This window comes from Macaca mulatta, chromosome 9 (genome assembly GCF_049350105.2).
Source record: "Macaca mulatta isolate MMU2019108-1 chromosome 9, T2T-MMU8v2.0, whole genome shotgun sequence".
NCBI classification, from domain to species: domain Eukaryota; kingdom Metazoa; phylum Chordata; class Mammalia; order Primates; family Cercopithecidae; genus Macaca; species Macaca mulatta.
Genome location: NC_133414.1, coordinates 128,432,038 through 128,534,072, shown reverse-complemented (window position 1 = coordinate 128,534,072; position 102,035 = coordinate 128,432,038). Strand labels below are relative to the sequence as shown.

The following is a 102,035-nucleotide window of genomic DNA, read 5'->3' as shown; positions in this document are numbered from 1 at the left end:
ACAAGATGTTCCAAGTTCAATAACACACATAGCTAATCTTTTCCTCTTACCTGTGTGGCAGTATAATATGGAAGTTATCATTATTGTCTTCAGAGCCCGAATCCTGGGTCCAAATTCTGCCTCTGCCACTTATTAGCAGTGTGACCTTGGGCTAGTAAGCCTCACTATTCCTTTCCTTACCTGTAAAATGGGAATGATCATGGTTCCTAGCTCATATGCTAAACAAGATGATTGAATTATTTATTGTCTGAATAGCACCTGGTACATAATAAGAACTATATTACATGTTAATTTTTGGCACCATCATTGTTCAACTCTGTTAATGGGTATATGGGCAAATTGATGTTCACATACAGCTAAATCCACCCTTACATGATTGCACATAGGCTTCATGATATACTTTAATGTAATAGAAACTTGCCATTTTGGCTACTATGTTAACTTAAAGTGATGAGCAATTCAGTCTACAGATATTCTTAGTCAGTTTCTCAATTTTTAAATGCTCATAGAAAATAACTAACATATTTCTTAGTTTTTCCTAACTTTTTCTTTCTCACTGTAATAATATTAGAGTTTCAAAGATTTATGAGGCACAGTCTTTTCATACAAACTTTGTTACATTATGCAAGAATTAGACAAATAAAAGATTATGAACAAGAGTACCTCCAAGTCCTGGATGCTTTATTTGGTTGAAACATTTCCTGGTATTCATGGCAGCCAGTCCACACTGGCATGTGGACCTGCAGTAATTAGAGAATTAACTGTTCAACAGCACCAAGCAGTGTGCTGGGCACGCTGTGGGTGCCCATACCATGGAAAAATCACCCTCTAAAAGCTTCACTAGTTACAACTGGTTGTTTTTTTTTTTTTTCCAAGCAACACTTTAAGAATCAACTTTTTCAGCCATACCTGTAAGAGATAAGTATGAATAACATTTAATACATTCATGAGTAGGAGCTCTCAGAAGACTACATGTTATTTATATCTGCATCCCAAGTGACAAGCACAATGTCTGGGACTTAGTAGGTACTTAATAAGCATTTTTAAATTAAAAAGTACAAAGACCTACAATGATAATATAGGCTATTTTTTAAAAGCATGCCCTTTTTCTGTGTTTTTACAGCAATTTGTAATGAATCTCTTGTAACACTTAGGATATTTTATAGAATCACTAGGTATTTACATTTTACTCTCCTCTCCCAGATCGAACTACTCTGAGACAAACTGGGTTTTGTTCATCTCTGGGCCACCAGCACATAGCAATCGGGCTATCGTAGCAGGCACTTGGTCAATACTTGTTGAAAGAAAAAAATAGCATTAGATTTCATTGATCTCATATCATCTAAGGAAATTCTTACCCTAGAGAGATTATCATTCTGGGAGATGAAGACCCATACTTTAACCATTGTATTTAACGAGGATCAGATACTAGTGAATCCATAAATGCTTGCTGCAATCATTGTAGTTCTGCCTGAAAAATGTCACATACAGGAGTTAACAATAGCTTTTAAAAGTTCTTCACAAAATCCATTCTCTTTCCAAAGCTCCTAGCCCAGCATTGCCAATATCTTCCGGGCCTTTCAGATACTTTATCCAAAGCATAAAGTCATCATATCCAAATCTTAAGAAATGCTTTTCTCTCCAAAGAGCTTTTCTTCATGCCTTCCCTGTTCCTGTTATTAGAACTGCTATTATTTGAGTCACAAGCTGGAAACATTCACATCATCTTTGACACCCTTAAGGTCCCTGCCTCCCTCATGGAATGAGGCCCTCTTGATCCTCCCTCAATGGTGTCTCCTTTATTCATTCCCTCCTGTCAGGCTCAGTGTCAACATCCATACTCAGAACTTCCTCTTTTGCCTGAAACATTGTTGCTGGCCCAGGCTTCTCTCTTCCTGATGAGGCATCACAGACATTGTTCCCAGGTAAACCATCTGGAATCGTATCTCTGATCACACTCTCCTCGAATGTCCCTATTGAATAAAGCTCAAAGTACTTAACTTAGATCAAGGACTGTTTGTCTTCTCCTTGGTCTACCATCTGAGCTGTAAAGTCCATGCTCTTCACCCATGTTGCTCCTGTCCCCCTGCTGAGCATTGGGGATGCTGTTTCTTCTACTTTGATGGTCCTTCCACACCTTTATGTATCTACACCCCCCTCATAAATTTCAAGCCCCAGTTCAAATGTGAACAATCTCTTTCTTAAATATTTTTTTCTGATCATCCTCAGTCTGATAAGATTTCTCTAGTTTCTGAACACTCACTGCATTTTATTTTTAATGTTTTGTAACTTAAATAATGTTACGTTACTTATTTTTTTATCCCCTTTATTAAATTGTAAGCTTGAAAGCCAAGAGTATACATTTGTATGCTTGTTAGTACAGGTTTTTTTCTAAAACACAGATCGGATCATTTTTCTAGGAGATAAAATCTAAACTCCTTAGCATTCCTGCATGGCCTTTAGGAAACTGCCCCCACGCGCTGCTTTTACCACTTCCCCACTTTAAGCACCCTTCAAGCTGAACCACGTAGAACAGCAGTCCCCAACCATTTTGGCACCAGGGATTAGTTTTATGGAAGGCAGTTTTTCCAAGGGATGGGGTGGGAGGATGGCTTTGGGATGATTCAAGCACATTACATTTATTGTGTACTTTATTTATATTATTATTACATTGTAATATATAATGAAATAATTTATTTATTTATTTTTTTGAGATGGAGTCTCACTGTGTCGCCAGGCTGGAGCGTGGTGGTGCAATCTCGGCTCACTGCAAGCTCCGCCTCTCGGGTTCACGCTATTCTCCTGCCTCACCCTGCTGAGTAGCTGGGACTACAGGCGCCCGCCACCATGCCCAGCTTTTTTTTGTGTGTGTTACTTTTTAAGTAGAGACGGGGTTTCACCGTGTTAGCCAGGAGGGTCTCGATCTCCTGACCTCGTGATCCACCCAAAGTGCCTCCCAAAGTGCTGGGATTACAGGTGTGAGCCACTGCGCCTGGGCATAATGAAATAATTCTACAACTCGCATTAATTTAGAATCAGTGGGAGCCCTGAGCTTGTTTTCTTGCAACTAGAGGGTCCCATCTAGGGGTAACGGGAAACAGTGACAGATCATCTGGCATTAGATTCTCATAGGATAGGCAACCTAGATCCCTCACATGCGCAGTTCACAGTAGGGTTTGTGCTCCTGTGAAAACCTAATGCGGCCGGTGATCTGACAGGAGGCGGAGATCGGGCAGTAATGCAAGCGATGGGGAGCATCTGTAAATAAAGATGAAGCTTTGCTCGCTCCCCTGCTGTCCACCTCCTGCTATGCAGCCCAGTTCCTAACAGGCTACAGACCAGTACCGGTAGTACAAACGAAGCTTGCGTTCATTTATTACCTACTCCGTCAAATCATCATCCCCAACTCCTAAACTGGAAATTATCACTTACTCTTGGCTCACCCACACTTAAGACATATGTCTCACTCTGACCCTATCGCAAGATAATCAGTCACATGATGGACTGTTCCAAGGAGGATTTGCCTCCTTGAGATTAAGGATCTCATAGTCATGTTTATATTACTTAGTACCAGGTAATGCTTCATAGTCATGTTTATATTACTTAGTACCAGGTAAGGGGCCTGTCACATGGACATTTTAGTACTTTTTGAACAAATACTGTAACAAATAAATGAGTGGGAGAGAGAAAAGGAAAGAAACCTAAATAAATATTAATAAATAAACATACTGATTTGGTGAAACATTTCAAAATATAAAAGTACTTGTCTGTGAGTCCAAATTTCTATAATACAACCCTTAACGATTCATGGGAAAGGAAGAAGTCATCCTACGAGTTTATTCATTTCATTCTTCATGTTTCTAGTATATCTAGGCACCTTTTAAAAAATTAACTTCAGTCCTGGTCCCTTTTTCTGAACTCCAAGGATTACTATGTATTGTTCTCTCTGATATATTAAAATATTAATATATAATAAATATATAATATACTTTGCATTATATATTATATTCAACTATAATATATTATAATGTAATATAATATACATATTGCATTACATATTTAATTATGTTAAGTATATATTATGTGTTTAGTATATAACACATTAAAATTTATTATATCCCAATATAATAAATAAATATTCCCATAACAAATAATGCCAAGTATTTAATGTTGGAACTGACAAATATTTACCTTTAATCAGGCCAAATATTGGATTATCTCATCAGCTAGTTCAGTAGTGTTTATTTATGCTTCTGTATTTCCAAAATGGCCAGTTCAATTTAAAAGAATTTAAATTTTCTGAAGAAAAGACTTGAGGGTATGATATGCTTTAGCTGTGTGTCCCCATTCAAATCTCATGTTGAATTACGATCCTCAGTGTCGGAGGAGGCACCTGGTGGGAGGTGATTGGATCATGAGGATAGATTTCCCCCTTGCTCACTCTGATAGTGAGTGAGTTCTCACGAGATCTAGCTGTTTAAAGTGTGTAGCACTTCCTCCTTTGCTTTCTCTCTCTTGTTGCATGTGAATATGGATGTGCTTGTTTCCACGTCGTCCTCCTGACATGATTTTAAGTTTCCTGAGGCCTCCCCAGTCATGTTTCCTGTACAGCCTGTGGAACTGTGAGTCAATTAAACCTAGTTTCTTCATTAATTACCCAGTCTCGGGTAGTTCTTTATAGCAGTGTGGGAATGGACTAACACAGGGTAATTTGAAGACAACTAGGTTTTCTCTTTTCACGAGAGAGGGCTGTAATAGAATGACAAGTTATTGCAGGTTTATTTAATACATATCCTTAAGTTCTTTACATGATAAATCACAAAATGCCTTTGAAAGCACTTATTTCCCTCTGGCAGATTTTTATATTTACATTTTACATGACAGGACATGACATAGAAAACACAATCCAATTTGACATCTGAGAAGAGTGGTGTGAGAAAAGAGCCCTTTGGAGATAGAGATAAAGAGAAATAAAGGGTCTTGGGCTCCATTTCTGATACTTCCAGTACTCCCATGATCTAGGACAATACACTATTTTTTAAAGTTTATCTTTAACAGACAGAGTCTCACTATGTTGCCTAGTCTGGACCTGAACTCCTGAACTCCAAAGAGCTCTTCTTCTTCATGCCTTCTCTGTTCCTGTTATTAGAACTGCTATTATTTGAGTCACGAACTGGAAACATTCGCATCATTGTTGACACCCTTAAGGTCCCTGCCGCCCTCGTTCTATGAGTCGAGCCAGGCCCTGTTGATCCTCCCTCAATGGTGTCTCCCTCATTCATTCCCTCCTGTCAGACTCACTGTCAACATCCACACTCAGAACTTCCTCTTTTGCCTGAAACATCATTGCTGGCCCAGGCTTCTCTCTTCCCAATGAGGCATCACAGATGTTGTTCACAGGTCCTCCCGCCTCAGCCTCCTGAGTAGCTGAGACTACAGGTGCATGCCACCATGCCTGGCTTAGAACAAACACTCTGAGTTTTGACTCCCTTGTCTACAAAGTGAGGAAGTGGAAATTGGTGGTATATAGTCTTTCGTGGTTGTCAAACAGTCTATGCTTTAAATTTTAACGATATCTTTCATAGATATTCGAGTAAGCTTTTCTGAGAAAAAGAAATTGGCCATTTTGGCTTCCTACCTCACAATGAGGCTGATGCCATAACCATAAAACTACCCGAAAGTGGGATTATTTCCTGCAACCTGCGCTGTCTCAGTGCTCATCATAGTCAGGTGGCGACTCTTGGAACCACCCAGAAAGAAGTTCCTCTCTCAGAGTAGGATATCCTCAGGCAATTTTAGGAATAGAGACTGACTTAAATTGCAACTAAATTAACTAAAGAATCAGTGTGTCTTGCTGAGTAAAGGGATGATTTATGTTCAGTAAAATCTAAGACCTTGCCGTGTCATGAACATCAGTTATTTTGAAATGATGGAAGCAGATCAGCTCCTTCCCACATTGTGAAAGGGATAATGAAAGCAATACCAAGGAGCCAAAGATTGTAAGCTTCACCTTAAAGGAGGAAGTCTCGCCCTTGGGCTGAGAGACTCCTAAGAATGGAATTGGATCCGCTGACAGAAGATAAAGGGCTCAATTTAAAAAGAAATCTTCTAATAGCAAGAATGTTCCCGAACTAGAGCTTATTATTTCAGTAATAGTATCATAGGGACATCACTGGTTATAAACAGGGCTTTAGGGATTTAAATATAGATTCCTCCCTCAGGGAGACTACAGTCTAGTAGAAGTTGTATGGCACATATTAATAAATAAAGAACTCTAAAGCCAGATAGAAGGTAAAATTTACAAACCAAGTAGAAAGGTAATAAATCCAATGTCATAGGCAATGTTCAAGGAGAGGGTGTATGACTGTTTGGGATGACGTAAGAGAGATTTATTCATCAGGTAGAAAGCTAAACTACATGACCTTCAAGATTCAATTCTTCCCAACAAATGCTTTGTGGTTTTATTAAGACTACCACTACAGTAAGGATTTTTTTAAAAGACTGTCTGATTTTCTCATTCATTGACATCTCAGTTTAATGTTTGTTTTTTCTTGCAGAAATGTATCTCTATTATATACTATCATTTCCCAACAGTAGTTCTTAGAACAAACACTCTTAATTAATTTGCTTAAAACATGTCTGTGGATTCAATCAGTTAGAAAAAGCCAATAGAGTATATTTAAAATTATTTCTAAAAGGCAGACACAAACATTTTTTTCAATATAATCATGATGGACTTTTTTAAAGGAAATTTGAATTATTAGATGAATATAATAAACTTACATACATCTATAATTTCTATTCACTCTTCACACTGTTTTAGCCTTAAGATTAATTTTTCAGAATCTTATTTCACAGTCACTCAACTTTTATTGACTTCAATATTGACGGACTTGGTACAAGTTATAAAGCCTTATGTGGCATGGTATATAATTAAAATACTTTGTCTCATAACTTATATTAATGGGTGCGTGTCAGTGAATGCCTATTCACCTCTGAGAAGAATGTAAACCCACATTAATTAATTTATTGTGAAAAAGTCTATCAGGGCCATTAACCACTTTGTCTTTGCCTTATCTAGCAAAGCCCTAGCAGCCGCAGGCCGAGGTTGAAAGCATGAGCACTCCAGGCTTGGCCTAATCTACTCTCATGTAGATGCCTATTAAATATTCAGCTAGCCTACTGGGTAAATTTTTTAAGATGGGATGCCGCTGGATTCGATTAAAATAAAAGAAAAAAAATTCATCAGTAGAAACTATCTTTTCCTTGAATTACCTACTAGCAACTTTGATGAGTACTTTGAAGAGTCCCCAAATTTCTCCAAATGTAATCACCATTGCTTAAGTTAACTTATTTTATTCACATAAAAAATTTTTTTTTTACTTCCAAAGTAAAAGTAAGAGTAATTTTATTTCTAAATTATTGTAGTAAGGGAGCCTCTCACTATTATTCCCAAATACTCATACATCATTTCAGTTGAACAGTAGTGGGTATGGTCTAACTGTCTTTAGAACACTGAGTTATAAATATAAACAAATAGCAAGATTTCGTCCATTGTTTAGAGGTCAAGATACTTTGTTAGGATGCCCAAGAGTGATAAGGCTCCAGCAACTGATTTAGTTACCCAAACTGATAAGAAGCTGCTACATAAGGCAGAAAGAAAATGTAACAATGTGTAAGGAAAAAATTCGCTTCTGAAGAGACAAGATACTCTGGTGCCCGGTAATTATGGTCTCTCCTAAGGCCAGATCACTAATGTTCCTGTTGCTTGGTGAGTGTCTCATCTGATCAAGGACAGCTAGTTGAATGATATTTATGGTCACTGCTATCAGTCTAGGAAAAGACAATGCATCTCTCTCCACAGTAACAATATCCTTGAGGCCCTTGGTCTGGGTACATTTTTCCTCTAGACAGTGCTGGAGACACTCTGACAAATTCTTGCTCTTTGGACTCTCTATTTATAAAAATCATATAGATTATTCTCTTTAATATAGTCCTTCATCACAGGATGACAGAGCACCATATAGAGGCTTAGGTCAAGGCAGAGGTCATTCATTCAAATGCCTACAGAAGCCAGCCAGTCACGTAAATGAGTGGGGCAGATTAGATGTCAGTCTAGTCAAGTGCCAGAAAACAACCGAAATTACTTTATGATCTGTATATTCTCATTTATAAATGGCAGCTAAGCTATGAATATGTGAAGACATACAGAGTGGTATAATGGCCCTTGGAGACTCAGAAGTGGGAGGGTAGGAAGGGAATATGGGATAAAAGTACTAGATATTGGGTACAATATACACAATCCAGGTGACAGGTACACTAAAATCTCCGAATGCACCATTATATAATTCATGCAACTCAAAACCACTTATACCCCAAAAGCTATTGAAATTTTTTAAAATACTGTATGTTTTTTGAATAATGATACATGCATGTAACATAGCACAAACAAACATATATGACAGAGATATTGGAAATGTTAAAGTAAAAACAATATTGAAAAAATAGAAGTATTTCATTATTGAAGTTTTCTTTCACAATTTGTTACTCCTTATTATTGTAATCTATCATTAGACATCAAGGTCAGGCCATGAAACCTAAACCACAAATTATTCAGCTTGGAAGAATAATTTGATTGGCCTAGTTTCATGTGCAAAAACAAAGTAGACTAACATTGATGCTATTTAACATGTATAGACTCTGTTTGTACAATCATCATTATCTAGAGAACATGTATAGACTCTGTTTGTACAATCATCATTATCTAGAGAACATGTATAGACTCTGTTTGTACAATCATCATTATCTAGAGATATATGTTCAATTCTGGCATTTCAACATCAGTGTATTTAGTTTTTAGTTATTCATTGCTTTGCAGTTTAAAAAGTTCAGTTTGTAGCCCATTTGTTCATAGTATCAATAACAAACTAGAAAGGTAAACTTAAGCAACGTTAATGTATTTTCGTAAAGCTGAAAGTCAGAGAAACCTTTTGGAATTTTGTTTTAATCTCTACAGTTTTGGTAATGTAGTTCAGGCTATGACTTTCATTTCAGGAAAATGATTGTAGTATAGGCTAGTGGGCCAAGTTATTTCTTGCCAAATTAGTTTCTCTAAAGGTGTATTAGTCTGCTCTCACCCGAGACTAGGTAATTTATAAAGAAAAGAGGTTTAATTGACTCACAGTTCCAAATGGCGGGGAAGCCTCAGGAAACTTACGATCATGGTAGAAGGCACCTCTTCACAGGGCAGCAGGAGAGAGAATGAGTGCCAGCAGTGGAAAAGGCAGATGCTTGTAAAACCATCAGATCTCCTGAGAACTCAGTCACTATCATGAGAACAGTAAGGGGGAACTGCCCTCATGATCCAATTGCCTCCCACTGGGTCCCTCGCATGACACATGGGGATTATGGGGCTTACAATTCAAGATGAGATTTGGGTGGGGACACAGCCAAACCGTATCAAAAGGCATTATCTGTTTGTGAATTCAAAGTGCATAGGTTCTAATATCTGCAAAAAAATCAAATACTTTGATTCACTTTTCATTGTTAGGGATAGCTTAGGGATTATCTCTTGAATGATATAAAAGTGCCCAGAAACATCCCACAGCATTCAGCCACAGAAGTTCATGTACTATAACAGGGCAACCATACATGTAATTCATAAAAAGAAGTCCTGGAGTATCTGGATTTCAGCCATGGGATTTTATTCTGTTCACATAGTCAATTACTACACATTCATAGTATATTACCTCTTAAATTCTTTGGCACAAGGCACATCCTGGAAAATGGCATAATTAGGAGACCTAAATTCTATGTCTCTTGGATAATGGAGGCTTCTTGAATTTAGGTTTTCACATTAACACTGTTCATTGCAGGAGTTGAGTCACAGCGACCGGTTTTGACCAATTTATGTTGCATTTTGCAAAATGTTTCTAGCAACAGAGATAAGTCATTTGCTGAGTTCAGGTTAGGGCCTCTCACTTTCTGACACACAAAAATTCTGGTCAATGTCACCAATTACATATTGCTGACTAGGTGATATTATTTATATCTGTGCTTTCATCATCTGCCATGGAAATGCTGCAACCAATTTAATTGTTTTCATATGACTTGTCTGTAAGTGTTCAGACATAACTTCAATGTACTTGTCAACAGTATTTCCAGTAAGACTGAAATTTACAAATGCTTATCTCAGTGTAAGACACACGATTTCTGGTGTATTCTATGATGCTCTTTCATAAACTTGCTATGTGCTTTTGATATCTGAGGAATTTTTTCACTTAACATATAACCTAATTTATATTAGCATCAGATATTTCATTCATAGTTAAAAACAATTGCTTGCTGAAATTTCAGTCCTTTTTTCAGTCTAAGTTCTTCATTCCCTCATTTTCTCCATATCCTAGACATATTATTATGGTTTAATCACACTGGCCTCTTAAACTGTGGTTCTTTCAGTACAGTCATCTTTTATTTGCATATTACACATGGAGGAATATTCTTTACTTCATCCAAGAAAGATGCCCTTTTCCACTGTGCCTGAATCAAGCTTCTTTTTTCCACATCCAGTAGATATATGAGTATACAGAAACCATTCTCTATTCTAGGAGAAAGAAGTGCAAGGGGCAAGTGAAATCAGCCTCAGCATTAGAGACAATAGGGAGTGATGGTGCTTGTGGCTAAAGAGAGAGCAAATGAACCATCGAAGGGAATAGCTGCTGCTGCTCCACATAAAAGAGATGGCTGATAGTTTCCATGCAGGAATGTAGTTTCAGTACTGTCAGAATTGATTTTTTTAAAAAGAGAAGATAAAAAGTAGTTCAATTAAAAAAAGTGATAGGTCAGGTGCAGTGGCTCACACCTGTAATCCCAGCACTTTGAAAGGCCAAGGCAGGCAGATCACCTGAGGTCAGAAGTTCGAGAGTCACTTGAACCCGGGAGGCGGAGGTTGAAGTGAACTGAGATGGTGCCATTGCACTCCAGCCTGGGCAAAAAGAGCAAAACTCCATCAAAAAACAAAAACAAAAGAAAACAAGCAAACAGAAAACACTACAGATCAATAGGACAGATTGAACAGGTCGGCAAGTTAGATTAGCCTTATTAGGCAATCAGTATGCACTCTCTGTATTAAAAAATTCCAAAATTTCATAGAATTTTACTTTTCTAAAATTATGCCAATCTATGTATTGCCCAACACTTCAAATATTTGCAAAAATTTTTATAGAAGGCATAACATAAATTTCTTATTTTTATTATCCCAACAGGCTCTCCCTACTGGTAGAGATGTCAGTGGCATAACCCTACATCATCACTATCATAGAGATGATGTTATGTGGATGCTGCCTTGCCACAGATCTGGGACGTATGGATGGGCATATGACCTAGGTCAGGCCAGTCAGAATCCTCCTCAGGTTTTTGTTTAAACACTTGAGGGACACTGTCTTAAGACTCACTACCTGAAAGTACAATGAAGTCTAGAATTGTTCATAGTCATTTTCGCCAACACACGGGAAGAATTTACCTTAAAATGGTGCCAACATGGAGGAAGAGAGCAAAGCCAAAAACCAGAGAAAAAAGTCATAGTAACATTCAAGCTGCACAATCCAGACATTTCTAAAGCCAGAATTTTCCTTGATCTTCCTTGTTACATAAACCAATATATTTTCTTTTTGGCTGAGGCTGCCTGCCCATTAGTCATGTAATAGCCACCTAGATGATCAGGTCTGCTGTCATGGTATCACAGCACTTGTGTTTGAGTAACCTTTAGTGTACTTAATAATGACCCCACATCACAAGATACTATTCTTAATTTGTGGATTAAACTATCTTAGGTGTGTTTGTATAGGAAAAATCATAGTATGCATAAAGTTCACTACTAGCCAAGGTTTCAGGCATCCAGTGGTGGTCTTAGAATATATCCTTGCAGATAAGGGAGTGGCTACTGTATTCAGAAGCACAGAGGGTTCTACTCTACAGGTTGGGTGACCAACTCGTCCAGTTCTATTATTGACATTCTCAGTGAGTAGTCTCAGGCAACTCATTGAACCGCTCATTTTTTTTCACACATAAAATGGAGAAAACATTACCTATCAAACCAATTTCACATTTTTTGAAGTATCACATGAAATAGTGAATATGTAGGGTACATAAGCTCTTAAAATTCCTTAACAAATTTAACACATGATTAATAAAGCTTTTAGTAGTTTTTACAATGATCAATGTTTGGAAGACATTAGTCTACTTAACAAAATAGGCCAAATTTGTTTTAGAAGAGTAATCACTGTAATGGAATTTATCATCTTAAAAATAAACTAGCTTAAAGGATTCCTAGGGAAAAAAAAACAACTAAAACCACGATAATGTTTATACTATATATTTTCTTAATTGATAGCCTCATAGTGAACTAATTTTAAACAACTAATGCGTGAAAATGAAAAATGATAACATATAAATGTTCATTGTGTGAAGACAAAGGTTCTTATTCAATCTAAGCTAAAAAAATATGAAAATTTACACTTTCAGTATGTTCCGCTCTAGAGAAACAGGAGTATTTTTGATTTCTGAACATCTTTTAAAATGATCTTTTTTTCTAATAGGATCTTTTTCCCTTTCATTAACCTCAAGGATAAACTTAGACTTTTAGGTAAAATAAGTACCAAATGAATAAAACAGTGATGTATCATCAATATATAACACACTTATCTTAAATAATAGTATTCTAAAATTTTTAAGTCTTTCATACAACAATGAACAGGTCTGTTTTTCTCAATATCAGTGTGCTCTGTAATATGTTGCTTAGCTACCATTGCCAAGTATTTTTCTATTTTATTTTTCTTGAAAAGGAATATTGTATCATATAATCTTTGGGTTTCTCTTTCCCTATCTTAACTTCTGTTCTGTCTATATAAATCTAAGAATCTACACATATATATTTTTATTTTAAATAAAGAATTATTTATGAAAGTGGTTAGAATTTAAATTGATTCAAATGTTTACATTATGTTTCAAATTCTCACAAATGAAAAGTTTGGGTTTATAGCCCATAGTATTCAGTTATCCTCTCCACTTTTGCATTTATGGCTATTTATAAAATGTATAAGTAAAACATGAAATACCAAAGGCTAAGCAAAGGTGATTTCATCATTTAAGAAATACATGATGAAAATATATTCCATTATTTTAAAAATACATGATGAAAATATATCCCATTATTTAAAAAATACAGAACTGTAAAAACTTTCCCCATTATCTTCTTCTGACTCTTCAAAATCAAGTGTGGACCTAAAATGGAACAGTCTTTCCTCAACTCTATTACTGTAAAAGAAAATGATTTTCCTCCACTTATTTAAAAAAACAATAATGTGTTCTGGTCACCTCTCAGTTGTTGGCTCCTAAGTGTTAGAAAACAAGGTTGTGCACAAGGCTAACTCCGCTATTACACTATGAGTTCTTCAAGGGCAGGGCCTTGTTTTGCTCATTCTGTTACCTGCAGCACCTAGCACAGTACTTGAGAATGAGGAGGAGGAGCTCAGTAAGAGCTCAAAGGAATTAATGGATGATGAAAGGCCAGTGGTTAAGATTCTATTTGTAGAAAAGGACAGAAATCCTCTAAGAAGGTAAATACAGACACCATCTCATCAGCTAGGACTGCAGTGTAACCCCTAAGGAAAACATAAGAGGAAACATTGTTACCAATTATTTTAAATACAGAAAATAAGTAGTAAAAATCACCCTAAACGCTAAAATGTTCATCCATCTATTGAGATCTCACATGTTGGGTATGTATGACTGACTACAGGATAGGATGAAAGAAATACCATGAGATTAGAAACTAAAATTTTGCATGTCAAGGACCATTTTGATCAATGTTTGGAATTTTTCTTCCTTTTGAATTCCTGTGTTGTGTATATGGATATTCAATATTTTGGAACACGTTAGGGTTAGAATTGTTTTCTCTCCGGTGAAGGGCTACATGGAAGCATAGGCTTATCTTCCATCTGTTTTCCAGAGCCAAAGGTGGGACTGTACTGAAAAGAAATGTGGGCCAGAAAGGGCGGATAAACTCATTTTCAGTACTCCTGACCTTCGTGCTGGTGCTCACATAGATCCTTTGGTTTAAAATGAGCACTTCAGTGAGTGCTGTGACACACTGATGAGTTTGATGTTGATCAGTATATGTCCCAGGATTTCCCTGGCGACTTTCCTTTGTGCAAAAGAAATGGCGGCCCTGAGCAGTTTACAAAACCCACTCATATATTTTAATAAGTAGGCCTTTCATCATCAGTGATGACTGATGACACCATCTATCTATGACTATCACAGCCATAATATCAGACATTGCTGAGAGCATGTTTCTTCAAAAATGGAACCAAGAGCTGTGTTGCTTATGTTAAAGACCTGTATATCTCTTTCAGCTTTCATTTTTTTTCCATTTCTTAGATGACACAGGGCAAAGTCTGACGTGAAATTACCAATAAAATCTTCCTGACTGAAGTAGTATCCCCAGCCAGTGAAACTGCACAATAACTAATACATCACAATAACAAAGAGAATTGTCATACTGATTTTGTCCATGTTACACCGGCAGGCGGCTGTTGCCAACAGTCAGCAGACTGCAGAAAATGTATGCATCAGAATACAAGGAGATGAACCAAATCTGGCTCTGGCTGTGTGGTATCTAAAGCTTTATCTATAAATAAGTGTACAATGTGTACATTTTCTCAGGAACTGCTACTTTAAGTGAAGCTGCCATTAGGGTGAGGACTCAGCAATATTATAATGTCCCTGACTGGATGTGAATATTCATGTGATCTTGCCTATAAAATTATCTTACTCAAGGGGTCTAGGCTTCAGGGTAGCGGAACATTGCAGTAGTCCTCAGAGATGGTCATGCCTGAGCTAGGAATACTACAGTCATTGAGAGTCAGTCAACAGTGAACACTTCCTCACATGGTCTATTGCAATGATCAACACCATAGCTGATATTGTTAGAAATGGTGTAGAGAACAATAGCAACCTAGTCAGAGGGACAGCTTAGAAAAGTGTCTTGGGAAAAAAGTGACTCATACTATTAAGAATCCAGATCCAATAAACTGGTAATAATGCAAGTTCAATAAGCAAGTTGTCAACAAATTTTCTAAAACATAATCTGAGAAACTAGGAGTTTATACGTAGAAGTCAGTCTAATTTTACCTGGATTCAGACGTTACACAGTTTACTTGAAAGCTAGAAAGTGTATGTCTAGTTATAAGGAGAAAAAACTGAAAACCAACCAAAGTAATAAACAAATGAGGGCCTCACACTAGTGGGACAACCCCAGTTGTGCCAACAGCTATGCCAACTCCCTTCAAAAAGGTTCCAAACCTAAAACTGCAGGAACATGTTGAGAGGCCACCAGTGACCCGTCAAATAAGAACCTAAGCACCCATATTTACTGCTTACAAGCTACTCAGTTTTTACTATATTTTTGTCCAATAAATGTGAACTACGGCTGAATTATTTTATAGCTCACTAGAAAAAATTTGTTCCATGATTTTAAATTCACCATCACAGAGATGCCTTCTGGAATATCAAGCGGGTACTGAGTTCTGAATTCGTGCCAGAACATTAAAAACACAAACCACACTTTCTTCTGCTTCACATTAAGAAATCAGTGCTGAGAAAGCAAATACTTATCCTTAAAGGACAATGTCATCTACAAAACATGCAACCCCAAAGGAAGCCCTTGAGTCTATCTTAGAGTCAAGAAATTGTAGATGTGTGTCTATAATTATGTCTGTATAATTTATATTGATTACAATCTTCTTTCTGGACTATAAGAAGGATATACATGTTTTGGACTTATGGACAGAGTGAAGTTATGTGAGAGGTTTAGTCTGAATGGTTGAGCCCGATGGGAAGTAAGAAAAGGGTGACTGGATAGATAGGACTTGACCTTTCTGACAGGAATGGCAAGGAGAACCTCAGTCTTATTCACATGGAATCAGACGCCAGTGCCTTACTGGAAAGGAGGGATCCAGAAGAGAATGTCTAAGTTCAGGGATACATCCCTTAGTGGCCTGGATTTCAGGACAGAACCCAGTGTCCTCCCTCCCCTCAACTAGAGAGGTGACAAGGGAGAGGCAAGAGAACCAAACTCGAGAGATTTACGGGGAAAAACATTTAAAAAACAGCAAACAGAGATATAGCAGTGTAATCCATACCTTCCTACAAGAGTGCAATCCAAAGGTGTGAAAAATAAAATAATTTTCTCTGGCTCTGAGTAATCAGCAACAAAATAGATCTTTATGGCACAATCATACTTGCTTGCAATTGACAGATCACTAGATAAAATAGTTTCTGATGCTGTGTGCTAATGAAAGAATCAGTTTTTCTCACTTGATATTCGGCAGTCAGTGAACTAACAGGTTATCAGAATTGCCCTCGCAATTGCCTCAGCAGATGGTCAAGCTCAAAGGATGATGCAGACAACAAAGATTATCACGTGGAAGAACACTGGCATTGACACCAGCTTTCTCGTCACTCCACGGGCACATGCGTTCCATATTAAGCATCACAATCTGTCCAGTAAAGGCAAGTGGAATGATGCTTCATTCCTACTTCAGCTCCAAACAAACTTAGAGAATTCACAAGACATTCTGAAGGCTGCTTTGCCTGTAGCTACCCTTCACTCATTTTTAACAAGTTGGTCTTTGAAAAGAAGCCTGGATTGAGACTATATACTCAATGAAACTCCTGGATTGAGACTATATACTCAATGAAACTCCTTTTAAAATACTACCAGGGCTTTTTGTTTTCTGCAACAAATATCGAGGAATTCCACTCTGAAAAACACAATACCATGTGCAGATGGGCAACAGCTCTGAAATGGCCAACTCAAAAATGTCTTTCCCAAGGAACTCAATAGTACCAGAACCATTAAGAGTATTTCTCAGCTTTAGCTGACTTCTGGAATTACTTGGGGAGCTTCAGTGCTTTGGCAGCAGTTTTTGGTTGCTTGTTTGTTTTGTTTCATTTTAGCTTTTGTTAAAAATGTACATGAAGATGTTTGAAGATGGAATAAAATATATAAGGATTCAGATCCTTAGAATGCTAACATTCGCCTAACTAGAAATAGATGGGAGCTTCCTCAATTTGATAAAAGGCATTACAAAACAAGCTACAGTTAGCATCATCCTTAATGGTGAAACATTAAATCCTTTCCCTGGGAACAGGGAAAGGATGTTTGCTCTCACCACTTGGGTTCGACAGTGAACTAGAAGCTCTTGCCAGCCCATTTAGGCAAGAAGAAACAAATGGCATCTAAATTGGAAAAGAAGTTGCAAATTTGTCACTATTTACAGATGACGTCAGTGAGTATGTAAAAAAAATCCTATGGAATCTTTATAAAAATCTAGTAGAATTAGATTTCTACTAGAATTTAGCAAGATCACAAGGTACACAAGCAATATTAAAAATTAAATGTATTTGTATACACTGGCAATGAACAATTATAAAATTAAATTTAAAGTGATACTAAGTATAAAGGCACCAAAATCACAAAATATTTTAGAAAATATCTTACAAAAAAGATCTATAAGACTTCTACAATGAAAAGTACAAAATGTTACTAAAATTAAAAAAACATCTAAATAAATGCAGATATGTATTATGTTCATAGATTGGAATGTCCAGTAATGAATGTTGATTTTTCTCTAGCTTAATCTATATACTCAATGAAACTCCTATTAAAATACTATCAGGGCTTTTTGTGAAGAAATACACACGCAGATTCTAAAATTTATATGAAAATGCAAAGGATTCAGAATAGCCAAAACGGTTTTGAAAGATAGGCAGAGTTGGTAGAATTGCACTGCCTGATTTCAAGGCTTACTCCTTAAAGCTACAGTAATCAAAACACCAAGGTATTGACACAAAGACAGACATATAGAGGCCGGGCACTGTGGCTCACGCCTGTAATCCCAGCACTTCGGGAGGCCGAGATGGGCAGATCACCTGAGGTCAGAAGTTCAAGACAAGCCATGGCGAAACCCCGTCTCTACTAAAAGTACAAAAAGTAGCTGGGCGTGATGGTGGGCGCCTGTAATCCCAGCTGCTCAGGAGGCTGAGGCAGGAGAATTGCTTGAACCTGGGAGACGGAGGTTGCAGTGAGCTGAGATTGTGCCACTGCACTCCACCCTGGGTGACAAAAGCGAGACTCCATCTCAAAAAAAAAAAAAAGACAGACATATAGATCACTGGAACAGAAGAAAGAGGCAGGGAATATATACGACTAACTGATTTGTTTTACTATTACAAAACTATATTTAACAAAAAAGCTTAATATAAAAACATACATGACCCAGTTTTTACATAAAAATAAAACAGGCCCCTTGGAGAGGGGACATGGATTTCCCTGCTGAACAGCCATTGTTTATACTCATCACAAGGCTTCTAACATGATGATACTATTTCCATATTACTACCTTTCCAATTTTGTTCTGTTGACCACTAGTTGCCATCTCCACACATTCATCTATCACAAGATTCGTAAAGTGATCAAATCCCTGCAATATTCCTTTGACATGTCTGCCACCCTTTAATTTCAATAACTTCTTGTCCATAAGTTGTTTCAACTTGGGAGAGTGAGGTTTGCTGACTGATATTTGACCAAAGCAATCTAATGGAGAACAGGAAAGTCTTTCTAAAAAAAAAAAAAAATCGCTCAAAAAAATTGGATATTCACATGAAAAAAATAATAAACCCCTTTCTTACTACATACACAAAAATTAATTTTAGATGGATTATAGACCTTGATATAGTTTGGATGTTTGTCCCTCCAAATCTCATGTTGAAAAGTGATTCCCAATATTGGAGCTGGAGCATGGTGGGAGGTGTTGGGGTCATGGAGACAGGTCCCTCATGAATGGCTTGGTGCCATCCTCATGTTAATGAGTAAGCTCTCGCTCTGAGTTCACAAGAGATCTGGTTATTTAAAGAACCTGGCACTTCCTGCCTCTCTCACTTCTTCTCTCACCATGTGACATACTGGTTCTGCCTTCATCGTCCACCATGATTGTAAGCTTCCAAACACCCTCGCCAGAAGTAGATGCTGATATCATGCTTCCCATACAGCCTGCAGAAACATGAACCAAAATAAACCACTTTTTAAAAAATAAATTACCCAGCCACAGGTATTTCTTTGACCCATGGGTTATTTAAAAGTGTATTGTTTAAGTATTTGGGGGATTATCTCGATATTTTATTGTTACTTGATTCTAATTCAATACCCTTGTGGTTAGAGAACATACTTTGTATGATTTCAATTCTTTGATAACTCATTGCAATTTGCTTTTATGTCCCATCAAATGTTCTATTCCCTCTGCATTTGAAAATAAAGTGTACTCTGATGTGGTTGGGTGCATAGTTCTACACATTTTTAACCAGATGAAGTTGGTTGAAAGTGTTGATCAAATAATCTATTTCCTAACTGATTTTTGTCTCCTTGTTCTGTCAATCACTGAGATGTTAAAATCTTCAACTATGATTGTAGATTTATCTGTTTCCTTCTTTAGTGTCATAAATCAGAACAGACACATTTGTTTTTAATTCCTCTGATATTATTCTTCGATGGATATACTGCCACTAAGTGACAAGTTTAATTTACAATATTACATTACTTATATATTGAATAATTATTAATACTTAACACATATATGGTATATAATTTTCAAGCTGCATTCAAATACAGCCTCTCAGAGGAAATCACTTTTCAATGTATATACATCCAGACTTTTTTGGATACTTACACAAATATAGATATGTGCATATGTGTGATAGGAAGAGCAATGCTCTCCCCACCAAAAGGTATCTACATCCTAATTCCCAGAACCAGTCAATCTGTTGTTACATCGCCAAGGGGAACTCAGGTTGCAGATGGAATTCAATTTGCTGATCAGTTAATCTTGAGATAACAAGATTATCCTGGGTTTCCATGTGGGCTCAGTGTAATTGCAAGGGTCCTTGCAAATAGAAGAGGGAGGCAAGAGAGGGAGAACCAAAAAGATGGAGCATGAGGACTCAGCCTGACATTACAGGCTTTGCAGATGGAGAAATGGGACACTAGCCAAGACATGCACGCAGCCTTTAGAAGCTGGGAAAGGCCAGGAAATGGATTCTCCCTTGGAGCCTCCAGGAGGGGCACAGCCCTACCAGCACCTGGATTTTAACCCACTGAGGACTATTTCTTACTTCTGCCTGTAGAACTGTAATATATGCGTGTATATGTGTGTTGCTCTAAGCTATTAAGTTTGTGGTAATTTGTCATAATAGCAATAGAAAACTAATATATCATTATCTGGCCATCTATATGTAATATATATGCACACATATACAACTTTCAAATTACAGGTTTTTTTTTTTTTTTTTTTTTTTTTTTGAGAGGGAGTCTCACTCTGTTGCCCAGGCTGCAGTGCAGTGGCGTGATCTCGGCTCACTGCAAGCTCCACCTCCCAGGTTCATGCCGTTCTCCTGCCCCATCCTCCCAAGTAGCTGGGACTACAGGTGCCCGCCATCACACCCAGCTAATTTTTTGTATCAAATTACAGGTTTTAAAAAATGTTATTATTTAAAATGTTAATATATTTTCTAAATTACTTTTTCACATAACAATATATCACAGCCATCTCCCAAAATGGGTAATAGATACTTCTCAATGTTTTGTTTTGTTTTTGAGACAGGATCTCACTCTGTCACCCACACTGGAGTGCAGTGGTGCAATCATAGCTCATTGAAGCCTTGAACTCCTGGGCTCAAACAATCATTCTGCTTCAATCTCTCAAGTAACTGGGACTACAGGCATGAGCCACTGTGCCCACCCTTAATTTTTAATAGTTGCATTATATGCTCCTGGTTCCATATTTAGGCCATTTCCAATTTTTAAAAAAACTACAAATAACGGTACGTTCTTGTTCACAAACATTCATACAACCTATGCTGGTACCTAGTAGTACCTATCAGGTTATAATGTTGATAGAATTTAAAATGTTTATAGAGTTTATGTTTAAAATGTTTAAAATGTTGATAGAATCTCTCAAAATGTTGTAACGTAAGTGTGCCCTCTTGCCCTAATGTCACCAATGCTGGCATAATCCTGTTTAATTTTTGTCAATTTATAGGAAAGATTGTATCTTGTTTTTATTTGCATTTTTAAATTATAAATGAGTAAGAGCATCTCTTTATATGAATATTAGCCTTTGTACCTTTTTCTATTAATTATTGATATCCCTTGCCCATTTTTTTATTTCCTGTTTTTATTGTTTTTAAAGTTTTCTTTACATTATTAGTGTTAACCTTTCATTTATCACTTGTTGCAAATACATTTTCTCAGTTTTCCATGTGTGGTGCTGGATGAATTTTGTTGTATTAGAATTAGATGAATGTTTGTAAAATATCTGACACAGTGTGCAGCCCCTAGTAGGCATCCAATGCCTGAAGTCATTGTTATCAGTCCTGTCCTGTGGATAAAGGAGGTGGTTGATACTCTGGGCAGGCTCATCTGCCTGTACCTATGAGGTTGTTTAGGGAAAAGAAAATAAAATGCTTTTTTCTTTTTTTTTTTTTTTAAGACAGGATCTTGTTCTGTCATCCAGGCTGGAGTGCAGTGGTGCAATCATGGCTCACTGCATCCTCAACCTCCTAGGTTCAAGCCATCCTCCCACCTCAGTCTCCTCAGTAGCTGGGACTACAGGTGCATGGCACCACACTCAGCTAATTTTTAAATTGCTTTGTAGAGATGGGGTTTGCCGTATTGCCTAGGCTGGTCTTGAACTGCTGGGCTCAAGCAATCCTCCCACCTTGACATCCCAATGTACTGGGACTACAGGCCTGAGCCACAGTGTCCAGCCTCATTTTTTGATAGATTTCTGATTTATATGAGACCCTCACTCCCACTACCCCCACTAGTCCTGGAGAGCTACTTCTTAGTCCTATATTCTGTGAACAAAACAGTCAAATTTAAGCCTTCTAAATGAAGTTGAGTTTTAATTAAAGTAATTCACAATAAAACATTATACCATTTTTCATGACAAGCAGCAGAAAATAATATAATGACCCATCCTTGAGAACAAAACTTCCTCAGCCAATGGAACTCCGGTATAACAGGTGCCAGTCAGCTTTGTAGTCATTGTCTCATGCTCCCAAGATGAGAAATAATGAACCGTGGACAAGAAATAAAGATGTTTAATAAAGATTCATTTGACAAATGAATATATGAATGCAGTCAGGTTCTGTGCTGGGGAGTATGGACATGTGTTAGTCCTCACATTTCTTGATGACATTTTAAAGAGTTTGTCCATTCCTTCCTTCTTAAAAGCTGTATTCCCAGAATTATTCCTCAGTGTCATGCTCACCTGTTTTTTCTTCTAATCTCTTTGGGCAATCTTCACAGTTCTTTGATGGCTTTTTTTTTTCTTTTTTTTTTTTTTTTCGAGACAGAGTTTCACTCTGTCACCCAGGCTGGAGTGCAATGGCACCATCTCAGCTCACTGCAAGCTCCGCCTCCTGGGTTCACGCCATTCTGTTCTCCTGCCTCAGCCTTCCAAGTAGCTGGGACTACAGGCGCCCATCACCACACCTGGCTAGTTTTTTGTATTTTTAGTAGAGATGGGGTTTCACTGTGTTAGCCAGGATGGTCTCGATCTCCTGACATTGTGATCTGCCCACCTTGGCCTCCCAAAGTGCTGGGATTACAGGCGTGAGCCACTATGCCCAGCCTTTGCTGGCCCTTTCTCCTCTACTTGACTCTTTGATTTTGGTTGTTCCTCTGGAGTATGTCGTAGGCCTTCTTCATTCTCTCCAGGCCATTTCATATCCAAGTCTTTAATTAATGTCTACAAGTGGATAAAAAAAAATCCTTATTTCCAACTCAGGGCTTCATCTTGAATGACAGATCATATATCCAATTACCGTTGGGTTTCTCCATTTGTCTGTCTTGCAGATACCTCATATTCATCATAATGAAATTAGAGCTCATTGCTTCCCCACCTTCACTTCCCTTTGACCTGCCACTGCTTCACAGTACCTGATCTCAAGAAATCATTCTGCTGTGCAATCTAGTGCTATGCAATCTAGTGTTCAAGCTAGAAACCCAGGAGTCATGTTTTATTCCTCAGTCTCTTTCATTTCCCTCTTCCACTTTCTCCTTTCCAATCCATCATGAATTTCTCTTACTTTTAGGGCTTATGTTTTCCCAAATCTGTCTTTTTTTCCCTATCCTCTCCATAGAACCTTGGTCCAAGCCACTACCGATTCTCACTTCTTACTACTGTAGTATCCTCTGGTGTCCCTGCCTTTAATCTTGCTCCTCTTCCATTTCCTTCCCATACTGTACCCAGGATAATCCAAATATAAATATGATCATGTTATTCCCTTATTTAAAACCCTTTGTTCATTGTCCTTAAGGTAAAATCCAAACAGCCTACACAGTTTATAGTGGATTCCAAGGTCTGGCCTATATTTACTGTTTCTGCACTATATGAGATTCAGTTCCTTGAAAACTCTTGGTATCATCTCTTGCCTCAGGGGTTTCACAAAGGCCCTTTTGTTGCAGGAAGTCAGGGACCCCAAATGGAGGGACCAGCTGAATCCATGGCAGAAGAACATAAATTGTGAAGATTTCATGGACATTTATTAGTTCCCCAAATTAATACTTTTATAATTTCTTACACCTGTCTTTACTGCAATCTCTGGACATAAATTGTGAAGATTTCATGGACACTTATCACTTCCCCAATCAATACCCTTGTGATTTCCTATGCCTGTCTTTACTTTAATCTCTTAATCCCATCATCTTTGTAAGCTGAGGAGGATATATGTCACCTCTGGACCCTGTGATGATTGTGTTAACTGCACAAATTGTTTGTAGAGCATATGTGTTTGAACAATATGAAATCTGGGCACCTTGAAAAAAGAACAAGATAACAGCAATGTTCAAGGAAAAAGGCAGATAACCTTAAACTCTGACTGCCGGGAGCCGGGTGGTACAGGGCCATATTTCTCTTCTTTCAAAAGCAAATAGGAGAAACATCGCTGAATTCTTTTTCTCAGCAAGGGACATCTCTGAGAAAGGGAATGTGCCCCTGAGGGTAGGCCTATGAATGGCCCCCCTGTGGGTGGCTGTCTTTTATGGTCTTAGCCAAAGGGAAGAAATAAGCCCCGGTCTCCTGTAGCACTCCCAGGCTTATTAGGACAAGGAAATTCCCACCTAATAAATTTTGGTCAGACAGGTTATGTGCTGGCAAACCCTGTCTCCTGATAAGATGTTATCAATGACAATGCGTGCCCGAAACTTCATTAGCAATTTTAATTTCGCCCCATCCTGTGGTCCTGTGATCTTGCCTTGCCTCCATTTGCTTTGTGATATTTTATTACCTTGTGAAGTATGTGATCTCTGTGACCCACACCCTATTCGTACACTCCCTCCCCTTTTGAAAATCACTAATAAAAACTTGCTGGTTTTACGGCTCAGGGGCATCATGGAACCTGCTGATATGTGATGTCTCCCCCGGACACTCAGCCTTAAATTTCTCTCTTTTGTACTCTTTCCCTTTATTTCCCAAACCAGCCGACACTTAGGGAAATAGAAAAGAACCCACGTTAACTATTGGGGGCGGGTTCCCCCAATACCCTTTGTTCTTCCTGAAACAGCCACCACCTACCTCCAGTCCTCCTTCATCATGCTAACTCATTCATTCCTCAGGTGTCAACTTAAACACCACTCCCTTCAGGAATCATTCCATCCCACAGTACCCTTTTAAAATATGTATTATAACATTCAACACACACTTTGTAATTCCTTCTTTATTATCTTTCCCCCTAAAAATAAACCTGTTAGTACACGGACAATGTGTATGTATATTGGACTCTACCTTCTTTCTAGCCTTAGCATAATGACTGGTACATAATAAACACTCAAACACAGTCATCCACTACATAAAGACATTTTGGTCAGTGATGAACCACATGGACAATGATGGTCTCATAAAATCGTAACAGAGCTGAAAAATTTCTATTGCCTAGTGAGGACCTGCCATCATAACATTTTGGTGCAAAGCGTTATTCACATGTTTGTGATGATGTTGGTGTAAACAAACCTACTGCTCTGCCAGTCCTAAAATAGTATAGCACATACAATTAGGTACAATTGCTACACAAAGCAGGTGGCTGGAGTGGGAGTGTGCCAGGAGGTTAAGCCAGAAGAACCAGCCTAGGTACAGTACATAGTACTTGATACTGGTAACAAACATCTTTGTCACTGGTTTATATATTTACTATACTATACTTTTATTGTTATTTTAGAGTACACTCCTTCTACTTGTACATATATGAAAGTTAACTGTAAAACATCCCCAGCCAGGTCCTTCAGAGGATATTCCAGAAGATGTCATTGTTATCATAGCTGATGACATCCATGGTATGTTATTTGTATTTGTAACATCCATGAATGTTATTGCCCCTGAAAACCTTACAAGATGTAGAGGTGGAAGTCAGTGATATTGGTGATTCTGACCCTATGTAGGCCTAGGCTAATGTGTGTGCTTGTGTCTTAGTTTTTAACAGAAAAGGTTAAAACAAATTTAATAGGAAAAAGCTTACAGAATAAGGATATAAAGAAATATTTTTATACAGCTGTACAATGTATTTGTAAGTTAAGGTAAGTGTTATTTAAAAGAGTCCAGAAGTTTCAAGAAGTTAAAAAAGTTTATAAAGTAAAAATGTTACAGCATGCTAAGGTTAATCTATTATGTGAAGAAAGAAAAATATTTTTAAATAAATTGAGTGTGGTCTAAGTGTACAGTGTTTCTAAAGTCTATAGCAGTGTTCAGTCGTATCTTACACCTTCACATTCACTCACTACTCACTCACCGACTCATCCAGAGCAACTTCCAGTCCTGCAAGCTCCATTCATGGCAAGTGCCCTATACAGATATACTTTTTAAAATCTTTTATACCGGGCCGGGTGCGGTGGCTCATGCCTGTAATCCCAGCACTTTGGGAGGCCGAGGTGGGTGGATCACGAGGTCAGGAGTTCAACACCAGCCTGGCCAAGATGGTGAAACCCCAGCTCTATGAAAAATACAAAAAAATTAGCCGGGTGTGGTGGCAAGTGCCTGTAGTCCCAGCTACTCGGGAGGCTGAGGCAGAGAATTGCTTGAACTCGGGAGGCAGAGGTTTCAGTGAGCTGAGATTGCGCCACTGCACTCCAGCCTGAGAGACAAAGCGAGACTCCATCTCAAAAAAATTTTTTTTACTTCATGTATTATGTAATTTTTCTATGTTTAGACAAATACTTATCATTTTGTTACCATTGCCTATAGTTTCAGTACAGTAACAAACATATTGCTCCTAGGTTTGTAGCCTAGAAGCAGTAGGCTATACCATATAACCTAGGTATGTAGGATGCTATACCATCAAGGTTTACACTCTACAATGTTTGCACAAAAATGAAATTGCCTAATGGTGAGTTTCTCAGAATGTATCCCTGTCATTAAGTGACCCAAGACAGTATTTGTTAACTAAATGAATGAATAAATGAATTCAAACTTAAATCAAATACTCTTTGCCCTCAAGGAGCCTGAAGGAACAGAAAGGTGAAATACGATACTGATTATAATAAAAGACGAATGATTTGCTGTAAGACAGATATATTGAAAAGTTAAAACTGAATTAAAAGATTGATTAATGATGTCTGTAGTTGAGTAGGACACAAAAAGGCTTTATAGAGAAAATGACCCTTGAACTAAACCTTGAGAGTGCTTGGAATATAGTAAGTACTTTTGCTGGTAATGCCCAACATTCACTCTTCCTTCTGGTGGTCATAGCACTCCCATTTTCTTTTGGAAAAGTATGCCTCCGCTTGCTACACGAGGTTTTTATTAAGCTGGTCTCATTCCTTGCCCCCTCCCCCCGAGCCTGGACTGGCCAATTAGAATCCCAGAGATTGTTCAGGCATAGGCACCTAGTCCAAGGCAGGCCAGTGAAAGCTAGTTCAGATATTTGCTAGAACTATTGAATAAAGGTGCTCTCTTTCCCTGGGGATAGTTAAACTGACACAAGAAAAGCTGCAGCTGCCAGTAGCCATCGTTGCCACTATGTGGGCAGAGTGTGCCTGGAGGTTAAGCCAGAAGAATCAGGCTAGGAGTGGAGAGAGAGACCGGTCTAATGCCTTTGTTTGGATCCAGCTGTGCTTAAGGTCAGGTTACCGGTTAAAGAGTCAAATCATCCTACATTATTCTACAATTCATTTTCCTGTCACGACAGAGTAATTGGCACTGGACTTCTTCTCACACTGGAAACGACAAGGAAATGGACATATGTGAGGCAAGTGTTTTCAAGCACTGAGGGCAGGAAGTGCAGGACTGTGATCCCTAAGACACAGAAGCCATGTGGGGTGGTCCTGGGTCAGTTTTCTTCCCATTGCACAGGGCAGTGAGACCCAGGCTGCCATAGGTGAGACAGGTGTGCTTCCTAAGCAGAGAAGGCAGAAACCCACGTTTCACGAAGCTGAAGCAGCTGGAATTGTGGGGCAGGGACAGAAAAGAGTGATAAAGACCCTCTGCTTTGACTAAGACTGACTAAGTCAGGCTCCTGAGCCCTTTCTGACTAAGCCTATCCTTGGGCTCCCCTCTCTGTCCTTGATGAATGCAGTGTGAGCAAAAATGCTGCTAAATTAAACTAGTGAAAATCTCCACTCTTTGACTCTGACCACCCTCAATCTTTAAGCCCCCTGGCCGGTCTTCAGCAATAATCCTATCAAGTCTGTTTAGCCAGAAACCCCTGTCATTGATAGTTCCTTTCAGTAATTTTCCATCGACTGACTCCCCCCGTTCACCATCACCACTCACACACACTCTGATTCCTCATTATAAATCTCCACCTGTCCTTGTTGGAGTTAAAGTTGATTCTAGTATCTCCCTAAGTACAAGATCTTGTTGCAGTGGTCCCTATACCTATGGCCATGGTAGCCCATGAATAAAGTGTGTCTTACCATCTTTAACAAGTATCATTCATTACTTTTTCTTTAACAAGCGGTTGCTACACAAAGCAGGTGGCTGCGGTGGGAGTAAAGACTTCAGTGGGAGTGGGGAGAGAGGCAGGACTGCAGGTCCTTGCCTGAGGGCTGTACCAGGAGGCCCAGATCACTTGTTGTAGGGCTGAGAGCAGAATGAGAACACCAGAGGCTGTGCTGGGCTGGAATACAGTGGTTCCAGCCCAGCCAGAGTGAAGAGACCTTGCTGAACACGGTAGGCATTTAGCTGAGATTTCCAGAAAGGTCACACCTTAGGATAGGAACTACACCCTAGAGTAAGGACCCTCCCCTAAGACTATGTTCAGAAGAAAACCAGAACTGCCCCAACAGAGAATAAAACCAAGACTAACAGGATCAAAAGGATTCTCCAGTAATCTAAATGCCTGTCAGTCCAAAACTAAATGCTCTTTAAAGGAAGGTTGCCTAATCCAAAGTCATTACAAGGTATCCTCCACAATATCCAACATAAAATCATAAACACCGAGGTCTGCACTGAGTGAAATACTCAGCTCAGTCAACTGCTGGTCCACACAACAACACAGGTGGATCTCACAGACATTACATTAGGTGAAAGATGGTAGATTGAAGTGAGTACACCCTGTTTGATTCACTTACATGAAGTTCAAGTACAGGGAAAACTAGTCTACAGTAAAAAAAATCAAAACTGTGGCTACCTGAGGCAGCTGCTCTGGTGAGAGTGGGGAGTGGCTGGACAGAGGCATGGGAAACTTTCTGGAGTAAAGGAAATGTTCTAGTCCTTGGTTTGCATGGTGGTTACATGAGTGTACACTTTTGTCAAAGCTCATCAAACTGTCCACTTAAAAATCTGTGCATTTTATTGTATGTAATTTACATCTCAATAAACATGGTTTACATTTAAAGAAACAAAACACAGAGGACTTTTTAACTTAAAAAAATCCATGTAATAATATTGGAGTTGTCAACCTAAAAGGAAGAAGCATAGGCAAAATTAATATAAGCAGAGTTTATTTGGGCCAAGTTTGAGGGCTGCAACCTGGGAGCATAGATGCAAGTTGCCCTGAATACACACTCTGATTAGCAACAATTACAAGTAGGTTTTTTGTTTTTGTTTTTGAGACAGGGTCTTGCTCTGTTGCCCAGACTGGCATGCAGTGCTGTGATCATAGCTCACTGCAGCCTGGAACTCATGGGTTCAAGTCATCCTCCCACTTCAGCCTTCTGAGTAGCTGGTACTATAGGCACATGGCACCACAGCTGGCTAATCTTTTAATTTTTGTTGTTGTTGTTGAGATGTGGATCTCCCTATGTTGCCCAGGCTGGTCTCGAACTTTTGGACTCAAGTGATCCTTCCACCTCAGCTTCCCAAAGTACTGGGGTTATAGGAGTGAGCCACTGTGCCCAGCCTACAAGTAGACTTTTAAAGGGAAAAAAGAGGCAGTTCCAAAATGGTTTACCAGAAATTCACATTAAAGTAACACAAGCTATTCATCGCCTATATCTTATTCTTTGTATCACAAATTCCAGGAACATGAAGATAATAGGTATAGCAACTAGTCAGGAAAAAAATGACTTTAAATTATTTCCTCCAGGCATGGGAGTAGGGACACAACTAAAGTTCCATACTCATGTCTCTTGGAACCTTGCGATCCAGCTGTTAAACCACTGTTAGCTTGAAACTGGCCATGGCAGGAGTCTTTGTAACACATTACAAATAACGACTTCCCCTGACTCCTTGCTCCAAGAGATGGTTTACTAACATACCACTGGATTTATATTAAAATGAGGACCTGCTTTTTATGTCATGTTTAAAGTTATTGCTAATAAACCAGCAAACATTCCAAAAAGAGTTCTACACAGATTATTTGTATTAATGAACACTATCAGTACCTCCTTTTCTACTCCCCTTTTCTCTCCATCACCCCTACTCCCAAGCAATAATTTCAACCCTTTACCTGTTTATATTTAAATTTGTCTTCATGTCACTAAATAGCATGCTCACGCTACTACTTATTTTTTTCAGTTTTGGCATTATCTACTAATTTCCCATTATGAAAGGTAAGAATTTAGTTTCCTTTCCCATAAAACATATGCCACCATCACACACACCTCTCATGCAACTCTATCTTTCCAATATAGTGTTATGCTTTTAGTTAAATCCATAGTCAGTGTGCAATATTATGATGATGAAAATGAAATCGGGGGCTAACCTGATTAAGTCCGCCAAACTTAACCTGCCTTGCTTGCTTTTAAGTGCTTACTTCTAGTTGATCTTAAAATCTAGATAGCTAAAAGTCATGTAGCCAAGTAAAACCTAACTAATCTCCCACTAGCTTCCTTACAGATAACAGCTCTGACTGTGGGGCACTATAGTAATGGTTGCTTAAAGTTGTTTTCAGGAACTAGGGGGCAGCTCTTGTCCGGTTCAAACCAGTTGCGACTACCAACCCTCCAATTGGACCTGCGAGGGTGCCTAAAGAAGAGTGACCTTTTGATGCCAGAAACTCCTCCCTCTGATCATGCTGATGTGCCATTATAAAGAGCCATGTAGCTAGATTACACTTGTGCAGAACCCCGACTACCTTACCTTTCCTACACGCTAAGCACCTTTCCCAACGCTTTACACCACTCCTTTATCCCATAAGTCCCCCCAAGCCCTATTTTCAGGGAGGCAGATTTGAAATTTGTTCTTCTATCTCCTTGCTCGGCAGCCTTGTGATTAAAATACTTTCTTTTGCAAACCTGTCATCACAGTGATTGACTTACTGTGCACAGGAAGGAAGAACCTGGTTCGGTATCAAAAAAATTAGCAGCTGAGCCATCCTAATATTAGGATTACTTTTCTTTCCTTGCACAACTTTTTGTTTCCTCTGGAGTTGATATTCTTATTTATTTATTTTTCATTTCCTTAGTTTGCTATGTACTTATAACAGAGTCATACCAAAACGCTATCCCAATTGTTCAAAATTCCTCTCAATAGTTCAAACATATCATGTATTCTAGCTATTTTACCTTCTCAAAAACGTCTCCCTTGAAGCTGCTCTTGTTTGGATTGGTTGCTCTCTAGGCCTGGTGCCAAGCTATGATCCTGGGATTTATCTGCCCCATATCTAGGAGATTCTCATCACCTCCCTTGTGAATTGGTAAACCAATTGTTGGACTGCTCATCCAAGTACTGCTATTGGAAAGACCAAAGCTATTCTGATTCCTGATCCTTTAGAGGTGACCTACTTTCAGAAGCTTATAGGATCTTATTGATACAGAAGTGAAGTGCTGGGAAGGGCATGGTCCCTTAAATGATACGGAAGGGGAAGGGAAGGGCGTGGTCCCTGGATAGGGCTCCACTTCCCAGCCTGTGCCCACGGACCTAAGTGAGGACAGGCATTTTTGTTTTCCTGCCCAAATGTTGCATTTCCCAAGACCTCCACTGGCCTGCCACGCCACCATCCTGTGCCCATAAAAGCCCCTGAGATCCTAGCAGGCAGACACACAAGTGGCTGGGTATCAAGGGGAATACATCGTCTGAAGAAGACACAAGCGGCTGGATGTGGAGAGGACGTCCAGGGGAGCACACCAGCAGAAGAGCACACAGACAGACTCCTGCAGGCCACTGACCAGGAGAGCAATGCAGTTTGGCTGGGGCAGTCAGAGAGAGTCCAGACGCTGAGCAGCCCGACTCTAGGGGAAAACCATCTCCCTCTGTCTCCCCCATCTGCTGAGAGCTAATCCCACTCAATAAAACCTTGCACTCATTCTCCAAGCCCCGATGTGATCCGATTCTTCTGGTACACCGAGGCAAGAACCTGGGATACGGAAAGTCCTCTGTCCTTGAGGCAAGGTAGAGGGTATGATTGAGCTGGTTAACACAAGTTGCCTATGGACAGTTAAACTAAAAGAGCAACGTGTAACACACGCCCACTGGGGCTTCAGCTGTAAACATTCACCCCTAGACAATGCCATGGGGTCAGAGCCCCACAGCCTGCCCATCTGTATGCTCTTCTAGAGGTTTGAGCAGTGGGGCACTGAAGAAGCGAGTCACATCCCCATCACATGCTCTGAAAGGCAGACGAAGGAACTTTTCCCATTGTCTTCCACATTCTAAAATTGTGTGATGATGTCACTTGGACAGAGGACCAATGCATCAGTGCCACTGGGTCCTTAATGGTTTTTCTGAATCTAAAAACCTCTGTCCTTTAATTCTCGAAAATGTTCTCTTCTCTGCTTTTTCTGCTATCTCTTTCTAAACTAGTATTATTCAAACATTGGGCAGAATGAGCTAATTCTTTTATCTTTTTCTCCGATTTTTACTCTTGTCTTTTTGCTCTACTTTGTGGGAGATTCCCTCAACTTTTTAAGTCTTTTACGGATTTTTAAAAAAACTTCTACTAACATATTTTAGTTTATTAACAACCTATAATGGCAAGTACTTTCTGTTATCCTTCTGAGGACATCAATGATTGTTTTTCCAAAGTTTTAATTTCCCTGCAAAATGTCTTTCTTCTAAGTTGCTTCCCCCACCCCGCCTTTTCTTTTGGATAGGTCTTCTTCATGCTAAAGGCATGTCTTATCAATGTTGACTGCCTCTATTTAAGAATGAGGCTAAGTGAAAAGTTCCACATGGATGATACTTGTCAGTTCTGGGCTTCACTCTGGCTGGACTGCTTCATTGAAAACTCCCTTTTCGTAAGTCGTTTCTTTTCAGCTTGTGAGCCTCTTCAGAGAAGGGTATGTCTGGAGGGCTTGTTAAAACAGATTGCTGGGCCCTACCCATAGAGTTTCTGATTCCGTAGGTCTTGGATAAGGCCCTAAAATTTGCATTTCTAACTAGTTCCTAGATGATACTAATTTGAGAGGCCTTGAGGATATAAATGTGATTGCCCCAAATGAGACCTGAGTACAGTTGGGATTGCAACATTCAGAATATAAATTTTTCTTAATTTCTCTATTTTCTTACCATCCTCAGCAGTACCTGCTGTTCTCTGTCCAGAGACCTTCTGTTTTATATTCTATGGAAAATAAACATAAAATCTTCTGCCAAGGTTAGGAAGAGGCTGTTCCCCAGCTGGAGTGGGGAATAGGGCCTGAGGATCTGAATGTTTATTTTTATTTTTTCGAGACAGTCTCGCTCTGTCGCCCAGGCTGGAGTGCAGTGGCACGATCTTGGCTCACTGCAACCTTCACACCTCCAGGTTTAAGCAATTGTCTGCCTCAGCCTCCAGAGTAGCTGGGATTACAGGTGCGTGCCACCATGCCCGGCTAATTTTTTGTATATTTAGTAGAGACGGGGTTTCACCATCTTGGCCAGTTGGTCTTGAACTCCTGACCTCGTTATCCACCTGCCTCGGCCTCCCAAAGTGCTGGGATTACAGGTGTGAGCCATCTTGCCTGGCCTGAATGTTTCTTAAATTCACATCCTACCAGTCCCTTAGTCTTCATTCCCATCTTCATCTTTACTTCTAGAGGTTCTAGTACTGCCAATTCCTGTAATTTTCAGGGTTCTATAGGGGCAAATCAAAATTTTTTTTCTTTTTCCCTCTGCCAGTTTGGGATCCTCACTTTTTTTTTTTTTTGAGACAGAATCTCACTCTGTCGCCCAGGCTGGAATGCAGAGGCGCAATCTCGGCTCACTGCAAACTCCGCCTCCCAGGTTCATGCCATTCTTCTGCCTCAGCCTCCCAAGTAGCTGGGACTACAGGCGCCCGCCACCATGCCTGGCTTATTTTTTATATTTTTAGTAGAGACAGGGTTTCACCATGTTACCCAGGATGGTCTCAATCTCCTGACCTTGTGATCCGCCCACCTCGGCCTCCCAAAGTGCTGCGATTACAGGTGTAAGTCACTGTGCCCTGCCTGGGATCCACTTTTTTAAGTTTGCTAAGTCATTCCCCATTCATCCCTCTACTACTCAGCTTTCAAAATTGTATCGCTATCAACTCCTCTATATCATTTTCTCTTTGCACTCTAGGTCTTTAAAATGAAATAATTTTACTACCATAGTGGGCTTTGAGGAAACTAGAATTTAGAAGAGCATCTAGTTTCCAAGAACCCATGTTCCCAGATTCTGATTATATCTCAGAATATAAAACAAATAGGATTGTCTTGAAAGAAAATTGAACCATTTCTAAAAGTTCCTCTAGGCTGGTCAGTTCAGTTGTTTTATGCTTGGCAAAATATGCCAATTATGTTTGCATAGGAAACTCTGTTTCACAGCTGAAGACTGCACCTCCACCACAGCCAAATATATCATGGGTCTAGGAAACAAGCCACGCATATGAAATTCTGGTGATTCAAAGCAAGAAATCAAAGTACATGAACTAGTAAGTTCATTTTGTATACAAAGTGCAACACTAAAAAGCTAATAGTATGCTAAGGTACTTTATCTATTCCATACTGTCTTTGCCCAACAATAATTAAAACGGTCATGATTCACCGAGCATATGTACACCTTCAGAATTATGCAACAGCTGTTACAGCCCAACACAATGGGTGTAATTTTATTTTATTTTTTTTGTTAGCCATTAGAAAACTGAAATCCAAGAGTTAAGTAACCAGCCCAAGGCCACACAGGAAAGGCAGAGCCAGAATAGAATTGTATGTCTGCCTCATTCGAAAGCCACCATATGACCATTTTGAATAAGGTGAAGCAAGAGCAAACAAATATATTAACTTTGAATGCAAAACTCAAGATGATTTCATAATACAATCTGAGCTTTTTACAGATATGGACAACTTCTTTCCTCCTCCTCTTCTCCTTCCTTCTCCTTCTTCTTTTCCTCCTCCTCCTTTTTCCCTCCTTCCCCTTCTTCTTCTCCTCCTCCTCTTCTCCTTCCTTCTCCTCCTTTTCTCCTTCCTTCTCTTCTTCTCCTCTTCCTCCTCTTCTCCTTCCTTCTCCTTCTGCTCCCTCTTCTCCTTCTGCTCCCCCTTCTCCTTCTTCTTGTTCCTCCTTTCTCTTCCTCCTCCTCTTCCTTTCTCCTTCCTCCTACTCCTTCCTCTTCCTCCTCTCTTCTCCTTTCTCTTCGCTTCTTCTCCTCCTCCTCCTTTGTCCTCCTCCCTCCTCCTTCTTCTTCCTCCTCCTCTTTCCTCCTCCTCCTTCTTTCCCCTTCTTCCTTCTTCCTCCTCCACTCCCTCCTCCTCCTCTTCCTCCTCCTTCCTCCTCCCCCTCCCTCCTCATGCCTCTTCCAAAGATGTCTACATCCTAATCTCCAAAACTACGAATATGTTATATTGCATGGCAATGAAATTAAAGTTGCAGGTGGAATTACTGTTGCTCATCAGCTGACCTAGAGATGGAGAGAGTGTCCTGGATTAGCTGGGTGGGCTCGATAATTACAAGGGTCCTTGTAAGTGGAAGAGGGAGGCAGAAGATAAAGAATCAGAAAGATGAAACATGGGCAGACTCAGCTCTGGAAATGCATGAAGGAGCATTAAAGAGTGCTTGTAGCCTGCAGAAGCTGGGAAAGGCAAGATACAGATTCTACCCTAGAGCTTCCAGAAGGAATCCAGCCCTGAGAACACCTTGCTTGTAGCCCAGTGAGACCTACCTCAGACTTCTAGCCTTCAGAAGTGTAAGATAACATGTGTTGTTTTAAGCCACTAGGTTTGTGATAATTTGTCATAGCAGCAATAGGAAACTAATACCCTCAGCCAAACGTATGTATTCATAAATTTATTGTTGGTCTTATCTTACTCTTTAAAGCAAGTTATTCACTGAACTAAGTGAATAGTTGAGCCTATTCACTTAAGAGTTCAAATAAAAATAAAGTCATCACACTTTTTTCTTAGAACAAAAACTGATTCAGTTTTCTACTATTTCAAATAAGTATAGTCTCATATTCTCAGTTGAATCTAATGAGGTTTTAGAAAACAGAAATTAAAACTGAATTAAACAAGGATATAATCCATTTAGCACACATCACCATAGTGTTGTTTTAGCCAAGTCAGCTTCTTTCTGCAGTTGCAGGGTGGAGTTAACCAAAGCATCCTTTCATAAGATGACCTAAATGTGTGTATTAATTATTTCATTCTGGCCGTCTGTCATCAGCTATTCTTTCTAGACTCTTCTTCCGTTCCTGTTGAAATGTTCTCACACTAGTATTTCCATTTCCCCTTTTAACACTATCAAGATGCTACTGTCAATCTCAAATAGCAAATGGTTGTATTGAGTGCAAATTTGAATTTAAGAAGGGAGTGGAAATCGCCAGAACAAGCATTTGAAGAAGAAATAAAGGCAGGCCCTTGGTCTTCAAAAGTTAATGGGAGTTAGGTTATTTAAATCTTAGAATATACCTCCTCTCACCAGAGGTATTGAAAATAATTAGGTTCCAGGCCAGTCTAGAAAACCTGTTCAACCCATTAAGTATATGATGTGTAAGGGAATCATATTCATGAAGTCTTCTACATTTATTGGGTACCTGCTATGTACAAGGCATTTTGATATAGACTAGAAATGCAAAGATAAATGAGAATTCTTACTCCCTATAGTTCACAATCCAGAGGAGATTAATAATTGTACCACCGCTGGATAATACTACAATGCACATTCTGAAACAGTTCTGCGGGGCACAGAAGGCATGATGAATTTGCCTGGTGGTACCAGGAGACACTTGGCACTATGTGTGTAAAATAGGAAAGATGGATATTCCCATTCCAATTATTTACACCTTCCTGATAGGAAGGAGTAAGCAGTGGCTTTCACTTGGGAAGAATGGAGATTAAACATCCCTGGTACCTAGCAAACTTTTCTTTACATCTGTGAAAGAAATGAACTTTCATTGCATTTCTAAACCCAGAGAAATCAGTCCCTAGGTATTCTGAATTGGGAAATATAGCATATATTAGAGAGTACTGAGTTCAGATAATCCTAGTTTCAAATCTACTTTGAAACTGACAGTGTATTATCTTGGTAGTTTCTTAGCCTTACGACCTCTATTTCCTTGGCTACAAAGTAGTCATCAATATTCCCATCTTTTAGGTTAAGGATGAACATACGAGATGATTTATATACAGCACCTAGCATGAGAGACTCAAGGATGGAATTCTGAATTTGGACTGTCTAGTTACAAACATACATGTACTAATAGGTACATAGTGTTCACATGTCAGAAAACACACACAACTTCTCCAGAATCACTGCCAAGTTTAACTGATGCCCTTTGGAAAAATGAAGCCAAATGCAACAAAACTAATCCCACCTCTGGCTTCACTGAAGAATAAATCTAGTACTCTGTGTCTGAATTGTTCTGTCATTTTGCAATTTCTTAACAGTCTTCAGGAAGAATAACGGAATGTTCCATAAGCACAAGAACCATGTCTTAGTCACCTTTGGTCCCATATCACAATTATCATGATATCCTGTTTAGTAGATGCTCATTTTTCACCTTAAAATATAGCGGGCCATAATCAAACAGGGTAAATATAAAAAGATTTTACTTATTTGGACATTATAGAGTTCATAAAAGCACCAAGAGTATGTTCTTACTAATATAGTTTAAAATATTTTATTTGAGAAAGAGGAAAATCACTCAAAGATAAACTATTCATTTAAGAAATGAACTCTTTGAGCACATACTATGGGTAAGGCACTGTTCTAGGCACTAGGGATACAGCAATGAAAAAGATACAAAAATCCCTGCCCTCGTGAAGCTTACATTCTAGTCTGAAAGACAGACAGCAAATATGACAAAACTGATAAATAAGATGAAAGTAATAAGTACTAAGAAGAAAAAGCAGAAAAGGAAGACAGGAAGTATCAGAGGGCCTACCCCAGGGTGGTGGTTCACGACACGATGAGAAGTCCCAGATTCTGCACCTATTTTGAAAGCAGAAACAACAGGATTTGCCGATGGGTTGAACATATGAAGTACTGTCAATTATTCAATGACTAGGAATTCTTAGAGTAAACAGAGTCCCAATTTCCCTTCATCAACATAATTGCCCTAGGAAATAATTCAGCCACTTAACTCATGAAACAATATGAATTCCGCAGATGTTAAGTGATAAAGAGATGGAAATTTTTAAATACAGTTTTAAAGGGAACAAATATCTTGTGATAAAGCTGAGTGGCAAATCACCTATCAAAGATCCTAAGTAGAGTGACTTCACTTCATTTGATGGACCAATAGCTCACGAATGAATCTTTGAAAATTGAAGACTAACACTTAAAAACAAACTGAAAGTCTATTACTTATAGTTTTTATTCAAAAATAAAGGAAAGGTATTGATTAAATCAATTAGGCTCCTTTAAGGTTATCAAAAGAGGAAACTACTGTAATATTACAAAAATTTCATTTTTAGATCCCTTACACTATATTTCTCTAGGATGCATGTGATATTAATTTGAAAGTTAGCATCATATACATATTTAAAAATAATATATGTACATATATTTGAACAATTGAAAACTATATACAATTATTTAAATTTTATATTTACATAAATGAAGGAAGAAAGGGAGGGAGGAAGGACAGAAGAAGCGAAGGAGGGAGGGAGAGAGAAAGGAAGGAAGGAGGGAAGGAAGGAGAGAAGGAAGGAAGGAAGGAAGGGAGGAAGGAAGGAAGGGTGGGTCACATTTTTATAAGGATTTGTCAATCTCTTCAGTGTGGTACCAGAGAAATCCACAAGATGGCACTCATATATTTTTCTACCTATGATGCTGAATTAAAAACAGGATTGCTTACACTTTGTATTTCAGACCAGAAAGACTGAATAAATCACAGAAGAAAACACATTTCAAAATTTTCTGTTACCATGGAGAGATAATGCTTTTAAGGTACTCTAACGCACATTCATAGCTTGCAAGTAACTTACAATTTTCACTTCCTATTCTAGCAGGTGGTGGAAAGTTAGCATTCATAACCACTATCTGCCAATCAACAGTTTGATAATAGAAAGCTGTAAGTGACCATTGAGAGACCTACAAACTTTTCTATGATGGGATGTGGGATCATTACTTGCTTCTGGTTTATTTCCAATGTTTTTATTGTTTGTTCAACATAGAGAGGTTCCGAAATTAGCAAACATAACTACCATTTTTCAGCTAAGTAAACACGCTCAGAAAGAGTAAGAAATAAGACAGGGTAATTCGCCCAAGAAAGATAAACAACGATAAATGAATCCAGTTTCTTTAACTAGAGAATCAATAATTTATACTTAAATCCTTAAGCAATAAATATAGGTTAAATGAACAAGTTATTTCAAGTCATATTTCAACACATATTTATTGGACACTTCCCATATACCACACACTGTTCCAGGCTCTAAGGGATAAGCGATGTGCAAGATAAAGAATATCCTGCTCTCATGGAACTTGTGTTAGTGGTGATGAGTAGAAAAGAAAAACAAGAAAGGTGTCCGAAATTATAAGAAGTATGAAGAGAATTTATAACTAGGATATGTGATAGTGTGACTGCATGACTACTTTACGTTGATTGTTTAAAGGAAAGCCTCTCTGAGGAGGTGACATTTCACTTGACATTTGAATGACAGAAGCTGACAACCATACAGCGATCAGGGGGTGGAGTGATCAAGGCAGAGGGAACATAGCTCATGAAATGATCTTAAGACCAGAACAAGTCGGGCCTATTTGGGGGGCAGAAAGATCTGTATGACTGGAGATGAGTCTACAAGGAGGAGAGCGGGTATGGCATGAGTGTCGAGAGGTAGGCATGAGCCAGGATGGATGGAGAGACGGATGAAAGAATGGATAGAAAGAAGAATACAAGGAGAAAGGAAATGAGCAAGAGCGCTAAGTTCAGGTTAATCAGAGATTCTTTTACATGTTGATCTTTCTGGATGTTTTCTATTAGTCTTCAGTACCTGCCTTAGCAAGTACTGAAGAATGAATATAACCTTTATTATTTGATATTGTAAAAAGATGCCATTCCTCAGATTATCACTTTAAATATCAATGACCACAGGGTAGTGCTGGAAACAAACAAACAAACAAACACATCTGTAGAAAGTGTAATAAAGCAGGATGAATAGGTGTTACTTTCAAGAGATAGCCAGAAGGTGAATTTTCAATAACACTTGATTTGAGTCTGTTTTATTCTGATGTGCCCCTTTATTCTCAAGGAGTGTAGAAAGATATTCTTAGTTAATTAAAGATTCATATTTGCTGATTCTGATTAATCAATGTTTTCTGGTACCAAAGGGTGATTTAAATAATTCTTAAATTTCTCTTATCTTCTAATATTTACCTGTTGTGTAAGATTTTATTGTAAGCAAGTTTTCAAAAGCAATACATATTTAAGCTATGTTAGAAATGAAACCCAAGCAATTAAACTGTAAATTAAGAGGCCCTCTGCTCTATGTGACCTCACACAAATCAGATCATCAATCAAAACCTCAGTTCCCCCTCTAAAAATGGCATATCTGATTGGTCTACAACTAGAATCTTGACAAAGAGCTTGGATTTTATTGAATAAAAGACTTCTATAAATATAATCTTGATATTTTACTAATGTTAATTGGCTCCAGATTGTAGAGCTGACATTATGCTGACCCTAGGACTACCCTCAGGTCACCCATTCCCAATCAGGAGCTTCTTTGTCTACAAAACTGTTTCAACAACCGCATCACTTAATGGTGGCTTAAATTTGTAAATACTTTCTCTCAGTAATCACAAAGCCATATCCAGAAATATCATTAGTAGCTGTATTTGCATCTATTAAATGTAGATTAAGAGGATTTTATTTTAACAAGGTTTTATTTACCAACTAATTAGAATGACAATTTATTACAAGTATGAAAATAATTAACTTAGAATTATTCAAGTAGTGCAGTTCTTCTGGTTGTAAGATAAAAATAAAATCATTCTCCCACTCAATCAATGGGCCTTGTTTGGAACAGGTACTTATATCAGACATTGTTATTAATTTCACATATTCACCTACTCTTTATTTTCCCAGACATTTGAATTCTAGTGCTGTTTATTTCATAAAGGCCTTTTAAAGACAAATTCACTCTGTATCAAAAGCAGTTGTTTAAATCAGCATTCAATTCTGACTGCTTTGCTCTTGATACTTTTCATAGCAGCAGCTGGGAGAGCACTTTACCATCAGTCATGGCTTTTTTTTGTTTGTTTCCTCTAATCAAAGTATATGTTCTACAATAAGCATTGCCCTGCAAATTTTTTTCCTCATGTTTGATAAATGTGATCTACATATAATTAACAACAAACAGATAAAATCCTGTTTCTCCCTTTTAAAGCAGGGGAAAGTTATTACTTGATTTCCGTCGTGTAGCAGTCAATGCTGTCTTGATATTAGTCTTTTGCCAAGTGTCAGTAAAATAACAAATAAAGCTTCTTTACTGCTATGATGATTTGACCATTAGCAAACCAAGAAGAAACTTACTTAACTTGAAAATATAATGTTTAGAAAGCACAACAGAAACTGACTATACATTCCAACCTCAAATGTTTTCAAATATAACTTCATCCTTTTCATTCTTACATTTAAAAATATCTATTGTCTTAAGATAAAAGAGCCACAAAACCCCAAGATGTAATCCCTGCTTCGGGCTAATGACAAAAAATATTTTTTATTTTTAGTTCACATCCTGAAAAAAATTCCCTTGACAGAAAATGTTCTGAACTAGATTCTGAGAGGCAAACATTTCCTTTACTAAAGTTTTTCCGGATGACAAAAGGAGAGAAGAGGGGTCAAAAAAGAAACATAAAAGTTCACCTAAAATAGATCAGCTTCAAATGTTAAAATACTTTTTAGTACATTAAACAGCTTTTAAATTTCAAATTTTATACTATAAATACTTGAATCACAGAACACCTTACCCTGATACACCCGGCATTAAAATAGTCTCATATTTATTTCTAATCATGTCACTGAACTGCTACTGTTTCCTGGGCTGCAAATAAATGATTTATTCATTATAGTGTGACACAGTTATGTATGATTGATTGGTATAAAATAGAAAGGGACTTTGTCCTCCACAGGAGTTTTGAACAGGGCCTGTCCAGTGCATGCTGTCTGTCCATCTGGAGCTACCCAGCTAAATTACTGCTTGCCCTTCTGGTAATGGACTCAGTGGATTTTTCACAGCATAATTTCCATTCTGCAAAAAATTACTAATCCCAATTGATTCTGTTTTAAGGCATTTCTAGATTCCAATTCATTATAATACAACAACTTCTACCTTACCTTAGCCTTTTCAGAATCTCATCACGGTTTTTCAAGTTCCAAGAAAAAAAAGGCAGGCAGGCAATTTTTGTTTGTTTGTTTGTTTCTTTTAAAAAAGAAACTACTACTATTGACAAAACAATGATAGAATAGAAATCATTCTGACTGTAAATACCTTAAAGCTTTTCTTTACTTTTCCTCCCATTTCAATAATTAGGCCAGGGAAGGAAGAAAGGAATTTCTAGGCCAGTGGTCATGCTCCACATCCTATGATTTTGTCGCTGTTTTTCCCTTAGCGTAATAGCTCCATTAATCAGCAGAAAATTTTGCAGCAAACTATCTATACATTTTAATATTATCCTCAGTGGAGTACTGAGAGTTATAAAGTTGCTTCTCAAAGAACTTGAGTTACATTAAAGAACTATGGTGGCAAGCCACAAACCTCAGAGCAGTATCAGTGTTACTTTGGGTTAGTTTGCATTTTGATCATAGTTAAGTATACGGAAAATTTAATGACTTTACTTAATGAATGGACATTCGTTGAAAAAATGCCTTTCTGTATAGCCAAAGTCTTACTTCCAGAGTAACTGAATTCAGTCTGAGACATATTTTTACCCAGATAAGTTCAGTTAATTTTCCTACTTATGAGTTTTATGACTAATTCTTAAAAAAAAAACCTAAAAAAAGACTTAATCTACTCCTAATATTTTATCTTGATGTGCAGTTTAGTTTCACACACTGTGATTTCTATCGATTGCTGTATTTCCTTTGTTTCAGATAACTTGTTCCTTTAATTACATTGATTCTAATAGTTCAGTTATTTTGGCTGGTATCATACGGATACTGCTTTCTATTACTCTACTATGCAGTGCTAAAATAATTATTTGATTATACGAAAATGAGTTTAAATCTTAAATTATGCATTTTAAGCATTTTAAAATAATAAATGTACTGAACCTTCAGTTTTATTCTCAAATTCAATGCATTTGAATACTGATTCTGTTACTGAATATTTAATCTAGATATTCTATATGACACACATGTGAAAGAACAGTTGTATCGGTAGCAGTTTATTCTGCATATATGCCATTGTGTTAGTAATTCAAATAGGTGCCCGATCTCTAGTTCGCATTAATATTTTAGCTACGAAACCAATAATGGGCAAAAATTACTGGTAAGTGGAAAAGGCTTTATGTGTAAATTCTGCATATTAAATATATATAACAATAGAGATTCACAGGACTTAGAATGCGGGTAGACAAATAGACTAAAATAAGACAGAACTGAGGTCATGACAAATCCCAATAACCATTTCCCACTCTGTATTTGCATATAAAATAGATTGCAAATTCTCTGCCACCATTCATTTTTTTCTTCCTAAGCAAAAATAATTGATTACTAATTTCAATATTAAAAAAATAAAATTAGAAATTACCTTTGAAAATTGCAAATTATTTAAACACATGGCAATTGCTATATATCCTGAAGGAGAGTGTTTCAACTTTGCTAATTTCTGAAAAATGAGGGTGTTAACATATACAAAAAAAGCTATGTCTAAATAAGACTTGCTCTGAAATAAGACTTGCTGAGGCTCTGCTCTGAGATTTAGATAAACCTAAGTATTCTACCTTAACATTAATAGATAAATGAATTCAACTACAACCACAAAAGAAAGCATGGTTCTAACATTAGCCCTCAGTATTTTGAAATATATCCCCAAGTAAGTTTTCTTCCTTTCCCTAACCTACTCCAATCTAGGGCCTTGTTGAATTGTTGCAATACACTTTTATTTTTATTTGTGATTTTTAAAAATTTCCAGAGGTTATTGGGGAACAGGTGGTATTTGGTTATAAGTTCTTCAGTGGTGATTTGTGAGATTTTGGTGCACCCATCACCTAAGCAGTGTACACTGCACCCAATTTGTAGGCTTTTATCCCTCACCCCCTTCCTACTCTTTCCCCGAGTCCCCAAAGTCCATTGTGTTACTCTTATGCCTTTGCATTCTCATAGCTTAGCTCCCACTTATGAGTGAGAACATACTGTGCTTGGTTTTCCATTCCTGAGTTACTTCACTTAGAATAATATTCTCCAGTCTCATCCAGGTCATTGTGAATGGCATTAATTCATTCCTTTTTAGGCTGAGTAGTATTCCATCATATATATTTTATATATATATATATATATATATATATATATATATATATATATATATTTTCCACAGTTTCTTTATCCACTTGTTGACTGATGGGCTGGTTCCACATTTTTGCAATTGCGAATTGTGCTGCTATAAACATGCATGTGCAAGTATCTTTTTCATATAATGACTTCAGGAGTAGCTATTCTTATAACAGTCAATACACTTTTAGACAATAGACTTTCTGTCTAGTCAGAAATGGTAACAGCAGAAAGATAAGTGATGTTGGAAATTTGGTAGCAACACTAAGTATGATCTAACCCTAACTACACTGTTTGCAGTTGCAGTGTTTCAGGCGACCAGAGAAAATGAATCCTGATGGCTGTTAAGGAGATTATATACCTCATTATCCACTGGGGATTCATATCTCCATGGATAATTTGTTTCCTTATAACCAACATTGGCATTAACCACAAAATGGCTTCAGGTGCCCCAGACTTTATGGGCACACAGTGAAAAGTAGGAAAACTTTTACACATGAAGGTCCTCAGAGGAACTCTGTCAACAGACATTTTATGATTAGAGAAGAATTACAATGAAAGCAAGCACCTTTGTTAGTGGAAGAGGCACCAACATAACTGGGCCAATAAACTGAATGTTTCTTCCTATGTGTGTTTCATTGGACCCAAGGTAAGCTACAACAAAAAAATGAAAAGTATAGTGTATCAGTCCGTTCTTGCATTGCTATGAAGAAATACCTGAGACTGGGTGATTTATAAAGAACGCAGGTTTATTTGTCCCATGGTTCCGCAGGCTGTACAGGAAGCATACTGACTTCTACTTTTAGAGAGGCCTCAGGAAGTTTCCAATCATGACTGAAGGCAAAACGGGTGTGAGACATCTCATATGGTGGCAGCAGGAGCAAAGTGGATTAAGTGCTATACACTAATAACCAGATCTCAGGAGAACTCACTCACTATGGCAAGGACAGTACCAAGAAGAATGGTGCTAAGGTATTCATGAGAAACCCACCCCCGTGATCCAGTCACTTCCTATTAGGGCCCACCTCCAACAGTGGGGATCACAATTCAACGTGAGATTTGGGCGTGGACACAGATCCAAACCAAATCATATAGATTAGAAAGAACAGGACAGCTTGAGGTTCAGGGGCATATAAGAAGCCTGGGAGCACGGTATCTACTTCTTCTCCTTTTCCTTCCTTTTAGAAACAAAATCAAACCACAGAAGAACTCTTAAAATTTGAGTAACAAGACAAAAATTACCTTAAAGGACTAACACACCATTTCTAGATATTAACAATTTGAATATTTTAAACCTCGTATTTTCCACAAGGATCTGTTGTAACATGTACCATTCACATATGTATCACTAAGATTTGATTCTAAGATATTCTGATCAAATCTCAGATGGCTGATCAATTCTCTGTAAGTTATTTGCTTTCCTGAAGATATTTCTGTGCCAATGTCTGAAAAGAAAACATAGTAATTACTCACGAGGAAAAGTAAATTCTTAATAAAAGAACTACATAAAATGTACCTAAATTTAATATGACAGTAAATTCTGGGCATTTCTTAATTATATTTTTGAATGCTTCTATAAAAAATATAAATTCGAACATAACTTATTGAAACATTTTTGAACAAGAAAATGGTTACATAAAATAAACACGTAACAACATGCAATGTATCAAATTAAAACTACATTTTAAGACAGTTTAAAGCTATTCGTGCCTTTCACTAAAATAGAGTATAGCAAATACTGTGTTCATTTTATAAACAACCAAAGTAAGAGGTTAAAGCAATTTAAAGTGCTCCTACACAATCTGAAAATACGTTTCCAATAATTGAATTCAAGGTTTTTGAGATCATACAAATATGCAATAAGAAAGTTTTAGGATCAAATATAGTAAAAGTATAATTTATGCCTATCAAAAACAAAAAGCTTTTAAGGCATTATGATAGTTAAATTTCCTTCAGTGCATTAATCCTCTAATAACAGTTTCAGTCAAGGAAATGTTATGAGGTCAGATCTGAAGTTTTTTTAACTTAGTTTGAAATCATACATATTCTCTTTGAATATAATTTGCTTCGTGTAGCACCTAACTCTCCAGGAACTCAAAACACTTCATAGATTTATATCCTGATCTTAGTTATCTTCATTACTGCTTTTTTGTTTTTTGTAGCGGGATGAAACACTAGTTCAGTGATTTGTACACCAGTAAAACCAGTCTTACCAGTAGGTAAAAAAATGCTGAACAAAAGTTAAACAATCAATGATAACTTACCAACTCTAAAAATTCTATTTCTGTTTGGAGAGCTTCATAAACACTTTCCATGTCATCTTCCTTATAAAGTTCTAATTCTTTTTTAAGTCTATTTTAAAAGAAAATTTCACCTATTAGTTTAATAATAAACTGTAATTTTATTACTGTACAGAGAGGGACAAGCTTATAGCTTCTATAATCAGAATTTCAAGACTAAATAATTTGCATATTTTAATTGTCTATAATTCCATGAAGACTATGTAAAATTTCGTGGTAAAAATTTTCATAAAGAAATTAAGGTAGACTCACTAATAGACATTTAATATTTTTGTTGTTGTTGTTTTTTGAGAGGGAGTCTTGCTCTGTCATCCACACTGGAGTACAATGGTGTGACCTCTACTCACTGCAACCTCTGCCTCCTGGGTTCAAGCACTTCTCCTGCCTCAGCCTCCCGAGTAGCTAGGATTACAGGCACCTGCCACCACACTCAGCTAATTTTTGTACTTTTAGTAGAGATGGGGTTTTGCCATGTTGGCTAGGCTAGTCTTGAACTCCTGACCTCAAGTGATCCACCTGCCTGAACCTCCCAAAGTGCTGGGATTACAAGCATAAGCCACCATGCCCAGCCGACATTTAATAATTTTATCATAACTAAAAGAGCAACATGAGCTGGTGGATAGCATATATATAGTACTATGTCTTAACATCTGTTTGAGTCCTGGCCACTAGCAAACTGAATAAGCTTAGTTGAAACATTTAGCTTCTCTGAACCTCACCTGAAAACTTTTAAGTGTAGGAAAAAAAATGACCCTTGAGCTTTCTTCTTGATGTAAAATTAAACTATAACTTTATAATATACATGCATAATTAAAATATACCTTAATTTGGGAGTGAGAAAGCAACATCTTTCTTTTCCCCAATTAAGTTTCCTTTCTCCAATTAAGTCTTTAATTTTTTGAATATTTTGAATTTTTGAACATGAAAAAGCACATAAATTTTATTAACATGCATTGAGAATCACAAAAGAAAAGGTTGGTTAGAACTGAAGAGGTTAGATTCAGGTTTATTACCCTCTTAATGAAGGAAAGAGGGTTTGGAGTTGGTAAAGTTTACGAGAGACTGTCGTTTGACATGATCAAACCAAAATGGAGTTTCTGGAGCTAGGTGCCACGTGATCTATCTTGAAAATGGGTCAGTTTCCCAAAAAATAGGAGATTCATAGCAAACAATCTAAAGGGCTTGAACCAACATAAGGCAGTCTCCTCTGAATTATGACTGTAAGAAATGAACTTTGAAATTATTCTAGAAAAATCCAATTAAATGTTTATACTGTTTTTTTTGTATCTTTGGTTTTTCTTTTTTATCAGACTTTTAAAGGAACTACACTATATGGAAATATATGGGTGTAGTAATGGAAGATAAGGGCTATTTTTATTAAAATCTATTTATGCATACTCATCTTGGTATTGGCTCTGTCTTCAATGGTAACAGTAATTCCTCTCTCCCTGGTATTAGAGTGTCACCCTTCTCATGCCTTACTTTTAAGCAGATAGAGTCTAAAAGGGTAGATAATTTTTCCTGTATTTATTGAATATCAATTGCCAAGATAATCCTTAAGAAAATGTGGCATAATTTCAGGGTGGTATATTCTGGTCCCTTCAAAGCAGCTCCGATAGGCAATAGAAACAATAAGTTTAAACAAAGAGTCAACAATTGTACTAATATCATACAAGTTTGATGAGTACAAATGTGCTCTGGAAATTTATTGCCAAATCAGCATGGACTTTGAGGAATTTTTTAAAAATTATTTTATGCCTGTATTTAATGTGGAAAATAGTAAAAATAAGTCTTCCATTTTTGCCATTATGACTAACGTTTTTTCCTGAAAAGAAAAACATAAAAGCTAGGAGCTGTGATTGAAGAGGTACAAAGCTAGAGGCTGGAATTGGGCAGCTAGGAGGTTAAAGCTGCCCTGAGAGGAGATATGAGGAACATTGCTCTCCCAAACCTAAGCAACTCCTGGGCCAGCAACAAGGTGAGAAATATAGATCGACTTGAACCTTTGCTGAGCCCTGACCCTCAAGGGGAAGCGGAAGGAGTTGTAAGATCAGTGGCATTTCCTGGATACCAGCAGATGCAAAAGAAAAATCTCTATGACTGCACAGTATTCCATGGTGTATATGTGCCACATTTTCTTTATCCAGCCTATCATTGATGGGCATTTGGGTTGGTTCCAAGTCTTTGCTATTGTGAAGAGTGCCGCAATAAACATATGTGTGATGTGTCCTTATAATAGAATTATTTATAATCATTTATAATCCTTTGAGTATATACCCAGTAATGGGATTGCTGGGTCAAATGGTATTTCTAGTTCTAGATCCTTGAGGAATCGCCATACTGTCTTCCACAATGGTTGAACTAATTTACACTCCCACTGACAGTGTAAAAGTGTTCCTATTTCTCCACATCCTCTCCAGCATCTGTTTCCTGACTTTTAATGATCACCATTCTAACTGGTGTGAGATAGTATCCCGTTGTGGTTTTGATTTGCATTTCTGTAATGACCAGTGATAATGAGCTTTTTTTCATATGTTTCTTGGCTGCATAAATGTCTTCTTTTGAGAAGTATCTGTTCATATCCTTGGCCCACTTTTTGATGGGGTTGTTTTTTTCTTCTAAATTTAAGTTCTTTATAGATTCTGGATATTAGCCCTTTGTCAGCTGGGATGAGTTCATGTCCTTTGCAGGGACATGGATGAAGCTGGAAACCATCATTCTCAGCACACTAGCACAAGAACAGAAAACCAAACACCACATGTTCTCACCCATAAGTGGGAGCTGAACAATGAGAACATGTGGACACAGGGAGGCGAACATCACACACCAGGGCCTGTCAGGGGTTGGGGGGCTAGGGGAGAGACAGCATTAGGGGAAACACCTAATGTAGATGACGGGTTGATGGATGCAGCAAACCACCATGGCACGTGTATACCTATATAACAAACCTGCATGTTCTGCACATGTACCCCAGAACCTAAAAGTATAATAATAATAAGAAAATATTCTCTAAAGGAAACCTTAACAAATTTAGACCCACAGGCCTCTCATAGATTGAGAACAATGAGTTTGCAGCAAAATTTCGTGAAGCACCCAACAAGGAAAGCCATTATAAAGTAAAAGCAGAGACACGAAGCAATAGATTACACCAGGTTATTCACAAAACTACAGATTATTCACAAAATAAAATGTCCAATGGCTAATAAAAATAGGAAATGGTATTAAATTTCACTCTAAATCCAGGAAATACAAAGAAAAGCATAAGGAAATACCATTAAACATTCACCAGAATAACTAAAATGAAAGATAGGCAATATCAGGTATTGATAAGGATATGAAGAAACTACAACTTCCAGACCACTAGCACAGGATATTGCTTTCCATTCTTTTTTAACCTATCTACATCTTTATATTTAAAGTGGGTTTCTTGTGGAAACCATATATTTGTGTCTTACTCTTTTATCTAATGTAATAATCTTTTACTTGGTATATTTAGACCATTTTCATTTACTATAGTTATTCATATGGCTGAATTTAAAATATAAGACTTTTCTAATCATTTTCTATTTGTTCTATCTGTGCTTTGCTCTTTTCATTCCCTCTCTTTCTACCTGCTTTTGGATTTAATAATTGCATTTTATCTCCTCTATTGACTTATTATTTATACTTACTGTAGTCCCCCTTTATCCATGGGGGCTACATGCTCCAATACTCTCAGTGGATACCTGAAACTGTAGACAGTACTGAACCCTCTATATGCTATGATTTTGCCTATACATCTATACCTATGATAAACTGTAATTTATAAATTAGGCACAGAAAGGGATTATTAATACCTAATAATAAAATAGAACAATTATGACAATATACTATACTAAAAGCTATATGAATGTAGTCTCTTTCTCTCAAGATATCTTATTGCACTGTAGATCTTAGCAACCTCAGCATACAGTTTTTTTCCTTTCCTTATTAAGTCAAAAACTTTCATCTTTTCACTTACAGGAAGCACTTTACACCTTCTTTTGGGCATATATGCATTGCCAGCATCACTACTCCTGTGATTTGGGCCCATCATTAAGTGCAATAAGGGTTACCACAAAGACTGTGATTGCACAACAGTCGATATGATAACTCAGATGGCTACGAAGTGACTAGCATGCAGGTAGCATATACAGTGCAGATACACTGGACAAAGGGATGATTTACGTCCACGGCAGAATGGAGCAGAACTGCACAGGAGTTCATCATGCTACTCAGAATGGTGTGCAATTTAGAATTGTTTATTTATGAAATTTTTCATTTAATATTTTGGAACCATGGGTGAATGTGGGTAACTGGAACTGCGGAAAGAAACTGCAAATAAGGGGGGACTACTGTATTTTTTAAAAGTTGTAATGCTTGCATTTGGGTTAACACACATCTTCACTTTATTGCTGTATACTTTCAAATAGTATAACACTGCTTTACTTGGCCGGACCACAGTGGCTCATGCCTGTAATATCAGGACTTTGGGAGGCCAAGGTGGGCAGATCACTTGAAGCCAGGAGTTCAAGACTGACCTGGCCAACATGGGGAAAACCCGTCTCTACTAAAAATTCAAAAATTAGCCGGGTGTGGTGGCACACGCCTGTAATCCCAGCTACTAAGGTGGCTGAGGCATGAGAATAGCTTGAACCCCACAGGCGGAGGTTGCAGTGAGCCAAGGTCGTGCCACTGCACTCCAGTCTGGGTGACAAAGAGAGACTCTGCCTCAAAAAAATAAAAATAAAATAACACTTGCTACACTTACAGGATAAGAAACTTAAAACAGTTTATTTCCAATTTCTCCCTCCCATTTTTTGTTAGGTCACCATCACACATTTTTCTTTTTACATATGCTATAAACCTAAAATATATTCCTTTTTGCTTTTATCATTTATTTGTTACATCAATTAAAAGTGAAAAAGGGGCCTTTATATTTACCTTTTCATTTTCAATTTTATATTTATCTTCATTATCTTTAATTAATTAATTTATTTTTAAGTAGAGATGGGGTCTCTCTATGTTGCCTAGGGTGTTCTCAAACTCCGGAGCTCGAACTCCTGAGCTCAAGCTATCTGCCCACTTCAGCCTCTCAAAGTGCAAGGATGAGAGGTGTGAGCCACCATGCCCAGCCTATTTGAACCATTTCTGAAGTTTTATTATTTCTTTGCATAGCTCCAAATTTCTATCTGGTATAGTCCTTCTTTCTGAAAAACTTACACAGCCCTTTTTTGTAATGTAGTCCGTTGGCAAGAAATTCAATCAACTTGAGTTTGTCTAAAAATATCTGTATTTGCCTCCATTTGTGAAGGAGATTTCACTGACAATTCTGAACTGGCAGCTCTTACTTTCACTCTTTAGGATGTCATTCCCTTGTCTTTTGGTTTTCATGATTTCTGATGAGAAGTCTTCTATATTTATTATCTTCATTCCTTTGTATATATAATGTGTCTTTTTGTCTTTTCTCCTTCTGCCTTCCTTCCAGATTTTCTCTTTATCTTTGTTTTTCAGAGGTTCGAATGTGATGTGTATAGATGTTTGCCTTTTTTCTTTAATGCTGCTTGGGGCTCTCTGAGCTTCTTGTATCTGTGCTCTAAAGTATTTCATTATTTTTGCAGAATTCTCTAACATTATTTCTGACATATGAAACAATATAATCTCAAATACATTATGCTAAACCTAAAAAGCCAGACTGAAGAGGATACATAGCATATTATTCCATTTGTATGACATATTGGAAAAAGCAAAACTAGGAAAACAGATCAGGGGCTGGGGCTGGAACGCAGGCACTGAGTATAAATAGGCAGGAATGCAGGCACTGAGTATAAATAGGCAGGAGGGTACATTCTGGGGTCATCAAAGTATTCTATATCTTGATTACAGTGGTGGCTACATAACTGAATATTTTTGCCAATTCACTGTATACTAAAAGGTAAATTTACTGTATGTAAATTTTTAAAAAGGCAATGACAGAAGTCAAAGTTCTTATAAAATAACAATTAAATTTTTTAATTTAAAATTTTTTAATTAAAAATTTTTAAGTTTCCAAAAGGAAAAATAATGTAAAAAAGACCTCTCAATACGAAAACCAAATAAAACCACCTATACCTTATGTATACAAGCTAAGAAGGAAATAGAGGATTTTGCAAAACTTGAAATTACATGTAAGTAGGGAAATAAACATCCAACTTCAGCTCTGAAGCCTACACCAACGCAGAAAGAGTTAAGTAACAATTCAATGGTAGAGAGAAGAACCGAAAAAGGGTGCCTAAGGGTGATGAAATACAGATTAAATGACCTTCAGAAAGTGAAAGTCCTTCCCCGTGTGGGGAAACACTGAGAAAAGGTCGGAGGCCTGACAGTTGAAAGTAATGGCTTCTGCAGGGCGGAAGAAGTTTGTTTCAATCAATGGCTCTCTTATCTTTTGGGGAGAGACAGTTGTGGTGTTTTGTGGTTTAATGATGTTCTTTTTGTCTTTCCAGTGCTTTTCGTTTCCATTTCTTGATTCCTCCTTGTCTTTAAATGTCACAGCCCCTGCAAATTTGTCTATTTCTCACCCAATAACCATATCTGAAATGAAGAAAGTTTTTGTTCTGTTTTGCTGATGAAGTTTTTTAAAAACGGTATTATGAACAAAAAGCAAAACTACTCTGAGACACCAGATAATCCAAAAACTATATAAATTGATCTAAAATATAAAGATACAAGGAAAACAGTGAATTTCTTTTCCTGAAGCATGCATAACATTGATACCAAACTTGATCAAGTTAGTGAATACATATACACACACATGCACATGTCTATGAATACTAATGCAAAAATTATAAATAAAATATTAGTAAAAAGAATCCAATACCACATTAAGTAAATAATATACTGAGATCTATTAGGATTTGTTCCAGGAATTAATGTATGGTTAAATATTAGAAATTCATTAATATAATTGGCCATATTAATATTTCCAAGGGAAAAATAATATGATTATCTTCAGAGGTGCTGAAAGGGTGTTTAAAATATTAAAACTTATCCCTGATAAAAAAAAACTTTCAATAAAATTAGAATTAATAGATATGTTTTTACCCAATAAAAAAATACATATGTCAATCCCAAAGTAAGCATCTTATTGCTGGGGAAACACTAGAGTCAATCTCTTTAAGGTCAGGAATAAGGATGCCCATTACCTTTATTACTTTTTAGTATTAAGTTGGAAGAACTGGCCATTAAAATTAGTCTAGAGAAAATAATTAGAGGCACAACAGTTTGAGAGACAAAATAAAGTTATTTTAATTTTCAGGTAATATGACAATATAACTGAAAACTCAAAAATATCAATGAAAGAAAGCAATTCAAATAAAATAATTTAGCAAGGTGACAAGATATAAAATTAGCATACAAACATAGCCTTAATTTTCATCAATAATAACTAACATGACTTTTTGTTTCATAGGACATCATAAAAATGTTAATTATTTCTACATTATATCAGACTAAATATGATCCTGATAAAAATACAAATTTTTTCCTTGGTGCTAGGCAAATTGATCCTAAAGTTTATATGGAAAAAATAAACATTCAAGTAAGGTTCTTTAACATTTTTCTTTTTAGAAAAGCCCTGAGAAAGAAAAAACAAAAAGGAGTGACTAGCCCCACCAACCACTAAATCCTACTATTTATCTTTTATAATTAAAACAGTGCAATACTGGCATATAAATAGAACAGTGGGATATAGTAGAAGGCAGACAGAGTCAAGTATAAATGGAAATATAGTAGATAATAGAGGTGACACCTCAAACCACTGGGAAAAAGAGATAGACTTTTCATTAAATTGGGTTGAGAAAACTGGATAGTCATTTGCAAATGGATGTAAATGGATTGCCAAAGCTAAAATTGGATCTACATTACACAGCATATATAAGAATACCCTAGAAACGGATCAAAGATTTAAATGTAAAAAATGAAACCATAGAAGGTCAAAGTGAAAGCATCAATAAATTATTTGATAAACTGGGTGTAGGTAAAGACTTTTAAACTATGGCTCAAAACACAAATGCAATAAAAGAAAAGAGTATTAAATTCAATTATGTTTAAAAGGTTGTGTAGCAAAAACCACCATAAGTAAAGTTCAAAGATAAATGACAAGCCATAAGAAAATATTTGCCACATATGTCACAGATAAAGGACTAACCTCCATAATATATAAATAAATTTTCTAATCAGGGACAAAAAAAGGCCAAAAGCCTGATAGAAAAATAGGAAAAAATCATACAGAGGTAGTTAAAAATTTTTTTACAAATAGTCCTTAAAGGCATAAAGAAACACTCAAATTCACTCATAATAAAGAGCTGCAAATATACTACATGGGAATATTGTTTCTCATCTATCACACTGGCAAAACTTCAAAAACTTGACAACAAACGCTTTCGGCAAGATTATGGGAAAAAATTGTGCTCAAACATTGCTAGAGGAAATTCAAATGGTAAGACCTCAATGGAAGAGAATGTGGCAAGATCCAACAAAACTACATTTGCATTTTCCCTTTGACACTGCCACTCCATATCCAGTAAGATGCTGTATAAATACAAAACAACATATACACAAGATTATTTATTGCAGCATTATTTGTAATCACAAAATATTGGAAACAATGTGTCTGGTTGCATAAACTGTAGTACATCTATTACAATGAAGTATTATATAGCTATAAAAGTGAAGATAATCTCTTTTAACTATTATAAATGAATTACAGGATATATTGTTAAATAAAAAACAGAAAGATACAAAAGACTATATACAATGTGTTGACGTTTGTGAAAGAGAAAGGGATATGAGAATATATTATTAAATATCGGTTTATTTTTGGAAAAAGAAACACAGGAAGGATGAATCAAAAACTAGCAAAAACGGTAACCTACAGCAGTGAGTGAAAATGCAGCAGGATAGAGAATGGAATGAAACGTCTCTGGACATATCTCTTTATATACTTTTGCTCTTGAATTATGCTGATGTTTTACTTATTTATCAAATAAAATTCAATCAATAAAGCTGAGAAAAAGAGCCCTAAAGTTAGATGAAAAGAACACTTGAGTTAAACACAAATAGAAAAGCATAAACCTAACTGCATTTCAAATTTGTAATCACAGGAAAAAATAAAAAAGAATTAAAGTAATTTTTTGAACACAATAGTCTATACACCCTCAGTGGGATGTGTAGTAAGGCACTAAGAATTACAGAGGAATCTCATATTTTATTTAGTAGGCTTGTTGTTAGTGGGGGTACACGGCTAGTAATTCTAAAATTATTTTGTGATATTTGTAGGAGTCAGGATATTAATAATTACATTGATATAATTGAGAACCAGAGTTTTAACTAGAAAGAAGATACACACACAGAATGGAGGGAGGAGAAGAAAAATCAGTCATTGTGGATTTGAGTTGGAGGAGACTGTGTAAATTTACCATTTAAAAATGGTAATTTTAGTTGTGTCCACTTAAATTGCTCAGAAGCAATGACATCCAGTAGCAATGAGCACATCTAGTACGGTGGTCTGAGTTTCTACATACTATTCCCAACTCAAAGATAATAGGGCTTCTTGACAAAAATAATTGGTTCCAGGATTGAGGGAGGTCTGTATAAGAAGAGCCTGGAACCCCTTCTTGCACCAGAAAGAAAGTGGTTTTTAAAAAATCACACAGAAATCAATTTCAGAGGGATTGCCTCTGGCCAAACTTGGGACAACTGGGGTATCAAAAATAATAATAACAGTAATGTTACAGTTACACATGTAACTTTAAAAGGTGCATGAGTACATAATTTTTTTAAAAGGAGAAATAAAAAGAGTGGGGGAAGGAGGGGAAAAGGAAACCTCTTTTTAAAAGAATTTTACCAATAAATAAATAAATAAAGAATGCCATGAGTAGAAATTACCATTTTGCAGTCACCATTGTAATAACTGATTCAAGGAGGAATCATTAGTGGATAATAAATGATAGAGAGAAGGGTTATTGGGGAAAGGATATGTACAAGGTATCAAAGGGTCATCCTATATATTACTTAGCACTACCAATGGAAAAATAGTGCTTTCTCACCAGAGAAATCTGGCAGACACAATCTCAACTAAGGGATCAAACTTAGCATTACCAAAAATGAAACTAACTGACATTATGTGCCTCCTGATATAACGCTCTGAAAAAGACACAATATCACTTACATGATATTCTTGCCAAAAAAATTTAACTTGCATATAATCTTAAAGGAACAAATAAGTACAAATTGAAGAACATTGTACAGAACAACCAGCCTTGACACCTCAGAAAAAGTGTCAATTTAATGAAAGGAGAGGAATTGTTCTTGAATAAAAGAGCTTAGAAGAAAACATAATTTGTAATCCTCAATTGGTTCCCAGGTATAAGAAGGAGAGAGAGAGGAGGAAGGGAAAGAAGACAAGAAAGAGACAGAAAAGAAGTGAAAAAGAAAGAAGAAAAGTAACTACAATGAACACTATTAAGATAACAGAGGAAATACTAATATAGACTATTAGGTAACAGTACTGTACCAATGTTAAATTTCCTGTTTGTTAATTTTCTATTTTTTTTTTTTTTTTTGAGACAGAATCTCGCTCTGTCGCCGAGGCAGCAAGCTCCACTTCCTGGGTTCACACCATTCTCCTGCCTCAGCCTCCCCAGTAGCTGGGACTACAGATGCCTGCCACCACGCCCAGCTAATTTTTTTGTATTTTTAGTAGAGATGGGGTTTCACTGTGTTAACCAGGATGGTCTCGATCTCCTGACCTCATGATCCACCTGTCTCGGCCTCCCAAACTGCTGGGATTATGGGCATGAGCCACCGTGCCCAGCCTCTAATTTTGTTTTTAATTGACATAATAATTGCACATATTTTTGGGATACAGTATGATGTTTTGATACATGTATACAATGTAAAACAGTCAAATCAGGGTATTTTGCATATCCCCATCACCTCATACATTTATCATTACTTTATCATGAGAACATTCAAAATCGTCTCTTGTGGCTATTTTGAAATATACAATAGAATATTGTTAACCAAGAAACAAAAATGCTAACTATAAAAAATGATTAAAAATGTCAACCACAGCGAAAGTAGGAACTCTTCAACTAGAACAGCCTAAAGCAAACAACAAAACCCCATCAACTTGGAGAAGATATTTTTAATTCGTTACCAGGCAAAATTCACAACTATTGAAAGACCAAATATTTAAAACTTCTGGAAATTAATAGGAAAAAGACAAATTACTCAAACAATCTAGTAGAGAAATAAGAGTTACTTTCCAGAAAAAAAGATGCATGGGTCATAAACAAACACAAAAGATGCTCGATCACAGACATAGTCAGGGCAAGGCCATTAGAGACCATGAAATACTATCTTATGTCCACAAGATTGGCAAAAACTAAAAAGTCTTTAAAAAGCATTGACAAGGGAGGAGATCAACAGGAAATTTCATAACGTGCTAATGAAAATATAAACTGGCTTAATCACACTCGAAAATAGTCTGTCATCATCTCGTGAAGTTCAACATTCACATGCCCTACACTCAGCAATTCCAACAGGCATCTATCCTGGAACAACTCTTGCATATGTGCACCAGCATGTACACAGCAGCATGTACACAGCTCTGGGCACACATCTACACTCACCAACGTGGGTAAATCTTAGAAAAACATTGAATAAACTACAAGTCCCAGATAGTATAATTTTTACACAACTCAAAAACAAATAAAAATAACCAATAGATTGTGCATGTATATACAGATGATAAATGCACGCTGTAAACTAAAGTTAGTTATATAATACAATAAAGAAAAGTATACATACACAATAATTCAAATTATATAATGAATCACATTATAGAACGACATGCACAAGAAAATGAAATACAATATAGGACATCAACTATATCTGGGGTAATGAAGGGAGTACGGGATAAAGGAGAAGCCATAGCTAATGCAAGTTATTGGTAATATTCTAGTTTATTTCACGGACGATCATTTTTAGCTCATATTTAGCTCATATTTAGTTCACAGGCGCTCATTATATTAGTATACTTTAGAAATTACATATAGTTTACATATATTATTTTGAGGACCACTGGGGAATAAAAACATAATATTTATAATAAGGGTGGATGGTGAAATACCCTATTCAGTCATAATCGCTAAACAACAGGAATATATTGTGAGAAATGCATAGTTGGTGATTTTGTCATTGTATAAACATCACAGAGTGAACTTACACAAACCTAGATTGGATAGCACACCAGACACCTAGGCTATAGGGTATAGTTTATGCTCATAGGTTACAAACCTGTACCACATGTTACTGTACTGAATACTGTAGGCAACTGGAACACAATGGCAAGTATATGTGTATCTAAACATAGAAAAGGTGGAATAAAAAGTGCAGTCTTATAATCTTATGGGACCACTGTTAGATATGTGATATGCTGCTGACTGAAATATCACTATGCAGCACATATGTATATTGAAGTTCATTGTGTTCTGTCTGAACTTTTAGGAATTTAATAGTAAATGAGAAATCTAAAGGAATGCTTAATAAGGAAAGATAACAAGTAACTAATTTTAAGCATCAGATATTTACACATGTATAAAAACCCTTGTAATAAATATTTTTAAAGAGTAAGTGGAAAATTAAATGGAGAGTTACAATACACTATGGATGCTGCTATTGAAATGTACATAAGCCTTCATTTTAATAAATTTATTTTTCAAATAAAATGGTAGAGATATTCCCACCATTCCATCAACACGTGCTCATCCACCTCTTCAGTTCAAATGGACTACAGGTTCTGTGTGACTTCTCATGCCTATCAGAATTAGGTGGTGACCACTCACCCATTTAGTTAACTAAAAATAAGAATGAGAGACTGCTGAAATTAAGGAGGGCATTCAGAGCAAATTATAGGAAGTATTTCCCGATTTAGCATATAATCAAGCTGTAGAATTTAGATCTGCACTTAAAGAAAAGATTGCGTTGCTAGCTTCAAAAGAGGCCAGATGATAATAGCATGAATATTAATACATTTGCAGCTAGCCAAAGCAATATAATGGTAAGTAGATCTCACGCTTCAGTGCATAGACTGATTGCCTACAGGAGTCAAGAAGGACTTCCCTCACTCACCGAACTAAGGGCACTTTGCGCTGGTTATTGTCACCTTTCTCTGAGTCATCAAATAATGACCATGATAGGCCAACGTTGCTAATTAGTTTAGAAAAACTTGTGTTCCATGTATTTTTATAATTTCCTGCATGATTATAATTTTTTTTTCAGTTACCTCTCAGAGATATAGAAAACCCTTAACTAACAACATACTCATTTTAGCTACAGAATTGTACACACTACTATTTAAAGTAGAAAGGACAGATTTTACCCAAAGTCCTAGTGCTCAAATGCAATACTGTTAAAATTTACGTATATTTCATTGCAGTCTCTAGTTTTCATAGAAGTGATTATACAATTTTGCTTCCTAGTTTTGCTTTTGTGTGTGTGTATTTGTGTGTGTGCTCAATGCTATTCTATAGATTTCCCCCAGTTAAATATTAATTGCATACCAATTAATACTATTTAAGATAAATATGTAGTAATCCCAGTGGTTACACCATTAATTAACAATAATCATTTCTTATAGTAGGGCATTTCAGTTGTTCCTTTTTTTTTTTTAACCATAAATAACATCACTATGAACACCTTTGTGAGCATAAAGCTTCTTCTGTACTTAGCATTGTCTTCCTTAGAATAGAGCTCATAAAAGGAATCATTGGGTCAAATGGCATAAACATTTTAAGATGCTTATAATAATTTGTATGTATTAAATTTCATTCCAAATACATCTAAGCATGTATACTGCTACCAGCCATGTATAAGTCATCTCTGTAGCACACACTTGCCAGTTTTGATTATGATCATTTGGTCTTTCAAAAACTGACAGAATAAATAATATTTAGTGGTTTTAATTTGCATTTCATTAATCATATAGCTCAATTACATTGTCTTACTCATTTTGGTATCCCCAGCAACTAGCATATTGTATGGTACAAAGTAGGTGTTTAATGCATGTTTGATAAATGCATGGATAAAGAACCATTACTTTAACGTTTTCTAATGGATTTTTATCAGTTGATTTTTTTAACAAGCTGTTATCCTTTATCATAATGACTATAATTTTATTTCAGTTTACCATTTAATCTTGATGACTTTTATTGACACATGAAACTTTAAATCTTTTATTATTATTATTATTATTATTATTATTATTATTATTATTTTTGAGACTGAGTCTTGCTCCTGTCGCCCAGGCTGGAGTGCAATGGCGTGATCTCTCCTCATTGCAACCTCCGCCTCCTGGGTTCAAGAGATTCTCCTGCCTCAGCCTCCTGAGTAGCTGGGATTACAGGTGTCCGCCCCCAGCTAATTTTTTTTTTTTTTCTTTTGAGACAGAGTCTCGCTCTGTTGCCCAGGCGGGAGTGCAGTGGCACCATCTTGGCTCACTGCGAACTCTGCCTCCCGGGTTCTCGCCATTCTCCTGCCTCAGCCTCCCGAGTACGTGGGACTACAGGTGCCCACCACCACGCCCGGCTAATTTTTTGTATTTTTAGTAGAGACGGAGTTTCACTGTGTTAGCCCAGATGGTTTCGATCTCCTGACCTCGTGATCCGCCTGCCTCGGCCTCCCAAGTGCTGGGATTACAGGTGTGAGTCACTGCGTCCAGCCGAAATTTTAAATCTTATATGTTAAATTTATTAATCTTGTCCTTTTTGGTTTTCTTAATCACACTAGAGGTTTAATAAGTAGTTCTTTCTACTTTCCACTGGTTTTTCCATGGATTGACTTTTTACATATTATTTCTCTATCTCTATATTAATTCGTATAAAATTATTTTAGTGGCATTTAAACACAAAATTACTCTTTTTAAAGTACTATCAGTAATCCAATTTCATATATAATTTATTCTGAAAGTGGGTATAAAAGTTGAATGTGTGATAGTAGAATTATCAGTTTTCTAATTCTGCTCTCCTTCAGTCCAGGCCACCAGCCGATAGGTAAGAGCCTTCACAGGTGTGTAAGGCTAGACCAGAGGAATCTGCGGAAAAATGGCTAGAAGAGGGAGCGGTCCTGCCAGCATCTCCCTTCCTCCGAATCCTGTGTTGGTTGGGGTGGGCATCTCCTTTTACCACATATTTTCTGTCATCTTCCCAAACCCACACCAAAAGGGGTTGATTTATAAAGACAAACACAAGAAAATGAAAAAAGAAATGTGTATGATATTAAAGATACCAATGAATTTAGAAAATAATCACTGTAACATTTTGTATGGCTTGTATCATAAAATTATTTCACAATTTAGGGGAAAAGTTCCATTTATATCAGAATATAACTTTTAAAATAATCAATTGAGTCTACCATAAAAATTTCCTCTGTATTTGCTTTGAAGCTTAATAACTCTAGTATGTGCCAAGGATTCACAAAACAGGGGATCTCTATTAGCTTGAAGGCTACATAATCAATGCTGCAGAGACACTTCTGTTAGTGAATAAATGATGAAGTTTTACCAGAAAAGATGCAGAGTCAACAGAAATATTCAGCAAAATATAGAGCTAAAAAATAATCCTGGAATTAAATGGGGATTCTCATATTTTATAAATGTTTAAAAAGTTGGAGATAATACAGGTAGGGCACAGATACACAACTATTTGACTAATATTTTGAAGACACTGTAGAACTGAGATCTTGTTACTCTTGTCTACTTTGAGCTTTTTTGTTGTTGAAAACAAAGAGCAAAGATAATGTAGACTATTTTACAAATGGAGCCTGGATAACAATTCGTATTACTCTACTAAATGCTGCTTATTCTAAATAATGTTACAGAAAGACTCTTGCAAGTATTTAAGGATACATTTATAAAAGTGTGCCTAATTATGAATATTTAGAAACTATCTTGTACATCCATTAATGAGAGACTGGTTATATAAATATGGCATCTCCATATGATAGCATTAAAAAGAATGAAGATTAGTACAAACTAAAATGAAAACGTTTACATTTTGATAAATAATCAAGCAAACTGCAGACCAGTAAGTGTGATCCATAATCCCATTTTTGCTAAACACACACAGACATATCTATGTACATGTGTTTACACACACAAACAGAAATAAATTCTGACAGTATACACATCAAACTTTTAACAGTGGTCACACTTACGGGTGTCAGAGCAAGGGTATGAAAAGGGAGATTTTGACACTTCATATCTCTGGAGTGTTTAAATTTTTATTCAATCAACATAGGCTATTCTCATAATTTAAATATATATATATTTTGTAAAATAAAAAATATATACATGTGTAAACATACATATTTATCTATGTATCCTTGAAAGAGTTTGAAAACATGTTAATACCATACTGAGTTTATGCCTTCTTACAAGTCTAAGGACCAACAGTGTGACCTCTATGACCAACTTAACTAGATGACTTTTTCACTGAAGAGGTCACTGCATTGCTTTACCACATGACATTAATGCATTTAGAGTCTCTTGTAGCAGGGGTATATTAACTTTTGTGCAGCTTACATTGCAAACATGCTCTTCACAAACCATACTATTTTTTTTTATTTTCTTTTTGTTGTTGTTGCCCTGTCTTGTGGTGCTGAAACAAAACCACACTACCTTTAAGTGCTCAGAAAGAAAATCTCATGCTGTTGCCTATGCAGATTTATTCCCAAAACAAGCTTCCTAATTGCATTAAACAAACACAAATATCAGTAATACAAGATATACAAGCATTCTAGAAAGAAGTTTTGTGGTGAAAGAAAATTCCTGAAATGTTTAAAGTTGTCTGTTATGCTATAATTTGGAGTAAATAAAAAAAAAATCATGATGAAGAACTGTGCATTTTGGTAACCCTGGTGTTAGGTAATAATAAAAAATAATAGGTTTGTGGCCAGGCGCGGTGGCTCACGCCTATAATCTTAACACTTTGGGAGGCCGAGGCAGGTGTATCACTTGAGGTCAGGAGTTCGAGACCAGTCTGGCCAACATGGTGAAACTCTGTCTTTACTAAAAATATAAAAATTAGTCAGGTGTGGTGGTGCATGCCTGTAATCCCTTGCTCTAGGATACACAGCAACACTTTGTCGCAAATAATAATAATAAGAATAATAGGTTTGGGGGTTTACAGAGGCCTAATATATAACACTCTTCTTTCCTGCCTGAAATCTGCCCAATCAAAAAATAAGAAAGGCAGAAAGCATGCAAAAATTCCACATGTATTACTGATATAGCAGACACTGGAAAATGTGGCTTAAATATGTAGGAAAGGGTTTGCTAATATCAAACTCCAATGTTAGACTAACTTAACTCACACCATTAAAGGTAGCAGTGGACTCCACAGGCTTTCTCTTGTGGAGTCCAGCAACGATAAAACTTAAGAGATGGAGAAGCAGAGTGGGAAAACACGCTCTCTGAGGCAGGCCATGTTCCAAAGAGACGGGGAAAAGAAAGGGGCTGGGCTCCACGTTTTCCAGTTTGCCTTTCCAAATTCACCGATCAGACTGTGTCACTCCTCTACACATTAGGATAAGAGAATGAGGGACTAAGGGGAGGTCAGCATGATTAAACTTGTAAAGCTTTTTCCACATTGAAGAAAAACATAGGAGTGAAAACAATCCCTTTGAAAGTGGCACTATCCCAGTGGTTGGAATACATCATGTCTTTGCAAATAACACTGAAAATATATGAAGAGAACTTTAATCTTTTCATAGTGAAAATTCAATTATATGTAGACTCAATTACCGGAACAAATATTTATTGAACACCATGTGCCCTGGACTGTGCAAGATGCAAAGACTGAAAGAAAGATGAACCAGAAGTGGAGGGACACCTGGGATTCAAAAGGGTTTAACCACTATGCTTACTGCCTCTTAAGACTCTGATCTTTATTATTTCTGTTCTCCCTACACTATATGAAAAAAAACAGATCAGTCATAATCAATCAGTCACACCTCTTTGGGAGGTTTCTGATGAATTAACCTAACCTATGGCTTAAGTGTTAATCATAGCAATATTCTGTAAGTTAGCTGCTTAAATGTGTGTTACACATTTACTCTTCAAAACAGAATTTTTAAATAAACAAACATCTTGATACTTATAAATAAAGACAGATTATCTAAAGCAGAGACTATTAAATCATTCTGAATGTGAACCATTAAACCATTGTGAATGCAGAGGTTACCTAAAGCAGAGACCACTAAACTGTGAAACACTGGTTCTCTACACTAATACTAATGGATAACATCAAGATAGAGTCCAACAAATAACCTGAACATGGCATACTAAGCTTTAAAATATGAACCATAATCATTATAAAAGAATTTCAATATACACAAAATAAAACATATATTAAAGTTGTCTAATTATTAAAACTGGAAACAATAAGCTCATAGAGATTAACTAATATTACAGATTTCCTCTGTAATTGCTGTCTTACTGGTTAAAGTTAATGAACATAGAAGTCATAATAACCTTAAAATAAAGCTGGTTCTCAGGTTGGGGGGACTTTGCCACCCCCTCCCCCAGCGGACATTTTGCAATGTCTGGAGACTTTTTTGGTTGCCACAACTGGTGAATGCAGAGTGCTACTGCATCTAGCGGGTAGAGGACAGGGTTGCTACTAAACATCTCACAATGCATAGAACAGCCCCTGACAACAAAGAATAATCTGGTCTAAAATGCCAACAAGACAAAGTTTGAGAAATCCTGCTATAAAAATAACATCTACTCCATTAGAAGTCAAACCTGAGAAATTAAGAGAAATGCAACTATTATGGAATTCCATATACATTTGAACACAGAGATGAAAAAGACTATTCTATCCCAAAATTCACTAACAAAGTCAACTTAATTTTGGCCTTCATGATGAAGCTGAATGTCTTATTGTTTTTGACATCATTAGTTTCTTGTTATTGCATTAATTGTAAGACTGATAGTCTTCTTTCCTAAAATATTTATACTCAGTACTTTGACTTCACTCTTCACACTTGGGAAAACTTATGAAACATGCTAATTGGGAAACTAAGTACACATATCAATAAATGAAAAGTAGGAATTCATAAATATTGGCATTTAATTTAATAACTGCTAAAATGCAATTAATGGACTAAATACATGCACTGATACTTCTTTCTATCCAAATTTCCTAAGTCGTCATTTGTGAAGGAAAAAGCATTCTCTAACAGACTTTGTGTGTTTAATTTTAACCCAGAGCACATTTTTATGACTGAGTGATAAACCCGCAAAACTGGAGTTCAGATTGGAAGCCCTCACACTACTAACTTGAATGATACCAGTGGGCATCACCATTTTTAAAAGTGCAAAAAAAATCAATGAGCAGATTGTCATTATTGAAACCCATTTTGCATCACACATATCACCCAAGAGATTGATAGTTTATGCTTATAAAACTTAATATAAAATTAAATTGCAAATATTTTCTCACAATCTACTAAAATTATTGCCTAAGGTAATACACTGCTAATATGAAGCATTTGTTTGGCTCTAGTGGACATATTTCCTATACAATTTATGTGAAAGAAGCCTTCTTTTGCTTCTTCATAGATCCAGTAATGAGGTTTCTTTTCTTATATGAAACCTAGAAAGTACAGGAACTTCTTTAAAATTAAGCCAGCAAAGGTAACACTAAATTGTTAATTAATGAGAGTCAAATTTTAAAACTTGAGGTCTTTTCTCCTTGTGTTTATGACTATGTCATTTCAAATATCATATATTTATTATCTAAATGCACAAAAATCATCTAAATAATTCATACAGAAAATACATTTTCACTTTTTAAGAACAAAACCAAAGAAACAAATGTCAAGTAAAATAGCAGTCTGATTTCCTCACACCGCTGGAATCTAGAAAGATGAAAAGTAATTTCAATCATTTGCCGCCAAAAGTTAGGAATAACAGAAAGGAGAGTTGTCTTATCTCTTGGGATGGGAAAAATACTGAGTCTCAAGAAAAGATAAAATTAATTTCACTATTATCAATCATCAACCCAATGCGTCATGAACTTATGTGTAGCACTTTCTAGCCCCGAAGTGTTTCCTTATTAGCATGCGTCAGAATACACAGAGAAAAAAATAATGTCTTCATCTGGAACTTTAAATTAATAATTGATGCACTTAGCTTTATACTGAAATCTATTTAACTTGAAAAATTAACCTGATTTATGCCAAATATAATAGGAAACTCTTACCTTAAGCATTCTGCATCATTTTGAGGCTTTTCATTGATTTTTATTTTTTCTGCCTCTAGATATTTGGTAGTACAAATGGATTCATTCTTTTCATCTTCAAAAACTAAACAAATTAAAAAATAGTTGCAATCTTTTGAAAATTAAACATAAAGATTATCTTTATTCACTCATAAGAAAAATACCCTAATTTTTGGTGCTTGCATATAAAATTTATATACTAATGATTTTTATTTTCTATGTTAATATAGCAATTACATGCACAAAAAAGATCTTTAAAAGATTTGCAACATTAAGGCCGGGCGCGGTGGCTCAAGCCTGTAATCCCAGCACTTTGGGAGGCCGAGACGGGCGGATCACGAGGTCAGGAGATCGAGACCATCCTGGCTAACACAGTGAAACCCCGTCTCTACTAAAAAAAATACAAAAAAAAAACTAGCCGGGCGAGGTGGCAGGCGCCTGTAGTCCCAGCTACTCGGGAGGCTAAGGCGGGAGAATGGCGTAAACCCGGGAGGCGGAGGTTGAAGTGAGCTGAGATCCGGCCACTGCACTCCAGCCTGGGCGACAGAGCGAGACTCCGTCTCAAAAAAAAAAAAAAAAAAAAAAAAAAAAAAAAAAAAAAAAAAGATTTGCAACATTAAAAATACCAGATCTCACACTGATGACTGTTTTATCTATTTCTTTTTTAGTACCAATAATAGCACTATATCACAACAGGTTAATATATTTTAAAAGAATAATATGCCCTTACCATGTGTATATAACTATATTTATCAGCAAAATAAGCTAACTCATGAAGGTAATACCTTTAAGTTTTCTTTGGAGAGTAAATAATTCTTGTATCAATTCACTCTTTTGTTTTTGAAGTTCATTTAGCTGGCTACTATCATGTTCCATTGACTTCATTTCTAGAAACAGATACAAAAGCATCAAAAATAAAATACTTAGAAATAAATTTAACCAAGAAAGTAAAAGACCTGTACACTAAAATCTATAAAACATAGATGAAAGAAAGTGAAGGCAACACAAATAAGTGAAAAGATATTCATGTCTATGGATTGGAAGAATTAACATTGTTAAAATATCCATACTACCCAAAGTAATATACAGAGTCAATGCAATCCTCATGAAAATTCCAATGGTATTCTTCACAGAAATAGAAAAAAATCAATCCTAAAAACTCTAAAAAGAAATATAAAAATAAACAAATGCAAAAAATCTATTTTAAGCATTTAGGCTTTGCCTTACATGTCAGCAATTATTAACATTTTCTCATGTAGTAAAAATCTAAGCAGTGTATGGTTAATTTTAAGCCCCAACTAGCTTCCCCTGGCCAACTAGTAACTCTTTTTAAGAAACTGACCAGAACTTATTAACCACCAGCTGGATACAAAAAAGTTAGCAGATGGTTAGTCTACCAAAAGAGAATTCAAAATATGTAGTATCACTTAGTGAAATAAAGTTCCAAATAAGAAAATTATCCTTCATAACTAAAACACATTTAAAATGACATTGCATAGTACTCACAATATGGCTACAAGCTTTCACAATATTGCTAATATTGTTTATTCTACCTAAAACGCCCTTGCTCCCTTTATTCTCATGACAAATCCCAATTCATCCTTTAAGACTCATCTCCTAAATTTTCAAATATTATTTCTCTTCTGCCATAATTTCTGGAACTCCACTTACACTTTATTAGATTCTTTTATATTGTTCCACATGTCTCTGAGGACCTTTGTAGTTTTTTGAAGTCTTTTGTTTCCCTCTGTTTCAATTTTTTAAGTTATCTGTAAATTCACTGGTCTCTTCTTCTGCAGCCTCTGATCTGCCCTTAATCTCTTCCAGGAAGTTTTTCATATCAGATTGATTTCCTTCCTTCCTTCTTTCCTTCCTTCCTTCCTTCCTTCCTTCCTTCCTTCCTTCCTTCCTTCCTTCCTCCCTCCCCCCCTCCTCCTCCCCCCCCTCCTCCCCCCTTCCTTTCTCTTTCTTTTCTTTTTTTCTGAGATGGAGTCTTGCTCTGTTGCCCAGGCTGGAGTGCAGTGGCACCATCTCGGCTAACTGCAACCTTTGCCTCCCGGGTTCAGGCAGTTCTCCTGCCACAGCCTCCTAAGTAGCTGGGATTACAGGTGCTCGCCACCATGTCTGGCTAATTTTTGTATTTTTATAGGCATGTGGTTTCACCATGTTGGCCAGGCTGGTCTCGAACTCCTGACCTCGTGTTCTGCCTGCCTTGGCCTCCCAAAGTGCTGGGATTACAGGTGTGAGCCACTGCATCTGGCCCAGATATTGTATTTTCTAACTTTTAGAGCCCCTTTGGTTCCTTTTACAAACAATTTTTATTGATATAATTCACATACCACATAATTCATCCTTTTAAAGTGTACAATTCATTGGGATTTAGTATTTTCACAGATATGTGCATCCAATTGCCATTATATAATTTTGGAACATTTCACTCCCCCCACCAAAGAAACCCCATACCTGTTAGCAGTCACTCCAAATTTCCCCTAGCTCTGCCAGCCCTAGGCAACCACCAATCTATTTTCTGTCTACACAGATTTGCCTATTCTGGACATTTCACAACAATGGAATCATACAATATGTGGTCTTTTGCGTCTGGCTTCTATCACTTAGCATTAATGATTGCAAGGTCTACCCTTTTGTAGCATGCGTCAGTGTTTCATTTATTTGATGCCTGAATATAATTCCACTGCATAGATATGCCCATGTTTTGTTTTTGGATTCCTTAGGTGATTGACATTTGGGTTGTTTCCACTTTTTCGCTACAATGAATAATGCTATGAACATTCATGTACAGCCATGTGTTGTCTGACAACAGGGACATGTTCTGAGAAGTAAGTCCTTAGGTGATTATGTTGTTGTGAGAACAACATCAAGTGTACTCACACACACTTAGATGGGATAGCCTACTACACACATAGGCTATACTGTATAGCCTATTGCTCCTAGGTTACAAACCTATACAGCATGTTACTGTACTGAACACTAGAGGCGACTGGAACACAGTAATAAGCATTTGTGTATCTAAACATATCTAAGCCTAGAAAAGGTACAGCACAAATACAGTATAAAAGATAAAAAATGGTACTCCTGTGTAAGATACTTACCATGAATGGAGCTTGTAGTACTGGAAGTTGCTTTGAGTGAGTCAATAAGTGAGTGGTGAGTGAATGCACAGGCCCACGACATTACTGTACACTGCCCTAGACTTTACCAACACTATGCTTAGGCTACACTACTTTAAAAATATTTTTCTTTTTTCAATAATAAATTAACTTTCACTTTAACTTTTTAAAGAAACTTTTTAAAAACATTCTGACTTGTAATAACACTTAGCTTAAAACAAATATACAGTACAGGTGTAAAATACAGTATTTCTTACTTCTGAAACTTTTGTTTTGTAAAAAACTAAGACACAAATACACACAATTAGCTTAGGCCAACACAAGGTCAGGATCATCAATACCACTATCTTTCACCTCCACATCATCTTGTCCTGGAAGACAAGCCCCTACTGGAAGGTCCTCGGGGGCAATAACATGGGGCTGTCATTTTCTTTTATTTATTATTATTATTCTTTTTTTGACATGGAGTCTCACTCTGTCACCCAGGCTGGAGTGCAGTGGCACGATCTCGGCTCACTGCAACCTCTGCCTCCTGGGTTCAAGCAATTCTCCTGCCTTGGCCTTCCAAGTAGCTGGGAGTACAGGTGCATGCCACCATGCCTGGCTAATTTTTTGTATTTTAGTAGAAACGGGGTTTCACCATGTTGCCCAGGCTGGTCTCGAACTCCTGAGTTCAGGCAATCTGCCTGCCTTGGCCTCCCAAAGTGCTTGGATTACAGTCATGAGCCACCAAACCTGGCCCGGAGCTGTCATCTTCTACGATAACGATGCCTTCTAGAATAATTCTTACAGGACCTGCCTGAGGCTGTTTTACAGTTAACGTTTTTTTAATAAGTAGGAGGAATATACTCTAATAACTATAAAAAGTATAATAATACATAAACCAATAACATAGTAATTTATTATCTTTATCAAGTATTATGTACTGTTCATAATTGTATGTGCTATACTTTTATATGACTGGCAGCACAATAGGTTTGTTTACACTACAATCACAAAAACATGTAATATGTTGTGCCACAATGTCACTAGGCAATAGGAATTTTTTCAGCTCCATTATAATCTTATTGCACCACTGTCATACATGGTCTTTTATTGACTGAAATGCCGTTATGTGGTGCACAACTGTACAAGGTCTTGTGTGGACATGTTTGCAATTGTCTTAAATACCTAGAAGTGGAATCACTGAATCAGATAGTAACTCTAGGTTTAATGCTTTGAGAAATGGCCAAACTGTTTCCAAAGCAGTTGCATCATTTTACATTTCTCCAATTTCTCCATATTCTTGCCAACACTATTACTGTCCACCTTTATTATAGTCACATTAGTGGGATCTCACTGCGGTCTTGATTTGCCTTTCCCTCATAACTAATAATGTGAGCAACTTTTCATGTTGCTCAAAAAAATATGTCATACAGTTGTATAAAAATATTGTTTTCTTTTTAAACTTTGTTGTAAATAAGACTCAAACACATATAATTAGGCTAGGCCCACACAAGGTCAGGATTATCAATGCCACTGTCTTTCTCCTCCACATACTGTCCTGGAAGACAAGCCCCTACTGGAAGGGGCTTTGTATAGCTTTTTTGGGAAATGTCTATTAAATTCCTTTGTCCATTTTTAAATTGGGTTATCTTTTTATTAAGTTATAAGAGTTTTTAGTATGTTCTGGATACAAGTCCCTTCTATATGATTTGCAAATATTTTCTCCCATTTTGTGGTCGTCTTTTTACTTCCTTGATAGTATCCTTTGAAACACAAGAGTTTTTAACTTTAATGAAGTCCAATTTATCTATACTTTATTGCTTGTGCATATCTAAAATAAACCATTCCCTAATCCAAGCTCATGAAAAGTTACACCTGTATTTTCTTGTAAGAGTTTTTCATTTTTAGCTCTTATATTTAGGTGTCTGATCCATTTTGAGTTAATTTTTGTGTATGGTATGAGGTGGATGTACACATTCACTCTGTTGCCCAGGCTGGAGTGCAGTGGCGTGATCTTGGCTCACTGCAAGCTCCACCTCCCAGGTTCATGCCATTCTCCTGCCTCAGCCTCCTGACTAGCTGGGACTACAGGTGCCCGCCACCATGCCTGGCTAATTTTTGTATTTTTAGTAGAGATGGGATTTCACTAGGTTAGCCAGGACGGTCTCAATCTCCTGACCTAGTGATCCACCCACCTCGGTCTCCCAAAGTGCTGGGATTACAGGCATGAGTCACCGTGCCTGGCCTTGTTTATTAGCTCTAATAGTTTTCCAGTAGATTCCTTATGGTTTCTATATACAAGATCATGTTATCTTTGAATAGAGATAGTTTTACCTCTTCCTTTCCAACATGGATTTTTTTTTCTTTTTTGATTCCTAATTGCTCTGCCTAAAACCCCCCATTATAATGTTGATTAGAAGTTGTAAGAGTAGATATCCTTGTCTTGTTTCTGATCTTAGAGGTGAAACATTCATTCCATTGTCATTAAGAACGACATCAGCTGTGGGTTTTTCTATAGATGCCATCTATCAGGTTGACGAAAGTTCCTTCTATCCCTAGTTTACTGAGTGGTTTTATTATGAAAGTTATTGAATTTTGTCAAATGTTTCTTCTGTGTCTTTGGTTATTTTTATATCTTCCATTTAGTTCCTCATTATGCTCACGTCCTTGAGTACATTTAGAATATTTCTAGAAGTTTTAATTATTTTTCCTTCTAATTGCATCATCTATATCATTTCTAGGTATGTTACTATTGAACAAATTTCCTCCTTGCTCTGAGTTATAATTTGTGGCTTTTTTACATGTCTAGTAATTTTTGACTGTATACCAGACATTGTGTTTACTATTTTGTTAAATGAGTTTTGTTATCTTCCCATAAAGGATGTTGATGTAAGCTACTTATGGGTCATGTGCAAGTCTTGTTTATAAGAGTTTTTTAGGGTAGGTCTAGAAGAATATTTAATTTAATTTAATCCTGCTATTAAGGCAGAGCTCTTCTGTTTAACGAAATATTTCTATTATGACAAGATGGAACATGAATGTCTTCCATTCCCATATGAGCTCTTAGAATTGTCCACCGTATTGCTCCCCAGTAGTTTTTCTTTACTCAGCTCAGTGGAGTTTCCCATCTGTATACGCAGGTTCAAGTACATCCAAAGACTCAAGAGGATCTCAATCCAGACTTCCGGAGCTTTTTCTCTGTGTAGATCTGTCCTCTCAAGTACATTGTCCTGAAAATTCTAGCTAACTTGGCCTCCCTAAATTCCAGTCTTTGTTTCCACAACTCAGACCATTTTGCATTGCTTAAGTTCCTCCTCCCAGTGCTACTATCCAAAAACTGTATCCAGTGAGAAGGCTTGCACAATTAGGGCTTACCTCATTTGTTTCCCTTCTCTCAGGGATCATGCTCCTGTACTCTCTTGTCCTCAATATCTAAAAGTAATTTTTCATATTATTTTCTTCAGTCTTTTAGTTATAACAGAAGGGAAAATTCCATAAAATTATTCCTCATGACGATAAGTAAAAGTTCTCCACATAATATTTAAATTATCCTTTTACTTGTCTCTCTTCCACATTAGATCACAAGCTCCCTGAAAACAGGAACTATGCCTCATTCAACTTTAAATCCCAATTTCTGTACAGTGCCTGATGTAGTATATACAGTAGATGCTCAAGAAAGCATGTTGAACAACACTAAAATAAATCATTTAATTGACTTTAAATATTTTTGATTATTCACAATGTTTTTGTCCACTAGTATAGGTAACTGAAAGTGGACAATTCAATGAAAAGAAAATACATTCACATTTATGCTTCTGCTCCCTTAATAAACAAAAGTTTAAAATATAAATATAACTACACACTAATATTTAATAGAGGGAATCCAGAATACCATAACACAATATTCAACAGATTAAAAAAGATACAATATTTTATTCATTATTAATCGATTTATCAGACATTCTATGACAAAAATATCTTTCTAAAACTTAGGCAAGAATAATGGAGAAATACTGGATTTAAATGTTTCTGAAATATATTTTTCTTAATCCTGACACTTTAGGCTAAATGAAAAAGGTAAGTCTAAAGACTAACCCTTTAAAGAAAAAAAATAAAACAAATATGCCAATTTCTTATGAGGCTTACAGAACAGAAAAGAATAAACACTGTGTTTGTGCTGATAACTTTTTTCCCACTTGTTTATTGTCTCACTATTATTTTGTTGTTATTTTTATTTACAGCTTTATTTAGGTATAATTGATGTGGTAATCACGTTTTAATTTCTTCCACGGCCTAAAACCCACAACGTTCTAATCAACAGCTAGCTTTTATGGTTATGAATATTAAACCAACTAAGACAATCAAAATTAATTTACATCTTTTAACATGTAAGTTGTTTTTCTCATATGTACATTGCCAATCATTAAAGGATATTGCCAAGCAAGGAAAAAGTGTCATATATTGCTTATCTCACATCTAAGAAAAATGAATTCAACAACTGGGAGAAACGAGTAAGAGGAACATTTTGAGAAAAACATTATGACCAACATTATTTCGAAGCCAAAAGTGATGAACTTTTATCTATGAATTACCAGATGTTTAAAATAAATATTCAGTCATTTTACAAACAGATATATTGAATATCAATTATTCCACCTTTCTAGTTTCTCAGGTCAAAAACCTTAAAGTCCGCCTTAACACTTCTTTCTCTCATGTTCCACATCAAGTGCGTCTTGAAATCCTGCTTGCTACCTTCAAAACATATTTCGAACCTGAATACCACTTACCACTTCTATGCTGCATCCCTGATCCAGCTACTCATCATCTCTCAACTGGATTATGGCCACCGTTTTCTAGGTTTCTGTTTCTGCTTTTACCTCCCTTAAGTGTGTTCTCAATAGCAGTCAAAGTAATCCTATTCAAATGTGAGACCCTTCGCTCCTTTGCTTGAGTCCTCCAATGGCTTCTGATCTCACTTCAGTTAAAGTCTTTAGAATGACCCACAAGGTTTTAAAATATCTGGATTCCTGTCACCTCTCTGATCTCATGACCTCTCTTTTTACTCTAAATGTCTTAGGCTCTGCCTTTCCTCAAAAACGATTAGGCACAATCTCCCTTCAGGTGATTTGCATCAGATATTCCTTCTCTGTGAAATGCTCTTCCCCCAGGTATTCACTTGGTTTATTCTATTACCTCTTTCAGGTCTTATTCAAAACTTGCCTTATCAATGAGGCTTTTCCTGGACATCTATGTAAAACTGTACCACACACCCCACTGCACCCCACCCCTTATCTATCCATCCCTCTTCCCTCCCTTATTTTTCTCCTCTCCCTCTCTTTCTTCCATCTCTCATACTGGACAAGGGCAGGGATTTTTTTCTTCTTTTCTTGGTCACTACAGTAACACCAGGTCCTATAAAAATGCCTGATACACAAGAAGTGCACAAGTATTACCGAATGAGTGAATAAACTAAGCACGTTTCAGAAATACATTTGTAAGCAAATGTAGTTCCTCTCTCTGTGAAAGTTTATACTTTAGTGGAAGAAACAGACAGGAATAATCATACAAGTGTGTAATTACAATGCTTTGAAGAAAAAGCACAGAGGGCAATGAGAGAATATAACCAGAGGAGCTGACCTAATATGGAATTGGGAGGGTGGAGTATCACAGAAGTATTTCCTGAGGATGTAACATTTGAGATGAGATCAGAATGACGAAGTTAACTAGATCACCAGTCCCCAACCTTTTTTGGCACCAGGGACTGTTTTTGTGGAAGACAATTTTTCCATGCACTGGGGGAAGGGGAGGGGGTGGCTTCAGGATGATTCAATTGCATTACATTATTGTGCACTTTATTTCTATTTTTATTATATTATAATCTATAATGAAATAATCACACAACTCACCATAATGTAGAATCAGTGGGATCCCTGAGCTTGTTTCACTGCAACTAGACCGTCCCATCTGGGGGTGATGGGAGACAGTGGCAAATCATCAGCCATTAGATTATCATAAGGAGCATGCAACCTACATTCCTCACATGCACAGTTCATGAGAGGGTTTATGCTCAAGAATCTAATGCCACTGCTGATCTGACAGGAGGCAGAGCTCAGGTGGTAATGTGAGTGATGGGGAGTTGCTGTAAATACAGATGAAGCTTTGCTCACTCACCCACCACTCACCTCCTGCTATGTGGCTTGCTTCGTAACAGGCCATGGACCAGTACTGGCCCAGGGGTTGGGAACCCATAAACTAGATAAAGGATTAAAAAAGTATTCCAAATAGAACACAGTCAACGGTCCTGAGGCAGGAAGAAGCAAGGTACGATCTAGGAACACAAAAGAGGGCAGCATGCCTTTAGCACAAAGAAGCTGCTGCGTGAGGCTGGAAGGTGGAGATGCTGCAGGGATGGCAAAACAGGTTGAAAAGCTTGGTTTGCCATATTTAAACAGAACATAACCTAAGAGGCTTAATACAATAGTACAGTATTAATATCTTCATAAAAAATGGATGTTCACATTTTGGCAACCTCAAGGAGTAAGAACAGGCACTAATCCTGTAGTTAAAAAATAGTAAATCAAAGATAACATCTGGCAGTGGGAAAAACTACTGAGTAGCAGAAAATAGTATTAATATAAAAATAGCTATGAAGTTAAAAATGGAGATTATTCAAAACCAATGAAACTGGCTGACTAATAATCACAGTTGTGGGCCTCAGTGGGCAAGGTCAGAATGAAGGAAGAAAGAGGAGAAAAGTCAAGTGTCAGAAAATAACAGATGTGGCACAAATTAGAAGTGGGAATGGAAGAGCAAACACTGACAGGTAAGAAGACAAATGGAAGCTAAACTGCTCTGGGAAGTCAACAGCTCTAATATCTGCTTAAAATTTGAACAACTTATTTCTCCACCACCACCACCACCACCACCACCACCACCACCACCACCACCACCAAGAAGAGTTGCCACAAACAGTTTCATAGGTTAATTTTTTTGAACTTTGAAGGAATAGGTAATTATAGTATGTGCATTTTTCCAAGCAGAGAAAGAAGGAAGCATCAGTATGCTTTTTGTGAAATCAACATAATATACACACAAAGATTAATCTCACATATACTGATGCAAAATCTTAAAGAAGATATTATCAAATAAAATTTAGTAATACATTAGAAGACTAAGAGTGCACAGCTAAGTAAGGTTAGTGATAGGATATATCTAAATAAAATTCATTACATTAATAGATGACAGTTGGAAATACAAACGTCTCAAAAAGGAGATGTAGTGGGAGGGAGGGAAGAATGGTGGAGGATACAACTACACATACAAAATCCAGTGAAATCAAGTTATATCAGCTTCAACTAATGGCAATTTTGTCTTTGTTTTCCAATATTTACTGTGTATCTAATTTTATAGTCTGATACTTTTAGAACACTGTTATATAACAGTGATGATATTGGATACCCTCCCTTATTACTGTTATGGAAATACTTCTAGAGTTTCACTGTTAATCATGATGCCAGTTTGAAGCTCGCTCTCTCTCCTTCTTCCTCTCCCTTCACCTCTCCTCCACCATTTTTCCCTCCTTCCCCCTACATCGCCTTTTTTAAAACAATCACAAGCTTTTCCAATGGTAATCTATTAATATAATGAATTTTATTAATAGATATCCCATTTCTGCTCTTCCTTCTGCTCAACTCCTTATAATTTGTCTTTTGCCCTGCTTATTATCTCAATCTGCTCCTTTTCCTGAAGGCCACCAGTGACTTCCGATTGCTGCTTCTTAGTCCTTATTCTAGTTGACAGTTCAGCAGCAATCAACATGGGCTGATCATGCCTTCAAATACTCTCTCTCTCGGTAACATCAGCTCCCGCCCATCTTTCATGAAGCTTTCTTAGACTCTTCACTCACGTTTTTGAAAATCCTGAGGTTCTGCAGTGTACTGTCCATTTTCTTTCAATAAATTCTCTCTAGGTGAGTCCCAAAATGTAATAGCTCTAGCCCAGAACTATCTCTGAGCTCTTGACTTAAATTACAACTATCTAACTGACATCTATACTCAAATCTCTCACTTGGCTAATCAGTATCATTCTTCAGACCTCAGTCTGAAGGCAACTTGTTCAGGGAAATCTTCCTTAACTTCCTAGCCAGTTTTAAGTCTACTTATATGTGTTCTCATATCATCTTGTGCTTCTCCTTTTGAAGCAGTCATCGATTTATTATTATCTCATTCATATTGTTGGGGCCAGCACATTAATCAAAATAAAGTCCCTGCTATTAAGGAGATTAAAGTTTTATATGAAAATGTTATGAAATATCTAGAAACAGACTTTCTGAAAGAATAAAAAACCAACAATATCAGGTACTCTGAAAACAAATTCTTTTAAAATAAATCCGTATTTCTGGAAAAAGGGAACCAAACTAGAGGGCTCCTATAGTATTTGTGATATCAGGGACTTTTTTTTTCTTAATTTTATAGAGGAATAACTTACATAAAGTATATTCATTTAGAGCATACAATTTCATGACTTTTGACAATCACTGACACCTATGAAATGCCCACAAGCAAGGAACTGTACATTTCTATCAACCCCAAAGATTCTTTGTGACCCTTCACATTCATCCATTTTGACCCAGGCAACCACTGTTCCGCTTGCTATTACTGTAGATTAGTTTGCATGTGTCTAGCTCCTTTTAATCACCATATTATTTTGAAATGGGTCCATGTAGTGTGCCAGTAGAATTAGTCATTTTTACTGCCAAGTATTTCGTTCCACAGGTATGTCAATTTTGTTTAACCATTCACTTCTGGTTTTTTTTTTTTTTTTTTTCTTTTTTGAGATGGAGTCTGACTCTGTCGCCCAGGCTGGAGTGCAATGGAACGATCTTGGCTCACTGCAATGTCCGCCTCCCAGGTTCATGCCATTCTCCTGCCTCAGCCTCCCGAGTAGCTGGGATTACAGGCACCTGCCACCATGCCTGGCTAATTTTTTTTTAGTTTTAGTAGAGACGGGGTTTCACTATGTTGGCGAGGCTGGTCTTGAACTCCTGACCTTGTGATCTGCCCGCCTCAGCCTCCCAAACCATTCACTTCTTAATGGACATTTAAGTTATGTTCAGGTTTTGACTACTGTGAATGAAACTGTAAAAATGTTAGGATATAGGTTTCATTTCTCTGGAGTATCTCATTGTGGAGTGGCTGGGTTGTTTGGTAAATGTACATTTAGCTTGTTAAGAAACTGCAAAACAATTTTCTAAAGTGATTGTACCATTCATTTTACATTCCCATCACTGCCATATGAGTATCAGATGCTCCACAATCTCATCAGCATTTGGTATGGTCAGTCTTTTTAACTTTAATTAAGTGGATATACAGTGATATATCACTGCCGTTTTAATTTGTATTTTCCAAATCACTAAAGATGTTATCTTTTCACATGTTCATTGGTCATTAGTACTCTATTGTGAAGTTCAACTTTTTTCCCTTTTATAATTGGCTTTTTGCCCTTCTTGTTTTTTAAGTTGTTAGAGTTCATTATGTTCTGGGTAACAGTACATTGGAAGATATATTAGTGCAAATATTCTCTCCAAGACTGTTGTTTGTCTTCTAATTTTCTTAAGTGTCTGTTTTTCTTTTTACGGTTCATGATTCTTGTGTCCCATCTAAGAAATCATTGCCTATTCCAAGATGGAAAAGATTTTCTCCTATGTTTTCTTCTAGGAAATTCATAATTTTAGCTTTTGTGTTTAGGTGTATGCCTATTTTGAGTTAATTTACAATATGGTGTGAAGAGTTAAGGATCATTGTTTTGGAATGGATGTCCAATTCTTCTAGCACCACTTATTGAAAAGACTTTCCTTTTCCCACTGAACTGCCTTTCCATCTTTGTTGAAAACCAGTTGACAACATGCATTTCTATTTCTGGACTCTCTTCTGTTCCAGCTATTTATATGCCTGTTTTTAAGGCAGTGACATGTTATCTTGATTACTATAGAATTTTAGTCTATTTTGAAATCACAGAATATAAATCCTTAAATTTTATTCTTTTAAAAATTGTTTTGACTTTTGTAAGTCATTTGTATTTCCATATACAAAGGCATTGTTCTCATAGGAGATAACAGTTCCATGTCCCTGAAGACCTTCCAGTGGGACAAGATGTAGAGGTGGAAGACAGTGATATTGATGATCCTGACTCTGTGTAGGGCTTAATGTGCATGTTTGTGTTTCAGGTTTTTTTTTTTTTTTAATTTTAAGTAAAAAAATAATTTCTAAGATAGAAGAAAGTTATAGAATAGGATATAAAGAAAAAATTTTTTGTATATTCATACAATATGTGTTTTAAACTAAGTGTTATTAGAAGAGTCAAAAATAATAAAAGGTTTGTAAAGTAAAAAAGTTACAGTAAGCTGAAGTTAATTTACTTTTGAAGAAAAATTCTTTCTACAAATTTAGTGTAGCCTAAATACACAGTGTTTATAAAGTTTACAGTAGTGTACAGTAATGTTCTAAGCCTCTACATTCACACACCATTCACTCACTGGCTCGCCCAGAGCAACTTCCAGTTCTACAAGCTCCATTCATGGTAAACACCCTATAAAGGTGCCCTACAGAGATTTAAAAAATCATTTATACTGCATTTTTGCTGTACCTTTTCTAGACTTATATATGTTTAGGTAGACAAATACTTGCCATTGTGTTCCAACTGCCTACAGTCTTCAGTATAAGTAACATTGTGTACAGGCTTATAGCCTAGGAGCAATATGCTATACCATATAGCCCAGGTGTGTAATAGGTCATCCCATCCAGGTTTGTATAAGTACAATCTATGATGTTAACACGATGATAGTGACTAAGAATGCATTTCTCAGAACATATCCCCATTATTAAAGTGATGCACTATTGTAAATGGATTCAACTGTATCATTTTATTATTAGTTTTCTGTCTGTTCTCTTTGTTTTTGTTCCTCTCTTTCCCTTTCCCACTGTCTTTCAGATTAAATGTATATTTTAGGCTGTCTTTCTAATTTCTATATTGTCCTTTTAGCTATTTGTTTTTGGATTATTTCCTTAATGGTTGTTTTGGAATTAAAATAAACAACTTTGGTAGCTTTTCTACAAGATGCCCTCCCTGCCTTCATTCTCACGACTAAGAAATGTCTTGAGGGTAAAGAAAAAATCCAATATTCTTAAGAAATCATAAAGACTAAATCTAGCATGTAAATTAAAAAACCTTTCCTAAGACCTCAGAAAAATCCAAGTGATGCCTCAGAGAACCATTCAGTCAAACTATAGGGCCATTCAGTCAAACTACAGAGCCATATAGGGCCAAGAAGTTTAAGAATATTGTCTCAGTAGTTTTAGCAGAAGGCCAAAGTATAAAAGGGCTTATCTCAAAGAGATTTGTAGTTGTGGCTTTTCCCTAATGAAATGAGCCTCAGTAGGATTCATGTGAGACCCACAAAGTTTTTAAGAGAACCGTATTTACATAAACACAGTGAGCTTGGACTGAAATGGACAGAGGCAGTAAAAAAAAGAATGATACCCAACTTTTACAGAATGGAAGTAGGCAGAGAAGGACAATTGCAAACACAAGCTATCTTTTATATATATATTTAATATATATATAAAAACACAAGCTATCTTTTATATATATATATTTAATATGTATATTAAAAAAAAAAAAAGGAATGACAAGAGAAGGGAAATAGGAGCACAAAGAGTGGTACCAAGAGTAATGGGGAATCATTCCCAGGTGGGAGGATGACTGAGTCCTAATCAAAGAATGTCCAGTACTTGCTTGGCTCAATTTCAGAATTGCTATGTAACAATGACTCCAGTTTTTCCGCTTTCTGAACAGAAGTATTGCTAGTGATTATCCTATGCCTATCTCACCATAGTATATTGGGAATGTGAAGGGCAACTGTTTCTTTGGCTAAGGTCTTCAGATCAAGAGGACATGTTCTCAAGGAGTTACATAAAGAACTACATCCAAGGAGCCTCATGTGCAATTGAACCTAGTTTAGATGAGGAAATACTAGACGTTAAACTAACGCTATAATAGAATCTCTGAGGTTTGAAAACTGATTTATCCTTGACTTTCCCTATTTGGCAACTGCTTTTATTCAGGATCTCATCAAAGACTGCAATAACCCACATACTAGTTGTATGTTATATTAGTCCATTCTTGCACTACTATAAAGAACTACCTGAGACTGGGTAATTCATAAAAAAAATAAAAATAAAAAAAAAAAAGTAGAAAGATTTACTTAGCTTATGGTTCTGCAAGCTACAGAGGAAGCATGGCTGGGGAGGCCTCAGAAAACTTAAAATCATGGTGGAAGGCGGTGGGAAAGCAAGAACATCTTACATGGCCAGAGTAGGAAGAACACAGAGAGGCAGGAGGTGCTACATGCTTCCAAAGAACCAAATCTCATGATAACTCACTCAATCTTATGAGAATAGCACCAAAGGGGAAATCTGTCCCCATGAGTCAATCACCTCCCACCAGGCCCAACCTCCAACATTAAGGATTACAATTTGACATGACATTTGCTTGGGGACACAGACCCAAACCTTACCACTAGTGTTCCTGAAATAAAACTCTCTGCACTCCACTGTGTAAACTTATTTCCTAGCTTATACTGGATTGTTGGAGGATTATGGCGCCAATCCTAACCCCTACTGTAGCTTCCATCACAATGTGCTGTAAATGTCTGCTTACATATTTTCTTCCTCCACTGTTTACTTTTATATCTTCAAGACCTAGAACAGTGCCTATCACATAATAGATATTTATTAAATGAATGACCAAATGCTCATGTCACATTTACTTCTAAATCATTTGAAACTGCTCACAATAGAAGATACATTCTTCATTAGATCAATTAAAGTAAAAGAATCGCTATGCAGTAACCCAATTTGCTCATGAAAAAGTTAAATTTTTGGAAAATTCATTCATTCAAAATAAATTATTCTCATTAATGCAAGACAAATGAGGTGATAATATTTATTCATACCACTTTTCAAAGTGTTTGCTTGGTTTTCTAAGTCAGATATTTCAATCTTGATATTTTCTTTCATCAAAAGCTCTCTTTTCTTTGTTAGTTCATACTCATTATTAAAGTCTGTAATTTCCTTAAAAAATTTGTCTTCCTCCTCTATCATTTGTTTCTTTATAGCCTCCTGAAAAACATAAATAAAAGATCAAATATAGGTGTTAGTTGTAATAATATTTTTCCTGAATTATTTAAAATATAATCTTTTGGAATTATTAACAATGAAAGTATATAATTATACTTCCTGGTATTATGGCAAAAATGTTTTTTTCTCATAGTAATATTAATAAAAAACTGAAGCTATTATATAGTAACAACTATCTTCAGATGAAAGATTTAACCTTAAAGTTTGGGGAGATTTATTGAGGTAGATATCCTACCACTCTTCATTATATCTGTTATTTGTATATTAAAATTCAGAATATTACATTTTATAATTATAACATAAAACTGGAGAATAAAGTAATTAAATGGCCAAACTGAAAATTTAAAATCTACACTTAAAGGAATTACTGCCTTACAGGAAAACAAACAAACAAATAAGGATAGCCAAGAAAACCTTTTAAAATGTGGATGATGAAGGCAAAATTATATATTCACTTCAAAATCAGTTTTAAATAATAGTTTACATTTTATGAAGTATCAACATGGCGGAGAAATAAGAATTTTCAAAAACTGTGGACAATGCAAAAACCTAAACTCTTTGACAATGCTAGAATCTAAACATCACCATATTTTTCTAAGCTATGTCAATCAATTTTAAGCCACATTTTCAAAGTGGCCATGTCATTTCAAACCACCAAGTGTTGGTTCTGACTTCAGATATGTATTTTTAATATCTTTAAATGTATTTTCTTTAAAATGTCAATTAATCACAAGTCATATTTCTAAATTGGCACTGTCATTCAAAACTATTGCTCAGGCTGTTGGCTCTGAGTTAATAAAAAAATATTAACAATATCCATCCTTTTAGCCACATCCATAAATATGCCTAAAGTGTGAAACTTTCTGCCTTTCAAAAGGATTTTATCCAAAGTCTCAATGCTTGAGCAATTCAAATCAGTTCCACTGTTTCTTTTGTGCTTATTACAACTGCAAATAATTGCTATATTACATCCCTGCCCATACACTTCTTTCAAACTGTATTACTCTACCAACTGGTTTTAAATAGCACTTAATACTTTCCTGTATCTGAGCAGGACTACCTGCTAATATGCACATGGATAATTTTCTAAAAGCATACTTAAGTATATTTGAAAACTTTTTTACATAATTAGTGTAATAGATTTTTCTAGGTGGCTGGAAACTTACAAAGGTTTGAAGAAGCATATTCCTGTGGTTTGTAATTTCACTGTACTGTTTTTCTAAGGCATTTTCATGAGTTTTCAAAAGCTGTAAGAGGAAGGATTTTTCAAAAAACTGTTGAACCTTCGAAGTACAAAAATAGAAATCAGAATAAAACAATTAATTAGACATTTTAGAGTGCCTTAGGTAACAGATTTGTCTAGTATAAAATATATTCTGTATTAATCTTTAAAATGCAAAATAAAATCAGCATCAAACATCTTATTTTATACATACTATCTTGTATTATTTTGTAAGTACTTTATAGTTACAATTTTATAATCTCTTCCTGCAATAAGACTATAGGCTCCTCAAGGGCAGAGAATGTGCTTTCTTTTTCCTCTCAATACCTAGAAAAATTCCTAGCTTAGGTACTAAAACTTTTTCAATACACACATTGAAATCTGCTTTAAGACTGTTTGTTTTTAAATAACAAGTTTCTATTTTCACAGATTATAAGGAATATATGAATGAATAAATCATGTACATAATATGACTAATAAAATAATAAGATAAAATCTAGAAAGCAGAGGCAAAAACCCAGTCCCATTATTATAGTTATATCAAATGGGTTTTGAGAACTCATTTTTTATTTTAATACTTCATTTGGTTCTAAGTAGCAAAGGGTATAATAAACATTAATGTTAGACATGCAACTGTTATTTCATTTGGACCTTAAAAAGTAACATCTCCTGAGAGATGAATATTGAAACGAAGTCAGGAAGCTTTAATATATAAAAACTAAAAATGATGCTGGACTGGAAATACTGTAATTTTTCTACTATGTTCAGTGCTAGCCCTCATAAGAAAGCATCATTTCCAGTTTGGGTCTGTTCCCATCTCTATAGAGAAAAGAAAAAGGATATAAATTCAACTTAAATTGCAGAAAGCAAGATTTATGGTAGTTATAAGAACTTCCTCAAGGTGAGAGACAGGTTGTGAAATCTCTGTCCCAGAAGATATTGAATAGTAAAGAGCTTAGAAATAGTCTAGTCCAGAGGCAAAAGGGTTGGCTTAAGAGACAGTTTGAAATATTATGGCTAAAACGTCCTAGAAATATTGACATTTAAAAAGTAGCTGAAATAAAACAGAAAATATGATCTTACATTTATGTAAGATCGTAGCCCATCTGCCCATGTCTTCAGTACTTGGTACTGTTTTCATTAACCCGATTTTAAGAAAGGCATCAACAGAGAAAGATTAGAGAGGTACAATTCACATAATCAAAGGAACTGAGATCATATTTTAAAGATTAGGGGAAGGAATAATAGGGTGGTTAGTATTTTCTGTCTCAGAAGACAGAAATTAGAAAACATATGTCCAAATCTATAAAATAATGTAGAAATTTATAACAAGGGTAAACTACAGTATGATCTTGAAATCCACCACATTTATTTAGAATAAAATATATTTTGTGACTATTTAATACTTATTAAGTAAATGAGAATAAAATGAGGTCCAGAGAAGTTAAACACCTTAACAAAGGCTGTATAACTAATTAGAGGCAAATCTAGGATTAAAATCCAGGTCTTCTGCCTTTCTTTCTTCTAAATCATGATGTTAACATGGAAATGTCAGAACTATTTCAAAGTAATGAAAAGGTAATTCTAGAGCTAAAAAGGGACTTCAAGGTGTGATAATGAGTTGAAAATATGTAAGTTTAATAAACATTTAAGGAAATTACCAAATCCTAGATCCACCCGAGCTTACTGAGAAGGGTGTTCGCAGTATATACCTAACTCTGAGTTACTGTTGTGGACATTGCCCAGGGATGTCCACAAAAAATGCTTTAAAGACCAAATAATGAGCTGGATAAACGCGGGTTTAATCTACTAAGGTATTTCAAGTATGATGCCCTTTAGAAACACAATTCATGAATTGTAAGTCCATGTATACCACTGGTCTGTTGTAAAAGACCTATGCCAAACCTAGAACTCAAAAACTAGGAAAATATTACTTATTAAACTAACAAATTTCTAAATCAGACTTAAGCAAATCTATTATTCAAATTCAGAAAAGCCTTATGTTAAGGACTCAGAAATTAAGGTGCTATGTTTCAGCTATCAATGATTAAGAGCTTAAATTACCACTGAGCCCATATCTTCTTTCTTAAAAGGGAGAATAACCAATATTAAGAAGAGCTAGGTGACATATTGGCACTTAACCAGAATATTTTACCATTACCTAAAAAATGAAATCTATATACCAAAAGCTAAAAAGTAGACAGCTGTTCTAAAGATTTATAAAAAGGGCATATCCATAATTTTCCTCTTCCCTAAAATTTTATATAAATCATCCATTTTAAGTTCTCTGCTTGTTTTTATTTTTAGTATTAGTTTATCTCCTCTTCATTCCCTTTTTGTCTTACCTTCCGTCTTTATCATTTACTTCCATATTTGCCTCTTTTAATCCAGATCTAAAGAGGCCCAGAGAGTCAATAATTACAGAAAGATTATGGTACATTAATCTTCAAATTTACATAGGATCTATGGTTAAAAAATGTTAATACAAAAAGTCTTGGTAAGTATGAGAAGTAGAATGATGGAGAAAGCGGCAGGAGTTTGGGAAAGTTAAAGTCAGGAAGGACAAGAATAGAGGCCTATAATATACTGCTTCACATTGTTAAGGACATCAATAGATCAAGGTTGCAGAAGCTAGATAAGGCCTATATTGTTAATACATTGCCTTTATATTTTAGTGGAACTAAGAAAACAAAAAAAAAAAAACTTGAATCTGCCCAGTTCCTCCTTGTTAAGTTACTAACTCTTCAGAAATAAAAGAGCTTTTCATAGTCTCCTATTCGTAGAATGTTTCAGATGGTTCTTTTTGTTCTTATTGTTGTCCCAACTGATTTATTTTTTATGTTCCTGTGTTTGAAAACTAAATCTACTGATATGTAAAATTTAAGTAAATATTCCAAATATAACCCTGAATGTATTGATAGGATCAAAAGATGAATAAATAATCATCAGAAAATCCTCTTACCTCTTTTTTGTTATAAAGGTAATGGGTGGAGATCAGAGTTGGGGAGATAATACATAAAATGTTAGAGTGTGATATAAAAATATTTCTAAACATATCTGAGTCAGGTTTGAACTAAGGCATATTTTATGTCTATGTAGCTTGAACCATTTATTTTATAGTAAATAAAAACTTAAAAATCCATTGCTTCTGTGTCCTAAGTTATCCACTAAGATCCCAAAAGAATACAGACAATATAACGAAAAGGGTGGGAAGTTCCTAATGACAGTGATAAAATTTTCTCTTTTTCATTTCTATCTGATCTCCTACTAGAAATGAAAAAATATATTTGCGTATAGCCTTAAAGTGACAGGCCGGGTGCGGTGGCTCACACCTCTAATCCCAGCACTTTGGGAGGCTGAGACGGGCGGATCACCTGGTCAGGAGTTTTGAGACCAGCCTGGCCAACATGGTGAAACCTCCCTCTACAAATCAGCCAGGTCGGTGGGGGCACCCGTAATCCCAGCTACTCAGGAGGCTGAGGCAGGAGAATCTCTTGAACTCAGGAGGCAGAGGTTGCAATGAGCCAAGATTGTGCCATTGCACTCCAGCCTGGGCAATGTGAGTGAAACTGTCTAAAAAGAGAAAAAAAAAAAAAAAAAGTTATATTCTAGAATCTGGAATCAAATAGCCAAGCTTTGTCAGAAAATATTACTGTTTTGGGAAATTCTAATTTACAGTAGTGCCAACTCCCTGGTTAATTCTGCTTCTCTCAGCAATAAAGACTGTTTTTCCTTTCCTTGTTTTATTCCTCTTGGGATATTTAATTTTTTAATGGCACTTATAGTTTTCCCAGTGAGCTGACTTATCTGGTCAACTAGGTCAGTTTCCAGCAAAGCCATGATTTGTGACTTTTCACTACTCTTGCTGCCTGGGTGCCTTTAGGTATTTTTCTGCCAGGAGAACTTAAAAATTGAAAATGACTGAGGATTTAAAATTAATGTTAGGGTCCAAGCTAGCAAAGTACATAGGTCCTCTTTGTTGTGGTTGTTGTTGTTAAAAATAACCTCAGCCTTGAGGAACTGACATTTTGCTGATTAAATACTCTGCCCCATAGCATAATAGGCAACTTTACATTTTAAAAAACTAAGAGTTATGTAGAAAATTTCACATTCCTAAAATCACAACAATTGGGAAAAATATATCATTATTATGACTATATGATAAAAGACATTCTAAATACTAAGGTACATTAATGAATATTGTATTGATAGCAGACATTAAGGTTTTTATAAAAAAGATCTCTCTTTATACTTTTCCAAATCACAGAGGCAATGCTTAAAGAATAACTTACTATGACATAGTAATCCTAATATAGTTAGTAAGGAAGGAAATAACCGCTTGACAATGGCTTATAAGGCTTTACCTGATTTTCACCTCCTCACTCCCCCTCCAGCCACCTCTCCTGTCACCTCCTCACTTGCCCCATTCCAGCCACAGTGGCCTTATTATTATTACATATGTACCATATATAATATATATAATATCACATATAATATATACCACATACTATTATATATAATATAAACTATAATACATATATTTATACATATTAAATATTATATACAAATAAATATTTTTGTTGTTGTTGAAATGGAGTCTTATTCTGTCACCCAGGCTGGAGTGCAGTGGCATGATCTTGGCTCACTGCAACCTCTACCTCATGGATTCAAGCAATTCTCCTGCCTCAGCCTCCAGGGTAGCTGGGATTACAGGGGCACACCACCATGCCTGGCTGATTTTTCTATTTTTAGTAGAGACAGGGTTTCACCATGTTGGCCAGGCTGGTCTCGAACTCCAGACCTCAGGTGATCCACCCACCTAGGCTTCTCAAGGTGCTGGGATTACAGGCGTTAGCCACCACACCTGGCCCCATTATTATATATTAATCCAAGAAAATATATAGATAAACTGTAAAGAAATAAAAAAAGGGTTTAGTAAAGAAGCTATTAACAAAATAAATACCAAAATCTATTCTAGTTACCAACAACAAACAGAAAAAAGCATGGAAAATATCCCATTCGTGACAGCAAAACCAAGACAAAATACACAAATAAGAAATATCCGAGACCTGTATGAAAAACTTCTACTGAGGAACATAAAAGAAAATTGGAATAAACAGAAAAATATGTTATATTCTTAAATGTGACTCAGACTTATAAAGACATCAATTCTTCATAAATTACAACATGAAATTAGTGCAATCTTAATGAAAATTCCAATGATTTTGGTTCTTTTTTAACTTAACAAAATGATTTTCAAATTTATCCAGAAATATAAACCACGAAAAGAATCAGGAAAATTCTGAAAAAGAAATTACCCTTCCAGAGAGTCAAAGATATTTTAAAGCTAATATATTTAAGCCAATAATACACTGGTGCCAAAACAAATAGATTAATAAAGTAGTATAGAATATATAACACAGATACAAGTATAGACATACACATGCACATGCATACCATTGTATCATAAAGACAGTGTATGTCTGATCAGTGGGGAACATGTGACATTTACTCAGGTGACAACATTTTTCTTTAAAATATTTAAAAAAAGAAAACCACTATAAAAGTATTAGAAAAAGATACTGTTTAAAATCTTGGAATGGGACAGGCTTTCCCAAGCCTAGAATGGATTCAGAAACTAAAACATTAAAAATTCTAGCAACACAAAACTCTAAACTTTTACTAGAAATCATGTCATAAAAAGCCAAGATACAAATAATAAAGTTTGCAACAAATGATAAAGAAAGAATATCTGTAATAAAAAGCTAGATGCCAACCAGAAAAGACTAGAACAGGATAGAAATAGGTAAATATACATACAAATTAAAAATACTAAGTTAAAAAATTCAAATTAAAACTAAAAAGATGTCATTTTTATATTTATAAAACATTAATTTCTAGTGTATGAGTAGTAAAACTGTGAGAATAACACTGGAACAACTTTTCTGGAGGACAATTTAAAAATAATCAAAGCCTTAAAAATTACAGACCCATTGACAGAGCAATTTGATTTCTAAGGCTTCACCCTAAAAAGCTAGGATAAATGCACAAAGATGTACGTATACAATTATCACTGCAATGATGACAGAAAGAAATAGTAATTTATTAATACAATAGTAAATACTTATCACTAGGAAATTAGTTAAATATAGTATACCATATAATGGAATACTATGCAGCAATTAAAATTGCTTATATATATATATATTTGCTCAAATGTCTAGGTTACAGTAAATAGAAAAAAGCAAATTATTTAAGAAAAATATAAATGCATTTAAACAATTTTGAAAGAAAGCCTATGAAAATGTTAACTGTGTGGTGGAATTATAGGTGATTTTCACTCTGCTTTTTGCCAATTTCTATTTTTGGAATAATTTGCAATAAATAAACACTACTTTTATAAAGAGTTAAAACAATAAAACTATTTTAATTTTGAAAAGTAATCTACTGCATGTTTACCAAATACAATGGTAGAAGGTCTCAGAATTTTGCAGGAATAAAACCCACTCTTCCAGTAGGAACATAAGCAAGAAATCTCAGTAAAGATGGGGAGAAGCAGGACCTCAGAATGAAAGGAATATTTTAGAGTAATAATCTGATCCATTTGCTCACTGTGGTGGTCACATCTCTCCCTTTCCTTCCTCTGTCTCTTTTGGGAGGAATTTTTAACCAGAAGAAATTAGACTATATTTGAAATCATGGAACTCATCTGAACAAAGGGAAGTGAGGTATACAGCCTTTCAACTTATCTTGAAATATTAATTCAGGCAGTAACAATCCATGAGACCATATATGCAGCAAAGCCTACATGAGAAAGTCTTCCTATCAGCATGAGCTCACAGGCACAACTGTTAAGTCGCCAGTTGCCTTTGATCCTTTCCACTCACCTTTTCAGAACTCACCTCTTGTTCCAAAGTCCAAAGTCAACTCTTTTCAAAATAACCCCTAAACTGCAAAAATTATTATTCCTCTTTTCCTCAAATAAAACTCCTATTCCTCCAAAGCTGCCCATCTCAGTGAAAGAGTAATCTGATTAGGGAAAGATGAGCAAAGCACAAATACTGACCGGTCAAGAACATTTTGTAATACTTTTTAATCTGAAAGACTCTTCCTGGGGAGCAACTTTAAAGTAACATAACTTCTGTGTATTTGGCAAGTCAGGTGGCAGTACCTTACCTTACCTATCACCACACATTTTAGGATATAAAACAAAGGGATGCTGAGGTAGAACATGTTTATTCATGCACTTCTTTTAATGGAAGAACTATACAATGTCGCACATTCTTTAAACCATACATCTTCCTCAACAAATAAGAAAACCTGGCACATGTGCAAGAAATAATCATATCTCAGTCAAGTAAAGCTATACTACAACAACACTAGAAATTGGGCTGGGGGTACTCACATCAGCTTGTCAATCAGCTTTAGCTCTAAGAAAGTAGTTGATTCTTCCAGTATTCAAGAAAATGAAAACAGGACGAAAAACAATTTATACATTGCATTTACGGGCAAATTGCAGGTCTGAACAAATCTCACAGAATAACAACATGAACCCTATGAAAAACACTGTTAATAGAAGAGATAAAGAGAATTATCCAAAAGATTACAGTGAAGAGTACAGGATGAAAAAAAAATTGTAATCAATTACTTACTGTTCTTAAGAGGATGCAAACAAAGACATGTCCACTAGTAAACAAGAGCAAGGAAGGACATAGCAGAAAAAGATAAAACAAAACAAGCTGAGACTTTTTAAAAGGCAGAAAATTAAAGTGTTAAAAAAAGAGAAGACAACACATGATTTAAATTTGCAGAGAGCATTAAATAACTAAACTAATACTGCAAAAGATAGAATCAGGGATGTAAAGTATACAAAGTTTTCCCAGACTTCGGAGGACTCAACTCAGAGAAAAGAGAAAAAAGACCTTCTAAATTATAAGAAATGGGTATATTGAAAACAAACTCTATGTGGCCGGGCACGGTGGCTCATGCCTGTAATCCCAGCACTTTGGGAGGCCGAGGTGGGCAGATCACAAAGTCAGGAGATCGAGACCATCCTGGCTAACACAGTGAAACCCCATCTCTACTAAAAATACAAAAGTATTAGCTGGGCATGGTGGTGGGTGCCTGTAGTCCCAGCTACTCGGGAGGCTGAGGCAGGAGAATGGTGTGAACCTGGGAGGCAGAACTTGCAGTGAGCCAAGATGGCGCCACTGCACTCCAGCCTGGGTGCCAGAGCAAGACTCCGTCTCAGAAAAAAAAAAAAAAAAAAAAGGAAAACAAATCTATGAAATAATAGCTGAGGTTAAAATGGAAGGCTCACCCTTGTTCCAAAAAAAAAAAAATAGATATGTCTGTATCAAATTTGGAATTACAGATTGTTTAAAATCATAAAAGCAATCAGGGAAGAAAACGAAACCTAACAGGTTACCTTAAAAAAGGATTTTTAAAAACGAGGTTGACTTCAATACTTCTGCATTAACAAATTTCAGAATATGATAGTGCTAGATCCACAAAATGTTGCAAAAAAAAAGGTTTGACTCAGTAATTCTGTATAGACAAGTTTTCATGCAAGTGTGAGGATAACAGAAATTTCAGATATTAATACCTTAGAAGATATATTATTCACAAATTCCTCCTACAAAATTACTTAAACAATTACATAGACTCATCAAAACACACAAAAAAAATAAGAACTCAAGAATGACAATGTGAGGCATTGAAGAATTTTATAGTGCAGAATTATGGTTAATATGGCAGTAAAAGTGAAAGTAGAAAGGACTTACTTTTTACCCCAAACACAGAGAAATGCCAGATAAAATCTAACTACATTTAAAATATTATTTACATAGCTAAACAAAAAGGAAGAGAGGGAAATCTTCATGCAAGAAACAAAGAGACAGCTCAGGGTAAGGATGGTGTGTTAAAATTCAAGCCCACAGGAGCATCTTTCAGAAAGGATACAGGCATTAGGGATTAGGCTTTAAATGCCCACATAAGAACAAAAATCACAGGCAAAGAGAGCCAGGGCTGGACTCACTGTACTGTCAGGAATTGAGAAATACCTATGCCAGTTACGAAAGATGGATAGCAAAACTCCACCTATTGCCCTAGAGATGCAGCGTATAAGTGAGCTATATCCCATTGAGCCGTGAGTGGAAAAGGACTCACATCCTGTGAATCTGAACCCTGAGCCTAATCTGTGGATGGGTGTAAGATTCAAAATCTCTTATCCATACAGTGCAGAAATCCTGAGCTCAGAATTTAACATAAAAACTGGTCCTTAACAGGGAAAACTTGCGAGGCCATGGCAGCAGGGGTGAAACTGCTTCTTAAGGACATCTTTTCTATCAAAGGAATAGGTCGAACAGCCACGAAAGATAAGTTCTTCTAAAGATAGGTTCAATAAAATAAAATCAATAAATTCTTAAAGTTAATAAGAAAATCTACCACCATGTAAGAAAGGCATCAAATCAAACAAGTAGAATTCAAGGCAGAGGAAAACAGAAAATAGAATTATTTTTTTTTGTTTGTTTGTTTTTTTTTTTTTTTTTTTTTTTTTTTTTTTTTTTTTTTTTTTTTTTTCTGAGACGGAGTCTCGCTCTGCCGCCCAGGCTGGAGTGCAGTGGCCGGATCTCAGCTCACTGCAAGCTCCGCCTCCCGGGTTTACGCCATTCTCCTGCCTCAGCCTCCCGTGTAGCTGGGACTACAGGCGCCCGCCACCTCACCCGGCTAGTTTTTTGTATTTTTTAGTAGAGACGGGGTTTCACCATGTTAGCCAGGATGGTCTCAATCTCCCGACCTCGTGATCCGCCCGTCTCGGCCTCCCAAAGTGCTGGGATTACAGGCTTGAGCCACCACGCCCGGCCCTTTGAAAATAGAATTCTATGAGAAAAATTTTAAATTAATTTATTCATTCACTAAATGTCTGTTTAATACCTACTATTATTCAGGCACTGTTCTAGATACTGGGAATAACAGCAGTGAACAAAATAGATTAATTTCTATCCCTTGTGGAGCTTACATTCCACTGGAGGGAGACAAATAATAAGTAGATCAATATAAAACATGCCAAGAGGTGGTACGTATTACACAGCATAGAGATAGGGAGAGATGGTAATGCTATTTTACATAGGAAGGTCAGAGAAGGGCCTCTACAGAGAGGGGGACTCAAATTTTTGGTCTTTTGACCTCTTCATAGTCTAAAACATTATTGAGAATTTCTTTTTGTTTGTTTTCATGAATTATATCTAGAAATATTTTCTGTATCAAAATTAAAATTGAAAAATTTTTAAACATTAATTTAAGAATAACAATAATCCTATTGCATTTTAAATACCACATTTGTATTTAAAAATGACTTTCCAAAACAAAAGCAAATTAGAAAAAGGAGTTGCACGTAGATTTTTTACAAATCTCATTAACATCTGGCTTAATAGAAGACAGCTGGGACCAGGTTTGGTGGTTCACGCCTGTAATTTCAGAACTTTGAGAGACCGAAGTGGGAGGATCACTTGAGGCCAAGAGTTCAAGACAAGACTGGGCAAAATAGCAAGACCCTGTCTCTAGAAAATAATTTTTTTTTAATTAGCGAGGTAGGGTGACAGAGGCCTGTAGTCCCAGCTACTCAGGAGGCTGAAGCAGAAGGATCACTTGAGACCAGGAGTTTGAGGTTGCAGTGAACTGTTACTGTGCCGTGGAGCTCCAATCTGGGTGACAGAGTGACACTCTGTCTCTTAAAAATAAATAAATAAAAACAAATTAAAAATTAAAAAAGAAGATAGCTGGACTCTCATATCTACTTCTACTCAATCTTTTGTAGTATGTTTTTCAATTGCAGAATAGGGAGTGCACAGATACGTAGTTGGAAATGATTGTGCATATTCTTCTTTGATACTATATCAAAATTCACCATGTGGCGGCTCCTTAAAGGTTAGTTGCAATGTGGAATCTGAAACCATTTCAATGAACTTTTCATTCTATGTTATAATAAAATCCATTGGTCTAGATTGCACTTTGAGTCTACCTTTTCTCTATGCACAGTTTGGTAACTATGCATTACTTACTGCTTCCCTGAATTATGCAGATCCTCCAAATGTTGATATATTTCATAATATGCTTTCAAAAGTAACATTCTGAAACATTTTGAAACATACTGTTTCAAAAGTAACATTCATATTCATTAATATCACTAACCAAGTCACCAGAAAAATCTTTAAGTACCAGGAAGCTGCCAAGCTTATGGTGACAGATAGATATGAATCCTCCAAAATTCTAATTTTTGTTTGAAAGCTTGCATATTATCATTGGCAAAATAATAAGAACAATGTCAGATGTTTGCCTTGACATTTTAGGCTTACTTCATTTATTTTTGAGAAAATTTTTGCCAAACACCCAAATCTAAATAACTACAACTTGACTGTCAATTATTTAAGTAAAAATGATGTTTCAGAAAAAGAATAGCTAGCTCATACTGCATCTCGAACAACTGCACACATGCTCTCCCTTGAGACAATCGTAGCACTTTGGAATATAAAAGTACTTTAGGTATACTTCCCATGTAATCGTACACAATATTGAAAATGAATATACTCAATGATCAGTTTCAATAAAATATCTTTGACAATTCAATCAAAGCATTAAGTAAAACTAGCGGGTTTTGTTTTCTTACTGAGGGTGTACGGCAGTGAAGAATACAATGACTACTAGTACTGTTTGGTGCCACTGCCTCGATTTGTGTTAAGGCGCTAGCAGTTTTACTCACCACTGTTTTTGCACTGTCAATGTGTGCATTAGCACAGTGAAAATGGCAAATGGTACCTTTGTATAGTATTATCATAAAAATAGCTTGACCTTACAAACTCCCTGAAAGTGTCTTGGGGACCCCTTTAAACTCAGAGATCACACTTTAAGAATAATACTCTAAGATGACAACTGAGCAGAGACTTAGGCTAACCAACCATCAAGATTTGCATGGGGCTGTCCTAATGTTAGCACTAAAAGTTCCACATGATTCTACTGGGAGAGATCTAAATGAAGCGAGTGTGCATGACAGAATAACAGCTAAGGGAATCAGCATTTCAAGCAGACGAAACAGCTAGTGCAAAGGCCTTGGGGTCAAAGAATAATTGGCATATTCAAGAAATAAACAGCCCAGTACTAAGGTTCACACCCCTATAAACCTGACTGTCCTGAGGCAGGTGAGCTACTGGACAATGCCTAATACAATAGTCAAAGGACACTCAGTGACCTCTTTTGCCTATTTCCAAGTTTTGGATAATTACTCATGACAAACGTGATAAGGCTTTCTCTATAGAATTTCATAGAGAAAATGGAAACAAGTTTTTTCTTTAAATGAAAACATCAAAAATTTTGAGTTTACAGTTAGGTTTATATAGTTGAAGTTGCTTGATGTTAATCCTGTAATTCAGGAAGACAGATGTTATATAATTTATTTGCCAAGTATTCATACTGTGATTTAGCAGTTGCTCAATGAATGTCTGTTGAATGAGTAACTGCCGACAATAAAATTAAATTTAGGTAGGATCTAAATTTTTTTATTAAGTTTAAAGAAAGAAAAAAGTACTTCAATTACAAAACTCCATTTCAATATTATAAATGATAATAATCTGTGATTTTGTTCTTTCTCTAGGTAATACGGTACTAAAGGATATGACTTTGCCTGCTGTTCTGGAGGTTTCCTAACTTTTACCAATTAAAAAAAAAAAGAACACATACATATTGAGGTTAAGAAGTAGAAGTAAATGGGGCCAGCTTAAGTTACTTTTTTATTTCAATACAATTTTCCTTTAAAATTTCATGAAATTTTTTTTATTATTGTTATGGTGTTTACACAAGTGAAAATTGGAAACAGAAAAAGTAAACAAAATATTCACAAAATAACCTCAGATTTTTCTCCATTTACTACCTGTTAAGGGAATATGGCATTATATTGAGTTTTATGTAATATGTTTATACAAACTAAATGTCAAAATTTTAACTATATGCCATTTTTAAAAATAGAAGAACCTCTTTTAGACGTTTAAAAGAAACTACCAATGTTCTGTGAGTCCTTAATTTTGGTTTGCCCTGTCATCAATACTATACAACTTCTCCTTAACTATCAGAAGTTTTATGTGTATTGGTAAGCACAAATGCAAATCCAGGGCATGTTCTCATTTTTTTGTTTTCATATTACCAAACCTAACCAGGCATAGTGTAGCTGTCCAATTCATAAAGTACTCATACTATATAACCTGAGATTTTTGCAACCATATATTTTAAAAGACTCATTGAGCCCTGCAAGGCAAATGCTATCATTCAAGTTCTAATTACATGCTATCCAGGTTTTACATAAAAGAAAAAAAATGAATACTGTACTTCCAAAATGCATTTATTGACCAGAAGCAACATCCAAAATAAATGCCCCCCAAATTTTCTGAATGTATCACTGTACAATAGCACAAGCACTACTCTATTCAAATTATGTTCTATTAATAGCTTCTCCTTGTGCTGCTACTGTTTGATAAATGGATCAATAAATGCCAAGTCAAATATTCAAGTAAATATATTTTCATTGTTATTGGCAGACATATAATTAACTCAGAATAAAAGAATCAATTTAGGATTAGTTCTTCAGTTCTTCCCATTAGTCATTTGCATTATAATTGTGATTCCACTTTTAAAATCTTTATGCACATATACATACCATCTTGACTATAATATAAATCAAACTATTTCAATTATAAATCAGTATTGTATGAACAGTAACCCTCATATGTTAATTTTATTAGTAAGATACAAATGTATTATTACCCACATATATGAGCTGGTTAAAAAGCAATGCATGCTTATGAAACTATATTAATTAGTAAGTTCAACAAATGTTTCTAAACAATGGTAGGCCTTTTCTCTGTCTTCTTTCTATCAAAAACAACTGAATCAACATTTTTTAATGTATGTGTATATATCAACGAATTATATTTCCATTTGCAGACAAAACTTTGCTAACAAAGAAAATACTACAGAGTAACATTAAAAAATATGTTATATCAGGTCAATATCCTCACCAATCCAGGAAAAGTGCATTTTGTACAAAAACTTGTACAAGCAACATTTTAAAATATTAACCTAAACAAGATACAAAACTTCAGATATATTATTATACATGAATATCACGAAGAAAAATGTTTAAAATGAGCTTAAGAAATCTACTTTAATAAAATATGCTGTTATTGTTACTTTCATTATGGTAGTTTGTTTCTGAATTATATATCGTGGACAAGTCATTTACCTCTCAGTTTCCTCACTCATAAAAAGGGGATAATGATGGGGTCTCATCACAAGATTGCCGTTAGGATTAAAGGAGTTAACAGGAGAAGCATTTAGAACAGTGCCCCTGCATACAGTAAGTGTTTTGCCCATTTTGCCCATTACTTCTATTAGCTTCTAGGTACCAATCCTGAAAGTATCTTAATTCTTTTTCAAGAAAAAGAAAATTGCACCATAACATTCTTAGTGTTTTGCCCATACCACCAGCTTTCAGCATTGCTGGTAGCAGCTAGTTTACCTGCTATTCACAGGCAAAACAGGTAGGATCTCACTGAACAAGTTACAAATCCTATTTCAAAAGACTCTCCTTATTATCTATCAAACTATTAGTACTCATTAATTCATTCGACACACTGCTGTATACTATATACTGTTAGATAACAGGCAGTGGGAATAAAAGATGGATAAGGAAAAAATTCCAGATACGTTGCTCACAAAATAGTGGGGTATACAAACACAAATCAAGTATGTATCATTGTTTAATTTTAAAATTTTACCAAGATGTCTATGGGAAGGCTTTATTGGTGATGTTTTAGCAACACCTCGAAAGAAGAGCTGAAATTTGCCGGATGGAGAAATGTTCTCTGTTTCAGTCCCAAAAACTGAAAATTCCTCACAGTGATAAGTTAAAATAGACATATTTGAAGCAAACAGACTTCATATTACATAGTGTTTGTTTAGTCCATCATTGGGTACTTAATAAATATTTTTGAATAACTCTGTCCCCACTCATAGCGAGGCCTTCACTGTGGCACACTTAAATAACGTTCTTAGCTTTCTAATTGTCTCTTCCCATCTTCCCAATCAGAGCTCAGAAAGATCCTCCTAAAGCTACCTTTTTTTTTTTTTTTTTTTTTAAAGACAGGGTCTGGCTATGTTGCCCAGGCTGGCATTAAACTGAACAACTGTCTTCTCACCTTAGCCTCCTGAGTAACTGGAACTGGAAGCATGTGCCACCATGCTAGGCTACCTAAACCCACTTTTACTGCTCCCTGATCAGAAACTTGCAATGGTTTCCTGCTATTCCCAGATATCAGCCCTTGGCTTTGACTAGATTCCTTTCCCAATATGCGTTGCACATATTTGCCTCCTCCCTCTGTCTGGAATGCTTTTCTCCTGCTACTTCCTTCTGTTTGCCTCTTCAAAATTCTACCCATCCTTCAAGAAGCCATTAGACTCTCCTGCTTCTTTTTACAATAACAGAACATTACAAACGCTGCAGGAAAAAGAAACGCTAATGGAAAAGGTATACTTTGGACGCAAAGCATGTCTAAAATGTGGTAGAGAATTTTAAAACGAAAGGCAGGGGCTTGTTTGAAATTTACATACAATTGTCCTATCAACATAGCACACAAATTATTTATCATTCAAAATGTATATACTGCACCAACTACTTATTAAATAAGTACAATACTGATTTTTCTAATGACATTGTGCTCTTTTAAAACCTTAACCATCCCACAAAATGGACAATTAATTCTTCATTACCTTAGTTTATTTAGGGCAAATTCATATTAGAACTGAAGGTGTCACTGGATTCAGAACTCTAAACATCACCAGGCACCATGGAACCAAAACAGCCAGCACAGAGTAATGTGCTTCCTACTTGAAGGACAACTGGTTAAACAGTGAAATATCCCCCAAAAGTCAAGTTAAGGCAGGCTTTTTCAAGTGATAGTTTGTATGCTCTACATTTCCATACCTTAGATTCCAGCTTGATTTTCTCTTCATTCAGCTCCTCCGTTGCTTTCTTTATTTTTTCACGACATCTGGTTATTTCCGACCTCACTGTAATAAAAATTAAATCTTTAAACACATCAATCTTTCTAAAGTCCCCATTTTGGTGGCGTCTGACAAACCACCTTTCAGCTGTCTTTCCCTCAGCATGGCAAGCAAGCTCCCCTAACGGCTCTGACCACTGCCTTCGGGATTTCCTTCTCCTCCAAGCACCCAGCACCAGAAGACAAAAGCCCCATGCAAAGTACAGAAATACCCCGACCTTCTCGCATTAAACGGCGACTCTCCTCCGCCTGATGCTCGGTGAAGATGATGTGCTGAAACAGGGACTCCAAACTCATCTCAAGGCCTGGCTCCTGCGATCCTTTTCTCGCCCTTAAATATTTTATAACCAACCCTGAGGATCCTGGAAAGCAGAATAAAGAAGATGGCTTCTTCTAGAACTATTCCCAGCTAGACCTGTCTCTAACTCTCTGTCGCCAGCCCAGCGAGAAGATGGAGGCCGACGCCGGACGGGGTCTGAGAGGTCTGAGGGGTCTGAGAGTCTAGGAACGCTGGCCGCGGCTGCCCCTTCCTGCCCTCAGCCTTTGATTCCCGTTACAGTTTACAAACCCGGCTTTTCTCCTTCACGCCCTAAGAGGGCAGTTTCAAGGTCTGCCTTTTTCCCAGGCGGAACCCCTGACCCAGGCCTCTGTCCCTCCGTGGGTTTGTTTTTTGCTTTGGCGGCAAATAAAAATGGCGGCCAAGGCCTTGGCTTTTGAGGGCGTCTGGGCAGCAGCCATTTCTGTAGTTAGCCTTTCAATCCGAGTCCGCTCTCATTTTAGGGATAATGTCCTCAGGGTGCTCTGTCTTTCAACAAAATGGTACGTGCCAAGAAAACCCAGGGCCAAAACCTTCCCTACGGCTAGAGGCAGTGCTTCAGGCCGGGTCTTACCTGTGAGAACTTAAACTACGGCGGCTCATTGGGACCATCCTGTGGTGGGCAGGTTTGCCCTGGGCATGTGAGCCCCAAAGGTCTTAGGCCCAATTGGAGTTGGGATGCCCAGTAGCCAAGGCGCAAACACTGAATATTATAAAGTACAAAGTAACTGTGATTCTAAATATAAACTTTTACAAAGTCTTATCCTTTGACGATGGCAAAGACTGCTATAAATGTGCAATGTCTGACATTCCGCCTTAATCATTCCTTTGTAATCAGGGCATATCTTTTTTGTCTGCTTTAAAATTAATCATTGCCTTTTGTAATCAAGCTGCAGTAATATTAACGCTTCAATATCTGCGCAATATGTGTCAGAGACCAAAGTGGTTGCTAATTAAAGCTTAAACATGAAAGGCACCTTTGGGACTTTTGCGTGGGATTTTTTAAATCAAAAATTAAAATATTTTTAGTTTTAGTAGGTTGAAATATTGACATTATAATAAACATTTGACTTTAT

General features: G+C 36.3%; 1 protein-coding gene and 1 pseudogene across 3 annotated transcripts; both read right to left on the bottom strand.

Moving 5' to 3' along the window:
* Positions 1 to 18,421: 18,421 nt before the first annotated feature.
* Positions 18,422 to 18,602, bottom strand: LOC100430656 (small nuclear ribonucleoprotein G pseudogene; annotated as a pseudogene).
* Positions 18,603 to 45,088: 26,486 nt separating this feature from the next.
* Positions 45,089 to 101,484, bottom strand: CCDC172 (coiled-coil domain containing 172). Of its 3 annotated transcripts, none has more exons than XM_015148163.3 (9): positions 101,212 to 101,484; positions 100,862 to 101,005; positions 100,565 to 100,650; positions 84,479 to 84,595; positions 83,129 to 83,294; positions 67,789 to 67,890; positions 66,986 to 67,088; positions 46,623 to 46,710; positions 45,089 to 45,803 (listed from the first exon to the last, which is right to left on the bottom strand). In XM_015148163.3, the coding sequence occupies exons 2-9, from the start codon at positions 100,938 to 100,940 to the stop codon at positions 45,768 to 45,770; spliced, it is 777 nt and encodes a 258-aa protein (XP_015003649.1). In that variant the 5' UTR covers positions 100,941 to 101,005; positions 101,212 to 101,484; the 3' UTR covers positions 45,089 to 45,767. The 3 variants fall into 3 exon arrangements, with proteins under 3 accessions (XP_015003649.1, XP_028709183.1, NP_001180915.1); XM_028853350.2 differs by having other exon boundaries at positions 45,132 to 45,803; positions 84,479 to 84,559; NM_001193986.2 differs by lacking the exon at positions 101,212 to 101,484 and having other exon boundaries at positions 45,768 to 45,803; positions 100,862 to 100,940.
* Between the last annotated feature and the right edge of the window lie 551 nt (positions 101,485 to 102,035).

Coding starts and splice junctions, on each gene's coding strand:
- CCDC172 (XM_015148163.3), bottom strand. CDS start 100,940: ATGAGTTTGGAGTCCCTGTTTCAGCACATCATCTTCACCGAGCATCAG. Junction 83,295..84,478: donor ATATGCTTCTTCAAACCTTT/GTAAGTTTCCAG, acceptor TATGTTTTTCAG/GAGGCTATAAAGAAACAAAT. Junction 67,891..83,128: donor AGCAAACACTTTGAAAAGTG/GTATGAATAAAT, acceptor ATCTGTTTCTAG/AAATGAAGTCAATGGAACAT.